The following is a 143,785-nucleotide window of genomic DNA, read 5'->3' as shown; positions in this document are numbered from 1 at the left end:
GTTGAAGGATGGTGAGAAGAGCTTCTTTCTATGTATGTACGGAGGGTGACCAGGGAGTGGAAGCGGGTGGGGGCTGGGCAATCATTTAGAGATAGGAGAAACCCATCTCTAGAAAATTAATTGTGAATGATCTCATAATCATGGGAGCTAGAGAGCATGGTGGTTTGGGTAGAAGACATAAGAAAAAATGAAAAGGACTTAATTTTCTCCCTTCATCTTTCCTAGGCTACTAAGTATAGAAATTCTGTAGAGCAGGCACCTACGGATGCTAACCTAGAACCCACTTCTCTTTTAAGAGTTCAGGGGGCCTATGAATTTGGGTGGGAAAAAATGACATCTTAATTTTTACTAACATGAAATATAGCATTTCCTTGAGTTACAAATGTGCTCAATAACCACACCCATATTCATGATCCTGAGACTTGTCACCAATAGAAATCACAGATGTTTTCAAACCACATTGTTGTGTTGTAGATATCATGAAATATTTGTGTTCATCACAACTTTGGAATTAATGATAGAAATTAGACTCACTGCTAGACTTTGTTCCTTAGTGCCCAAAGAGATACATATATTGTTACTATTTTACATATTTCTATTTTGATTATGCTTCAATGGAACTGGTTTCCCCTGTAATCCTGTATGTATTATTTTATACCTTTGAAAGTGTTATTCTGAGTAGGGGTCCAGGGGTTTCACCAGGGCACTAAGGGCTCTGTCCCTGGAGCTCTGCTCTGGTCACTGTCTTGTGGAATAGCCCGTCAGCTCCCACCGCCCCCGTGCCCTCCACACACCTTTAAGGGAGCTCCGTATAAAATGGGCAAGTGTTTCAGAGAGTGTGATAAAGGAGTATTTCAGTATTGTCTTAACTAGGTAAAAATATTTGTTCTAGTTCCTGTATGTGGAAAAGAACTGGAAAATAATGAACAAAACTGAAACTATGCTTACTTTTGGTGTTGCTATATTATCTTTTCAATGTGCTAAGTCGCTTCAGTCATGTCAGACTCTGTGACCCCATGGACCGTAGCCCACCAGGCTCCTCTGTCCATGGGATTCTCTAGGCAAGAATACTGGAGTGGGTTGCCATTTCCTTCTCCAGGGGATCTTCCTGACCCAGGGATCGAACCCAAGTCTCTTATGTCTCCTGCACTGGCAGGCAGGTCTTTACCACTAGCGCCACCTGGGAAGTCCATCTTTTCAATATCAGTTCTTAAAAAAGCACTTCTAATCTCTTTTTCACTGAAGCAATATACCTTCATTGTTGAAAAGTTTAAAAATATTGAGGAGTTAAAAAGGAAAAATGTTCACTCTTCCTTAACCAGTTAAAAGCATGCTGCATTTTTATGTAGATTTTTAAAGTATGGTATAGAGCTGTATATTATGATGTGGAAAGATTTCTATCATATATTAAGTGAAAAAGCAAGAACTGTACATAAGAGATTCTGTTTTGTTTTGTTTTTTTTCTTTTAAAAAGGATGTATAGATACATATGCAGATATTTGCCAAGGGGGCCATACATCAAACAAGCATTGGTGTTAACAGTTTTGTGATTGTGTGTTAATATTAGTCAATACCAATTCTGTTAAAGGAAATCCTTCAAGGAAAAGCACGGTGTTGATGCTAGGATTAGCAGCTTAAGGGTGTCCCAGACATACCCTGTGGCAGCCTATAGAGGTGGCTCCATGCAGCAGATGGCTGGTGCCCGGGGGAGGGGGGTTGGCCCTCTAGGCATCTCCATGGAGCCCTCTGGGCCAGGGCCTCAGCTTTTCAGGCTAGAAGGTGCAGTTTGGTTTCTATACCCAGAAGATATTTGTTTCTGGGGAAATGATTACATTCCCAAGAAGCAAATAGATAAACCAGAATTCAAATGTTTGAATCAGAATGATTATCACCTGCCTTGCAGGGTGTGTGACAATGAAACAGGAGAATGTACTCAAAGCTCTTAGCAGAGGGCACAGCATATGGGAAGCCCTCAGTAAAAGGGAGCCATTGTTATGAGGTTCCCCAAGAAGATTTACCTCTAGGGGAGGTTAAGCTGGTCACTGACCAAGACAGCCTCCCCATGCCAAGAACACTGCTAAGGGCTTTGAGTACAGCCTCCCATTTCATCTTCATATACCCTGCAAGACAGGTGTTCCTATTCCCATTTTACAGACGAGGGATTGGGGCATAAAATGGTTCAGAAACTGAACTGTGATAAAGCTAAGATTTGAGTCCCACCCTGCTGTCGTCTAGAGAAGGAAATGGCAACACACTCCAGTATTCTTGCCTAGGAAATCCCATGGACAGAGGAACCTGGCAGGCTACAGTTCATGGGGTCGCAAGAGTTGGACATGACTTAATGACTAAACCATCACTGCTGTCTTAGCCAGCATTGCCTTTGAGTATAGCTTGGTGAACATGAGCTTGGACCATGGGTGTTAGTTGGATGGTCTTAATGGCAGTATTGTGCAGTTGTGAGCGCCAGATATCTCTATGCCTCCTAGCCAGATATGGCTTTGGGTGGGTCACTTAACAGCTCTGTTCTTCAGTTCCCTCATCTGTAGTATGGGGATATTATTAATGCCTACTTCCTAAGGTTGTTGTAAGATTAAATGCGTTTAAATTGTGACTGACACTTGTAAGTATTCTCTTAATGTTAGCCGTTGATGTGACTGTGGTTATAGTTGTGACCTGCATCCACAGCTGATCTCCAAGTTGTGAGTCTGGGCACCATATCCCCCACATCGTACTGTAGCTATAAACTGGCTCTCTGAGCAAACTTTCATGGATGCCTTATACAGACTTCGCCAGTTCTGAGCACATTCTTTCTTTAGCCCAAGTCCCATGAAATATAAACAGTTTAAGCTTCCTCAGTTACACCCACTATTAAATTGGTTCTCTCGAAGTCACCCTCCACCCACCCCTGGATTATTTTGATTGGATTTTGGGTGTGTGTTCACAAATTCTCTTGGTTTTTTTTTTTATTTATTTTTAAGAGCAGTTTTGGGTTCACAACAAAACTAAGAGGAAAGTACAGAGAATCTCTATATATTCCCTACCCCCACCCCACACGCACAGCCTACCCCAACATCAATATTCTACACCAGCCCCCAGAGTGGTGCTTTTGTTGCTAGTGATATATACATTGACATCATCACCTGAGTCCGTATTTTGCATTATGGTTCATCCTTGGTGGTGTACATTCCATGGGCTCGGACAAATGCATGATGGCATGTGTCCACCGTGTTAGTATCACACAGAATATTTTCACTGGCCCCAAAATCCTCTGTGCTCTGCCTCTCCATACCTCCTGCCCTCTTGGAGGAGCATCTTAAAAACAGCAACTCTCATTCCTAAAAACTAGATCCATCATCTATCGTCCATCATTCTCACAGTGTGGTGGTCAGCCCATTAAACTGAGTACACATCCTCTCACCATCCCAGAGTCCTGGTTCATCCATTCCCTAGGGGACTGCGAGTTCCCCTGACAGTTAACGGTGTGAATTGAGTGTATGTGGGTTTGGACCCATAGATAACAGGTGTGTACTTTTTGGCCGTAGCCACTCAGAGGTTAGTCCACCTGGGCTCCAGGCAGGGTCTGGGACTGGTGAGACTCAGGTGTCCCTGGACAGCTAGGACCAGGCTCTTTGGTCTCCACGAGGGCCTGTCCTTGTCCTGGACTCTGACAACTGCAGTTCTCCCGGCGTGTCTGCAGCAGGACCCAGGTGTTGGGCTGAGTGTGGTCTGCTGCAGGCTTGTTGGGACTTGAAAGAGCTGGAGACTTGTCCCTTCCCTCACCTGGACCTCATTGTGGGCCTTGGAGGGCTTGATGCAGTGCTGTTTTCATTCCTGTCCTTTATTCCAAGACAATGGCTTTCTTGTCAACAAGAGAAATTCTTCATTATTAGAAGACATGCCTCGGATAAGAATGTTTCCTTGAAAGCCTTCCCTTCCACCTCTGACCTCCCAAACAAAGGACACTGTCCACCCCCTCCCACTGTACCTTCGGGGTACACCCAGGCCGCCATCACCGTGTTGGCCATATCCAAGACCCACTCAGACTCTTATTTCCTTAACATTTTGCTTTAAATGTGCTCTCTTTTTTCTTAAGTAAATTAACTTTTCCAGGAACTTTATATCAGAAATGTCTGTGAAATTGCAGATTTAATGAGTTGTGTTTTTCTTAATATACATTAAAATAAACACATAAGTATTAAATATTTAATAATTTTTCCATGGATCACCTAAAACTAACCCTCCCAACCCTGCTCTGGAAAACCCCAGCAGGGTCTGTGAACTCTTCAGGAGATCCCCCCAGGTCTCCTGTGTTGTTACTGTTGACTTCCCTCCCTAAGACCCCTGGGTCTGTGCCCTCATGGGCAGGTGCCACAGGAAGGAATGGGTCTGCTCCACTTGGATGCTCCACCTCGGAACTGGTGAGTTCCACAGCCAAATACCCTCCTCCACTCAAATTTGGATCTCCTTCCTGTCTGGTAGAGAGAGATTCATTCTTTTATCTATCAGTGATGAAAATAGAGTGTGGGTTCTAACCAGCTCTCTTCTCTCGGGAAAGATGAGGCCAGACACGACCCTGGGAAAGGGGGCATCAAAGGCAGGTGGAAGTTGGTGGCAGCTGTGGGTAGAGGATGGCAGCTGTGGAGGACTGGCGGACTGAGGACATTTGCCTCTTTTCACAAAGAATTTGAGGCGGAGGATGCATGTGGAAACAGGGCTGTGCGGGTCCTGACTCCATCAATTACCAGATGTATCTGTTGTTTAGGTGCTAAGTCGTGTCCGGCTTTTTGAGACCCCAGGCGGTCCAGTGAGTAAGACTCTGCACTTCCATTGCAGAGGACATGGGTTTGATCCTTGGTCAGGGAACTAAGATCCCGAATGCCGTGCAGCATGGCCAAAAGAAAAAAAAAGAGTAAGATCTAATGCAGTAAGACCCAAACCCAGAGATACTGACTTAATTTAATTTAATTTGTCTGGATTATGTCTTGAACATCTGTATTTTTTTTTGCTTTTTTTAATCTTTATTTTATTTTTAAACTTTACATAATTGTATTAGTTTTGCCAAATATCAAAATGAATCCGCCACAGGTATACATGTGTTCCCGATCCTGAACCCTCCTCCCTCCTCCCTCCCCATACCATCCCTCTGGGTCGTCCCAGTGCACTAGCCCCAAGCATCCAGTATCATGCATCGAACCTGGACTGGCAACTCGTTTCTTACATGATATTTTACATGTTTCAATGCCATTCTCCCAAATCTTCCCACCCTCTCCCTCTCCCACAGAGTCCATAAGACTGTTCTATACATCAGTGTCTCCTTTGCTGTCTCGTACACCGGGTTATTGTTACCATCTTTCTAAATTCCATATATATGCGTTAGTATACTGTATTGGTGTTTTTCCTTCTGGCTTACTTCACTCTGTATAATGTGTTTCTGGTGATTCTTATGTGTAGCCAAGATTGCAGCACGCCAGGCTTCCCTGTCCTTCAGTATCTCCTGGAGTTTGCTCAAACTCATGTCCATTGAATTGGTGATATTATCCAACATCTCATCCTCTGCCACCTGTTTCTCCAACTATATAACCTGGGGCAAATCCACGTACCTTCCTGCACCTCAGTTATTCTATCTGCTGTCTAGGCTGTGATAAGAATTGAATGGAAAATATTGCTGCTCTGAAAACTTTAAGGTGAGGTCTTCACCTCTGGATGCACTTAGGAATAACCTGGGGGAGCTTTTAAGAAACAAGAGTAGGGACTTCCCTGGTGGTCCAGTGAGTAAGACTCTGCACTTCCATTGCAAAGGACATGGGTTTGATCCTTGGTCAGGGAACTAAGATCCCAAATGCCGTGCAGCATGGCCAAAAGAAAAAAAAAGAGTAAGAACTAATGCAGTAAGACCCAAACCCAGAGATACTGACTTAATTTAATTTAATTTGTCTGGATTCTGTCTTGAACATCTGTATTTTTAAATGTGTTTCTGGTGATTCTTATGTGTAGCCAAGATTGAGAACCACTTCCCTAGGGTTGTGATGTTCAAATAGGTGTACCATTTAAACTTAAATTAATTAGAACTGAGGAAAATTAAGTAAAATTTTTAATTAAGTGCAATTCCTTAGTGACACCAGCCACATTTTAAGTACTTCATAACCAAACGTAGCCCGTATCTGCCATATTGGAGAGTGTAGATTTCCATCATCACAGAGAATTCCACTGCCTCCTAAAGTGTGGTCTGTGAACCAGCAGCTTCAGCATCACTGAGAGCTTGTTAGAAATGCCAGTCTCAGGCCTATGCCCAGCCTACAGATTCAGAATCTGGATTTTAACAAAATGGAACAAAATCTCTAGGGTTTCATTAAAGTTTGTGAAACACTGCTCTGAAGCATACATTCTACTTGTTCATTTATTCAACCTATATTTATTAAATGCTGAGCATGTCCCAGGTACATTCAGGTGATGGCAAATGATTAGGGAAAAACACAGCAATGTCTCTTATTCTAGCTGAAAGAAATAGACATTAAGCAAGAAAACAATTAGGCAAATTCATTTCAGAGTGAGATAATACAGGGGAATATGCTAGAAAAGCACTATGTGGGGAATGCGGCTAATCTGTATTAAAAGGGAGCATCAGAGAGTGTCACTTGAAGGAGGGGCACTTGAGTGGAACTTGAATGACATAGACCTGGCCAAGGAAAGATGTGGGGGTGGTATATTCTGGACAGAGATGAAACAAGTAAAAAATGCTTTGAAAATAGTAGCATTTAGCACATGAAAATATACAAACTCCTACTATATAGCACAGGGAACTCTGCTCAGTGCTATATGGCAACCTGGATGGTAGGGGAGTTTGAGGGAGAATGGATATATGTATATATACGTAGGACCAAATCCCTACACTGAAACTATCACAACATTGTTAATTGGCTATGAGTGAGTGAGTGAAAGTCGCTCAGTTGTGTCCAACTCTTTGTGACCCCGCTGACCATACAGCCCATGGAATTCTCCAGGCCAGAATACTGGAGTGGGTAGCCTTTCCCTTCTCCAGGGGATCTTCCCAACCCAAGGATCAAACCCAGGTCTCCTGCATTGCAAGCAGATTCTTTACCAGCTGAGCCACAAAGAAAGCTATATCTCAATACAAAATAAAAGGTAAAAACAAACAAACAAAGAAAAAAAACATAAATGCCTACTTAAATTTAAATTTCAGTTAAACCATGACTATTGTTTAGTATGAGTATATCCCAAATATTCCACAAGACAAACTTACACTAAAAAAAAATTGTGATTTAGCTGAAATTATTATTATTATTTTTAATAAAACTAGACCTTGGACTGCTGGTTGACCTGGTCTTTTTAATAATTTTTATTTACTTAGTTACTTTTGGCTGTGCTGGCTCTTCACTGCTGCGTGGGCTTTTCTCTACTTGTGGTATGCTCACTTCTCATTGCGGTGGCTTCTCTTATTGTGGAGTGTGAACTCTGGGGTACATGGGCTTCGGCTTAGTTGATGTGAGGTATGTAGGGTCTTCCCAGCCCAGGGATTGAACCCGTGTCTCTTACATTACCACGGAGCCACCAGGGAAGCCCTGCATCCTGCATTTTTTGGAGACTCTACCTGAGAGAGGACCAAGAGGGCAGCAGAGCGGGAGGGACATGAGGAGGTGTGGTGTGGTGAGTAGTTGGGGAGCAGGGCACCACGAGGCAGGGTAAGACAGACGGCAGGGCCAAATCTTGGGCTACACAAAGGCAAGTTTTAAAAAAATGGACATTGAAGGACATACTGACCACTGCCGTTTCTTCCCCTCAGTGACGTCATTGGTTTTACCTTCCTGCGACCCTGTGGTTTCTGGGAAGGGTTTCTTGGAAGATGAACAATTGTCTGGGCAGTTATACTTGGGTGGTGCCTGGGGAGACCTCAGACCACTGGGTGACCTGCCTGAGCATAGCGTGAGGTATATATTGTTTGGTCTGAGCTGTTAAGTGCTCTTTCCCTGTTTGTTTGTTTAATTCCTGTGCTTTTGTATGTGATCTATAAATCTCCCTGTCCTTAAGGGTTGTGTTTGACAACTTCATTTCCCCCCAACTGGAGACATTTCCCCTGCTAAGGGTCAAAAAGACTAATTACTCTAAACTGAGTATTGGAGACACCCTCAGGCTCACACACGACCCAGAAGTGCATGATCTTGAACATGTTAATAGAAGAATGTGATGAGAGCAGAGTTGTGCACAGGAGCAGTGACGTCCTCCAAGTCCAACTCTATTCTTGTTCGAAAATAAACTCCTGACCTCTATAGCCACAAATTTGTGGCACCTCATGGTAGAAGAGGCCGTGAGAGAGATTCTCTTCAGACAGAAACCTAGGCCCTGGGAAGAGCATGATTTGCCAAGTGACCCAAAATTAATGATGGAGCTTGGACCAGAACTCACAGCCCCTAATTCCTGGTTCAGTGCTCCTTCTACCCAAGTTGGGCTTGATGTCAAAGGATGGCAGGTGGAAACGGGAAAATTGTGGAAAGAGATAAGAAGGGCAGCAAAACATCAGCTGAGTCTCATAAAGTTCCTCAATGCTTACAAAATACTTTCCTACATGATCTCATTTGAGGTAGCTATCATTTCCATTTTGCAAGTGAGGCACCTGGAGCTCAGAGAGGTTAAGTGACTTCTCCAAGGTCACACAGCTTTTAAATGGCAGAACCAGGAATCAGACCCAGATCTTCAGGCTCCGTGATCTGTTTCCACCCTAACCTGGGAAAAATGGACAAGGAAAAAGCAACACCCTGGGTACTGTTGCTTTCAGAGATGAAGGGCAGGCAGGTGGGAGGGGAAAGCGGCCTGAGAAATTGGGAGGAAGACTTCCTGGAGCCATGTTGGGCATTTTCCATGCATAAGCTCCTTCCATCATCAGTCACCAGAAGCAGGGCACAGGGTCAAAATGGTGGCAGTTACTGGGTCTGACCATTCTTTAGCTTCAGTCTTTGAATGTAATTTGGCCTTGGGAACTTGGGCAGCACTCAGGGTAGCCAGTGGTGTAAAGCTAATCAAATTCATGAGAAGGTATCATCACCTGCACTTTACAGATGAGAAACTTAGATTCCGGGAGGTTAGTTAAGTGGCCTTCCAGCTGGTTAGTGAGAGAGTTGGGACATGAATCCAGACCTGCCTGACCTCAGAGCCTCAGCAGGTCCCCTCTGGGGTTTTCTGGGTCAGTAGAAGTCTGCAGGATGAAATTGGACGTGCGGGAGGCATGGAGAAGATGCAAGGAAAAAGGACCAAGAAGGCTTACAGGTCCAGTGAATGCCTGGGGGGCGAGGGTGCTCCCTGTGACTCTCCTCTCTGCTCTATAGGCAGATATTGTCCCAGAAGCATTAGCCAAATCCTCTCATCTTTTTATAGCCTATAGGTTTGCTTGGGGACTCTACCTGTATTTCTCTGCCCTTAAAACTGCAGTATTTGGCCCCCTCCCTTCTCTGGCCACCTCTCATAAGGCCTGCCTCCCTCTGAGCTGCACCCCACCCCCACCGTAGGACCACCAGCATTAGGCAGGAAACAGAGCTGGATTACCTTGTTTTCATGCAGGAACTTGTCCCATCTTCTCCTGCCCCTCTCCCCCATGCCTAGTCTCCTAATTTTGTTTCCAAAATAATTTGAGGTTTTTCCCTAACTGAGGGTCCCTGATCGAATACCAGTGGGGAAATTCCTACCGAGGCTCCCCTGTCTTTTCTATTTAACCATCTTGTTTTTTTCTGAGGCAGCATCACTGACAAGGTTATCATTTTCCCCAGTGCCTGACACATAGTAGGTTCACAGTAAATCTTTCTGCCCTGAACTGACAGCAAAAGGAAGAGGTGGAATTATTACGAGGGGCCATCATTGCTAATGTTTCCCTTGTTTAGATATCTTTTGTGGCTAATGAATCTCTCAAGCGTGGCATCTGGGGACATTCCTCAGAAGCCTCACCATTAGATGAGTCACTGGATGACCCTGCTGTCCTCTGGGGGAATGCTGGGAGTCGGTACATCTGTTCTGGGGTGATCAGGGTTCCCATGTGGTCAGTGCAGCGTCCTCCCCATCAGCCAGCTGCCACATACTTCTTCTCCTCACCTTCAGCCAGGATCTACAATCCCCCAAAAAATCAATGGAAGTTTAAGTCCAACGGGACATAAAAATGTAGTCAGAAAATGGAAGCAATACTTACTCCTGGCAATAAAAGACCAACATTTAGGATGTTGTGGTTGGTGGCCATGTGGGGATTATTTGTATTGTTTTTGCAAAATTTCTGTTCATCTGAAAATATATCAAGATAAAATGTTAAGTAGATAGGTAAACAAAATGGTTTGCAACCAGGTTGAGTACGTGAGTTGGAACAGAGGCCGGGAGCGGGATGGTTAAGATTAGAGCTTTGGGGTCGGGGACTTTCCTGATAGCTCAGTTGGTAAAGAATCCGCCTGCAATGCAAGAGACACTTGTTGGATTCTTGGGTCAGGAAGATCTGTTGGAGAAGGGATAGTCTACCCACTCCAGTATTCTTGGGCTTCCCTTGTGGCTCAGCTGGTAAAGAATCCTCCTGCAATGTGGGAGACCTGGGTTCGATCCCTGGGTTGGAAAAATCCCCTGGAGAAGGGAAAGGCTATCCACTCCAATATTCTGGCCTGGAGAATTCTATGGACTGTGTAATCCATGGGGTTGCAGAGTCGCAACTTTCACTTTCGGTTCAGGGAGAGTTAGATAGGTATCTTGCTTTCCCATTTAAGAGCTCTCATTCCTCGAATAGGTTACTTAACCCTTTCTAGTTCCAGTTTCTTCATCTGAAAAATGGGGATTGTTAATGTTGACCTCTGTAGAATATCAGAAGACTAAATGAGATAATACATGTACAGCATTTAAGATGATACCTGAGATTTAGTTGTGTTAGTCACTCAGTCGTGTCCGACTCTTTGCGACCCCATGGACTGTTACCTGCCAGGCTTCTCTGTCCATGGAATTTCCAGGCAGGAATACTGGAGTGGGTTGCCATTTCCTTCTCCAGGGGAATCTTCCTGACCCAGGGATGGAATCCCAGTCTCCTGCATTGCAGGCAGATTCTTTACTGTCTGAGCCACCAGGGAAGGCCTGAGACTTAATAAGGGGTCAATAAATGGTAGGAAGAGGGCAAAAGAGACAGAAAGGATGAAGTACTCCCCTTATCCAATCTCAGGTATTTCTCAATCACTGCCATTTAAGGTTGTAGGCCCCACAGCAGAGACCCACCATATTGTTGAAACCAGTCCCTGGCTTCAACCAGCACTTTGCCCATGTGATGAAGTTGGCCAGGGCTGCCTCCCATAGCATGTTTCCTGACATTCCCAACTGGTCACCTTAAATGGGCAGCAGGAAGGTGCTTAGAGACCCTTCTTAGCTTGTGACCTCAGCTGAGAAGTTGTTCATTTGTTCATTTAACAAAACTTCACTGCGTAAGGTTAGAAGGAACAACGGACTAGACCGTGTACTTGGCATAAGGATATAGATGGAAGAAAACAGACCTGGGCCTTGCCTTCCAGCTGCTTACATTCTGGGAACTAGCCTTTCGCTTTGGTTTTCTCTGGCTGCTCTCCCTTGGCATCACCTAGACTCCGTCATTCCTTTGGAATGCAACCCCTCCTATACTGCAGCCTGCAGACAACTCCGGCTCACACAGTCACCAAAAGCAGGGCACAGGGTCAAAATGTTGGCAGTTACTGGGTCTGACCATTCTTTAGCTTCAGTCCTTGAATGTAATTCGGCCTTGGGAACTAGGGCAGCAGTCAGGGTAGCCAGTGGTGTAAAGCTAAAACTGCCTATCTGTAAGTAGTTAAACTCCATTTGGCCTCCTCGACCCCATTCCCTGTCCGCAGTATTTTTAAAAGTAGTCTCTGTGCTATGCTCTCTCTTCCTTCTCCGTCTGCAATCCTTCTCAGTCTGAAAAAACTTTTCCAAACAGCTTTCCTTCTGTAATCAAATATGCCCTCTGCCCCCTACCATCCTACCTCACCCTCACCCTGCCTTTCCAACTAGGGCTATGAAAGCCATCCAACTCCACCAAAAGTTAACCTCCCTAGCATCTCAGATTCCAGTTAGTCACAAAATTAGCATTAGCAAACCTGCCTACCCTGTCTATGAGGCAGTTCCCCGTTCATTTGTTTTCTAGGTAAACCAGAGTGACAATTTGAAACACAATACAAATTGAAGGAGGAAGAATTTCACCTTTGTTGCCCTCTTTCACATTCACAACTATTTCAGTAGACATCTCACTTCTGAAAACTGTTTAACTTAAACGGTCTACAAAATTAATTGCTATTTTTCTCTATAGAACTTTACTTCAATATTATTTATTGAGAACCACTTGTATTTTACAACCTACAGAGAAAATCTTATATAGTCTTCATGAATAAGACCCTATAGTATAAAAATGTAGCTAACCTCATATGAAAAGAGGGGCTCCAGTCAGTTCTGTGTGGTGAGGTGCAACTTCAGAGTCTGTAAGACTCAATCTCTGAAATGTGAAGTGTGTGTGTTTGGTCAAGAAAAAAAATTATCAGACTTTCCTGGTGGTACAGTGGGTAAGAATCCTCCTGCCAATGTAGGGAACACAGCTTTGACCCCTGGTTCAGGAAGATTCCACATGCCTCGGATCAGTTAAGCCCGAGAGCCACGACTACTGAGCCTGCTGCTGCCACTACTGAAGCCCCCGAGCACGAGCTCTTGAGTCTGTGCTCCACAAGAAAGGAAACCACCACAGTGAGAAACCTGAGCACTGCCCGCAGAGTGGCCCCTGCTCACCGCAACTAGAGAAAGCCCTCACACAGGAACAAAGGCCACGCACAGTCCAAAAAAGTTATCGATTATTTTGTGATTTTTTAATATCATGAAACATAAATTTCCACGAAGCCTAAAAACATTTTTAAAAAGAACCCAGGCTCTGGACTTAAACACAGTCTAGGTCTTACTTTCCTTTCCACTATGTACTTGCTCAGAGAATTGGTATAAAAATTAAAAGAGATAATAGATATAAATTCATTAGGCTAGTGCCATAATAGCTGGTAGCACAGACTGCTAGCTGCATGCCCCCACATCTGCTCTTCTCTTTGGTTAGTAATGTAATTCTGATTTTTACCTGGGCATATAGACTCCCTTATAGCTAGGTGCAGCCATGTGACTACCCCAATGAGTTCTGAACAAAAGCGTTGCCTGTGACTTCCAGGAACCTTCCCTAAACAGAGCCATTTTTCATCATCTTTATGCCTGTTATTGTCTGGACTCCAGATGTGATGGTTGGTGCCCCAAATACTATATAGGAGCATGAGGAGGAGGGCCATACCCTAGGGATGGCACTGCAGACAGCTAAAGAGTCCTTGATGAGCAGAGAGCTACCATTCCAGCACTGGGCTTCCTGAGGGTTTCTTTTCATAAAATATAAATGAATTTTCCCATATTGACCATTATTTTTCAAAGCGAAAGTGAAAGTGAAGTCGCTCAGTCGTGCCCAACTCTTTGCGACCGCGTGGATAGTAGCCTGCACCAAGCTCCTCCATCCATGGGATTTTCAAGGCAAGAGTACTGGAGTGGGTTGCCATTTCCATCATCATTTTTTTAGCCCTAGCCCATAACCCTGTTTTCTTACAGATCCCCTCTTTAGGCCATTAGAAATGGCCTAAATGTCATCAGTACTACAAAGAATTTTGCCTTCATTCTGATCTCTGTTGCCAACCCCTTCATTCATGACTTTAATGAGAGGACGCCTGTGTCCTCCTGGCCCCCGATGGCATACCTACCATCACCACTGCATTCCTTCCTTTGATTCCCCCTCTTTCTGCATTCCTGATTCTAGGTCTTTCCCCACTTTCCATGACTTTTCTTGCAGAATTCTCAACTGACTGGGTGAGACTGAACCATCCTGAAAGCAGAGGATTTGAACTAGGTAGAAAGGATGGGGAAGCATTCCAGGTGGGAGAAAACGTAAGCAAAAGGGGAGAGCAGATGGAGCATAATTGGAGGATTAGGAGTGGCTGAAAGTTTCTGCTGAGGTTGGTAGGAGATCCGATTGAATTGGGAAGGGCGGTGGGACCTCAGCAGGGTCTTTAAGGCCCAGTAGACGAGTCTGGACTTGATCCTGGAGAAAACAGAGTCACTACAAGTTACTGAGCAGGCAGTGACACAAGGCAAGTGATGTTTCCACAGGAATTAATCTGGCTGCAGTAAGCAAAACAGATTGAAGGCAGGAAGAGCCTGGAGACAGGGAGACCGCTATAAATCTTCCACCCAGTAATCAGTTGGTCAAACACTGTCAACAAACTTTGAAAGGGGCCGTATGAAACAGCAAAATGAAAGTGTAGTGATTTCAGTTAAGCAGAATGAGAAATCTTAAACAAAATCTTTCCCCAGAACTTCCCACACAGAGAAAGTAGCCAGTTTCCAAGTAACAAAAATGGGTTCAGTCCTTCTGGAAAACAATTAGGCACTATGCATCAAGAAGAGCCTTAAGAATGTTCACACCCTTTGACCTAATAATTCCACTTCTGGGAATGCTAGGGAAATAATCCAAATGAGAGAAAGGGGGGGAAATATGCCTGGAGATCTTAATCACAGCACACTTGATAATAGCAAATAACTAGAAATGATCTAAATGTTCAGCCGTAGGGGGATGTTTAAGTAAACTGTGGCTCTCAGTTAAATGTTACCTAGCAAGAAGACCAGGCAGACGACACAGAAAATGCCCATGACGTAATGTGAGGGAAGCAGGATACAAAATGCAAATGTATGTCACAAAACAGATGCAGAAAAAAAAATCAGACCGAAAAGTAATATTCTCATCACTCCCAGTTGCTTCATCAAAGTGGAGGGACTGTAGATTTTGTTTTTCTCTTCAAAAATTTTTTTCTCCAATATGCTTTTGTGTTTACAGCTATTTAATTGTAGGACTATCAGAAGGATTCTTATTTTTTTGGCTTTTATGAGAATGTGTTAAATATGTATGACTTGTATTTTTTAAAATAAGTGATTTTTCCAAAAAAACATATGCAGGAAGTATATGTAAATGCAGGAAAACCGTAAGAAATGATCATGTCATCACAGGCAGTTACTTATATTCATCTTCTGTACTCTTTAGAGTGGGGGGCGGGTGCTGAGTTTAAATCCCCCCTAAGCTAGATTATGTGTGAAGTAGGGAATAATGCATTCTTTGCAAATTTATTGGAGAAATCAAGTGAGAAAATGTACAGAAGTCTCTGAGCACAGTGTTCTGCATTTAGGAAACACAGAGCCATGGCGGCTGTAACTATCAGTAGCTGTGATTTTCTCTGTTCTCTTCTGTTTTCTGCCTCTTGCTGGCAGGTAGCTGTGCATTTAAGGGGTGACCTCCAGAGGGAGGGACAGGATCCCTGAGCAGTTCCCTCAGCCTCAGCCACCTCCTGTCCCGTGCAGCCACTCGCTCCTCCCCACTCTCAACCCATTTGCAATTTCTGCTCCTTGCTCTGCATTTGCAATGCCTTCTCCTCTGCCTGGACCACACTTTTGTGATGGTATATAATGAACTGATTGTAGAAGACAAAGTTTATTTTCAGAAGGAAGTTTTATTCTCCATATACTCAGCCAGCATGTCTTTAAGAATGGTTTTATGCTTTTAACACTTAACTTGGAACATAAAATGGCCTTAGTTTGCTTAAATCATTCTGTTATAGCTCCCTTGACCCCTGTTTTTATGCAAGTCCCAGTTTACAACCTTGTTCAAAGCTGTACACGTCCCTTTGAAGGGTCACTGGGATCAGGAGAGAGACAGAGGGGGATAAGACAAGGGTGGCTCAGAGACCACCTAGGGCAAAGCAAATTAATGCCAACAGTGATTTTGGGGGGTGCTAAATGATACCGCTAATTTCCCCAACATCCTGCTTAATAAAACTTTCACCCTGAGCCATATTTTCCAAGTTTCTCAAGGACTGCTTAAGTGGGAACCCATTCAAAATGTTATTAAAGTCCAAGGAGACCGTGTTTATTGGCTCTGCATGGACTGCTAAGCCTGCTGATCTGTCAGGGGAGGCCTCGTACAGACTTCCCTGTTTCCAGCACACGGGAACTGATGCTGTGGGACGGAGGAAGAGCCCCCTTCCTTCCCCACCCTGACTTCTGTTCTTGAACCCAGGATATAGCCGGTCTGGGACTAGAAACACTGTATGTGAGTCTTGGACCACAGATTCTGTTGCTCCAAGAAGAGGGAAGCCAAGGGGGATGGTCACAGGAGAGAACAAAGCTGGCCTGGGACCATGTTCTTTTCCCCTTGGGGGTGCCGCTGGCTCCTTTGGCCAGCACTTGCTCTTAAGTCATCCGGTTTCATTTTCCAGTTCTGAGTCTGGCTGTGACGTGAACTGAATTAGAACAAAGGCAGGGGCCCTGTCTTAGGTGCTGTGTACTCCCAACACCAGTCCCACCACTGGATGGTCAGTGATGGTTTGATGAATAAAGGAACAAATGCATAAGCCTGCTTTCCATTTACTTCTACTCTGCCCACGTCTTAAGCCTCCGGGGCAGATGAAAAATTATGTTCATTGCTATGTGTCAAACCATCTTTCCTCGTTACTGATTTTAGAAAGAATTAGGACTTTAAAAGAAAAAAACACACAAGAAATCTGAATTGTATAACTAGGTGGGGAGCAAAGCTGCCCAGTGAACTGGAACCTCTGTGCTGACCTGTGTGTGGTAAAAGAGAAAAAGTCTACGGTCTTGAAATAAAGAGAGAAAAGAGGAAGGGAAGGAGGGAGGGAGGGGAAAGAGGAGAAAGAAGCAGAGAGAGATTGAGAAAGAAATTTGTATTCTGGTCGTATGGCTTTGTAACCATAAGCCTCAGTTTTCCCATCTGTAAATTGAGAGGTTGGACTGGATCAGTTTTCAGACTTTATAAGACATCATAATCACTTGGGGTGTGGTGGGTGATGGTGGATGCTGTTAAACATGCAGATTCCTGAGCCATACCTCCAAAGGCTTTGACTGGGGCCCTGGGGACATGCATATGTAACAAGCTAAGCTGCAATTGTTTCAAGAACTTACTTGGAAAAAACAAGACCCAATCTCCTCAGAGAGGATGTGATTCTAACACTTCAAGGTGGACCCTGGTAGGTGTACCAGTAACCCTCATCTCTCGTGGTAATAGTCGACCACTTTGGGGCATGCTCTGGTTTAGGTGGGAATGACTCAAGAGTAAGTGCTGAAGGTAAAGAGGATGGTACATTAGCATCTTAGAAACCAGAATATTCTCTCAAGGTGACCTTTGCCTTGGTTGTTAGACTTGTTAAATGGGACCAGAGTTAATGCAAGTGTACTGTCTCCCTGACTTTAAAAAAAATGTCCAAAGTGAGAGTTGAGAGTTAGGTTTTATTTGGGGCAAAATGAGGACTATAGCCTGGGATATAGCGTCTCAGATAGCTCTGAGAAACTGCTCCAAAGAAGTAGGGGTGGAAGGTCAATACATATGTGATTTTGGTGAAGGGGAAGTACATGTAATCAAGCATATATTTTTTTGCAAAAGGTTTCTACTAGTCTCATGAAGGTTATTGCTAGTCACAAGGAATAGATGTCACCATGAAGGATTTTAGTGTTTTTCCAGATGTGAGGAGATATGAGAATTGGGTGCATAAAATTGACTCCTGAAAGATTCTAACTATCCGAAGACTTGTTCTGCCAGTTTTGCCAGAGCACAGAGTGCCTCATTTCTGCTCTCCACCCTGAACTCCTTTCAGGGGGTGTTGAAAGTCAGCAGCTGCAGCAGCACATGATTTAAGAGGTGCCCACGGCACGTGCCTATGGTAACTGCAAATTTGTAGTGAATACGTGTGTGGCCCTTGTGCTCTCCCCACTCCCATCTCTGGTGCTAGGTCATCGTTGTCCCTGCAATTTGTGGAAGGTGGTCTGAGAATCAAGTGACCCAGGCAGAAGATAAAGCAGAGATTTCAGGATTTAGCCAGATGCAAAATGTACCGTAGATTCACATATTCCAAAGCAAGAACCATCTCAATTCACAATTACTTATGTAATTATATAGGTTAGAAAAATTGAAATAAGCAGCTCATAGTCCTGAAAAAGAGAGGATTTGAGGGGATGAGGGGAAGACACCTCAAACTCAAGAAATTGTTGCTTGTATGGGCTGCAATTGGCTGATGGCTGCAGGTGGCTGGGAGTGGGAGTGGATTTTGAGGGGCTGGCGGGAACGAGGGGTAGGACCATGCTTCCCCAGGGATCTCCTCCTTGCTTTCTCTGACTCCAAGCAAGCACCAGCATTTTATTGGCTTTCCTAACACTCCACCCTGTCATGAAGAAATAATGGTGACCTTGAGACCCTGCCCTCACTCTGTCCAAACTTCATCTGGTTGCACAAGCTGACCTAAAGCAGATCGAATGTGTTGTCCACCTCCTGGAAAGCCAGGCCTATCTGAGTTGGGAGTGGGACAAACAGAAAATGTTTAATGTCTTCTAAAACATGGGAGAGGTGATGGGAGGGCTGGTCCCCTCGCCCTTCCCTCTACTTCTACTCCTTGGGCGCTTTGTCCCGGCAGACCAGACTTGGCTGAGTGACCCTGAAAAAGCTGAATTACTAGTAAATTAATGCCAGGAATTGGTGTATTTAGCTGAAGTGGGCAGCAGATCTAGGCTAAGGTGGTGTTTTACACCAGAGGTCTCTGTTACACTGTACCTGTGAAATCGGGATCCAAAGAGCTTGGCTATGTGGCTGTGAGCAAATGCTTTTAACCTTTCTCAGCATCTGTTTTCTCACCTGCAAAATGGGGATAATAATTCCTGCACTCCTAACACACAGGATTCTTATGCGACTCACATTTGAGCAAGTCTATGACACATGGTATCAAGTGGTAGAAGGTACACAGCTTCTTCTATATTTCCCTCAGACATGATTGTGAGGTTCACCTGAGCAGGTAATGCAATGGTTGTTTGAAGAATTCTATATGTCTAAATGTGATCTTAGACCACAGAGCCATATAAAATGTAACTTCTTAGTTTCATATTTTATCAATCTGCTAGGAGGTAGGGTGAACAGATGGTCCCACTGCCATCTGCCTGAACCCAGGCAAATATCTCCCATCCAGGTGATTTCAGAAATCTCCTGCCATCCTTCTTGCATTTGGTGGGCCCCCAGTTCAGACCTGCACACAGCCTCTCCATCGAACATCATTTTCATCACATTGTCCCTCTTGAAGCACAATGCTTTTTATGGGCATATGACCTCAGCACCCTCCAATTTGGTCTTTGAAGCAACCTCCCTTCTGTACCCTCAGGACCAGCCACCTCTTCTCCATCCCTCAGCTTATTCCTTGAGCCATCACCGCTGGGTGGAAAACTCTTGTCTCTTGTCTCTTCTGTCTTCTTTCTTCAGACTCAGCCCTTCTTCAAAGTCTGTACCAACTCCTTCCTTTAAGGGAATGTCCTCTGATATCTCCTCTCCATAGATCACTCAGCTTGTATGGCCTCAGTTCGTGTTCTGTGACTTTGCTTTTGCCTAAACATGACTTTCTAAACATTCTGTGAGCCACGTGGCAGGGACCAAGTTTTCTGTTTCTTTTGGATTTCTAGCCAGCACGTTGTGGGATGTGCTGTACGGAGGAGGCCCTCCAGGGAGATTGTCCTTGACCGTGAGGCCCTCACTTCACTATTGACCTTCTTAGGCTCCTCTTTAGGAGCAGAAGCTCCCTGAGGAGTGGTGCTGTCCTTCAGTGAAACATCCTGTGTCAGATGCCAGAGTAGGTTCCTACCTCCCAGGGAAAGCTTTCAGCCCCTGCCTGCAAGGGGCAAACCCTGCACAACACACACAGCTTCCCTACTCAGGTGTAATAGCCCTGATTCTCCAATTGTTCAGAGACCTTGCAGCCAAAAGAAACCCATGTAAGGGGAACATCAGAGTCTTGGGTCAGTGTCTCAGGAGCAAGCTAGATTTTCCTCCCAGTTTACCCTTCTTTGTACACCTGTAGACAAATGCCCAGGCTGTCTTTTCCCTGCACATACACATTTCCAGTTCTGCTTTGTTTCTAGGCCTCCCTGGGAGTCCCAGAATCTAAGACATCTGACTTGATGCTATGCTGCCATAGGTGGGCAGGCCCTTAGGAAGAAACGAGCAACTCAGAGCTAGCTTCAGTGTGCAAATTACCAATAGGCAGGTTTCCACGTGTGTGTGTGCATGCTCAGTAGCTCAGTTGTGTCCGATTTTTTGCGACTCCGTGGACTGTATCCTGTCAGGTTCCTCTGTCCTTGGGATTATCCTGTCAAGAATACTGGAGTAGGTAGCCATGTCCTCCTCCAGGGGATCTTGCTGACCCAGGGATCAAACTTGCGCCTCCTGCATTGGCAGATGTTGTCTTTACCACTTTACCAGTCTTTGCGACCTGGGAAGCCCTAAGTTCCCACATGATTGTCTAAACCATCATCAAGCCCCTTTCATCTTCCAGTAACAATATTTCTGAGGGTCCCCCTTTTCTAATGGTGGCGACAGGCCCTCACCTGAAGTCCCTGTCTCTAGTGCCACGCCCCCCCCACCAACTCCAGGTCATCCCCTATTTGGACTGTTATTTGAAAGCATCCTGACATTGCTTTAGTCCTGTCCCTCCCTGCTTAAGAACCATGAGAACTCCTCATTAGCTGCCAAGTCAAGTCTAGACTCCTTCACCTCACTTTCAGGCTCTCCAGAATCTGACCCTCCCTGGGTGACATGACAGCTGTCTTAATATTTTTGAGGGGCTGTCAGAGAGAAAAGGATTAGTCTGATTCTGTGCTGCTCCAGCAGCAGAGGGAGATCACAGGTAGAAATTACAGGGAGACCTAAGTGCCTCAATAGAAAGAATTGTTCTTTCTTTTCAGTGTGTGAGTGTGGACGGCAGGGGTGGTCGTCGTGGAGAGCTTGCATTTATAGAGTCCTGACAATGCAGGAATACTGTGTGTGACGCTCATAGAATGGTTCTCTGCTCACCCGTATAAGGTAGCAGGAAGTAACAGGTACTGCACATCCAAGCTGAACAATGATCGTGTGAGGTTTCTGATAGTTTTAGACAGAATATTGTTTGTCTCCTAAATCCATGACTGAAGACAACAGAAGGAATATTTTAGATTATCAGGAAAATATGTGTTTGTTTTGAATGTCTCATGTTCAAGTTGTAGGTTTGGATTAGAGAGACAGGCAGAGGCCAAATTATGTAAAGCACCATTGGCCATGGTGAGGAATTTGGCCTCAAAAGCAGGAGAGTGACATGATTCTAGAATGGAAGCAGAAGACCAAAGAATGGACTTTCTAACCAATGAACTTTGCAGTGAGTGAACATGGTCGGCCTCGGGTAGCAGTGAGCACCCAAACCCTGGAGTGGGTCTGCCAGGGATGCTGTAGAGTGGGGCAGGGCTCCAGGAGGGATGACTTCTAAGAACCCTGTTACCTCTGACCTCCGCACTGGTCAGCCTTACCCCTTCCAACCACTACCCTACACCTGGTCTCCCTTTAGGATCTCTGAAGCTTCTGCTGGGAGGCAGCACCAAACTGTCTCGCCACCCTGCACCTTCTCTCCACAGCTGCCCTGCTCTCCTTTTTGTTGTTCAGTTTTGACCTCCCGAAGCAATGCTCTTGAGAATAAATTACTGTAAAGGTGCACCAAGAGACTGACCGAATAAGCTATTGTACGTTTGAACAATGGGACATTATGTGGCCATTTACATTGAGGTGATGGAAGAAAATTTAATAACATGGAAGGATGGGCACCTTATACGGTTATGTGAAATAAGCTGTTGACAATGTGGTTTGATTTTTGAAAATTAACAAAAAATACACATAGAAAAAATACTAGATGATGTGCATATCAAAATGTTGTCATATTCTCTGAGTAATAGGAGTAGAGGTATTTTCTTTCTACGTTTTCTAAATTTTATAAAATTAGCACTTTTTTTGGCTTTTACAATTTTTTTGTTTCATTTTACTATTAAAGCCACTTCTTTCTCACTAACTCTGGGCTACAGTAATCTTTTCTGTCTCTCAATCTCGTTGTTGGTTTCATGACTATACACTGCTTTGTGTTAATATGATTGTTTCATTCACTCTGGTCTTGCATGTCAGATTAAGACATTTTTCTCTGGCCAAATTGTGACTTATTTTCTCATTTTCCCCATCAGTAAACACTGTGCAGGAATTGACCCCTTGATGGTGGCTTGGTGCTGGGTCCTCACAGTGCCACATAACCTACCTGACTTTTCAGGCAGACTCTGAGCTGGGGGCTACCCTCAAAATCCACAGTTCCCATGGGTGTGGTGAGCCCCGTGAAAGTGAGGGTTGGTTTCTGACCCAGGCACCCAGTCACTGGCATCTAGACTCTCACTCCATCACCCTGTTCTGCCTTTGTCTTCCCTAGTGGTTGGACCCAGAGACCTGGGAACCTGAGGCTGGGTCCAAACTCCAAACCAACTGTCCTCTAGTGGCTGGAACACCGTTGAAGACTGAAAGGTCACTTTGCTATCTTTTCTCATTATTTGTGAGTGGCATTAGAACTGAGGGGGTCTTTAGTGACTTCCATTCTTTCTGAAATTATCCCATGTCCTTTTCTTGAAAAGCGGATCTTATTGCCCCGTGTCTGCTGTGGTCTGGGTACCACGCCAGGCAGTAGCTCTGGAAAGCTGACAACAGGGGCCAGGTTTGGGAGACATCCCTTTGTTCTTGTGCTTAGTCGGTGCTGGGAGGCAGCTGTTCTCTTGCACTCGAAAAGCAAACCCCCTGAAATGACCTCTGCAATGACTTCATCATGCTCTTTTTACTCCACAGGCCATTCAGACTTCAGCAATCACTGTGTGTGTGGCTCTGTTAACATCTCTCCCCCATCACTAAATCAGAGGGGCGGCAGAGCTTACTTAAGGCTCAGAACAGGAGACCCTGCTGTTTCCTTGACAGTTTGTTTCAAGTGCATTCAGACAGGATTCTCCATAGATACTTGAAGGGCTGTCAGGTGGAAGGAGAACAAGATTTACTCTGTAACCAAATCCTGCTGATCTGCAGCTCTAACCCTGCTCGTCTGCCACTTTTCCTCTCTCTCCCTCACCACAGTCCCTGCACAGACTGGGTGCAGCCTTGCCCAGATGACTTCGGCAGCCTTCTCCCAGGTCTGCCTGCCTGTCCAGTCTTGCTCCTCTAATTCCTCCTTAGAGAGCCTAAGTGATCTGTTTCAGTTGCAGATCTCATCACACCATACCTCTGCTTAAAACCCTGTAATACTTCTGCACTGCCTGCAGGATAAACTCTAAACCCCTTAGTGTTGCTTTTAAGACCCAGCCCCTGCTTGGCTCTCCAGCTGCATGCCTTGCCTAGGCTGTCCGCCACCATGGAACCCCTTGCAAACTGAACCCCAGATGCTCCAGGTCTTTGCTGAGAACATTTCCCTTCCCCTCTTCACAGCTGGGGCCTCCCTGGTGGCTCAGTGGTAAAGAATCTGCCTGCCAAGCAGGAGATGCAGGTTCGATCCCTGGGTCAGGAAGATCCCCTGGAGAAGAAAATGGCAACCCACTCCAGAATTCTTGCTTGGGAAATCCCATGGACAGAGGAGCCTGATGGGCTACAGTCCACAGGGTTGCAAAAAAGTTGGACACGACTTAGCGACTAAACAACAAAACTTGACAGCTCATTTGCCTTCCGGGTATTCCCTCAGATGTCACTTCCTTCTACCCCATCACCCAAGACCAGGTTGGGTATTCTGTCCCCTCAACAAGTGTCTAGTTTTACTTATCACGTTTCTTGTCATCTTATCTTGTAATTGCCTGTTTACATGTATCTTCCTCTCCAGACAAGCTCCTTGAGGGCTGGGATAATTTTTTAATCTTTTTGGGGGGGGGTGGGAGGGGTAGTTTTATTTATCATGTCCCCAACACCAGTGCCCAACACAGATGCTCAATAGTTAATGAATGAATGACAGATGACACAGCAAAGATGACAGATGGAAGTTTTAGGGGGTTAAATTTCCACTTTGTGTACTGAACAACTTGCTAACAACTGGTTCAGGTTCCAAAAAAAAAAAAAAAAAGGTACAGACTGGCCCACCAAACCCACCAGTGAAAACCCTGTCCCTCAAGTCTCCCAGAGCCCAAGTGGTCCTGGGCAGGGAGCTCCTTCAGATGGCAGGTGGAAGACATACCCTCTGCTCTTTCCCTATCTGTAGGAGGGCACAATTAGATTCACTTCTAGGAATAAATGATCTGAGTTGGGATCCCAGTTCTGCAGTTAATGTGAGACCTTGAGCAAGTCACCCCCTCTCTGAGCTTTCCTTACCTGTAAAACATTGATGATACCTGCACTGCCTACGTCAGATTTTAGGAGAACCAAATGAGATCACCTATGTTAAAGTACTTTGTAAAAGCCTTAACATCAAATGAAAAGTATTATTATTTATCATGTAATCTTCAGGACTTGAAGCTGCACCGACTAATTTTAGCTTTGCAACTACATAAGAAAGCCAGTGCCACGTGGAAAGGCGTCCACTGCAGGCGGAGCTGAGAATCAGAGCAGAGAGATCTCCCTGCCTGAGCCACGCCACTGCCCTAGGGGAAAGGCAACAGTGGGGATCAAGAGCACCTTCTAAGTTAGGGTCTGTCAAAGACCCATTGTTCCTGCCATCGGAGACATTCCTTGGAGCCTATTACTAACCAAGGCGGAGTATGACCCCAGTCTTAAATCACCACGAAAACAGCAGAAACAAAAACTAAACGCAGTGGACCTTCCCTAGGGGCCCCTTGATTTACGCTTCAAGTCAAGAACCGTTGACAGCATTTCACTTCCCCTTTGGCAATACAAACCCCATGAAACCATTTCATTTAAAGGCTTTTTATTAGGAACCAGGGGAATGAGCTGCTTATCCCTCTGTAACAGTCTAGAGCAGGTCATCAGGCCCAGGAAGGAGAGTGTCAGAGATGCTATGGTGTGACTCGCTGCACTTGCTTAGGGCCCGGAAGGAAAGGCGGTGGCGGCAGAGGGCGGCAGGAACTGGTGTCAGCCAGACACCCAGAGCCTGGGGAGAGCAAGCCCTCTGCCTTCCTTCCTCCACCCGAGGCTGGGGTGCGTCCCAAGACGGAGAACATGGCTGGAGCGGGCAGGGCATCAGTGCTGGCTGAACGCTGGTTCCATTTGGTGCTGCTTCACTTGCCTGCCCTCCACTCTTCTTGCCTTTTAGTGATCAGGTATTTGAAGAACTCATACACAGACCAAGCGATGGCTGTGGAGGGGATCTGGTAAATGACTCTAGCCTGCACCCCTCGGAAGTAGGCAGTCACCCCGCCTACTTGATACACCGTCCTGAAGGCACTAGCCATGCCTGTGATATGTCCTGTAAGGTTTGAGTTCAAAGCCAGGGATTCCTGGGTGTTGAGCAGTGTTTTGCAAACGTCCAGTGGGGTTGTGGCAGCGGCAGCTACAGCTCCTGCACAGGCTCCGGAGAGGACGTGGGAGCTGGGGTTGTACCGTCTCTGGGGGTTAAAGTGCTCCTGCAGGAATTCGTAGGTCATGAAGTGAATGGCTTGGAAGGGAACGTTCATGGTGAGCTGGGTGGTGTAGCTGCGGTAAAAGGCCCCAGCCCCTTCGTTCTGCCACACTGCCCGGACACAGTCTGTCACCCGGTGGTACGGTGAGTTGTACATCTGCATCCTCTGCTTGACCACTGGCGGCACCATCAGTGAGAAGGGAATGGTGACAGCATTCAGCCGGTGAGCAGCAATGTCCAGGAGCAGAGTCCCAAGTCAGTAGATCAGCCAATGGATTGGAGAGAGAAAAAAGTATGTGAGTTGTCAGTTGGCCTGCTAAGTGAAAGTTTCCCCTTTCTGAGAGGAGGGGATAGCAGAGGGTTGATAAAGGACTAAAAAATAATGGAACTACTACCAGTACGATTTCTTTAAGACCAACCAATTAATATACAAGATATATCTACCGTTGAGACTCCATAGGGTCTCCTTGAAATAAGTACCTATTATTACAACCATCTTACTCTTTCATTAAGTCCCAAGACAAGAAAGGATTCAGTGGCAGTGAACATAATAACAAACACGCAGCCCTAGCAATCCCAATGTTGGTACACAGAATGCCAACGCTTACAATATGAGGACGCCATCCTTCCGCAGGAGGAAGAGCTGGAGAAGGGCTACCAAAAACAAAAGTCTTAGCCAAGAAGAGTGTGGCTTTAGTTTCCAAACATCTCCCACCCCCTCAAGTAGATTCATGGTATGAGTTCGAGATCTTCAGCTTAGCTTTGGCCCTTTCCTTGCCATGGTCTTGCCCAGACAGGTAAACAACTGTAACTTTAAGGAACACGGCAACTGTGCTATCCTTTCATATTTGTTTGGGGACCTCATTCTCCAACTGAAAAGCCAAGATCCAAGCAGCACTGCGGGGACTAAGCTCTGCTAACGTTACCCTTTCATTTCTATCTCAACCATTATTCATTCCAACAAGAAAGGCAGTATTTTCAAATGTCAAAATCATTTTCATCTCTTTGAAGAGAAGTGAAATAATCTGCTAAATTTTTTAGATCAAATCCACTACAAACTGGACTTTCAGGAAGGCCCAGGAACAGGCCACAGACAGTCTCATGTGTTTCTAGGGAACCCTCAGATGAATTAAATCTCAGTGAATATGCTTCCTGCCTAAGGGAATCTTCCTAAGCACTGACAGCATGGAGGGAGCGCCCTCTACTGGTAAGACAATGTAACACAGTAGGGTTTCCCACCAAAATTGACGGGGTGCTCCCTGGCTTTCTTCTGCAAACCCAAAATAAAGGAAGAGCCTAGAGATGTAGATGAAGCTGCCCACAGAGGGAAAGGGTGAGGAATCATTACCTTCCACTGGATTCATGGCAGCATCATGAAGTAATGTTGCCACACACCCAGCCGCACCTGCAAAGGAAAAAACAACTGCCACATGTAAGGCCAGGAGGGGGTGAATGACTCAGGGAGACCCCAGAGTGAAGGGGAGTGGCTGTGATAAACCACAGCAGGGAGGGGGATACTAGTAGCCAGTTTAAAAGACGGGAACCCACTGCTTCTAGATGCCTGTTGAGAGAAACCAGGCTATTTGCTCCCCCTAACTTACTAGGGCCATCAGTCTACCTTCCACAGCTACCATATGAAGGCCAGGAAGAGTCTGAGAGAACAGCCCAGATTTCATCAACCAAGATGGCTCTGAGGACAGATGCAGCTCATGCCCCAGATAGGAAGCTGGTCCACTGTGGCCAGGGGATGCCAGCACACCAGCCCACTAGGGGGAGCACATGAGGGGCAGGCGACTAGGTCTCCACCACAGAGCCTCAACCTTCTGCCCTGCTGCCCCGTGCTGCCCAGCCTGTCTCCAGAGCCTAACAGCTGTCCACCTAGACTTTTCTCTCAGGGCCTGAACTACCCTATCCCTCACCCTCTCCTCTGCCCTTTCACTTTGGTTCTCTCCAGGCTGCTATCCCTTCCCTCACTCCCACACAACCTTCAACCTCTGGTTTCTTTGGACAAAAGACCCAGGCCCCACCCCCATTCACGTGTTAAGCTCCTGTTTTGTCCTCTGTGACACAAACTGCCTCCAGGCAATTGGGATCCTGAAAATCTGAGGTGCAGAATTGAGGCTCCATTAATGTCTTCCATGGGTAACTGGATTACCTCCGATCCTACCCAGAGGAGCAGGATTAACACCTGACTACCAAGAAATACACAGAGTGGGCAGCTCAGTGTGTGTCTCTACATTGTCAGGGTATTAGAAGTTGATGCCAGGGAGAAGATAAAGCGAGTCAAGCAGGTACATAAGGAAGGATAGTGTAACCATTTGTTGAGGTGCCCAGAAGAAGGCGTGGGGTGGAAGCAGCTCATTGTCTTAGAACATCAGGTTTGGAAGTCCCTCCTCTATAATCTGGCCTACCCCAGCCCAAAGCTGCAGCTTCAAACCATGCTGAGACTGGAAAGCACTGACACCAGCAAAGCCCAAAGAGTTGGGAAAGTGGGAGAACCAGCACAGGAAGGCTCAATACCATTGGCAATATGGCTATTGCCCCCAGGGTGGATTACATCACTCAATGTCTTTTTTAACTTTTCATAGCAGGCAAAATAGAGGGCGTGGGCAGGCCCTGCGCCTGTTGCTGTGACGTTCAGGCCTCGCATGGGCCTCCACAGGCCCTCCGTTCTTATAATCCTCCAGAGGGCCTCCAACACATTGCGATAGCGGGCGGCTGGATCCGGCTGTAGGCTCTGCATCCGGGTCTGAAAGTACAGAAGGGAGAAGTGCAGTGTCAGCGATCTGACGGTTCACCCAGTCTCAGCACTCAGGCCTGAGCTGTGGGCAGACCTTTTATGTGAAATGGCGTCAATATGTAGAAGTGGTATCTGGCATCCAGTTTTACTGCCTTCCAAATCTATATCCAATCTTTCCAAGCCTTGGATGTTTTTTTTTCTGGTCATCTATGACTCTACAGGCTCCCTTGGTGGCTCAGCAGTAAAGAACCCACCTGCCAATGCAAGAGAGGTGGGTTCAATCCTTAGGTTGGAAAAGATCCCCTGGAGAAGGAAATGGCAACCCACTCCAGTATTTTTGCCTGGGAAATCCCATGGACAGAAGGAACCTTCCAGGCAACAGTCCACAAGGTCTCAAAAGAGCTGAACACAACTTAATGACTAAACAATAACACATGACTCTATGAGTAGAACACCATTATTTTCCCTCAAAAAATTACTCCTTGGTAAGTGTTCTTGAACTCCAAAGTGATTCATAGCCTCAGCAACAAATATTAAGCTTGTGTTTCAGGAGAAGTTGCTTTTGTAGCTTAATAAACTCAGGCTAAGAGCTCTTTACAAGTGGATTCTAAAGTTAGCTATTTACAATATACTTTATTACTACTGAAAACTGATCCTGGGCCTGCTTCCTGATCACATCCTAATGAGATGAGGACTCAACCTCTGGCATAAGCTTGATGATAATCTGACTTCTTCAGAATGTCTGGCATTGGCAGCTGGGCCTGTACATTACAGTTTTGGCAGAAATAACATTCCTAACAGATGCTGCTCTAGTTGCCTGGGAAAGAAAGTTTGCCCTCAAGCTATGAAGGTGGAAACCCATCTAGTCTCTAAAACTGAGGGAGATTCCAGATTTCTAATCTAAACTGACTAAATCCCAAAACTGGCATCAAGGAATAAAGATCAGTCTCAGTGAAACATAACCCTTGGAATCTCCAGAGGATTCAATGACTGGAATGAATGTATACAGTAGATATTCTGTATGGCATTCCTGGACAAAGTTTTATTGAAATTTGGGAAATTAATCTTATAGTTCACAAATCACCGACCTCTGAAAGATGAGTCTACAGGGCAGATCTCTTGTTTACTGACCCATTTCAAGGCTAAGGTGGCTTGGAGACTATCAGATAGTATAAAATCAATATCCAGTGCCTGCAATACAGTAGGCACTCGAGATTTGTTTGTTGAATAAATGAATGGCAGAATGAAGAATCTTAGTTTTGTCTACACCAGTTCAAAAACACCATTACTGAACCAATAGGGGCAACTAATGCCCAAGTACAGTTTAAATTCCTACTTCATTCCTGTCACTGATTCAATCTGGACTGAATAGCTGGAACCTTCCTGTTGTCCATTTGGAATCCAAGACTAATGTCTCTTCTCAAAAGTATGGGAGAAAACAATCTAACCATATTAACAAGTCCTAGTTAGCTGCAAGCAATCCACATTCCTCTAGAGTTATTTTCTCCTTCCTGCTACCAACAAAGAACTAGATAAAAGGTTAATTATTTGAAGTTCAATCAGAAATACACAGGATCACTATCACAATGGGATACATTCTTTTTTACTTCTCAATAAAAAACACAAAACAAAACAACCAAAAAACATCAATTTCCAACAAAGAATGTGTTTACTGATCTTTCACATCACCTGGGAGGATAAAATTCACCAGAGGAGTTATTCAAGGAGACTACAGCCCTTTGCTGGGGAGGGACACTAATAGATAAACTGGCAGCTTAACAACTGTGTGTTTCCATAGGTTTGTTCAAAAACTAATCTTGTATTGAGGGAATGTTTAGAAATCACAGTGTTCTGCGGGAGTCAGTGTCGTATCTGGGTAACCAGACTTGAAGGTCTGGCCTCAGAGGCCTGGAACCGTTTACCCACAAGAGAAACCTGGATGGTGGTAAGTTACACTGAACAGTTTACACACATGTCTAAATCTAACTCACAATTCTAACTCAATGAAGATACGCCCTCATGGAGAGGACCCAGGCCTAAGCCACACCAAATATAAAAACAAATATGGCTTCCCAAATTTGTGAGTCAACAAATCTTTCAGAGAAAAGATGAAATCTCTAAGTAAGAATGAATAGTCTTCGATATTAAAAAAAACACTGCCTAGCTTTGAAGAAAAGTCAGACTAATAGGGAAGGAAGCAGTGTGGTAAAACAAGCCACACTTCAGTATGAAAGCCTGAGTAGGAGCCCCAGCTTTGCTGGCTGTGTATCTCGGGTGTCACTTGCCCTCTGAGCTTCAGGCCATCATCTGTAACATGGGACCAAGGATTGCTAGTGCACGGGGCTATTGTGGGGACTCAGAGTTAAAGCATGTAAAAGCCACTGCTGATTTATGAGGTGTCAGAGATACAAGGCTTTCTTATTGTATTCAATATGGTTCTCAGAAATATTAGTTCATACCTTAGAGTTTACAGATCCTGGCAGCATTGTCTCATGTTACCAGTTTTTGAAGATATGGATAGGCAACTAACTGCTCTTAAACCGCTAATAGATCAGGCTTGATTTTTTATGCTTTCACTCTAAAGTTCCTCTGTGGCTGCAGTGATCGATATGTCCAGCTGTTCATCTGCAGGTCATGTTTAGGAAGAAGCACTATTGTGAAATTCTGTGCCTTGCTTGGTTCTGGAAATCTGCTTTTGGGAGGCTGTATGGAAGGCTGGGGAGTCAGACTCGGTTTAAACCATGGCTCTGCCACTAACTGTGTGACCGTGGAAAGTTACTTAACTTGCCTCTTTTTCTTCATCTATAAAATAATGAAAATGGTGTTTACTTCATGAAGCTGTTCCAAGGATTAAATCAATAACTGCAAGGCACATCAAACAGGGCATGACAAACACGAGCAACTGCCATTTACTGAATACTTATTATTAGATACAAGAAAATCAAAGAAGCCAATGTTTCCATCTCCTAATCTTCCATTGGTTTGAAAAAGACCTATTTCCCTTTGTTCTTTTTCTTAACTTATAGATTTATTTGCTTCACCATTGCAAAGCCAAAAAGCAGCACCTTGGTTGCAGGTGCTTAACAAGATATTGAGACGAGTCCTGACTGCTTTAGGCTGCAGAACCTATCCTTTTAGATAAAGGCTGGTGCTTGCCTCTGAAGCACAGAAAAGGAAAACTGGAATTCACTTGCACTCCCAAACCTCCCTATTATGACCATGGAAATAGCTGGTTGAATAACTGTGGCCTAGCCAGGCTATGCTGACTTCCCATGGTCCTTCCCAAGGATATTTAACTCGACCAACTAAGATCATGGCATCCGGTCCCATCACTTCATGGGGAAACAGTGGAAACAGTGGTTGACTTTATTTTTCTGGGCTCCAAAATCACTGCAGATGGTGATTGCAGCCATGAAATTAAAAGACGCTTACTCCTTGGAAGGAAAGTTATGACCAACCTAGACAGCATATTAAAAAGCAAAAAAAAAAAAAAAAAAAAAAGGCAGAGACATTACTTTGCCAATAAAGGTCTGTCTAGTCAAGGCTATGGTTTTTCTAGTGGTCATGTATGGATATGAGAGTTGGACTATAAAGAAAGCTGAGCGCTGAAGAATTGATGCTTTTGAGCATCAATTTGAATTGATGCTTTTAGAGAAGACTCTTGAGAGTCCCTTGGACTGCAAGGAGATCCAACCAGTCCATCCTAAAGGAGATCAGTCCTGGGTGTTCATTGGAAGGACTGATGTTGAAGCTGAAACTCCAATACTTTGGCCACCTGATGTGAAGAGCTGACTCATTTGAAAAGACCCTGATGCTGGGAAAGATTGAGGGCAGGAGGAGAAGGGGACAATAGAGGATGAGATGGTTGGATGGCATCACAGACTTGATGGATACGGGTTTGGGTGGACTCCGGGAGTTGGTGATGGACAGGGAGGCCTGGTGTGCTGCAGTTCATGGGGTCGCAAAGAGTCGGACACAACTGAGTGACTGAACTGAACTGACCCTGATAAGTGGCCTGGGGATGGACGGTCCTGCATGCCAGAGGCACTGTCAGCTTTCACTGGCAAACACTGTGATTGCCCTTTAGGCTCCAACACAGATACCTGCCTCTAGTCTTAGGGTACTTTGGGCTGCTCTTCCTCTCTGCCACCTATTTATGGTAAAAGAGGAAGAAGGGCTGCCTAAGGACAAGTAAACTGGGACGCCCCTTCTGAAGGAAGAGATCTGAATTTTACTTTCAAGTCTGCACAACAGTATCTACTGCTATAATCAGTATTAACTGACCCTGAGTCCTAATGGTCTCACCTAGTTTTTCCCTCTAGTCATTTAAATCCCAGCATCTATGGCAAATGAAAATGATTCTTCTAAAATATGCTTTTGTATTTTTGAAAACTCCTGAGCATTTTTTTTCCTCCAGATGAAATAATTATTTAATGGAGTGCTTTGAGGCATGACTGTAATGTTGTATTACTAATTAAAAAAAAAATTCCAACGCTTATCTAAATGAATAAGAACTGTTCTTCAAAACAGTTACCTTGGAAGGCTGCAAGTGACTTATTTCAGCAATGCTGCTGCATTTATGCAAAACATTTCTGGAACTTCTCTTTCCAAATGTTCCTTCAGTGGGTTTATCAGCTCAGGAGGAAATCAGTCTCCTTGCTTTCCCGTCCTACCTTATCTTTGACCCCCATCAGCATTACCCATTTTGATCTCCCACTTGAACTACCACAGTTGATTCTGAATGGCTTCAATGACTAAAACATCAACTCCATCTTGTCAGAGGACAAAGACTTGCCCCATGTAAGGATACGCAGCCAAGTATTCTAGAGCAGCAGTCCCCGGCCTTTTTGGCACCAGGGACCAGTTTCGTGGAAGGCAGTTTTTTTTTTCACGGACGGCACAGAGGAAGGGTGTTTTGGGATGATATGAGCACATTCCATTATTGTGTACTTTACTTCTAATCTAATGCCGCCGCTGATCCGACGGGATCAGCACCAGTCCATGGCCTGGAAGCTGGGACCCCTCTTCTAGAAGCATTTCTAACAGAGGAAGTTACAGATTGTTTACAACAAAAACAGTATTTATGTAAATATATGGAGTAAGGAGGTAGCTGCCCAAGGTAGTGGGACAACACTTAAATTGAATAGCTGTGGTAATATTTCTAAGTCAGTCACATTATTACACTGTATTTTTCAAGCCATTACTCTCCTTGATCCGGTTTTCATTTGATACCCATCCTGAAAGATAGCACCCTAGACTTATCTACTCTTAGATTCTACTCATAGTTTAAGTATAGTGAGGTTACTTTGCAGTTAGATGTTAACTTTTGGATACACAGCATTAACAATTCAGTCATTCAATCTAGACCCTATATATATAAACGTCTGAATCTTTTTTACTTGTACTTATCTGTTTGACATTTCAATATTGTCAGAGCATTAGCCATCCTCTTATTCCTCTCTCATGGATTTTACTACTTATTTCTGTTCCTCACAATTGACATGGGTATTCAAAATTCTAATAACCATTTTAGTCAAGTGCATTTACCAGTTTTATGGTCTTTGGTAGGAGCTACCTTGCAGTGTGTGAGAAAACTCCTACCAGCTCAGTGTCATTCACAAAGCTTAACAAGCACATTCTCCACTTCCTCATCCACCTTACTAGTGAAAACATGAAACGGTACGGGAAACATGGAGAAGCAGAAGAGACAGATTTTGCATCTCCCAAGTTAATACTCTCCTCCCGAACATGTAACTTTTCCCTAGTTTGAGAAGAAGACATACATCCAAGAGCTGTGAGAATATTTTTCGACTCTTACTCTTAACATGTAAAGGAAGAACCAGTCTCTGTCAGTATATTTATTTCAACAGTCCCCTTGAGTTTACTTCTCACTCAGCTTATTTAGTGGTGGCTCCTTTGCTAATGCACAAGATAAGAACTGTAAAGAACAATGCATTCTCCCTCGTTACCCAGCTTTCTTCAGAAACACCTAGTCACCACCTAGTCTTGTACCCACTCAACAGCCTGCTTGGTGTGGATGAAATTACTTTCACTTTCCCAGGAATCATGCCCTCATGTTGGTCCCATTTCATTTTCTTCACACTAACATCTACTTTCTTCACACTAACATCTATTTTCCAATACTGTCATGCCTCCCTTATAGGCAACTTTTCCCTTTTTGTCAACTTCAAGTGGCTAAAGATGAGGTCCATCCTGATGTGCGTCCTGCACACACACAACCCCAATCCCAGCTACATTTTCATGTTCAGGAAATAGGTGGGGTATCAGGCCTGCTGCACAGGGAAACTGAAACTTTTCCCTGAACATGGTCTTTCCCGTATTATTTCCAGTCAGGAACTCTGAATTCTGACTGTACAATGATTTCCACTCCCTCATTAAGATTTAATAAGTAAATCTTTCATCTAGCTGAGAGATTCCAGACTCTGGTTCCCGCCCTGTCACTTGTAAACACACAAGATTAGTTTGTAAAAGCAATCGGAACATCCCTAACTTTTAAGATCCTATTCTGGGTCTTCAATAAGCGTTACCTTAATGAAGTTAGTAGCACTTACCTGTTCCTTTCCCATCCCACCCTATTCCTGTTAAGTCCCAGATGGGATCCAGGGTTTTGGCTGACAGATTTTCTTCCCAGAGTCCCGATTCAGATCTCACTGACGGTTAGAAATGGGTCCCGGTTCCTGACTGGGATCAATTCCCGGCTGGGACCTTGCTTGCATGGAGTATCGGTCGAATAGTGTGGTGGTGGTAGGAGCCAGAAAGGAACCCCTGTCGGCTCCGGCTCTCGGCTGGGATCCTGGCTCCAGGCGTGACCCAGGGGGTCGGGTCAGCCCCAGGTCGGGTTCGGAGCAGGTCCAGGTCTCACCTTGACGCAGTCGACGGGGTACATCACGCAGTGCTCCAGGATCCCTGCCACGGCGCCCGCCACCATGTGCGTGGTGACAGTAGCTCCAGCCGGCAGCGCCTCGTAGTCCGGGCTGGAGTCCGGATCCTGTCGTACAGGGGGCCTGCAGGCCCCGGCCTCCCCGCCGCTGGCCCCCCGGCCCACGCCCCGCTGCAGCCACCCGTCCAGCAGCGCCGACTCCCCGGGGCTCCGCCCCGGCCCAGCCGCCGGCCCCCCCGCCACACCGCCAGCACCCCGCCCCTCCAACTCCATCCACCCGGGCCAGCTGCGGCGCCCACCCTCGCCACCGCCGCCACTGCCGCCGCTGCCCCCCAACCCCGTCGCGTCTGCCTCAGGCGCGGCCCAGAGAGCCCGGGGCCTCCGGCTCCCGCTTGGCCCCGAGGACACGCCCCTCAGTCAGCCATTGGTGCAGCCAGCAAGTTAGCTCCGCCCCTTAGTTTACGTAAAAAAATATGTCTGTGGTATTAGTGAAGTTGCCTGTCATTCCTTCGCCCCGCGGCGTTGCTACCACTTAGATCCCACCCCTTCCCCTTTGATCTTGGAAGCTTCTTGTTTATTCGCCACTTGATTGGCTAACAGGTAAGATCAACCCGCCCTCCGACTTTTATGGAGGGCGGGAGAAACTTGAGGCTGAACTTTGATAGGCTCAACCACCCTTGATGCTTTGACCCCGGCCATTGGCTAGCATCACGTCGGGATCCGATTGGCTACAGGAAGAGGGCGAAGCGCCCAGGGGCTATCGAGGCGGAATTTGGGCCCCAGACTGGCGCCGGTGGAGCTGTGTTGCGCTGCAGGCTGCATCGCTTTGGGGGGTGGGGAGAGGGAGGGGGAGGGGTAAGGCGGTACTCGGCCTTCAAAGTCAAACTGCTGCCTGGTGCCGTTAAGATCCGCGCTCAAGCGCCTGCCCCGAATCCCTAGACTCGCAGGTCGCATGCGGGATGGTGGCCCTGGCGCGAGAGCTCTATTCCCGCGGGATGTCGGGCTGGCGTGGGGCGGAGCCGGCCTGGGCTTGGCATCCCCTGGCGTGGCCCACCGGCCTGTCAGGAAAGCTATTGCGACATGCAGGCGGCGGCCGGTTAAACTCTTGTCAGGTCGGGAGTGTTCCCTGTGGGCCATGCGCGGGCACACTCCTGAGGGCTCGGTGCTCCTCAGGCCCCAGAGTCACCCAATAAACCCCGCAGTTCTTGAGTGAATGAGTTCGGAGACCTGCTGACGTTAGACCCTGAGCCTGGCCGAGAACTGAGGCCGGGAAGAGAGCTGTCGACGTGGGGCAGGATGATTCAGAGACAATGACAGGTGGGGAGGCTGGGCAGGAGGCAGCTGCTGCCCAAACACAGCAGGAAAGTGCGTCAAATTGCTTGTCCCTAAGCTGACTCACTGATGAGCCCACCTTCCCGGTGACTATTCCTTTTGTTTTAAGACGGCTCTCCCTCGCAGACAGGTGGGCTGGAGTCTCAAAGGGGCGCTTATGGTTAAAGAACAATGTGAGCAGTCCCCAGCCTTAAGCATCACCTGGGCCGTGAGGTTACACAGGTGGTGCTTTGCTATGGCTTCAGGCTGGGTTGATGAACACAGGCTTTCCGCACGCGGTCTGCCCGGCTTCAGTAACCCTTCACTGGATCGTGTTTGCACAAGTTTCTCCAGCGTTTCCAGATAGGTCTCTACTCCCACGTTTACTGAAATGATGATGTAATTGTGAACTTTAAAAAATCTGTTTCTAGCTTTTGCTTAGATAAGCGGTTTTTCTTTTTCTTTTTAAAGCTTAGCCCTTTTCTGGGCCTCCAAGTTTTTTATTTTTTATATGACAAACTCACTTATTTTCTTCCTATTCAGCAATAGCTGTTTACCCTTTGGGTCTTGACCTTTTGAAAAATAATGAAATTACAAATCCTCATCCCTGCATCTCTGACCCTGTGCACACAGAAAATTTTGCCTATAATTTCTGAGTTTGCAGAGTCCCTAAAAATGACTTGTGGGCCCCCTAGGGGTCCATTAACTTCAAGTTAAGAAGCCTGGGTTTCATAAAAAAGAAACCCACTCAATCCTGCTAGAGTACTAATTCCCTTAACTGCCAAACTGCGCTACTAATGAGCTATACCTGCCAAGTCCTTTCTCTTCTTAAGCCCTACATTTTTGCTCTTTTAATCTATGGTCACAAATGACCTTTCCAAATCCAATGGTCTTTTTCTTATTCCCATTCTTCTTCACTAAGAGGTAACACTTGCCCATCATTGACCCATCACTCACTGAAACCTTGTCCTTGCTTCAGGAGACACTGCTCTACCCTTTAGACTTCTGAATCTCCTACACTTCTCTACCCACTAAGGGGGAACATTCCTAAAGGTTTAAATAATTCCTATTCATCTAATAGTTTAGAGAACTTCACTATCCCAAATCTGTTTTCCTCATTGGAGTCCTGTCTGTAGTTCCCTTATTGCATATCTTGTAAGTGAAATTTCCATGTGATTCAGTAAATATATATTGAGTACCAACTCTGCCTGGCACTGTATTTGAAACTGCTGATACAAGATAGTGTCCATGCCTTCATGGAGCTTACTTTTTAATGGAGAGGGAGGGATAAGTCGTTAAAAATATTGGTTAGCCCTAGATACTATGCTGATAACTAAAGTAGCAAGGTGTGATAAATGTGTGACTGGGTGGCTACATTTGTATGACTAGGAAAGGCCTTTCTGAAGAGGTAACACTATGGTATTCCCTGATGGCTCAATGGTAAAGAATCTGCCTGCAATGCAGGAGACCCAGGTCCTATCCTTGGGTCAGGAAGATTCCCTGGAGAAGGGAATGGCAACCCACTCCAGTATTCTTGCCTAGAGAATCCCATGGACAGAAGAGCCTGGCAGGGTACAGTCCATAGGGTCGCAAAGAGTCGGACATGACTGAGTGACTAACACTATGGTAAGTTCTGAATGACAGGCAGGAGCTCATGATGGGCTCAGAGAAGGGCATTCCAGAAGAAACTATAAGTACAACAATCCTAAGGTGAGAACAAGGTTGGTATACAAAGGAACAGAAAGGTCAGTGTGGCTGGAGCATGGTTGGGGATGGGAGGGAGTGATAGAAGATGAGGTTGGAAAGATAGGTGGAGGACGAATATCCACTTTAATTTCTGATTTAGCATATCCAAAGAATTGATGCTTTTGAACTGTGGTGTTGGAGAAGACTCTTGAGAGTCCCTTGGACTGCAAGGAGATCCAACCAGTCCATCCTAAAGGAAATCAGTCCTGAATATTCATTGGAAGGACTGATGCTGAAGCTGAAACTCCAATACTTTGGCCACCTGATGCGAAGAACTGACTCTTTGGAAAAGACCCTGATACTGGGAAAGATTGAAGGTGGGAGGAGAAGGGGATGACAGAGGATGAGATGGTTGAATGGCATCACTGACTCGATGGACATGAATTTGAGTAGGCCCCAGGCTTTGGTGATGGACAGGGAAGACTGGCGTGCTGCAGTCCATGGGGTCACAAAAAATCGGACACGACTGAGCGATTGAACTGACTGACTGATTCCAAACTCAGCCTTTCCACTCCCCACAACAACCAATTCCTCTGCAGTTTTTCACTTCTACCCTGTCAGACTCTAAAGCTGGGAGTCCTTCTTGATTGCTTCAGAATAATTATTCTGAAATGTCTTTGTTGGTGTTCATACTCTCCTTTTCCTTCCAAATGATACTATATTTTCCTAGTGTCTGATCACTTTACATTCACATTGTGATAACCTTTAAAGACCTCCCTACCTCTGGGGTCTCCTGGCTTCACAAGTATTTTGATTCCTCTCCTCCTAGAGATGCGGTAAAATTGTTTTTCCTACCTCCTTGAAGACAGGCATTGCTATGGGGTTTGCTTGACAAAGGAAATGTGAGAGAAGTATAAGAACCACACATTACCTCCCCTTGCCACCTGACTGGTGATGTTCAGATGGTAGAGGCACCATCAGGCTGGGGTCCAGGTGAGGATGATGAAGCAGTCACTTACTTGCCACCCTCTTCCTTCCAGATGAACTTTCAGCATGAACAAGAAAGAAATATCTGTGATTTTAAAGTATAGATTTTAGGACTATTACATACCACAGCATAAGCTAGCCCAGTGCTTCTCAGACTTTAATATTATGCACTCAAGAATTTGTAGAAATGCCACATTATAATTCTGTAGGTCTGGGTGGGACCTAAGATTCTGCATTTCTGACAAGCTTCCAGGTGATTCTGATGCTGTTTGAGATCCTGGGCCACACTTCAAATAACAAGGACCTTATCTATCCTAACTGTCTGATATACCCTCTCATCACATCTCTACATACTGTAGCCTACATCTCACCGCACTAAACTCTCCTAGAAAACAAATTAGCAAACAGACAACTTTCTTGGTGATATTCTTTATAAACCCTCAGTAACTTCCCACACCTGCAACTCTTCAGTCGAGCACTGTAGAATCTTATATTCTTAGGACAGTTGTTTTCCCTATGCTCTCTTCTACCTCCTGTCATTTTCTGTGTTAATCTGTGAGACCACTTGTTTTCTTTAGTAATAAATATTTCAAGTTTTAGCTTGGGCACGTGGCTTCTCAGCAGCTTTTCCCCAATTTCTCTTGCAGCTAGCTTTGTATGTGTGACTAATTTCTGGCGAGTGGGATGTGAGTGTAATTGATTTGAAACATCTGGGTTCTGCCTTTAAAAGGAAAGAGTATGTCCCCTTTGAATATTTTCCTCATTTTCTCCCTTCCAGTCACAGAATACAGACCCAGAAGATGTCAACCAGTTTTGGTCATGAGGACAAGGCCTACCTTAGCAGGTGGCAGAGCAAGAGGTAGAGAAAACCTGCTGCCTTATGGATTACAGTAACGCTCTGGACGACACGCTCTGTTACAGGAGAGAGCTTGTTCATGAAGTTGCTGTTAGCCTGAGTCTTCATTACAACTGATTTATATCCTAAGTCAACACATGTTCTTCCCTAGAATGCATTTTGCTCTTTGTTCTGATAAAAATCTCGTCTTGAAGGTCTAAAACAGGTCCTACTACTACTTACATTACTCTCTTTCCTTGAACTTCTGTTGTTCATGACCAGACATGAAGTATGAGTATAATATAGAATGGGATTGATTCTGGCAGCCAGAGTGGAAAACAAGACTGATTTCTTTACAGTTACTGAAAGGGAAATTGATTCCTAAATTATCAAGAATAGACCATAAGAGCTATAGGAATTCAGAGAGGGGGCAATCAGTAAGGACTGAAAGGATGAGAAGATACAGTTATATATTTTATCAGTTTCCAACTGGGGAATGTGTACAGGAAGACTTTCCAATGGGTATGTGGGGAATAGTATAAGGGAATCGATTTGTTGTTCCTCATCTTCCGTATCTCTCCTAAAATTAATCTTCCTGAGAAAGCAGAGCCTGGCCTTCCACCATATGAAAGACAAGAGTGCCTTTGCCCACCATCCTTCATCTCGTTAGAATTCATTGCCCTGGTGCATAAAAACCTCCATGTAGCCAACAACTGAAAGAGTATCTTCTTTTGGAACTTTAGTTACATCATCCTTTAAGCAATAAACTGTCTCTCTTTGCACATTTTTTTTTTCAGATGGTGGTAGTTACTATCACAACATTTTTTTAAAATATTTTCTCCTAAATGATCTTATTTATAAAAGAAAAAAAAAGCAAAACAAAATCACTTATTTTTATCAGTCTAAGAAAAAAACCTAATATCATGCCTAATATCAGGCAAAGCCCCCCCAGATTACTTTAGCTTCACTGGTTCTTATCCAGTAGGAAGTTTTAGTTCATTTTGTACTGAACATGAAATAGACACTAGAAAAAATTTTATTTGATACAGTAAATCCATATTATTATTTGGGCACAAACCTTCTCACTGCCACTCATTTTTTGCCTTCATTTATGCATTTCTATCATATCCTTGTTATTTTGACAGAAACATGTTGTAAATTGTGTAAATAATTCCCCTAAACAATTATTTTTACACCATTTTGTAAACCGTACCTACTAGTCATATAATACCTTCTCTACTTTTTGCTGTTTATTTTCACAAAGTAGATAAAACTGCATTCTTAAAAGCATCTACTTATGTACTTGGTAAAACAAAAGTGTTCTCCAAATAATATAATCTAAGATATAATACCCTGAACTTTTGGAAACCATTTCATTTAATTACAAGTAATATCTCCATCTCAGACGGTGACATGTTCTTTTAATTCTGTCAAATGTATAATTTTAAACTTGTTTAAATCTTGAAATAACAAACCTGTATATAATATTTTTATTATACCTACTTCTGCCTATCTGAAATGTCTTCTTATAGCCCTTTAACATGACCTAAATAATAGAAGTAGGTCTTTATTCACAACAAGAAAAATCATGAAACACATTTTTGAGGGGTTTTCAGCTCCAACACCAAAATGCCTCGAAGTAAAAGAGAAACAGTTAGTAGTCACTTGATAAAACTTTTTGAGTTTATTTCCAGAAATTGAAAAAGTGATTACTCAAATGAGTAACACATCCTTTTTCAAATGAGATGGTTTCTAATCCTTTAACAAATTTTAAGGATATGGAAAAATGTGACAAGTATTTGGCAAAATCCCACTTATTTATTTGTATAAAAATGTTCTTTGGTACTACCTATAATAACAAAATATAGGAATAGAATTGGTGATGACCTCTATCTCACTTTACCAAAAAAATAATAGCCATCTAGTGATCCAGGATGTAGTTTAAAATATTTTTAAACCCCCATTCATCTATTATTAAGAGGTACAGGCCAATAAACTTTTACTTTTTATGTAGTTATTTATCAGTAGATGGGAAGCCCCATCAGGAGGAGTATCTTTCTTTTTTCTGCTGTAACATAATATTTTCAGAATAGCTTAGTACCTGAAACAGTGTAAGAATTTGGCAGAATTTATTTAAAATAATAATGAATGAGACACTCACAGATCTTGGGCCTCAGCTGCTATTTCTCCCCTTAGGTGTTAGCAATGACGCATCCAGTAAGTTCCAGTTCCTTTACCCCTCAGCCTTACTAGGTGTCCTGCAGTTGTAGCCTGAGACACCACACAACAGGGTGCTAGCAAAGCTCATTCTTTCCCTAATCATGGCCTTAATTCTGGGAAGATGCCTTGTAAGCAACAAGTTCAAAAGAGAGTACAGAAATCAGGGCTGGAAAAGGAGCCCTGCCATTACTTTGTAGGAGTTTACTAAAAGATAGTGAGTTCTTCCTCCCTTTCCATTCCTTTCCTTCCTCTCTTACCAGTGGTCACCCTGAGGACTTATCAGACATGCAAATTTCTAGACCCTATCCTGGACCTATCAACTCACATCTCTGGGAATGAAGCGTGGACATCTGCATTTTCCCTGCAGGTTATTCACACTGAGAAATAGTCCTTTGTTATCACCAGGGTGCAAAGAGTCACACATGACTGAAGCGACTAAGCATATCACCCTACTAGTTCTAAACATCCAGATGATGCTTGTTCTGTAGACTAACGTTATAGTCTCAGCAGGGTCAGTAAAGCTTAATAGTGCTAGCCAGTTCACGTATTCTTTCAAATGGTACATGCCAGGCCCTGAACAGGTGTTTAGGGAACAAAGATGAATAACCCTAGACATGGTCTCTTTTCTGGTGGAGCTTAGGGTCTAGTGAAGAACACAGGCATTAACCAGAGGCTCACAAATGTAAAATTACAACTGGGTTGTATGCTGTGAAGGGAAAACATATGATGCCCTGAAAGTCTATGTTAGAGGGACTCGAATAGAGTTATGTTACACAGGGAAAGTGGCATTTAAAATGAGATCTTAAAAAAAAATAAAAAATAAAAAAAATAAAATGAGATCTTAAAAATAAGAGTTAGTTAAGCCGAATCAGATGGGGAGCAGTAGAAGAGGTAAGGGAGGCAGAACTTTCTGGACAAAAAGACTGTTGTATTGCAGAAGTCATGTAACTGAGAGGTTTAGGCCAGTATTTGAGGAAGCATAAACTGAGATGCAGCCTGGGAGGTAAATTAGGGGCCAGATCATGAGAGGCTTTGAAAGTCATGTTAAAGGTATCAGTTTATATCTTTAGAACTGTAGGATCTCATTTTGAGTTTAAATTAGATAACATCAAATTTTGCATTTTGAAAAGGTCATTTTGGCTGCTGTGGAGAAAGACTGAGGGCAGCAACCCTAGAAGGGTTGTTATTGTTATTTTATGGATAAGAAAATGAGCTTTAACGAACATAACTTCCTCAGGGTCACACAGCTAGGAAAGTTGTGTGAAACCAGCTTTCAAACGCTTACCTGCCTGACATCAGAGTGTAAACTTAGGCACACAGTGCTGCCTCTCTAGATCAAGGTAATAAATCCCGAAATAATTAATTACAATCATTTAAAAAAGGAAGAAACAAAGAGACTTCTCTCTGACTCATCCTGACATTGCCTTGGTCATGAATGTCAGAGATGAAGGAGGGATCATAGGGTAGCTGAAGTTCCATGACTTAATCCAAACTTCAGTTACCTCATCTGTAAAATGGTAATAGTAATAATACATACTTGTTTCAGGATTCAATCAAAAAAGAATGTTAAATTCTTACTATACTATCAACTAGTTAGAACCCAACAAATATTGATTATTATTATTATAATTATTATTACTTCCTTTTCTTTATGACTGCCCATTTACCCACTGCAGAAATCGATGGCATCATGTTACCTAACTGCCAATCAAGAAACCAAGATGCCCACAACTAGTTACTGTCCTTTGCTTCTTTGCACAATCAACTTGTTTCTAGACTAGAGCACCAAATTTGGGATATCTCACAAATAAGCCTGACAATAATATGCTGACTTCAGGTCTGTGACATGTGTGACCTCAACTAATATATGAAATTTGTATCGTAAAGACTAGATTTAAATATTTTTAATTTCTTAAGTAAAATGGCTAAAATTGCAAAACTTTCCTTGAATATTATCAGAGAATGTAAACTGTCTGTTGTCCTTGACATACAAAGAAGATAAACTATCAGCAGGGAATGACACTTGGGTTATTTATCTAAGTAGATGTGATATATTTTTAATGCTCTGTGGTGCTGAATCCTTTATAAAGATATATGGGATATCTTTTCAAAGCAAGCAACTAGCCACAGTTATGACGGCAACAAACATTATCAACAATATAAATATCATCATTAGCGGAAAACAGCAGATGTGGGCCTCAACCCGTGAACCTTAAAGCCCTGAATTATGTGTCATTTTCCCAGCTGTTTTCCAGGTTCTGTTTTCCCTTTTCACTCTTTTCCCCAAAGGTACATCCCTGACCTTGTCACCTGGTCCATGTTTGCCTTATGCAATGTGCATTTCCTCGTTGCCTTAGTGGTTTAGACCAGGGTGGTAACAATGAGGTTAGTGAGAAATGGCTGCTTCTGAATACATTCTTAAGGTAGCACCAACGGGCTTTTCTTATGGACTGGGGGGGGGGGAGGTGGGTATGAAAGTAAGAAAAGGATTAAGGATAACTCCAAAATTTGGGGCCTGAGTGTATGGAAGAATGGAGTGGTTTTTACACCTTTACTAACATAGTATATCATCAAACATTAATCTTTCCCAGATTGGTAGCTGAGAAAATGGTATTTAATGTAATTTTTCCCTACATTTTAATTGTGAAAATTGTCAAACATACAACACATTGAAAGAAGAGTAACCCCTTTCATACTGATTTAAACAATTAAGGATATTTTTTTAGCTCAAATAATTGGCTATCCAGAGATAGAATGGAATTCAGGTTTCACTGGACTCAGTAACTTAACCATGTCATCAAGAATTTGGAGGGGGGCTCCCTCAAACACTCCCTAAGAAAAGCAAATAAACTTTTTATTTGCTCCAGCAAATATGTCTCTTTGCCTGGAATTAGGCTGTGTGACCACTCCTGAAAACAACAGCTGTGGCCAAAGGATGGGACTTTGCCCATTACCTTAGGCCTGGCTTGCATGTCCCACTCCTAGAGCCAGGATGGAGTCAGAATCCTCAAATTCACATGGCCTATTGAAGGTGGCCACACTTAAAAAAATCAGAACGGGAACCAAGAGAAGGAGATTACTATCCTTCTCCCCATGCCTTCACCCCAAGTACTGTGGGCATTTTCAACTGCATCCCACCTCCCCAGCTGATATTTCTGAAGAGCCTTTCATTTCTGTGAATGACTTGTGGCACTGATTTCCTGTGTTTGTTAAATTTTCAATCATCCTACTTGTTAATTCACTTCCTACAGTTGCTGTCCTTATTTTGCACTGCTAGGCCATCATTTTTCAAGGTACTCCAACACATGGCTATAGTGTTATTAGACTTTTACTGAAGGTTCAGGGTTGTGGAGAGGATTATAATGTATCACAGAACTCAAAGATGAGTTCTAGATGTCAGTGCTATTATTTGAAATTTCCCTGACCACCTTGTCTTGAAGACTAGTGATTTTAAGATATGTCTGCAAATTGTTTGATACTTCTCCCTTCAAAAAGTGAAGCCTAACTGCCCCACCTGTGAATGTGGACTGAGAGTTAGTGACTGGCTTTTAACAAATAACATGTGGCATAAGTGAAGATATGTGATTTCTGAGGCTAAGTCATAAAAAGAAAAAGCTTCTACCTGGCACTCACATTATCCTTCTCTCTCAGATCACTCTGGGAGAAGCCAGCTGCCACATCATGAAGACACCCAAGGATCCCAGGAAAGAGTCCATGTGAGAAGGCACAGAGGCCTCCCACCAACAGACAGCATCAACTTGCCAGCCACGTAAGTATGCCATTTTAGTGGCATATATGTCAGTGCCAGTTAAGATGTCAGATGACTAGAACCCCAGATGACATCTTGATTGCAGCCTCTGAGACCCTGAGCCAAACTGCTTGTAAATCCCTGATTCACAGAAACTGGGAGAGATAATTTATTATACAACCATAGACAGACAATCGGAGAAGGTGATGGCACCCCACTCCAGTACTCTTGCCTGGAAAATCCCATGGACAGAGGAGCCTGGTGGGCTGCAGTCCATGGGGTTTCAAAGAGTCAGACACGACTGAGCGACTTCACTTTCACTTTTCACTTTCATGCATTGGAGAAGGGAAATGGCAACCCACTCCAGTGTTCTTGCCTGGAGAATCCCAGGGACAGGGGAACCTGATGGGCTGCCGTCTATGGGGTTGCACAGAGTTGGACACGACTGAAGTGACTTAGCAGCAGCAGCAGCAGCAGCATAGACAGACGATATAGGGACTCTCTTGGGCTGCTCTCTCCTGTCTTGTCTGCCACCACCTTGCACAGGTCCCTCATCTTTCTTTTATTTCATTTTTTTTTCTTTACCAGAGCTCCCCAAACCCAGTCTCTAGAGGGAATGCTCAAAATTTCTGTGTTTTATTTGGAGAATAATTGAAGTCTTCTTGGTCTAAACCTCTCCCATCTAGAGTAGCCCAGGGGATCCCACTTTCCCTGACCAAACATACCCATTATCATCCAAAACCTAAATATTCTGGCTTCCTACCAGGCCAGCTGATACCAGGCCCACTCAAACAGCTGCCAGCTTTTAAAACAATTATTCTTGCCCTAATAGAAGTATGCATGAGCATAGTGCTACATGAGCAGACAAGAAGTGCATGAGCTGACTGGGGGAGCTCACAGAGAGAAGGTGACACTTGAGCTGAGCTTTGAGGAGTTCATTTGGTAGAGAAGTGAAAGAAAGTCATTTACACAGAAGTAATAACAAGTGCAAAGGCTCAGAGGTAAGAAAAGGCATAATTCTGAGAACTGTAAATATGTCAGGGTTATATGTGAGAATACCTATTGAGTAGCTTGGATGATATTGGCGGTTAGATCATATAAGGCATTTTAAGCCAAGACAAGAGGAGCCTGGCAGCCTACAGTTCATGGGGTCACAAAGAATCGGACACGACTTAAGCACACATCAGTCAGGAGACCACAGCTGACAGAATCCCCTGATTCAACTGATTTAAAATAAGAACAATAATGAATTTAGTACCTTAAATAATAAGTCCGTAAATAGGACTTCTCTCATGTTTTTTCTATATTTCTATTCTGTTATTCCCAGGATTGCCCCCTACCCTGATGGTTGTAGTCATTTTATGATGACTACAGCGGCTCCAGGTATCCTTAAGATTACTTCTGGAGGTAGAAAAGGGTCCTTTTCTTCTCTCTCTCTCATTATGTAAACTTTTAATTTCTTTTAAGATGGAGGAAATCTTTCCCCAAAATGTCTTTCCTCCTCCTCCCATTCCTCCCAACAGCTGACTTCCCTTTAGCTAGAACTGCACCATATGCCCAGGCTCAATACTTGGTAAAGGAATAGGCCACTATGATTGATACAGACCAGTCACAGTTTACTCTCTAGGGCTGAGGTGGGAGCTAGCACTCTTGAAACACATAGCCAAGCATAGTAGTGTGGTTTCTACAATAAAATTGGGATTCTGTTAACAAGGTGGAAGAGAGGTCATTGGTGTTTTGGGTAGGGAGTCAGCAGAATCTGCCATACTATGCCAAGGAATTTGGACGGGAAACCACAGAAGGATTTTAAAACAGGAAATAGCATGATTATATTTCATTATGTCAGAATAGAAGGGTACACAAGAGGGGAATGGGTCTTTGGAGGTAGGGTGACCAGTTAGAAGATTTCAGCAGATGATATTAGAGAGAATTTTAGGTCTTTGAATTAGGAACACCCAGTGCCTAACCCGGAGAAGGAAATGGCAACCCACTCCAGTGTTCTTGCCTGGAGAATCCCAGGGACGGGGGAGCCTGGTGGGCTGCCGTCTATGGGGTCGCACAGAGTCGGACATGACTGAAGCGACTTAGCAGCAGCAGCAGTGACTAACCGGATGGAATGGGAAAAGGAAGTAGAAGGAATAGATTCAAGAATGACTTGCAGATTTCTGCTTGGGTGAATCACAGGGTATTTCATCAAAGTTGGGAATACACATGGAGGAAGTTTGGACGGATAAGGTAATGAGTGGAGCAACAGTGAATTTGGTCTTGGACAATAAAGTACCTACAGGACACATCAGGAGAGATGAGTAAACTTGGAGGGGAGAGCGAAGACCACCTTAAACTCCATTGGAGGTTAGGGCAGGATGAAGTGTGGAATGAAGGACAATTGATGAGAAATTAAGCTAAGCATACAACTAACACATAGTGTGGGGCTGGTTTGACTGATTTTGCTCAGGGCTGGGTAGAGTCAAGAACATCTTGAGAAAATTGCAAATTTAACTGTAGACAAGCCTTTAAAAAGCAGTTAAAAACCTGTTTTGAAATGCATATTTCTGTAATTTGTTTCAACATGTTGAATTACAGCAAATGAGATGGAGAAATGATCTCAACCCATTTTTTTGGCCTCCTGACTGGAAACCTCAGAACTCAGCCCTGTAAGCTGTTAATCAAATAAGCACTGCAGGCTTTTGTAAAGAATCATGCTTTACAAATGCTTGAAGGCAGTATTGGGATTAAAAGGTAGGTTTCTTTTCTGTTTTTTAAATTGTATTTATTTATTTTGGGGTGCACTGGGTCTTCGTTGCTGTGCATAGCCTTTTTCTAGTTGTGGTGAGCAGGGGTTAATCTCTAGTTATGGTAAGCAGGCTTCTCACTGAGATGGCTTCTGTTGTTGCAGAGCACGGGCTCTAGAGCCCGAGGGCTCAGTAACTGTGGCACGCAGGCTCCGTTGTCTTGCGGCGTATGGAAACTTCCCAGACCAGGGATCAAAGCCCTGTCCCCTGCACTGGTAGGCAGATTCTTAACCACTGGACCACCAGGGAAGTCCTCTTTTCTGTTTTGTAACAATAGTTATGAAATGTAAATTTAGAAGATGTTTGAATGCACCATCAAGTTCTAATAGTTCATCAACCATATACATTAAGTACAATTTAAAACATAAATAGGCATTTTATTTCTGCTCAAAAATACTCATTTAGTGGAACGCTGGAATTTAAAATATACATAGATTAGATTTATAACTGCATAGTTAGTAGGCAACTTCAAGAATTAAAAAAAAAAAAGAAAGCCAAAACATTTGTTGAATTTTTCCCACATCTATCTTTTCTAGGCACCAAACTGGGCTCTAGAACAAAAAAAAACCACTTGACATTTGTATATTTTTGTGATTAATCCTAACTTTACACAACTATTCTACTCAATGTAGTTTCTGGGGGCCTGGATAAAATATAACACTTGAAGCAGAGTAAGGATTGAGGGACAAAGAAGAAAGGTGAGAATTGAAGCAAGCTAGGAAACTCAACCAGGTTGGGAGGGTAATGGAGGAAAAAAGAAACAGTCACGAGAGACTGAATATACAAACTCGATAATGGTCAGACCACATATGACAATTAAAACTCTGACCCACAATCAGCAATCAGCTCAGCAATCAATCTGCAGCAATCAGCCAAGAATTCTTATGACTGGTCAGTGACTGTCAGCTTCCCCAATTTTTGCCCTGCTTTTCCAACTCAGGACCAACTGGAGAAAGTCAAATATGCTCTACCAAAACAATCACGTAAGATGCCATACTTCTAGTAGCCTGCCTCCAGCTTCCCCATGCCAGTACTCTCAAATCAGTGCATACATGAAATCTTCCCGTTTTGTTTTTCTACCTTAAACTTTCCCACTCCCCTGACAGTCTTTGGTTCTCTGCCAGATGCCAAGTGATAGTGAATGACTGCCTTGTTTCATTAGGTATAGAATAGCCTCTTTGTTCTCATTTGGGTGGTCTTCATTTATTCCCACAGTCATTCATTCACTTATTGTCATATATGAATCTATTTTGTGTGCCAGGGAGTGTCCAGCATTGCTGTGGAAGCAGATAGTCCTTGCCCTCAAGGATATCCTGTCTATTGGGATAGATACATACATAAATATAACTAACTCAACGTGGTAAGTGAAACAGTAGGCATCATAAAGGAGGTGTAGATCAAGTACACGACTGAGCGACTTCACTTTCACTTCTCACTTTCATGCATTGGAGAGGGAAATGGCAACCCACTCCAGTGTTCTTGCCTGGAGAATCCCAGGGACGGGGGAGCCTGGTGGTTGCCGTCTATGGGGTCACACAGAGTAGGACACGACTGAAGTGACTTAGCAGCAGCAGCAGCAGATCAAGTAAGGCTTTTAGGGAAAGTGACCCTGAAATCGAAGGTAAGGGACGAGGCTGAGTTCATCTGGCAAAGAGGACCAAGGCAGGTGGAGGCGAGAGGTAGAGGAGGCGGAAACTAGAGGTGTGCGACTGGAGCATAAAAAGGGAGCTGAGCATTGGAAGAGGCTGCATGGGCAAGTCGTGGACGGCCATGTATGTGCCACGTTTGTAAGGACTTGGACTTCATCCTGTCCTAGCGGTTCCCTCCTGGAAATGAGAGGAACCCCTGATAAACCAAGCAGAAAAGCAACATTCAAGAAACATCCTTGTGTCGCCGCTCGTAATGTCTGGCTCACAGTAGACATTCACTGAATGTTGGATGAATGGATATAAGTGCTTCGGTGTAGTCGTCATTGTCCCCAGTTTATGTTTTTTTTTCTCACGGGACAAGACAGGGAATCCGGGGCATGTTTGAGAGACTGTAGGGAGAACTGCCGTTCTGGAGGGCAGGGTTTGTGGACACAAAACCTCCGATTGGCTGTAGGCAAGGAATGCACCTTTGTCGCGAACCCCCAGCTCCTAATCTCTCACCCACCCCCACTCCCCCAAAAGGCCAGCGGCTCTGTCCCGAAAACAGCCTCAGAGAAAGAGGCCAGTAGAGAACTCGCGCCACCGAGAGGGCTGCAGCCGCTGGGTACCTGGGCGCAGTTTGCTACCTCTCCCCCTGTGAGCCCCCGCCGGCCCATCCAGGCGGAGCCACAAACGACACCCTTCCGGATTGGACGCGCCGGAAATCCCGGGGCGGGCAGTAAGGCCGAGCGCTCTATGGGATTGGCCACCCTGGCGGACCTACGTGCGGCCGACAGAGCTGGTTTGCCCGTCGCTCAGGCTGGAGGAGGGCGGATCCCTCTCCTCGGGTCCCCTGTCAGTCATTGGCTCTCTGCGGTTTCCTTGGGGACGTGGCGCCGCCGGCTGCCCGGGCCTCCTTCCGGCTTGTTTAGAAGCTGCTGGGAGCGCTACTGGACCTAGAAGAACAGTGCTGAGGGAGCCGGCTGGCCGTTCGACCGGTGAGTGTGAGCATGGGAAGGCTGTGGGGCCGGAAGGGGAGGCGAGGGAAAGAGGAACTCCCATCCCGGCCACCTGGGGACGGCGGGTTCCTCGAGGACGTTGCCGGCCCTCTAGAACACCCGGCTCCCAGGGAACCGGGGTAGGGTCCATTGAGCCCCAGGAACGAGAACAAACGCATCTGGAGTGGGAGCCCGGGGAGTGGGTGGGCGCCATGGCTTCTCGTGAGGGGGAATGGGGGTATAGTCTCGTGGGCACTGCTGGAGATGAACCTGAAACCCAACCAACTCATTCCAGGCTGTAGACTTAGGAGATGCCGAGGACGAGGAGACTACCTTTCCAAGGCAAAAGGAAAAGGAGGTGACAGGCATTGAGACCACTGACGGGAACCCATGGCTAGGTAAGATTGCACATTTTATCCTCTGCTGGAAGCTCAGCTGGGGGCTGGCAGGCAGGTTGAGAGGCCTTGGGAGGTTGTTACAAGTGAGGTTTGCTTTAGGGCTGCATGTGGACTTTGCAGCCTGGTCAGATGGATGCAAAGAAGATCAGAGTTGCATTCTTTTGAAGGCGGATACAGCAGTATTTTTCAGCAGTGTCCCGGCGTGATTGAGTGAGTGCTTGCTCTGTTCTAACAAGTGCTACTAGGTTGTAATGTTCTTTCAGATTTCCACTTGAGTGAGGCTAGGTGCCCCTTGAGGAGGTGAAACAAAAACACAAACAAAAAATTTTTTTTGTTTTGTAATGAACTTTGAAAACAGACTGAGGTGCTTTTGAATTAGTATGAAAAGTGAACTTCACAGTTGAATACACTTATTCATACATTATAATACTCTGAAGGTTTCAGAAAAGATTTATGTGGATATGTGGGTCAACTTGTAGCAAATGAGACAGTTGTCAAATAGAATAAATGGAGAAAGATGCAGGACAGTATACCTACTGGTGTAAAACCAAAGGAGTGGAGATACACACAAACACACATACACAGATATATTACCTTGATGGTATGTATTTATTCTTGTGTATGCATAAAGTCCATGATATTGCAAAGAGTCAGACACGACTGAGTGAGTGACACACATATACATAGAATGTCCCTGGGGAACAGTGAGATTGCAGAGAGTCAGACACGACTGAGCGAGAGACACACATACACACAAACACTGAGCGAGACACACACACACACACCCACACACACAGAATATCCCTGGGTGGGTAATAGTGGTTGCCTCTGAGAGGGAAATGAGGGGTTAAGGCATAAGACTCACTCTCCACTATATATCCTTTAAACTGATTTTTTTTTTTTTCTTTACTGTGTGTATATGTTACCCATTAAAATAGTTTTAAAAATCAGTTAATAAATTTTGTCTCTTCTGTTTTTTTTTGACAGTATTCTTGGTGGGACTGTTGCAAGTGCTCTTCAATGTTATATGAGTTTGCACAGGGAGACTGGTGATCTTTTCATTAACATGAAGTTAGTTCTTTGAATTTCACCCCAAAGTGCAGGCTCTGGAAAGAGAGCAGAGAAGGCTTTTTTAGTTTATATAGTAAAAGCTCCATGAACCATATAGGTCCTTTTCTAAACTTTGAGACTAAATGAACATTTAGACTTCTGGTGGCATACATTTTTTTGTCTTTATTAGGAGGGGCTTTAACCTAGCTTTAAAACCATTTTTAGCACTCAATTGTAGAGACTTTTCTTACTAATGTTTATCTTATTTCAGGATCAGTTTTTCCTTCCTCTGCCCAGCCTCCTGGTACTTCAGTGTGCCCACAGTGAGCCCATTTTCCCGGCAGCGGGTGGCATTCCTAGGACTCTTCTTCATATCCTGTCTCCTTTTACTTATGTTAATCATGGACTTTCGACATTGGGGTGCTTCATCACCACGAGATAGGCAATATGAAAGGTGAGTCAGCTTTACATTGCTTTGACCAGCTTTGTCAGTGAAGTCATAAATATTTTGATAAGCTGTTTAACATACTGCTACCTTAGGATGAGATGGTTAGATAGCATTACTGACTCAATGAACGCGAATTTGAGTGAACTCCAGGAGACAGTGAAAGACAGAGAAACCTGGGGTGCTGCAGTCCATGGGGTCACAAAGAGTTGGACACAATTTGGCGACTGAACAACAACCACCTTTGACTCTTTTGGGGAATACTGGGAAATACTGCACTTTTAGTTAAAACTGCATGCCACTTACTACATTAAAAAGATCTTAATCCCTATTTTGGCAGTGTTCAGTTCTGATTGAGAAATGCTAATGCTACCTTTTAACCATGAAAGGCATGTTTCTCTTTCCGTGTTTTGGTGGGCTGACTTAACTGGGTGCATAAATGTTTACAATTGTTACCTACTTTTGATGAATTGACCCTTTTATGGTTATTAAATGACTTTTTATCTTTGATTATATTCTTTGCTCTGAAATCTACTAGCCTGGTATTTCTATGGCAGTTTCAGCTTTCTTGTGATTAGTGTTAGCATGATAGATGTTTTTTCATTCTTTTAGTTTTAGCCTTTTAGTTTCTTTGTGTTTCAAGTGTGCTTCTGGTAGACAGAGTTCAGTTGAGTCTTTTTACCCAGTCTGACAATGTGTGCCTTTTATGTGGGCTGTTCAGGTTTTTCCATTAATCAGTTATCTTCAGGGTTTGATCTATCTTGCTATTTGTTTTCTGCTTGGCACATCTGTTCTTTGTTTGTCTTTCCTCTTTAGCCCCCCTTTTCTTGAATACATTTTTTTATGATTCCATTTTATCTCCTTTGCTGTTTTGTTAGATATAATTCTGTTTTTTATTTTTTCAGTAGTTGCTTTATGGTTTAAGGCTTAGAGTATACATTTTTAACTTACTACTTCAAGTAATATACCTCTTCACACAGTGTAAAAACTTAACAACAGTGCACTTTCATTCTTCTCTTTCTCCTTGACCTTGGTGCTCTTGTTGTCATACTTCTTACTTCTTCTACATATGTTATAAGCTCTACCATACATTATTATTTTTGCCTTAAGCATTCCATTATTTTTTAAAGAGGTTTTTAAAAATAAGAAAAAAGGGCTTGTATATTTACCATTTCTGGGTCTCTTCATGCCTTTGTATAGATTTCGTATTTCCATTTGGTATCATTTTCCTTTTGCCTGATAGTCTTCCTTTAACATTTATAGTAGTATGAATCTGTGGTTGGTGAATTCTTTCAACTTTTATATGACTGGAAAAGTCTTTATTTTGCTTTCCATTTAAAAGAAATGTCCACTGAGTACAGAACTCTAGGTTGATCTTTTTTTTTTCTTTCTTTACTTTACAGATGATGGCACGTCACTGTCTTCTGGCTTGTCTTCGGAGAGCTCTGTTGTCATTTTTCTCTTTGTTCTCTCTGTACATAATGTGTCTTCCTCTGGCTGCTTTTAAGGTTTTCTCTTTATCACTGGTTTTAAACAATTTGATTGTAATGGGCTTTGGTGTAGTTTTCTTCATGATTCTTATGTTTGTGATTTGTTTATTCTTGGGATTATGGATTTATAATTTTTAGTCAAATTTGGGAAAATGTTAATATTATTTCTTCAAATATTTTTCTATACTCTCCCACTTTTCCTTTGGTGTCTCCAGTGACATATGTTGAGTCATATGAAATTTTCTCACAGCCCACTTATGTTCTGCTCACTGTTTTTTTCCCTAGTCTTTTTTTCTGTCTCTGTTTTTCTGGATATTTTATACTGCTGTGCCTTCCAATTCATTAGTATTTTCTTCTGTGAGTCTAACCTATTGTTAGTTCCATGAGAGCTGAATACCTTTTTTCACAGAAAATACATTCGGAATTATTTAATATAGCTTTTATTTGATATAGCCTACCAGTGCATAGAAGATCTGTATTCCTTTAAAACAGTTATTTTGCTATTTTTTATTTTTTTTATTTATTTTATTCTATTCAGCTACACTGGGTCTTAGTTGCAGCATGTGGGATTCAGTTCCGTGACCAGGGATCGAACCCTGCTCCCCTGTATTGGGGTGCAGGATCTAAGCCACTGGACTATCAGGAAAATCCCAATTTTGCTATTTTTTAGCTTAGCTAAAAAATAGCTAAAAAATATAGATTAGCTTCTGGTTAGGTTACAGAATGAAATGGTAATATGTTGTGTTCATCATCTGCAACATGATTTTCTCCTTACTGCTTCCCAGAAAGTATCAGTTAGGAGGCTTTGGGCTACAAGTAATAGTCAGACTGACTTAAATAATAAGAATGTTTATTGGCTCCCAGAATGAGAAGTTCAGGGGTAGAAGGACCACAAGTTCAACATTGGCTCTCAGGATGGGAGTCTCTGTCTCAGTTGCCCATTTTGTCCGCATACTAAGTGGTTGTATCATAGCAGCCAGGGCTACCTCCATTCTCACTCGTGTCCTGTAGGAGAGAAACAGGTCTTCCATGCCCTCTTAAAAGAATGAAGACCCTTCCTGGAAACCTCCAGCAACTTTTTCCTTGAGTCTTTTTTTGGTCAGAATTGGGACACATGCATCCTCCCCTTAATATTTCTGGGTTGTTCTGTCCCCAGAATTTCTCATTTCCTATTCACTTTGGTCATTCATTCATTAAAACATTCAACAAACATTTATTGACTGGCCACTATGTGCTGAGGGATAGGAACCACGGCATGGAGACCTTGGTGCTTTTTTTCAAGAAGTTTGTTTTCAACTTTCCTCCTCCAGTAACAGTATTGTTTTGTATTTTTCTTTCTTCCTTGCCAAAGAGGAAACACTTCTTTAGATCAGTGAAGAGTTATTAACAATTGGTCTTGAGAAACCTGTTCACTTTAGAAAACTCAATCCATAATTTGAGTGTTTTAAATGCTTATTGAGATTTTCTCGACATACTTGAGCAGAGTTTCTCATTGGAACATAGCATGGTCTAATTATGGATTTATTTGTAGGATAATATGGCTAGAGTAAGGACTACTAGGCAGTGAGTGGTGATCTGTACAGCTAGAGGGGCAGATCAGACTGGGCCTGTTAAGCCATTTTAGGGGGTTTAGACATTATCTTAAGGGAAGAGGGAAGGCTTTGAAAAACTTTGAAGAGTGATGTGATCAGAACTGCTTTTTAAGAAAAGGTCACTTTGGTGGCATTATGGAGAATAAATTGGAATACTCCAGTAGAGAGACGATGATGGCCTAGACGTGGGTGGCAGCAGTGATGATGGAGAGAAGAAAATGCATCTGAGGGACTCATTGGAGGTAGAGTGATCTGATAGTCTCATCCACTACTAAACTCAGGTGGCCAGATTCAATAAATACTTACGCTGAATTAACTGAAACAAGTCAGCCCCAGAGCTAAGGAACACTCAGACTGTGCCTGTATAGTGACAACAAAATCCTCACACCCCTGACAAAATCTTTACACCCTGTAATGCTCTGGCTAAGCAGCCAGCAGCCGTATAGCCTTAGAGCTCCTTGTTCTTTACTGAAGGGTTGTTTGCATATGGCCACAAATTACCACGTGTCCTTAAACTTCACTCATGGCTGCCTATATGAGGCATTTAGGAAACAAACATCTGTTGAGAGCTTGCAGCATGTGAGACACTGAGCTAGACGCTAGAGTACAAAGGTGAATAAAACGTGGCCCCTGAACTCAAGGAATTTGTAATCTAGGTAGGAAGGCATATGTGAAGGAATAATTGTTTCCCAATGAGATAATAGTTTAACTGTGTAGAATCAGGAACAAAGAATCAGGGACTGTACATAGTCAAGAATCAGGAATAAAATTAAAAAGCAGAAATTAACCAGAAGAGGCTTATGAGTAACCATATCTGACGTCACTAAGTTCATGTATTAGGAGCTTGTGTACTGTAGTGATGTTAGACTCAAATAGAGCCTCTTTGCTTTTGTTTTACAAACTATATTTTTGTTTTTTTAACTTTTTATTTTTAGAGTGTAGTTGATTAACAATGTTGTGTTAGTTTCAGGTGTACAGTAAAGTGATTCAGTTATACATATACATGTATCCATTCTTTTCAAATTATTTTTCCATTTAGGTTGTTACATATTATGGAGCAGAGTTTTCTGTCCTATACAGTGGGTCCTTTTTGGTTATCCATTTAAAATATACTACTGTGTACATATAGTGATCTTCCCTGGTAGCTCAGACGGTGGCCCTCCTGCTCTCCTACAATGCAGGAGACCTGGGTTCAATCCCTGGGTCAGGAAGATCTCCTGGAGAAGGAAATGGCAACCCACTCCAGTATTCTTGCCTGGAAAATCCCATGGACGGAGGAACTGGTTAGGCTACAGTCCATGGGGTCGCAAAGAGTCGGACACAACTGAGCGACTTCACTCACTCACTCACTGTGTACATGTACATACTGTTTTAATTAGCGTGGTTCTCTCTTGTCTCAGACATAGCAGGTGATGGTAGTAGAATGGTAGTAGTGGGAAGGGTATGGTGGTCATTAGATGTAGACACACTGATGATAGTGGTTAATAATATGCTGACATCTTGACAGTAGGTGGGAGAGAGGAAATTTATTAAAAGTAGACTCAATAATTCAGATTTTCTACAGACCATGTCTATAGTGGTATTCAATTCTATGAGAAAAGTGTATTAGTCACTCAGCCATGTCCCACTCTTTTTGACCCCATGCACTGTAGCCCGCCAGGCTCCTCTGTCCATGGAATTCTCCAGGCAAGAATACTGGAGTGGGTAGCCATTTCCTTCTCCAGGGGATCTTCCCGACCTAGGGATTGAACCCAGTCTCCTGCATTGCTGGTGGATTCTTTACTATCTGAGCCAACAGGGAAGCTCCTGAATCATTTGGGGACCTTTAAAAAATACAAACAACTGGACCTTTTCTCAAGGAGATTCTAATATGCAGCCTAAGTTGGGAAGCACTGTTCTACAGTTCAGTTATATTTATCTGGGAACATGGCATTGTGGTATAGGGACAGAGGGTTGATTTTAGAGTTAATCAGCCCATCATTTTCTAGTTGAGTGATCTTAGACAGATGTTGTACTCTGGTATCTCATTTCTTTAAGTATAAAGTAGAGGTAAAAAATGCCTGCCTTGTCATTTGGATTAAAAAAGAAAAGCATCTGGGACTGCCTGGTGTGCACTGCGGATGTTAGGCTTGTTAGTATTATTTGAAATAATCTTGATTTTTTCTGTTCTGCTTTCTGCCCTGCAAATATACAGTGAAGGTAAATGAAGGTAAGGGGCAGCACTAACTCCATTTAAAATTTTTCGTCCAGAATTTGTTTTTTGTGGTGGCTGTTACTGTTAGGCACCAGTGAGCATTAGCTGATGATAAAATGATTAAGCAAATAACTAGGAATTGAGGGAAATACCCATCACTTAAGTTCAATACCTTATAAACAATTAGGACAAGGACTTGTAGTTGTGATTTTTATATCACATACATTTAATAGTCATTTTTTTTTCCAATTTAAATTGTGGAAAATATTTTAATTTGAATTTTTTCAAATTGTATTGAAAACTGTATTTTAATTTGAATTTTTTCAGTCATTGGTGGAACCTGCCATATCACTTTGGTGGTGATATGGCCCCAAATTTTAGAAGCACGAATGGGGGTTTTCCCTCAATATCAAAACCAAAGAATTATTGTTATATAAACATGTATTCACACTGTTGCTGAAGGAGAAAGCAGGAGGTTTACCTGAGAACTAGAGTTTAGAAAAAGGTAAATTTAGAGATTGGTGAGTGTCAGTAAGGTTTGAATCCAGAACTATTTTTTGATTTATGCTTCTAAAATAAACTTTATTTTTTAGACCAGTTTTAGGTTCATAGCTAAATTGAGCAGAATTGCAGAGATTTCTCATATACCCTTTGTCCTCCCCCAACATGCACAGCAAAGCTATCTTTAAGAATATTTTTTGTTAGATGTGTTTTAGTCAACTGTTTATCTAGTATGTGCCATATAATATGTGCTCCAACAACTTCATCAGACTTACTTTGTATTGTTCACCCATTTATTCATTCATTTATTCACTTAACAAATACTGTCTGCACAGTTCCTTCTTTGCGCTTGTCACATTTCAGGTTTCATTGACCATGTGTGACTAGTAGCTATCCTATCAGACAGTTCAGATGGAAATATTTCCTCCAGGTCAGAAAGTTCTGGAATGTGCTAGCCCTGGATGCTGGTAAATTGTTAAAATATATTAATAATTTTTAGTTTAAGGGATTCTTTTTAGCATGTGTACATGTATATTGTGCAAGACAAACAGTGAACAGTTGTATTCAGTACATTTCTTTTTCACCTTAATGTTTAATGATGTTCACTTTTTGTTAGGGCTTCCCAGGTGGCTCAGAGGTAAAGAATCTGCCTGCTGAGCAGGAGACCCAGGTTCAATCCCTGGGTTGGGAAGATTCCTGGTAAAAGGAAATGGCAATCCTCTCCAGTATTCTTGCCAGGAGAACCCCATGGACAGAGGAGCCTGGCAGGCTACAGTCTATAGAGTCATAAAAGAGTTGGACATGACTTAACAACTAAGCATCACCAACAACAAAACCTTTTTGGTACCCCTACTGCTGTCTTTATTAGTGGGGAAATTTTTGTCTGGCTTATTGTTCTGAAGAATGTCTTTGGTAGCTATTGAAGGTGCCTTCATGTTCCTTTGCTACCTGGGAATAACTGAGTGAGAGCTTCTGTGTCAGTGATTGGCTCAATAGTGGCCTTCCTTAGGAGTTTTAATTCTGCTTAAAGCAAGTGAAAAGGAGCCATTACTTATGGTTAGAATAAAAATGATAAACAAATATACAGATGAAGTTAAGGGTTCTAATGTATAGTGGAGCAATTCAGAGATTTTGCTAGTGAAATGGAAGACATTTTTTTGCATTTATTCATTTGCTTGTCCTTAATGGTGTTCATAGTGTTTATAAGCAGAGCTTTAAATTATAAATGTTTCTGACTGCTCTGATTAATCTTGTTAGGAAATAAGTAGTAACTTTACAAGATGCTTTTCTGGGCATGTAGTACCATCATCAGTCATGCACAGCTGCTTTGGCTATAATGTCATTATATTTGGTTTTGAGCCTTGAACAGAGTTGGGATGATGACAATTCATCAAAGAGGTGGTAGCTCCATGCTAATGGAGGCCACTTTAGTGGACTTTTGGCATGTTACTGAGATCTTTTTGAACTCTAGAAGTGGTATAATTTGTGTTGATTTTGTAAGCTAATGGCTTGGTCAGTTATTGCTCTAATGCTGTTAATGTTTTGAGGATAATGGCAGCGAAAAGCCAGTTGTCTTCCAGTTCTACCTTGGGTGATATATATGTGGGTATCTTTCTTTTCACTGACTCAGCAGTGACTGGAGGGAAATCATGCTTCTCATATAGAAAGGATTGGTGGGTTTGAGGCGGGGGTAAATGCATGTGATGGTAAATTGGATGTCTTCTGGGACAGTGGGTGTGAGGGATTCCAAAGCTTTTGGAGTTTTTCTCTTGGGCTTTAAGTCCTCTTTAGGGATTGACTTAGTGCAGTGTCAGCAAAGCAGGAGGATCCAGCAATGCAAGTAATTAATCATGATGGCTAAGTCTAGGATTGCAAATCAGAAATGAAAATATCCAAGAAAGGACCAGTGATGCATCTTAGTTAGGAGCCTAGACGAGGAAGGGCTTCTAAGAAGCCTGAATAGGTCATAAGAGGTCAGAATTCCAGGAAAAGATGATACTACTACTTCAAGCCAAAGGGAAGAATTTTTCTTCAGTTACTCATCTGTACGGAAGATGAGAAACATAGATACTTCTGCAGCCTGCAGCTACTGATGAGAGATTCAGGTGGAAAGTATAGCATAAATGCCCTCTGGTCCTATCTTTCTTTCTTGTATTGTAGTGTCAGCTGACTTTTTTCTGCCAGTGCACACAAGGCGACTTTAAGAGAAAAGAAAGCAAAGTTGAGTTTTACCCAGATTAGAGTTTTAAGGTTTCTTATTGTGACAGGAACCAAAGAGTATGACAGGATGCTTTGGAAAGCCATTGAAATTTTCTAAGAAAGAGACCAACTGATTTTGAGTATAGCTATACAAAGACTTAGGTGAATTGTTAACAGACCAGCAGCTTCATATTGTGAGCTCTAGGCCCAAGCCAGTCAGTATTGATTGATACATATTGGAGAAATGTGAGGAACATTTTGACTGTATTGGGGCATGCAGTTAATGTACTCACTATTGAGAAACTGAGAATCTAAATGGAGAGGTGGAGCAAACACGAAAGAAATTTTAGGGCTCAGCCTGAAATATAAGCAAACTGCTTAAAGAGAATAATGACACTCCAAGTCATTGTGAATATTACAAGCATCGGCATTGTTCAGTGGAGGCTTCTTAAGAGCTGGAAAACCATGTCAAAGAAGGGAAAGGGGAAGGAATAGGAAGACAAACAGACAGATGTTTGTTAGAAAGAAGATTGTGTTCAAGTAGCGGCTCTCAAAGTAACCCTTGGAAGTCTCTGAGACCCTTTTAGGGGGTCTGTAAGGCCAAAACTATTTCAATAAAAATACTAACACATTTTGTGTTTAAAAAATTCATAACACAATTTATCATCTTAATTGTTTTTAAGTGTTAAGTATCTTCACATTGTTATGCAGCCAATCTCTAGAACTTTTTCATCTTGCAAATCTGAAACTCTATACTCATTAGACAACAACCCTAATTTTTTCCCTACCCCCAGCCCCTGGTAACCACTATTCTGTTTTCTGATTCTGTGAATTTGCTTATTTTTCATATTTCTTATAAGTGGAATTATATAATGTTTGTCTTTTGTGACTGACATATTTCCCTTAGCATGATGTCCTCAAGGTTCACCCATGTTGTAGCATGTGACAGGATATCCTTCTTTTTTAAGGCTGAATCGTATTCCATTGTATGTATATAACACATGTTTATTTATCTATCATGGACGTCTAAGTTGCTTCTACCTTTTGGCTGTGGTGATAGTATTTATTTTTTTCACTGAGCTGACATTTACACTGATGATACAAAAGCAGTGTTGGGTAGAACTGCTAGTGCTTTAGCACAAATCAAGCTGGAGCACCAAATTAAACCAGTAATATGGTGTCTTCACACAGTTGCAATGGGAAGAAACGTCAAGTTCCACTTAAGAATATCATTTTAATGTTCTGTATGACAAAATGGGAAATATGCATTAAGCACGTTGCTATGTACGCAGGTTGTCTCAAGGAAAGGCACTTAGGCGGTGTTGGAGTTGTGAGCTGAACACAGCCCTGCTTTTATCACACTGTTTTTCACTTGAATAACTGTCAGAACAACTATGAATTTCAGACGTGGGTATTTCGTTAAGACATTTTCTTCAAAATGAATGAAGTAAAAACCTATCACCTCACAGAAAATTACTATCAGTATTTATTGCCAATGATAAAATTTGAATTTTTAAGTGAAAAGTAGAAGTTTGGGATATTTGTTTCTGCCACTGTGGGTGTGCTTCCCAGTAGTTCAGAAGTTTTGCTTCCCAATACTTCAAAGACTTTTTTGATAAAATTGGTAGTGATATTAATGAAAGTATGTGGGTTTTGGTAGAATGAAATATGTCGATGTTAAGAAGATATGCATAGCTCAATGAACCAGTAGTTTTCAGTATATGATGTGACAACATCATGTGTGAGTAAAGGCAATTTAAAGTGAAAGATAGACCAGTGCATTTTAATGTAACAGTATGAAAAGTTCTTAGAGTTTAGATTCCACATTGCCACCAACCTGTAAGAAACTCCACTTGTCAACTTTCAGTGTAGTGTCGAAGGAGAATATCCACAGTAATCTAAAAAGGCTATTGAAGTACTATTCCCTTTTCCAGCAACATTATATGAAGCTTGATTTTCTTCATATCAGTCAGCTCAGTTCAGTTGCTCAGTCATGTCCGACTCTTTGCAACCCCATGGACCGCAGCATGCCAGCCTTCTCTGTTCATCACCAACTCCTGGAGCTTGCTCAAACTCATGTCCATCAAGTTGGTGATGCCATCCAACCATCTCATCCTCTGTCGTTCTTCACATGCTTCAGTCGAAACAACTTATTATAACAGGCTGAATACAGAAGTAAATATGAGAATCTAGCTGTCTTCTATTAATTCAGACACTGAAGAGATTTGCAAAACTCTAAAACACCACCACACTTCTAATTTTTCTGTTTTAGAAAATAGTTATTTTTCATAAAATTTGTTAATATGTATTGAATTTACTATTGTCTCTAAATTAATAAATATTTTAAATGTTCTGTTTTATTTTCTAATATGGTAAATGTAGATGGATGTAACCCATGTATGCAAAAGCTCTTTGGAGTTCACTAATTTTAAGACTGTAAAAAGGGGTTCTGAGCCCACAAATTTTGAGAACCAATGTACTGGGGAAAGTTATTCATTAAGTAGGAGGGGACAGGATACAGAATCTTGTCAAAGAGAAGTAGAAAGAGTGGTTTTCAGAGAAGGAAAGCAGATAAAGATCTGTGAAGTAGAATTGCTGATGAGAAATGAAAAGACATTTGGGGCATGGATTATCTTGCCTGTTTCTTTTCTGTCTGTGGCACCCAGATGTCTGCCCAACCTTCCTGTGATAGAAGTGACTTGTTAAGAGTTGTTGGGTGGATTGTGAGCCCATTGCAGCCCAGTAATTTAATTAGAATGGGGAAGTTTGTGGTGGAACGGAATCTTTAGGACTGTAAACTTTCTAGTGTGAGACAGATTTTTACCATCTGCTTCACTTCCCACAACTCACTCTCATATCCTATCCTATCCTATCTCATCTCCCTGACCCTATCCGATGCAGTAATTTACAGGATTATGTGCGTTCGTGCTAAGTTGCTTCAGTCATGTCCGACTCTTTGTAACCCTATGGAGTCAGACACAGCTGAAGCAACTTAGCACACAAGCTCAAATGTATGTTCCTCTCTTTTTTAAAAAATGCATTTTGTGTTTTAGAATAGGAAAGGTACTCAGCCCTACTCTTTTGATTTTAGAACTGTTTCTACATGGTCTTCTTTTCATCAAGTTTGCTTTCTGTCCAAAATAAGGAACTTTGTATAGCAATGTGAAATCACCAGTAAACACAAACAAGATTGTTCTGGGGGAGGGGGCAGTATTACTCGGAAAAATTCACAGTATTCCTTTCAAGGTATTCATTCAATTATTAGCTCAATCTATAGTAATATTTATTCAAATTTCAAAGAATCTAGAAGACAAAATTTTAGTCTGCCTACCATGCATTGTATATTAGCACCAAGAAAGAGCTCTCCTTTTTTGAGTAATAAGCTAAAAGCCATTCTCGCTGGTCTCCTCTTCAGATGAAACCTTTGAAAGAAGTCATCAGTGATGTTTGTACTTTTTAGACCCTCACACTCTGAGGAAACTTTAATATTTACTTAATTTTTTAACTTTAATATTTATTGAAGCCTCACCACTCAGAAGAAGGATTTTACCAGCTTTTAGCCTTCTTTTCTTTCTGAACTTTTCAGCCCTTTCCCCCAGAGCATCTTCTGCTAGTTCTCCCTATGCTCATCATGTAACAGTAAGAGCAGGGATGGGGGCACAGCACCTATCTGTTGGCACAGCAGCTGCTAGCTGCTTAATACCCATTGCGTCTCTGAGGGTAGAGACTCCCAACTACACTGATTTCCCAGATGAGGAAACTACCCGAGAGAAGTTAAGTAATTTCCTGACGGTCTCAAAGCACAGAAAGTGCTAGAGCTGAGACTCAAACCTTGGGGTTTTGATGGTAGCATCTTTACTTGTTCCATCTTCCTGCTGTCAATCAGGTATCATTCTGCCATATTCTTCACGTATATATAAAGAAAGGATAGATAAATAAAAATGAAATTAGGATTGCCTTAGTTATCTAGTGTGCATAGCAAACCACCCTCCAATTTAGTGGCTCAGTATTTATTCAGGCCTAGAAACCCTTTAATGCTTAGTAAAAGATTTGCTACCCTGGCCAGTTTCAGAAGTACTCCCAAACTTCTAGTTATGTAATTTCAGTGTAAACCAGCTGTTGCATCATGTACAGCAGTAAATATGGTCAGTGTCATTTCATTCCTTTGTTAGGATGTAGTCCCATGTGCTTGGCACATGTAGCCACTTAGTGAAGACTCATGAACAGAAGAATTAAGTGGTGGTGCTATTCGCTTAACACTAGCTCCTCTTTCTGCCCGGCTTAGGTATTTGGCTCGAGTAGGAGATCTTGAAGCTACTGACACTGAAGACCCAGATCTGAATTATGGACTTGTTGTGGACTGTGGCAGCAGTGGCTCTCGGATTTTTGTTTATTTCTGGCCAAGACATAATGGGAATCCTCATGACTTATTGGACATCAAACAGATGAGAGACCGAAACAGCCAACCAGTGGTTAAAAAAATCAAGCCAGGTACTAAATGGAATTTATATCATTGTTGATCTCTTTTATCTGCTGCAGAAATGAGAGAAGAGAAGAGGGAGAAAGAAAGCTACCCTTTTCTTCTGGAGATTCTGGATAATAGGAGGGATTCATTGTTGTCCTACTGTTATGAAATAAATAAATGATTAGGACCTAGACAGACCCTTATGGGATATCAGTCTTCTGAGTCTCTGTGATCTGCTCTTTAATGAAAGTATTTTATCTTAAGGAATCTCTGCAATGGCAGACACTCCAGAACATGCCAGCGATTACCTTCGTCCTCTGCTGAGCTTTGCTGCTGCTCATGTGCCTGTGAGGAAGCATAAGGAGACCCCCCTTTACATCCTCTGCACGGCAGGCATGAGGCTTCTTCCTGAGAGGTGAGACACAGGAGGGTGGGTGGCATGAGAGTTGAAAGTGCAGTTTCATGCATTATTCTCTGTGGTTCCCTGATCTGAAGGCGGGGTGCGGGTACATCACACAGAGTTGACAGGTGGTACGAAAAGACTTCTTGCTCAAAATAGAGCAGAGCCAATCCTGCAGCCCATTATTTCACAATCAGTTATCACACATCCATGGCATTTGCTCCTTTGGGATCAATATCTATTTGAGATGGCTGTAATGATTTTTAGTTTTGATTAAGGGTTAGGAGCAGCAGTGATGGTGATAAATTTGGATCATTATCTAGCACCTAGAAAGTGAAAGTGTTAGTCACTCAGTCATGTCCAACTCTTTGTGACCCCAGGCTCCTCTGTCCATGGGAGTTCCTAGGCAAGAATACTGGAGTGGGTTGCCATTTCCTTTTCCAGGGGATTTTCCTGACCTGGGGTTCGAACATGGGTCTCCTGCACTGCAGGCAGATTCTTCACTAGGCAGATTCTTCACCGTCTGAGGCACCAGGGAAGCCCAGAGGGGGAGCATAATTTCACAAGGGTGGTAGGAAGGTCACCTGAGGGACTGGGTACCTGGGGGCTAGTAGGAGGGCTCTGGTAAGATTTGAGTTTTCTCTGTAACTTTGCCTGGCTCCCTGGTGACAGCTGGTGCTGCCTGCAAACTCGGTCTCCATGGCTTGAGACCAGGTTTTTAATCACTTGTCAGGTAAGTTTTTTCCATATGACCTTGGCAGTTTAGCCTGGCATTTTTGTCACCTAATCCTAGAGGAGGAGGAAAAGGAAGAGGCAGTGGCTATACTTAGGTCCGATCCCTCCTTGTTTGTGATTTCTCCCCTTTGACACCTCCCTGACCCCTCTACACTTACTGTGGTCTTGGGGGTAGGAATGAGCTCCCTTAATTGGAACATCCATCCTTCTGGAATGTCCACAGTCTCATAGTCATCAGTATTTTTTATTAGCTTAAATATTTCCCCTTGATAATTAGCAGTTCCCTTTGCACAGAACTTTATTCTGTATATTTGGCCAACAGCAATGCAAACCTCTGTCATGTGTACAGGGCTCCATTCAGCCTGTGCCAGACATGCCACACAATACAGTGTGTGCCACTGCTTCTTTGAGTGCCTGCTTTCCTGCTGCTCAGACACAGGCTTACTGGCTTACTCTCTGGTTTACTGTTGAGAAGCCATTTGTCATCCTTAAAGGCCTTCTAGCTGCTTATTTTCTCAAACATTTTGGTTTTAATCTTTTTGTTGTTTTTACTTATTTTTAAAACTGAAATTTATGATGTTATTGCTAGAACCTTACATCATTAAATTTTAAAAGCAAAACAAAAAAGTTATTATTCTACTGTCTTACAAAACGGTTTCATTTTGTTCTATTCCTTTCTATCTGTACATCTATGTGTAACTTCTACAAAATCGTTATCATACTACACATGCAATTTAGAATTTTTGTTTTTGACAAAAGTAATACATCATTCTTCCCAGGTGATTTTCCAGGTGGCTCAGTGGTAAAGAACCCACCTGCCAATGCAGGAGATGTTTGTTTCAATCCCTGGGTTGGGAAAATCCCCTGGAGGAGGAAATGGCAACCCATTCCAGTATTCTTGCCTGGGAATTCCCGTAAACAGAGGAGCCTGGCAGTCCATGGGCTTGCAAAAGAATCAGATACAGCTGAGTGATTAAACACCACCACCACCACCATCATTCAGAATTTTACAAACCCTTGGGAGAGTGTGGATGACACAGGTGGTGCCACATCATAGGTTCTATGAATGGACTGAGGTCTCACAAACCAGGACGGAGGTTGGAGGGCCAGAGAAAAAGCTGACTCAGAGGTCAGAAAGGCAGAGCCAACCAACAGGGCAAAGATTTGGCCACATTTTGTGAGCAAAGTGAAGCAAAGGAGAGGATTGCCCCATCTCCTGGCACTGCCCATCCTTTCCTTTGTCAGAGAAGTTTCTATTTAAACAAACCACCCTATTAGCTCCACCCCATTTGTCTAAGATGTTCTCTGTCATCATGGAGCTCTGAATATTAATATTTATTTTATCTTAAGAATTTTTAAAGAACTTGCCTTTAACTTGTTTTTTGATCACCTCTTTTAATAATGCCTAGATCTGTCCTGTGGAGAAGGCATTGGCACCCCACTCCAGTACTCTTGCCTGGAAAATCCCATGGATGGAGGAGCCTGGTAGGCTGTAGTCCATGGGGTCGCTAAGAGTCGGACACGACTGAGCGACTTCCTTTTCACTTCACTTTCATGCATTGGAGAAGGAAATGGCAACCCATTCCAGTGTTCTTGCCTGGAGAATCCCAGGGGTAGAGGAGCCTGGTGGGCTTCCGTCTATGGGGTCGCACAGAGTCGGACACGACTGAAGCGACTTAGCAGCAGCAGCAGCAGCAGATCTATCCTGGGCTTATGAAACCTCTAAGGTAGCTATAGTTGCTGACATAAGTGTAACAGTCACTGCAAGAACCTGTTTTATATAATTAATGCTTTGTTACTTATTAGTATTTGTGAGAAATACTCAAAATAGGGGTGGATCACCTGGACTGTATTTTGGATTTATTAGCAGTATGTTTTATTTCTTTGCCAAAGGCCTAGACTAATAGAATTTATTCTACTGCCTTTTCATTTTGTAATAGAAATAACTTTAAAGAATTACAAAGTGATATTGTAAGAAAACTATAAAGTAACAAGGAAAAAAAACTTTATTATGGGAAATTTCAAATATATATAGAAGTAGAGGGAACAGTGTTAGTGAGTCCCCATTTACTTACCACCCAGCTTCAGCAGTTGTCAGCATTTTGCCATAGATTTTTTTTTTTAAATAAAGCAGTATTGAATTTTAGAAAACCAATGTTCCATCCTGTCCTGTGAAATACATGGAGTGTTTTGTTTATTAATATAAATTGGGATAATATTATATATACTGTTTTCTAACCTGTTGGAATTCGAAATCTTTTCATGTCAATACAGGTAGATGGAAATTGACCTCATTTCTTTCAACATCTGTGTGCTATAACATTGTATGAATATACCATAAATTATTTAGCCAGTCACTACTGATGTACATACAGTTAGATTCTTTCCAGTTTTTCACTGTTATAAGAAATGCTGCAGTATTTTTCTTCTTTGTATTCCTTGTCTGATGACTTTATTGCAATAGCTGTCTTACAATACAGTTACTAGGTCAAAGGTTTAAACACATTAAAAACTTTGATACATAGTCCCAGATCACCCTTTAGAAAGATTGTACCAGTAATGTACATTTCAAACAGCAGAGTGTGTTGGTGCCCATTCTGGAACATCATCACCAGACCAGCAAGCCCTCTTCTTTGGTGTATTTGGGTATTCTTTGGTATCATCTTTGGGTATGCTTACTGAAGCATATTCAGTAGGAATGGCAAAAATAGCACTTCTTGTTCCCCCTATGAAGTTTTTATCTTAAAAATTTATTGTATATAACAATGAGCTTTTTTAGAAACTACACTTGACATTATCTTGGAAGATTATTACTTTAAATGTAATTTTCACTTTCAAGGGCTAACATTCTTTATCAAGTCATGTTGACAACCAGTATAACCAGCAGAATATTTTTGTAATGAGTAATTTTTAAAATCCAAGATAATTACTCTTATTTTCAACCAGCATTGTCTCTAGATGCATATTATTACTTCTAGCTTTGTTTCTTTGCTTGTCCTTACCTGATCGTACTAATAACATAAAACTTTAGAGGACAGAATGGCCCTGTAGATTAAAGCTTCAAGCATCATCCCCAAATTATGACCTTTGGATTTTGATCCTGCTCTGGCTTTTCCAGATGATAAGATTTTTATGAAGACAAAGAAAATCAACCCTTGAAATATGGAAAGGGAAATTTAAGAGTTTATGTAAAGGATCATATAAAAACTTGTGGGCCAAAGTCTTCTTCCTGTGCGGTGATGTGTTTCTGTATTGTGTAAGGTCTGAGGATGAGAGTGTGTTCTTCAATTTAGCAGCCTCCTTTCATGGTGGTTAGGAATAGCGTAATTACATTTATTTTATAGATTATGACACTGTGCTTCAGTTTTCTGCAGCTTATCCATTCTTAGTCTTTGAGAGGCATAGAATCATAGTCTCATCTTTTAATACTATTTGAATTGTAGCATTATATAAAAGATAAGTATTATTGTTACCATATTGCCTTTTAAGAGGGAGGCTATGCTTTTGAGTAATTTTAAGACTTTGAAATTGAAGGGGGTACCAAACAGAAGCAGGGATCAAGTGGCTTGGGTCGGTGAAAGTGGGGTCTAATAAGGCTAAGTAGAAGGTCAAATTGAGGCTGTTTATGAGAAGAGGGTTTAACCATTAACTCTTAGGGCTTTTTTTTTTTTTTTGGTTCTTTCTTGCAGGAAGCAGTTGGCTATCTTGGCTGATCTAGTGAAAGATTTACCTCTGGAGTTTGACTTCCTCTTTTCTCAGTCTCAGGCAGAAGTGATCTCTGGAAAGCAAGAAGGTACTGGGCCTTGAGCAGTAAAAGCTTGCACTTGGGGTTTGTAGCTTTGGGGTGGAATTGCATGCGTGGTCTTATGTTGCCCAAATGTGCCCTCTGTGATGAATTATATTTCCGTTTCTTGAAAAACAGAAAATTGTTTGTCTTCTAGTTGCAGTTCACATTGAGGAACAGATTCACCTTTTTCAATCTCAGTTTTACATTTTTCAGTCCTAAAATTCCCATTAGGTTTTACTCTGTTTTTTTGCTGAGACTCTTTCTATTCATTGGAAGAATGCTCTTATGTCCTGGCTGTATAGCTGCCTTGGGGCTTCCCTGGTGGCTCAGACAGTAAAGAGTCCGCCTACAGTGCAGGAAACTCAGGTTCAATCCCTGGGTCAGGAAGATCCCCTGGAGAAGGAAATGCCAACCCGCTCTAGTATTCATGCCTGGAGAATCGCGTGGACGGAGAGGAACCTGGTAGGCTACAGTCCAAAGGGTCACAAAAACTCAGACACAATAGAGTGACTGAACATTTTTCATAGCTGCCTTATTTGATAATTCCAACACCTGTGTCATCTCAGGGTTGGCATTTTTTCCCTTATGGGTTGAGATTTTCCTAGTTCTTTGTCAAGTCGTTTTATATTGTATCCTAGATATTTTGAATGTTACATTGTTAGACCATGGGTCTTGTTTCAGTCATGAAGGGAATGTTAATTTTTTTGTCTTAGCAGACTGATTAGGTTCAGGCCTTAAGTTCTGACCTACCTTCTGTGGACTGTGATTCTTTTGATTCTGGCACTGAAATTAGGATTTGTCCGGTGTGTGTGCCAGCCAGTGACCAATCTGAACCTGGGCACAGCCCATACAAATGGATTGACTAGCCAGTAGGTCAGTTCTCAGAACCTTTGATATGTTGTTTAGAATCAGATCATATATGTGAGCCCAGGAGTTCCTACACCACCTCATTCCCAACTCTCCACTATCTCCCCAAGACTTTCTGGTTCCCTGCAGCTCACTTTTCATGGTCCTTCAGTAGGAAGTCAGGGGTTTAATTTGCCCAGTGTGCCATGCATTTCCCACGACTGCATCTGTATCCAGGGCTAAGTGGTAGAGGACAGAGGGAGAAAAGTGAGCAATAGGACTTGGCCTCAACTCTTGAGGCCATAGCTCCTCTGGTCAGAAAGGATTCATACTTCTCAGAGAGATAGGCATCTACCCAGTCTCTCCCTGTGCTGATGCAGGATTGCCTGGGGTAGCAGAGAACCAAATTTTTTAGAAAGGAACTCCCCTTGCCCCTCCCTTCTGAACCTTTGGAGTCCCCTTTTATGGTCCTTGGACCACAAAACAGGGCCTTGTAGTTCTTTCTGTGCGTATCTGGTTTTGTATTTCAAGCTGGTTTTCAGTCCAGGCCAGACAGTATCTGAGGGGGGGAAATGGGAAACTTGCTGCAATTTTGGTGGTACTTTAAAGTCTGATGTCTACCCCAGTGTGCCTTCTGTTATTTACTTTCAAACTCCTCAGACAGCTGTTCTGTACATTCTATCCAGAGTTTATACTTTATTTAGTGGGGAGACAGGGCGAGTGTGCTTCATTAATTCTGTCTTGCCCAGAGCTAGAACTCCAAGAGTTACATCTTTTAACATTTATTTTTACACATTAATTCCTATTCATTGTAGGAAATTTAGAAAATGCAAATAATTTTAAAAGGGAAAAACATCACCAGATAAAAAAATTTTAAATTCATACATTAAGAGTGTGGAATAAAATACTATGATCACTTTTTTTCCCAGGAAAAGGGGGAAAGAGCAGCTGTAGGAGGTGTACACATGCTATCACAGTAGAGAATTAAGCAGGGGCTTTTATGTTTCTTACTTAGGGGTTTATGCATGGATTGGAATCAACTTTGTTTTGGGAAGATTTGACCATGAAGATGGTGAGTGATACTGTCTTCTTAAGACAGTTCTAAGGGCTGAAGGTCTGTGTCATAACCAATCACTAGCATGTAAGTGCTAATTTTGATTTGTTTTTTTCCTTCTTTTTTCAAAACTTAACATGCTTCTTTTATTGCTTTTTAACTTTCCTCATTTATTTCATCCCAATTTGCTTTCTTTTATTGCTTTTTAACTTACCTCATTTATTTCAGAAGCTGATGCCGAGGCTCCCCAGGAATTGGTGACAGGACGCAGAAGGACAGTAGGGATACTGGATATGGGAGGAGCCTCTCTCCAAATTGCTTATGAAGTTCCTACCTCAACTTCTGTCCTTTCTCCACAAGAGGTATTTTACCTTTTGGGGAAATTCAGTTGCTAGGAATGCCCGTCTTTGAGAAGGAAGGGCCTATGTTTTGACTTAGACCAACTGTCCTGGGTCCATATATTGCTTCAGATCATTGCTGGCTTATGCTATCTTGGGTCAGTTACATCTCTGAGTCTCAGTTTCCTCATGTGTAAAAAGAGAATAATAACAGTATCTATTTCATAAAGTTGTGAGTATGAAATAACCACTTGTATAAAGTACTTAACAAGCTGCCCAACGTGTAATAAAAGCTTAGTACATTTTTAGCTATTATTATTATACTACTTATCTGGAAGAGTTGCCTGAGGATTAAACATGATAATGTAAATCTCAGTGTACAGTGTTTGATAAATACTTATTAGATGTTATTCCCTTTCTTTTACTGATGATTCCATTCTTGTGCTTCTGTTATTCCTTGCCTTACTAGAATGTAAAGAATGCATTTTGAGGGAGAGGTTTTATCATGTGAAAGAAAAAGAAATAAAACATTTTTCAGCACCTAGTATGTGCAAGACATAAGACATGTTACACTGCCCCAAAAGCTTGTGATCTATCAGTGGAGACAGCCTGTGATAACAGGCAGACCATGAAAGTTCTGTAATTTGATCTAAACTAGGGTTTCTCATCATTGGCACAATTAGCATTTTGGGCTGAATAAGTCTTTGTTGTAGAAGGTTGTCTGGTGCATTGTATGATGTTTCACAGCATCCTTGGCCTCCATCAGATGTCATAATGCCCCTATATCCCCCAAACTCCCAGTTTTGACAATTAAAAGTGTCTTCAGACACTGCCAGTTGCCCCTGGCGGTGCAAAATCACCTCTGGTTGAGCATCTTGGGTCTAAACAGAGAGCCACGGCAGTGTGGGCACTGGCAGGGTGAACCACATTCACAAAGGCTTGAATAGGCGCCTTCCATGCTGTTTCATGGAAAGTAAGGTATTTACCTGGTCCTTGGATGATAGCAGCCTTTTGCATAGTGGAGGTTAAGGGAAGGCCATCTGTATGGAGGTGACAGTACGCACAAAAGCACAGAAAAAACAGCAAAGAGCCCAGAATGTCCAGGGAATGATGAATAGCCTGTTGTAGTATAGGGTTTTTAAGTGTGGTAATAGGGAATGCTAGGAAGTGATAAGATAAAGAAAGTTAGATCATGAGGAGTTTTGGGAGCCATGCTAGGGGATTTGGCATTTTTATCTGTAGATAGTAAGGAACAAGCAAACTTTTTTGAGTAGGGCGGTCATACAGGCTTAAGTTTCATCATCTTTGAAATAATTAAACTCTGAAAGTCACCAGCTCTGAATTTTGTGACTATGTTAATCATGTGACAAGGTTAGGGTCATTTTATGTCTTTGTTTAAAATAGCTCTATGAAGATGAAAGAATGCTATTAATACAAAATGTCTTAAAGAGTAGTCATAGCAAATGAAACCTGGTGTATTAGCAGTGTCATACCTTGCTAAAATCAACCAAAACTAGAATTTCTTTTACATCATATTGCAGGAAGAAGCTGCCAAGATCTTGCTGGCTGAGTTCAACCTGGGCTGTGACGTGCAACACACTGAACACGTGTATAGGGTTTACGTCACGACCTTTCTGGGTTTTGGGGGCAACTTTGCCCGGCAGCGCTATGAAGATCTTGTATTGAATGAAACTCTTAACAAGAACAGGTATGCTTGACATGGGATCTGTGATTCTGAAATAGAATGTTGTCAGGCTGCAGATATTTGGGAGAAATGGTTACATCCTACCAAGATATTAATAGACATGTCCTTGCTTCCTCCTTCCTCACCAGCCCTGCCAGTGGGGTAGCTTTGTGTTGTTCAGTCACTCAGTTGTGCCCAACTCTTTGTGACCCCATGGACTGCATGCAGCACACCAGGCTTCCCTGTCCATCACTGTCTCTTGGAGCATGTCTATTAGCAGTCCCACTTGATCTTCATCGGAGTGCCTTCTAATCTTTGTTATTAGGACTTAGAAAAGCACAGTGTCTTATTGAAGTGCCCATCTTCAGACATGGCATCACAGGATAATTGAGCTCAATTAAGTCATTAATTTAAATTGTGTAGTATAACATAGCTTCTAGAAGTTTCTTCCACGTGGAAGTGCTCAGAACCTGTTTGCCGAATTACAGTGAGTTGCATTTGACATCGGACTTAAAGATTCCATAGCGTGCATAAAATATTCTCTTTAAGTTCAGAGTAGACACTTTTTCCTCCAGCACTGCATGGATCACTGATTCTTCATTTGTGTGCCAGATAAAGTATTTAAACCATACAAAAAAGATCTTCACGACCCAGATAATCACGATGGTGTGATCACTGACCTAGAGCCAGACATCCTGGAATGTGAAGTCAAGTGGGCCTTAGAAAGCATCACTACGAACAAAGCTAGTGGAAGTGATGGGATTCTAGTTGAGCTATTCCAAATCTTGAAAGATGATGCTGTGAAAGTGCTGCACTCAATATGCCAGCAAATTTGGAAAACTCAGCAGTGGCCACAGGACTGGAAAAGATCAGTTTTCATTCCAATCCCAAAGAAAGGCAATGCCAAAGAATGCTCAAACTACTGCACAATTGCAGTCATCTCACACGCTAGTAAAGGAAAGCTCAAAATTCTCCAAGCCAGGCTTCAGCAGTATGTGAACCGTGAACTTCCTGATGTTCAAGCTGGTTTTAGAAAAGGAAGAGGAACCAGAGATCAAATTGCCAACATCCGCTGGATCATATAAAAAGCAAGAGAGTTCCAGAAAAACATCTATTTCTGCTTTATTGACTATGCCAAAGGCTTTGACTGTGTGGATCACAATAAACTGTGGAAAATTCTTCAAGAGATGGGAATACCAGACCACCTGATCTGCCTCTTGAGAAATTTGTATGCAGGTCAGGAAGCAACAGTTAGAACTGGACATGGAACAACAGACTGGTTCCAAATAGGAAAAGGAGTTCGTCAAGGCTGTATATTGTCACCCTGTTTATTTAACTTCTATGCAGAGCACATCATGAGAAACGCTGGACTGGAAGAAACACAAGCTGGAATCAAGATTGCCAGGAGAAATATCAATAACCTCAGATATGCAGATGGCACCACCCTTAGGGCAGAAAGTGAAGAGGAACTCAAAAGCCTCTTGATGAAAGTGAAAGAGGAGAGTGAAAAAGTTGGCTTAAAGCTCAACATTCAGAAAACTAAGATCATGACATCCGGTCCCACCACTTAATGGGAAATAGATGGGGAAACAGTGGAAACAGTGTCAGACTTTATTTTTCTGGGGCTCCAAAATCACTACAGATGGTGACTGCAGCCATGAAATTAAAAGATGCTTGCTCCTTGGAAGAAAAGTTATGACCAACCTAGATGGTATATTCAAAAGCAGAGACATTACTTTGCCAACAAAGGTTCGTCTAGTCAAGGCTATGGTTTTTCCTGTGGTCATGTATGGATGTGAGAGTTGGACTGTGAAGAAGGCTGAGCGCCGAAGAATTGATGCTTTTGAACTGTGGTGTTGGAGAAGACTCTTGAGAGTCCCTTGGACTGCAAGGAGATCCAACCAGTCCATTCTGAAGGAGATCAGCCCTGGGATTTCTTTGGAAGGAATGATGCTCAAGCTGAAACTCCAGTACTTTGGCCACCTCATGCTAAGAGTCGACTCATTGGAAAAGACTGATGCTGGGAGGGATTGGGGGCAGGAGGAGAAGGGGACGACAGAGGATGAGATGGCTGGATGGCATCACTGACTCGATGGACGTGAGTCTGAGTGAACTCCGGGAGTTGGTGAGGGACAGGGAGGCCTGGCATGCTGTGATTCATGGGGTCGCAAAGAGTCGGACACGACTGAGTGACTGATCTGTTCTGATCTGATCTGATACATATAGTTGTGGGGTTTTTAGTATTTATAATTCTTTGTATCATCATGCACATTAAAGGACAGCATAATAGAGAACAGAGTTCTTTTCCACCATGAAACTATTCACCCCCATTTGTTTAGCTGGAAACAATAGCTTGAAAGGTACTGGTGTATCCCATTTATAATAATTTCTCTACAGCAGTCAATTGTCTTATACAGGGAGCGTGTTAGACAAAATATTGTCTCCAGTCTTTTTCGTTTTTCTAAGTCTCAGCTCCTAAGAGTTCAAGGTGCTTTGGGAGAAGTCTGTTATTCGGATGATTGATGAATGCATTAAAATCCAGCAGTGTGTGTTCTGAAGATACTCTTACATATCCAGGCCTCCGTACAAATGTTGCTTGGCCTAGAGCTCAGATGGCTCCCATTAGCACTGTGGTATCTGAAGAACAATTACTATGAAAGTTTCACGCCAATTTTGTTTTGGTCCTTCTTCATTAGCTTCTGTGCTTCCTTTTCCATTTTCTTCCTGTGTTGTTTTGCTCCTCCTTTATATCTGCCTGCTGTTTTCTGCTGCTTCAGAACAGGCTTGCATCATCTTCTCACGTGTAAGTTTTTTCTCATTATGTATCTAAGTTACCTAATCCCGAAGACTGATTACTCATCTTGTGAAGCTGCTCATGTATAGAGGAATGTGTGCTTCCTGCGATGTTAAAACTCGATGTTTCTTTCTCTTTGTGATAATTCCCTGAGCTTTCCTTATAGGTGGTGTCACATCCTCAAAACAGGCTCCACTTGTTCCAAAGCATTTTGTTGTGTTGCCACATTCCATTCCGTCTTTTGGCCTTTACACGTGTGTGTGCATCTTCACCCACAGTTGTCTTAGGAATTGATGAGTAGTTCACTGTATTTGGCAAACTACAGTTGTATTTGGTTTGCACTTAATTTCCACCTTTGGCCAGATCTGCATATTAATCTCTTATTGCTAGACAAGTAGAGACTTGAAATAACCAGAGCTGTGTGATGGCCATGGTGGGCATCAAAACTTGGCCTTCTCTCCCCCGCAGAGCTGGGCATGCCCTCAGTCACTGTTGCCATCCATCGCCACTGCTCCACTGCCATGGACTGTCCTCAGGACAGTCCTCAGCCCTTCCCACTTCACCTCCTCCCAGTTGTCTCTCAAAACATTAGAACTGTGATCAGCACGGTGAAATCTTTTCACTTTTAAGAGGCGAGTGGTAATGAACACCAGATGGAGAATAGCAGATTCACATCTCCAGTTTCACTATATATTGGGAAATATGTGTGTTGACTGAAAAAGTGAACAAAATCACTGCCATATTTCTCTTTCTTTTTCTAAATTGAATTTGCATAATTTAAAAGTTCATGTGATGCAACTAAGTGGTAATGCTCATCCTTGTGTTTAGGGCTGTCATGTAGAATAACAAGACGTCTGGGAAGCATCTTCAAGGAAGCTGGGTGCAGTTGTGATGTGTTTTGTTTGTTTTTGTCATTGTGACAGGTTGCTAGGCCACAAGACAGGTCTGAGTCCTGACAATCCTTTTCTGGATCCCTGCCTGCCTGTGGGACTCACAGATGTGGTGGAAAGGAACAGTCAGGTCCTGCATGTCCGAGGACGAGGGGACTGGGCGGCTTGTGGGGCCATGCTGAGCCCCCTGCTGGCTCGCTCCAACACCAGCCAGGCCTCACTGAACGGCATCTACCAGTCGCCCATTGACTTCAACAACAGCGAGTTCTATGGTTTCTCCGAGTTCTTTTACTGTACAGAGGATGTGTTGCGCATCGGTGGCCGCTACCATGGGCCAACATTTGCCAAGGCTGCTCAGGTACATTATTAATAATAAAAATGACTCATGCTGGCAGCAGCCATTTATTGGATGCCTAACTTTGTACCAGACACTGTGCAAACGGCTTTGCATGTGTGATCTCACTGGCTTCTTGGCAGGAGCCCTGTGAGCCCTTATTTTACAGATGAGGAGGTGAACTTAGAGAAGTAACTTGCTATGCTCTACTGCCTGCTAATTAATTAATCTTAGGTCTCCATGGATGTCCAGTTACCAAAATTATCACCCAGATCTAATATTGTCATGGTGGCTAATGGTTTTTCCTCCAGCTTGCCAATAGTCTTGTCTAATCTTTGTGGACAAAGTGTGGTCTCCAGATATTTTCCCCTTACTGGGTGTTCCCAGGTGTAAATACTTTTGGAGATGATGTCACACAGGTGGGCAAGTCCACTTTCGTTTTCTTACCTTGAGCTTTTAAGAGGCCAGTATGGACAGGTAAAAGTTTAGCTAGCATTCCACAATTCCTGTTCAATTTGGACTCGTCTCTTTTTCATTTTTGTATATTTTTCTCTTTTAGCAGAAAAACTTATGGGGAGATCTGTCCTCCCATATTTTTTATTATCTCCCTCTGTCTTCTTCAATTTCTGTTAGTATAAGGGCTTAGTATAAGAAATAATATATGTAGTATATGTACTGTTCTGTTCCCTAAAGGCAGTCCCTAAGACATATTGAGGAAAGCCTGGTTTGTATTTGCCTTTTCCTCTCCAGCCTCCAGGAATACCGTCATATTTCCTTGCCTTTCCAACATTCCCTAACTGTCCATGGCCTGAGTCTTTCTCTCATTTTAAAATTTCTTCAAATCCTTTTCCCTTGAACACCATAGTAGGACTCAAGTTATTACTTGCCCAAACTGCTAGTGGCTTAATATGTTCTCTTTCTCAGGGTAAAGACGATTTTCTTTTTTTTTTTAACCTTGACTCAACTGTTATCTTCCCAGTGACATCTTCCTTGGCCATCCTATGCAGAATTGTGGCCCTCCCCAATATTACCCTTTTCCCTTTCCTGCTTATTATCTTTCCCATGAGCACTTATGTTATCTAACACACTCTTTGTATGTATGTGTGTATATGTATGTATGCATGCATATATATTTGGTTATTGTCTGCCCTCCCACCACTAGAAGGTAAGCTTCATAAAAATAGAAATTTTTGTTTTATTCACTGCTAGAGCCACCTGGCACAAAGTAGACATTCAGGAAGTACTAGTTTATTAAACAAACCAAAAGGAATGATTCCTTTGGTGAGAATTACAAGGAGACAGGCCAGTGATAGATTTTTGACCATTCTGTTCCATCTGTTTGACTTGTTCATGTCAGTCCTATATAGGGTAGAATGAAGCTGTCTTTGGCTTTTGATGTTGCTACTCCCGGTCCTAACCTTACCCATCTCTAAAGCCTAAGAGGCTCAGGAGCCATGTCAGGCTGGCTTTGTATGGACATGGGGGCAATAGGAATAAAAAGGAGTATTCCTAGGCCACTCAAGTCACCTAGTGGCCTGAGTTCAAGGACTAGCCTTGCCCAGGACCTGGCACAGTGTTAAATGACTGAATATACCATTTCTGTTTTCCTGTTAACTAATAACCCACAAGTAACTTTGGAAATGGAAAACTGACTGTAGGGGAATTACAGAGTTTACCTCCCATTTCGTGTTGCATCATTTCTCTGTGTTTGTTCCAGGATTACTGTGGCATGGCTTGGTCAGTACTCACTCAGAGATTCAAGAATGGCCTCTTTTCATCACATGCAGATGAGCATCGACTCAAGTAAGTAACTTCCTTTTCTCCTTTAGGTGTGGCCTTAAAATGTATGAACAATGAATGAGAGTGAGTGAGTAATAGTACAGATTGGATTTACACTGGAAGAGAATTTGGTTATTTTAGATTTTGATTTTCTGAAGGGTAGAGGCCAAAACAGTGAACTTCCTTTCAAGGAAAACAAACTGGTGGTTACCAAAAAGTGTTCTTTCCAAGTGGTTTGAAATCAAAAGCGGTGGTCTTTTTATTTTTACATTTTGATTAAAATGTCAAACATGCAGAAAAGTAGAACAGTAACAAACACATATATAGCTGTCACCTAGCTACAATAAATATCAATATTTTGCCAGTTTGGCTCCTCAGTCCTCCCATTTGGTAAATGTTTTAGTTAAAAATTTTAAACATAAACGAAAATAGAACAGTATAATGAGCTCCTGAGTACCTATCACCCAGCTTCTCTCCTATCAGCTGTCAACTCCTCAGCCCTATTTTCCTACCCCACAGATTGGCTCTTTTGAAGCCAAACGTCATATAATTACATTTGTAGATGTTTCAGCATGCTCTCTGAAGGTAAAGGTTGTTAGGGAAAAAAAGAAAGCAAAAGAAAAACAGTCACAGTAGCGTTGTGGCCTTGCTTGAAGGTGTGCCTCCCTTTTGTGGTCAACTTGAAGATAAGGTAGGCTCAGATTTGGCTCCACCTGGAGGTGAGGAAGGTGAAATGGGGAGAGAAGGGTCTTTTTGACATTTTAGTGAGAATATGCATAAAGCATTAGGTTTTTTTTTTTCTTTTTCTTTCTTTAAAAAATTATTTTTTCACACAGATATCAGTGTTTTAAGTCAGCTTGGATGTACCAAGTTCTTCATGAAGGGTTCCATTTTCCCTATGACTATCCAAATCTGCAGACAGCACAGCTGGTCTATGACCGAGAGGTTCAGTGGACGCTGGGAGCCATTCTGTATAAAACACGCTTCTTACCACTCAGGTAAGTGGACTGACCAAGCATCTTGAGCTTAGAGGATGGTAGTTGGTGCCTCAAAATAGGTTTCTTAAGTGACTGCTTCCTCAAAAAGAGAAACAAAAAACATCCAAATTCCCCTTATTACTGCCATGTGAAACTGCTGTTACTTACCACATATGTTGAAACAGAAGGAAGTCTTGAGAATTATTGGTCTGGAGTCTGTTCTTCTTTGTAATGTCAGGAATTCAGTAATTTTTTTACTTTTTCCCCTGCCGTGCTGCAGGACTTGTGGGATCTTAGTAACCAGGGATCCAACCCACGCCCTGTCCTTGGCAGTGAAAGCGTCAAGTCCTAACCACTGGACTGCCAGGGAATTCCCAGGAATTCAATTTTATTTATCTACAACAAATCAGTCTTTATAATTGAGTTCTTACAAACAACTTCTAAGATACTGACTGATGAACTAAAGTTACTCTGAAACTGTATCTGACTCGTTGTTCATTCAGTTGTGTCCGACTGTTTGTGACCCCATGGACTGCAGTATGCCAGACTTCTCTTTCACCATCTCCCAGAACTTGCTCAAACTCATGTCCATTGAGTCAGCGATGCCATCCAACCGTCTTGTCCTGTGTCATCCTCTTCTCCTCCTGCCTTATTTCCCAGCATCAGGGTCTTTTCCAATGAGTTGGCTTTTTGCATCAAAGTACTGGAGCTTCAGCATCAGCATCAGTCCTTCCAATGAATATTCAGGACTGATTTCCTTTAGGGTTGACTGATTTGATCTCACATTTGACTAAAGAACCAGTGTGTGCTATTCCTATACAGCAGTCTTTCTTGGTGGCCAAAGTCACTCTCGAGATCATGTCATTGACTTGGATGGCTTTTGGGTGGGCCAGAACAAAGGACATGAGATGCATTTCGGGGATGTCTTGCTCTTATGTACCATAAGATATTTGGGATCATTTTTAGGTGCTCTCTCTTCTGGACTATTTCAGATGAACTCTTAATCTTTGGTGCCTGTTTCTTTAAACTCAATACTGTCACAAGCCAGGTGAGTGAGAGAAGTGGGAAACTGGAGAGCATGTGCCCCAAATAAAAGGCTGATAACTGTCATGCAGAAGTGCTGTCCCAGTATCTCCCAGCTCTCTTTGATCAACAGAAGCCAGAAGTCCACATTTTATATGTAGTCTTTCTGTTTGGAGATTCACATTTTTAAAAAAACACTGCAGGTCAAACAGAATGAAAATGGATTGGGTGTTTGGACTACAAGAGAAGAGCTTCTCTTTTAGACAGACGGACCATTGCATTTAGGTTTACATGTCTCTCTTTTTTCTTCAGATTACAATTTGTGAAGTGACATCTTTCTCTAGATATATCCTAAACTCTCAGGAAGCATAGCAACTTTTTTTAAATACTTAGATATACTCTGATTTCTTGAATAGGTTCAGGGGCCACCCTATTCTCATTAGGACCGTATTTACCAACTGTGTAGGCTGAGGTGGTATGGGGTCACTGTTAAGACATTTTACAGATGACCAGTCTTGTCTTCCTATTCACTTTTTTGGCTTCTCATTTTGTCTCCTGATTTTAGAAGGGGTAGAGGCTTCCTCTAGGCCAGGGAAAGGAAGATACAGGAGGAATCTGGGCTTGGGGACATGTTTCAGCTTTGCTTGCTCTGTGGAGCTGGTATTATAGCATGTTTGCATGGATGGAATAAATGGGATAAAACCAATGGACCTTTTAAATTGGCATAAATATTTCTCTCTGAAACTAACAATTCTTTCCACCTTCAATTTCTTATTTAGGGATCTACGGCAGGAAGGTGTCCGACAGGCCCATGGTAACTGGTTCCGTCTCTCCTTCGTCTACAACCACTATCTCTTCTTCGCCTGTATCCTGGTGGTGCTACTGGCCATCATCCTGTACCTTCTGCGGCTACGTCGGATTCACCACAGACAAACTCGAGCCTCAGCCCCATTGAACTTGCTGTGGATCGAGGAGGTGGTACCCATGATTGGGGTACAGGTCGGGCCATGAGGCTGGGCAGGTTCAAGGAAAGTTCGAATACCCCAGAATTGCTGCCCATTGAATTCCACCACTTTCTGGTACTGGCCTCAGATGCTGCTTTGCCTGACTTTGTGGATATTTGGCCTTGGAATTTCTACTTCAATATCTACTTTAATTCCTTCTCAATATCCAGGTCCTCTTCTCTGAAGAGAAGCTGTAATTTAACCTGTGAAGAACTAAATGAGAGACTGGTGCTAACAAAGGGGACCAACTTTAGTCCAATTGAAGCATGCTTCTACTTCTTTATCTGAGAGATCTGGTGTGCTCCTGGGATCGAGACTTTTCTCCCCTTGCTTTAAGCATGAAGTTCAGCATTGGGCATGCTGAAAGCCTAGCTGAAACCAAACTTGGAGCATCTGATTCAAAGCTGAAGACATTCTACCAAGTGCAGCAGCCCCTTCTTTCTCTGTAACAGAGATATCATTTATGTGGAGATCCACAGCCTTTAATAGGGATCCAAGATTTTTGCAGATCAGCAGAACGGATAAGAATTTCCAGGCAACCAAAATAACACAACTTCTTTGCTTACTCGACAAAGAAGCCACTGTGAATGTGGCTCAAGATCCCTGACATCCTGTTGCTGATATTAGTTAGATTTTAAAAGGTTAGAACCCTTTCTAAATGAATGGTCCAGTGAAGATTTTACCAACATATTTTCTGATGCCTCATATGACCCGAATTGAAAATTTTTCCATGTCTCTGTGGCTCCGAAGCTGTTTGGGCATTAATTTTTCTTTTGAGCCTTAAGGGTGCTTGTAGGGATGGAGAAACTGGGATGGGGATTGGGGACCTGGATTTGTCTGGTCACTGTCCTCTTGGCTTGTTTTTACAAGTCCTTACATGGGAAGATTCAAGAGTTCTTTTATTTCACTGCTAAGATCAATATGTAGTTTGGGAAGGGATGCATTTGGGTTGTTTTTAAAGAAAGAACAGTATCAGGAGAGCGGGCCAAGGCAATAAAATCCAAGCTCTTATTTATTAATGTTTTTCTGAGAAATAGTAGTTTTCTCAGTTGGGCTCTTGGAATATTTGAAAAGAAGCAAATCACAAACTTTGGAATAGACAGATAAATCTGTTAATAATCCACCTGGCAACTTTCAGAATATTTCCTAAGAGATTTCTCAGTCATAAACAGCATTTCCATTAATGGGGACAGGGGAAAAGCCATAGTAATTACATTTTTATCCACTGCCCTTCAGGATCTTTGCTTCCTCTCTGCATTTAGCCTTTAAATTGCACAAGGATTTTTTTTTCATCCCCCATGGAACCTTCTTTATACTTTAATCTTTCCTCTGTGTAGCCTTAAATGTCCTGCTTAAGAATATGCTCCCACAGTTAAAATAGTTTTCTTTCTTTGTCAGCTTTGAGTTCTAGGATTACAAGAGTAAGGGAAAAGTCCTTGACTTTAAAGGAAAAAAAGTGGAATTCTTAAAAAATAAATTTCATACTGAGAGTAGAAAGGAGTTAAGTGCTTCATAAAACCAAGAAAAATAAATCCAGATCCTCCTGGAAATAAACTGAGATGAAAGTAAGTATACTTAAAGTAGGTGAAAAGATGATGAGTCTTGAATAGTTTTCAAATTAGATAAAAATGGATCCAGCAGAGTCTTACAGGTTCCTTTGGAAGAACTTTTAATTTTTCATTAGGGCTTATGTTTCAGCAGTTTAATTTTTAAGAGTTCTAAGTTGCCTTGATTTTCTTTGACTTCTTATCTTTGTGTCTGTACTGTGAGCGAGCCCTTGCTTTATGAATGCTGCTTATAAATAACATCATAGTATGTTTTTGCTAGCCATTGCCTACTCAGGTAACTCTTTTCCCTCACCTTTGTTTCCAAATGCCATTTTTGGTTTTCTTACTTTCTTGTGGGATCTACTCAATGATCTTCTCCAAAGCTACCTAGCTAGTTGGCTAACAGTGATCACATTTGTGTGCTCAGAATGAAATTGAAGCATGGAGGAGGCAGTGATCAGTCCAATTTGAAAGCTCTTATTAAGTTATTCTTCATCCTGGTTATGATGATAATAACTACCATTTGCAAAGCACTGATTGTGTACCAGACACTCCATTAATAATTTTATGTATGTTATTTTAATCATCATGACAACCTTTCAGATTGGTATTGTTCTTTTTATAATTGAGAAACTCAGGATACCTGTTTTATCATTTTTTCCATATAAATGTATTTCTTATTCTTAATTTAGTCTGATTTTTTTAGTGTATTTTATCATGTTTATTATTTTAATATTATCTAGGTTTTATTATAATGAATAAGGCATCTGAGTTCCATGGTATAAAAATGAGGACAAGTTTTTGTCATACCCCTCAGAAAAAGAGTATTTGCTCTTGGTTCTGGCTCCTGTGCTTCTTCCATTGCTCCCAATTAAAAATTTTAAAGGAAATCTTATTCACTAGAAACAGAAGCAATTTATCCCTCGCTGAGGATAAATGGTGAGGGCCAATAACTTCTATATATTGCTTTCTCAAAATGAAATATTCTTGCATAGAGTCACACAGCCTTATCTTTTAACCCTCTTTTTGCCCTCAGTTTTTCAAGGTATCTATTTGCATTTCTGCATTCTGAGTGGTTTTCATGTGAAAATGATTATGATTCTATAAAATTCACATTCCACTAGTTTCTTTGAGTCTTGCCAAGCAATCTTCCTTACAACAGTAACAGCAAACCTGAACTATTTTAGTGTTTTAATAGGTCAGAAGTATCAAAATTTAGTCAGTGGTTTATAGGAGTAAGGCTTATGATTCTTTATGCAGGCACAACCCATCACTTTTCTGAATTCTTATCATGAATTATTCTTATCACCTAATTATTTGACATTACATTCACTTAAGTTGCAGTTAATTCTAATCCAAATTTTATTGGGTTGGTGCAAAAGTAATTGCGGTTTTGCATTTTTGAAATTTGCTGTTTGATATTGAAATACATTCTTAAATATGGTTATGTTATTTTAATGCACATTTTTTGCTTTGTTTTTTTGATAATGACTTATTACTTGCTGTTTATATTTATTTTAAACTAGGGAAATGATGTTAGACAAAAAAGCAAATTGGAGCAATTCTTTTATTCAAGTTGAAAATGAGTTGTAAAACAGCAGAGACAACTTGCACCATCAGCAATGCATTTGGCCCAGGAACTGCTAACGAATGTAGAGTGGAGTGGTGGTTCAAGAAATTGTGCAAAGGAAACCAGAGACTTAAAGATGAGGAGCACAGTGGCTGGCCACTGGAAGACAGCGACCAGTTGAGAGGATCGTCGAAGCTGATCCTCTTACAACTACACGAGAAGTTACTGAAGAACTCAACGTCAGCCATTGTATGGTTTGGCATTTGGCACTGGCAGCAAATTGGAAAGGTGAAAAAGCTCAATAAGTGGGTGCCTCATGAGCTGACCACAAATCAAAAATTGTCATTTTAAAGTGTTGTCTTCTCTTATTCTGTGCAACAACAACGAACCATTTCTCAATTGTACTGTGATGTGCGACAAAAAGTGGATTTTATATGACAACCAGCGATGACCAGCTAAGTGGCTGGACTGAGAAGCTTCAAAGCATTTCCCAAAGCCAAACTTGCACCAAAAAAAGGTGGTCTGCTGCCAGTCTGATCCACTACAGCTTTCTGAATCCCAGAGAAACCATTTCATCTGGAAAGTATGCTCAGCAAATCAGTGAGACGCATCAAAAACTGCAACACCTGCAGCAGGCACTGCTCAACAGAAAGGGCCCAATTCTTCTGCATAACAATGCCTGACTGCACATGGCACAACCAACACTTCAGAAGTGGAACGAATTGGGCTACAAAGTTTTGCCTCATCTCACCATATTCACCTGACCTCTCACTAACCACTTCTTCAAGCATCTCAACAACTGTTTGCAGGGAAAACGCTTCCACAACCAGCAGGAGGCAGAAAATGCTTTCCAAGAGTTTGTCAAATCCTGAAGCATGGGTTTTTATGCTACAGGAATAAACAAATTATTTCTCATTGGCACAATGTGTTGATTATAATGGTTCCTATTTTGATTAATAAAGAGCTGTTTGAGCTTATAATGATTTAAAACTCATGGTCCAAAGCCGCAATTAAGTTTGCACCAACTTAATACCATCTCTACTTCAGCTCCTTGAATTGATTTTCCTTGGTCTAGGAAATTTTAATCACTTTCCACCAACATTCTATTTATTCTTGCAATATTATCCAAAGTATTCTGCCTCTGTCCTCCTTAGCCCAAGTGCTTTCTTTGACTTCAAAGGCCTTGTTGTTCAGTCGCTAAGTCATATCTGACTCTTTGCGACCCCACGGACTGTGGCACACTACGCTCCTCTGTCCTCCACTATCTCCCCAGTTTGCTCAAATTCATGACCAAAGGCTTTAGGCAATGATTATCAAAATGTGGTTGACTGAGTCTGCCATGCACTTGCTAAGCTAGTCATTTTAGGCATTAACATTTATTATCATGTCCATATTTATATTTTTGAGGTACAGTAACTTCTCACTGCTTATGGATTATAGCCCTGGCTTTGTCATTATGTAGCTCAGGAACCCCAGGCAAGCCACCTGCCCTCTCTGGTTCGTTTTTCATCTATGACTATGATTGGAGGCCAGTTCCAAAGGGAGAACAGTTGGCATAAGGAACTAAAGGCAGAGAAGTGATAGAGTACTTTCAGGACGAGGGCTGTGGCCCTTGGTTTAGAAGACCAGGCTGCCCAGAAGAATCAGTGGTCAGGTCATCTCTTACTTTACTCATAACCCATGAAATAAAGGTTGGTGGGAATGGAGTTTCCAAAAGCAATCACAGTCAGAGAATGAGCTTTTTTAAATTGAAACTTAAGATTTGTTAACCCCAGTGGTTTTATGGATGATGAAACTGACACTCAGAATGTAGTAATACGTGCAAATGAAATGCTCATTGATAGAATCTTCTTGCAAGACTGTGTTTCAACAGAATATATATAATATAGCTGACTGCAGCTAATCATGCTCAGTCTTTATAATTGTTTCTGATATTCATTTGTGGTTGCTCACATTTAGGAATAAAATATGAAATACTTTGTCAGAAATAGTATCAGGTTTTCAGTACATCCATTCTGGCTTCTTTAGTTAATATATCCAAGCAACTCGTGTTATGGTTTTACCATCTGTTATTTAAGGTATAAATGTTTATTAGAACTACTTTAAGGAACTTGGTTGTATTTATGGGGCAGTTCCTAGACTCCCTTACCCAGTGTGCCATTTCTTTTTGCTGTTTTTAAACTTCTTTCAAACCAATTCAGAACTAGTGTCTAATTTTCCTTTTTCTGTGGTATGCAATGAAACTTCAATTGGAATTAAGAATTAAGGTAGAAGTAGTAGCAGATGTTTCAAATTCTCCCAAACTAGTCTCTGCTGCTGCTGCTGCTAAGTCGCTTCAGTCGTGTCCGACTCTGTGCGACCCCAGAGACGGCAGCCCACCAGGCTCCCCCGTCCCCAGGATTCTCCAGGCAAGAACATTGGAGTGAGTTGCCATTTCCTTCTCCAAAGCATGAAGGTTATGCTAATTTCATAGTCCTGCACTAGAGCCATATGGTCAATCAAACTTGCAAGGATTTGTTGGTATTACAAAAAATATTTGTTAAAAAGACTTAAAATATCTGCATAGACTTCATTTATATTAGTCCATTAGTATATATTACTAATGTAATACTAGTATATATATACTAATATTTATGTTTCATTCCCCCTCTAATATTTCACTATTTCTCATTATTATTATTAGAGGGACAAAGGAGGAATACATTTGTTGACTTTCTCTGCAAGTCTGAGCAATAATATCGTTTAATTGGAAAACTGAATCATTATTAGAGGGACAGAGGAGGAATACATTTGTTGACTTTCTCTGCAAGTCTGAGCAATAATATTGTTTAATTTGGAAAACTGAATCATTACCCATACTACAAGGGCTTTCTACATTTAAAATGTATTCAATCATTGCTTGCCATTTTTATGACGACCAAAGTTGAAAAAAAAATTTGAGAGTCCCAGGATGAGTATAGCCATGCATGCACGATGACTTCAGGCAAGCCAAGGCTCTCCTTTTTAAGTAGTGCAGCCACTCATAGGTCTTCTGGCAGCTGATCACTCCTCTCCACTTCTTCAGGTAAGGCAGCCCCGAGACTTTCTGAAGCAGCCCCTCCTACAGAGCACCTGCCAGTTGAGCCTGTTAGAACTGCTGGTGGTGAAGGCTCTGCCCCCTAATTAGCTTCGTAAAAGTCTTTCTCTGCAGGCAAGAATCGCAACCACTTTGATTTCTGGAATTTGTTGTTGTGTTTGAAATTTTTATTCTATAATCCCCCTTTAGCTGAAGCCTTTAAGTATACACCTTGTCTCCTCCATGAAATCTGCCTTGAGCATGAGATCCTGCAGTGCTGAAAGGCATCTTTTTATTACGACCTCAATGAAAAACTCCCTTCTTGCTTTCAAAAACCAAAGGCTGCCTGTATGGCATTACTTTGGGTGGGTGGGGGGTTGCTTAGTTTGTATGTTTTTCTAACACTTAACATTAAATAATAGTTTTGCTGAACAGTTATTGAAACTCTGATACTGTTAAGTCAGTGTTGAACAGAATACACAATACATATTAGAGAGGGGTGCATTGTCCCTTATGCAAGGACATGGGTATATATGTTATATATACCAGTATACAACCCACCATCATGCCAGGACCATAAGAACTGCTGCAGATAAACTGGTTATCCTACTATTGTGATCATCAGTGTTGGTCTTTGCAGCAAGCATCACTTTTTGTTGTTGTAAGTTGTTGTTGGACTCTTGCAAACCTCATGGCCTGTAGCCTGCCAGACTCTCCTGTCCATGGGATTTCCCAGGCAAGAATCCTGGAGCGAGTTACCATTTCCTTCTCCAGGGGAGCTTCCTGACCCAGGGATTGAACCCAAGTCTCCTGCATTGGCAGGCAGATTCTTTACCACTAAGCCATCAGGGAAGCCCAGCATCACTTTAGGCAGTGGCTAATAATAACCCTTGCCACAATGGACAGCATTTGTCTAAGTTAAACAAAAGATATTCTGCATTAATTAAGAAAGCGAGGGATTTTAATTTCCTTTGGTATTTTAAAACCAACTGACAGAATTGTTGGCTTTTGAAAATATTAAAGGAAATGCATTTCATCTTCTGGGTATGATGACTTAATTTGAAAGCAGTGTCTGGGACATCAGTCTGTAATCATCCATTTTCCATTTATTCATACAATATTTGGTGGTATGTGTCTGGTGCTGGGAATAATGCAAACAAAATAATTCAGATAATATCCACTCACCAGGAGCTTAGAGATGGGCATTAACAAAGTTATATCACTAAATGCAATCAGATCTGTTTTTCCAAACTTACTCATCTTTAATAAAAAAAAATGAAGTAAAACATCTGCAACTTGAAATTATTTAATTCATTTCATGCTTTTTTTTTGGCGGGGGGGGGGGGGGAGGGAACAATAGCATCATTAGCATATGGTTGAGCTGGATCAGACTGCCCTCTCCAGACTCAATTATTAACTAAGAACAACCTTAATTTGGGGATCAGGAGATGATAGTTTGGGAACCTGCCCAGTGACTGCAGCTGTCTTTCTTTAGAGAATTCTATCTGGAAGAGGTGATACCCCGCTGGCGCACTAACCAGTATCAACACAGTGGATAAATGAGATAGGGTGAGGTGGAAATTTGGAGGGAATGGGAATAAGCTGCTCAGAACTTCTAACGTAAGTAGGCTACTAGGGCTACTAGTGGTTCCCAAACTTGTCAGCACATCAGAATCACCCAAGGAATTTGCTAATTATGGCTTTCAGAGATTGTGAATTAACTGATCATTGCTAAGGCTAGGGTCAGGATTCTGAAAGATTCTAATGTGAGAGAAGCTGGGAACCACTTCTGGGAACAGCAAAAGCTGTTTCCTGGCCAGGATTTTTATTAACAAAAAAATCAAAGACAAACTGCTACTTCTATTTTGTTAAGAACCACTTGAGGATGATACACTGTTGGTCACACTGAAACCCAGAGGATACTGGAGTTGAAAGGGAACTGTGATCATTAGTCTAGCAGCTGTACAGGGGCACATCTTAACGTCATTTATGGCTCCCAGATCTGTTTAGCCTGCATAATGTTCTAAAAAACTTGAGACCATTCACATAAAAATCTGGATGTTTGGTTTGTCTGAAAAGTCAGATCTCACAACTGGACCCGCAGAGCAGCAACAGGTTAGCACTCAGCAGAGGTTTAGCCCCTTGACGGGCACCTGCTCTCTGGTTCACCTGTTTGCACCAGCCTGCCCTAGCAGGCATCTGATTTGGTCCAGGTGGCTCCTACCTTCTACAAAACTAAAAACTAACTTTCTGCAACTTTTACCCACTGCTCCCAGCTCTGCAGCACAAAGAAAGCTCATTCCTTCTGCAAGAAGGGGCTTCAACTTGTCAAGGGCAGGATTCTTGCTGTCTCTCTAAATGTTCTCCAGCCGAATACTCCTAGTTCTTTCAAGTATTCCTGGTATGAAACGGGTTCTGGACTCCTTGCTGTCCTGGTTCCTGCCTCTTGATACATACATGCTGGTGAGTGTCCTTAAAACATGCAGTACCCAGAATACAATGCAGCACTTGTAGTGTGGTGTTCTGACTATGGCTGTGACACTTCTATTCATAGAATCTTAAACAACACTAGTTTTTACCAGTGTCATCTCATGGTTGGTTCATACTGAGCCTGTGTCCAACTGAAGTCCCTCAGTATTTTTTTAGATGAAGACGATAAGAAGCTAGTTTTCTCTATCCTAAACTTATGTAACCTATTTAAATGAAGATGTTACATTTATGACTGGTTTAATTTCATCTTGATGATGTCACTCTGGAGCTGTTTTGTGATTGTCATCTATTGTATCAGCAATGTTGGGTTGCTCCATCCTCAAATATGGTCTTTGTGATGCCTTCATCCAAACTGCTGATTTTAAAATGTTGAATAATAAGACAGAGCCCTGTGAAATATCAACAGAGGCCAAAATCACACCAATTCATTAGTCAGTACTTTGTTTAAATAACCAAAGAGATGTCCAGGTACTATACCATCAAGACTGTATTTTTCTTATCCATAAGGCTCTCAGGAAACCCTTTCAGGAATTGATTTATACTATTCTCCATTTGTCTCATGTAGTGATGATTAACAGCCCTATCACAAGAGAAACTAGTTAGTGCTTTCCCCTGTTTTGAAAATCAAGACACTGGAAGAAAACAGCTATTTCTTGCTGAAGGCTATCTGACGTTAGGGTATGCCAATCCATCCATTTGAATCTCTACCTGATGGAAGTACAGTTGAGATTGTAAGAATTTCTACTCAGGCAGAATCCAGAACTCAGGTCAAGGAAACAGATTATGCATGTAGAACCAACAGCTTGTCAACATTTGAGAAAACTGACACACAACCTGTTAAGAAGCAAATGACAGAAAATTCTTTCTCTACATTAAATCTGATTTTCAACAGATTTAAAAAGGAACCTTAAGCATAACCACACTTAATGACTTGCTTGATCCAGTAGATTGTCCCCAAAACAGGCAAAGAATTTAAATAACTTGACCAACTTGGAAACCACCCAGTATACCAAGGTCCTCCTCTTAGAAAAGCTCAAATTCTTGTGCTTTCTGATGATCTCTCAAAAGCACAGTTTCAGTCCTAGGAAGCTGATCCTCTGAGAATTATTTTGGGACTCTTCGGAGTTCATTCATGAGCCAAAGGGCAACACTGAGCAGAGCCAGGGAGCCCGACTGGTGAGTGGCAGCCAAAGGAGTTGGGACATACATCAGCAGAGTACTAATGCCCAAGCCCACCTGTCACAAAGAAAAGCAAGGAGGAAACACACACTCAGAACTGAAGTGACTGGCATGGATAACCAGACACAAACCCTCCACACTTTCCCCTCAGAAATTCAAAGAATATATTTTAAAATTTCACAAGGAAATAGACTTACAACAAAAGAAATTCAAATTAGATAAAACTAAAATTCCCCTAATTATCCTTCATCTAGCCCTGTTCTCTTCCCCAAAGGTAGCCACTGTTACCAGTTTCCCACACTTGTATTTTTATATACATGTTTAAAGAAAAACCTAACAGCTTTTAAAAAGTAGATTGCTCTGTCATTTGCTTTTTTTTTTCATGTAACAGTGTATGTCTTGAGATCTTATTATTTTAAACTGTACAGTATTCCACAGTATGGCTATATCATAGATGTTTATTTAGGTACTTTCTAATTTTTCACTTATCACAGTAATTCCATAATGAATTTCCTGGGAACAGCTCTTTGTGCATTAGAGTATCTCCAGGGCAGGCAAAAATAAGCCAATGTGGTTGATCAAAGGACTAAACATTTTAACACTTCAAAAAATATTGCCAGATGCCCTCAAAAAAAAGCTATAACAAAGCATGCTCTCACCAAGAACATACAAATGTATGTTTTCCTATACCCATGCCAATATCTGATTTTTTTTTCATTTTTTTCCAATCTGACAGGTACAAAATGGCACACAGTGCTTTAATTTGTTCCTCTCTGATCATGAGTGATGCTAAAGAGTTTTTCATATTTACTGGCCATTCATCATTTCTCTTTTGAGAATTGTGTCTTAATATCCTTTATTTATTTTCTGGTTGTTCATCTTTTTGTCTATTATAAATATTTTCTCCTAGCCTGTCACCTTTCTTTTTTTTTTTTTAATATTTTTTAAATTTTATTTTATTTTTAAACTTTACATAATTGTATTAGTTTTGCCAAATATCAAAATGAATCTGCCACAGGTATACATGTGTTCCCCATCCTGAACTGTCACCTTTCTTTTTAAATTTTGTTCTGGGGATACCTTCAGAATCAAAAGAAGTGGTTTATACCTGTGTATATGCCAAAGCCAGCAGAGTGGTGGCTGCTATCTTGGTCCTTCGAGGAAGGGGAATTCTTCGGGAGAGGAAGTAGAGTACTGTAACGGCAGTAACTGAAGCGATGCCCTGTAGGGTAGAAAGAGTCTCATCAGGTGCCAAAAAGAATGTCCTACCCCCTGGTTTCTGCTCACCTTACAGCTAATTCCCCCAGATCCACTGAGTAACTACTAAACACTTTCCCCTCCCAGGCAGAGAACCACCTAGTGACTCAAGCTCTTCCCTGCTCCTCTTCTGCTCGCCACTTCAGTACAATGGAGGCGTGGCTCCACTTAAAGTTTCTGCACTTTATACACACTGACTGTCTCTCAGCAATCTTACCCACCTTCCAATGCAGGTGTCTGCCCGGTGTGGCCCTCAGGTTTTAAATTACTCTTTGCATCAATTCAGTTCAGTTGCTCAGTCGTGTCGGAATCTCTGCGACCCCATGAACCACAGCACACCAGGCCTCCCTGTCCATCACCAATTCCCGGAGTTTACCCAAACTCATGTCCATTGAGTCGGTGATGCCATCCAACCATCTCATCCTCTTATTTATCCCTAATTTTATCTCTATTCTAATCCTGTATTGTTAAAACAAGGCTGACCCCAGCACATGAGAGTTACTATTTTCCTGGGCTATGAGTAGAGGAGGTGGTGATTCTTCCAGCTAGTGTTAAAAAGATCTGAAGTTTCCTTTTCATTTCCACTTTAGAAAGAGAGTCTGGAGCTGGCAGTAGGATTTCCGACCTTCCATGATATTGAGGAAAATGTTTTCTATCATTTTCGATACCAATTTCACATCTTTTTCTCTTCACAGCCATCCAATTTCAACCAGACTTTACTTATTCCAAAATGCTGTGTGGCAGTGGGGACTGACCCCGCACAAGGTAACCTGCCTTAGCCCCAGCGTTCCCTCTGGATATGAGGCCCCTGGGCCCCTCTCTCTGGGTGCCCTACTGTTATCTCACGCTCAACGTACCTCAGTCTGATGACATCCTCTGTCCCTAGCTCAACACTCATTTCAATAGTCCCATTCCTGCTGGTGTGCTTTAAACATGCCACAGAAGAAACTCTAGGATCGCCTTTGATCTTTCTTCACTTCTGTTCCTGCAGCCAGTCTTCTAATCACAACAACCTCTTTCGGATTCATCTTCTCAAGTCTGGGTCCTACCATGAAGCCCTGACTGAGCCTTGTCACTCTCACAGCCTCACTACAGTAGCACCACCGCTTCTCCCAGGTCTCCCTGCCACTAACCTTTCCCTGGGCTCTGATTTACCATGCTCAGGCCACCAAGCAATCTTAACATGACTCACAGTAGGTCCTTAATAAATATTAGCTTAAATAAGATGAGCATTTATGATGCTCTTAGCTCCTTGGGGTCTTGGTGCAGTCCTGATGGCTATGTGTTCAGCAACCACTGTCTTTACACTCTCTTCTCTACTTAGCCTCATTTCTGCTAAAATGACTCTTCTCTGCATGTGCAGGATTGAGGAGAATTAACTTTAAAAAGCTGGCAGTATCCTGCAAAAAAGAATTTGGCTAGAGGCATGTGGATAGTTAAGACAAAAACATCACATCAGAAAACTGGTACTAAAATTCTTCTAAAAAGAATTCTAGTACCCACTCTACCATCTCAATGTTGCTAGCAGTGCTTCAGACACCCAGAGCCTGTGAGAGGCTCCTTATGTGTAGTAGCCAGTAACCGCCAGACTTACCAGAACCCGGTGATCAAACTGCACCATGGTGGGATTCTCGAAAACATTCCTCAGGAGAGGGGAGAAGGTAAAGAGATCCTCTGGGATCCAAGATTCTCCCATCTTGGGGAAGGAGTTGTAAACAAGTCCAGCATCCAGCCCTGCCACAAAAGCCCCTGGGTTCCAATAAATAATATTTATTAAAATGAGAGAAAGAAGAGATCAAATACTAGTTCTGACATGAAAGTGAAAGTTCCCTTTGTGACCCCATGGACTGTAGCCCACCAGGCTCCTCTGTCCATGGAATTCTGCAGGCAAGAATACTGGAATGGGTAACCATTCCCTTCTCCACGGGATCTTCCTAACCTAGGGACTAAACCCGGGTTTCAATCTGCACTGTAGGCAGATTCTTTACCCTCTGAGCCACCAGGGAAGTTCCGACATAGAAAATGTTTATTATCTCAGAGTTAGACAAAAGGAATAGTCAGAGAATAGAAAGATCTACAGCAGGGGTTCTCAAACCCTGCTGTATTCACCATGGAATACACCATGGAAACTTAAAAAAAAAACTTGCATCCTCACCTACTTCCACCCCAAGATTCTGGCATGCCTCCCCTAGAGGGTGGATGAGAAGCTCTAGAGAGAGGAATATTTGGAAAAGTTCTTTTACTGACTGTGATATGCATTCTCCTTACTGCCTCGCTTCCCTACCGCCAACTGATCTATTCTGGAACAGTTAATTTATTCTTTCACGTCAAGTTTCCACTTAAATGTCACTTTATCAAAGAGATCTCTCCAATAATCCTCTATAAGATAGCACTCCCCAACCCTACGTCTATCCCCTTATCTTGCTTTATTTTCTTTGCAGCACTCAACATCATCTGGCATGTTATGGGTTTTATTTATCTGTCTTCCCCAAGTGCTCAAAAAAATCTTATAAACTAAACCCTGGATAAACACACAAAGAATTTAATGGATAACTGATCCATTATTTATGATCACAGAAGATTCAGGTATGTTAAATCATATTCCTTATTTTTCTAAATTGCATTTATAAAGTCAAAATTCATGTTCTTCCATCAAAAAAAGGGGGAGGGAGATTTGGGTGAGATCACTGGTTTGATGGTTTTATTTAGAGCTGTGCTGTCCAATCAAACTTTCTGCAATGATGGAAATGTTCTGTATCTGTCATCCATCCAGTCAACAGCTGCAAGCCACCCATTGTGGTTACTGAGCACTTGAAATGTGGCTACTGTGACTGAGAAACTAAATTTTATTTGCTTTTAATTAACTTAAGCTTCAATAGTCACATGAAGCTAGTGATTATTGTACAGGGCAGGTCTAGAGTAAGAAAGGTAGAGCTGTGATTTAAAGAATGAAAGAAATCTGTTTTAGTCTCTTTGCCCCAATAAACTCTTCACCTAAAGGCCGTCTTTGAGGGCAGGCTTTTGTCTGACCTATCTTGGTATAATGTAATAACAATAATGTTTATATGATAACAACAGCTAACACTTACATAGCCTTTGCTACATGTGAGGTGCTAAATACTTCACATATATTACTTAAACTATTATCATCTTCCCCATTTTATAGATGAGGTCACTGAGGCCCAGACAGGTTACACAGCTTGTCCAAGGTCATATAGTTTATAGAGGGTAAAGCCAGGATTTGAACCTAGAGTTTGGATCCAAGTACATGTTCAATATTTTTGTTCAACTAACTGAAAAGCAGGATTTGGGGAAGGAAGGATTAGAAGACAAGAGGGTAAAGATGGTGGGTATGAGAGAGGCAGGTGTGAGAAGGAGATATAAAGATGCAGGAGGAAAGCATTAAGCAAGAGATCCCACCTGAAGATAAGTTAGGCCACCTTTGCTAAGAGTCCTACCTGAGAGAGCCGTAAGGAACACCAGGCCTGCAGTTCCGTGAGCAAACCGTCTCAACCGCAGGAGCTGACGCGTCTCAGTCAACTAAATGAGAAAATTGCCAGAGACACTGACTGCAGGAATTAGGAAAGGCAGCAAGATCTCCAAGAACCAACTCCAGGGACAATCTGAGGCCAGATCTTCTCTGACTCCTAGACTAGGTTAAGCACTCCCAGAAGACATTCTACTTTATCTAAATTTTATTAAATGTATACATTTACTATTTGTCTTCCCTGCTACCTTGTAAGTTTTGTGAAGACAGGAACTGCCATTTCACTTGCTTACTACAGTAATCCTAGCCCAGTAGACGGCATATAGGTATTCAATATACATCTGTTCAGGAATGGAATGATTTGCATTGTTCAGGGAAAGCCATTTCACCATGGTTAAAATGCTGTGGCTTAAGGTAAAGAACTGGATTTTCATGTCATGTGTAATATTTAGTGTTTAGCAAATATAATCAGAATCAAAACTGTAGAGAGAGTAGAGTAGAGTAGAGATTCTTGCAGTTAGTGTTTTGGGTAAATTGTTTTTATTCTACTGTAGCCAGCTTGTGATAATAATCAGTAAATCAACAAATATTTAGCAAGAACTTTATATACAGGCAAAATGAGCACACATAAGCATAAAGGAAAGATACAAAGGAAAGCCAGAGTGCTGCCCTCAAACAATTTACAATCTAGTATGTGAGGAGTTAGGTACCATGACTAAGATTTCATAGGACAGTGTATCAGCACTGGCCATTAGAATTTTCTGTGATAATAGAAAAGTTCTATTATCTGTGCTGCCATTATGTGGCTATGGAGGATCTAAAAAGCGGCTAGAGCAAGTGAAAAAAATTTTTAAGTTAATTTTATTTAAAGTTTAAGTAGATAACAAGTTTGTTTATACAAAGTTATATTTACTTAATTTTAATTAGAATTTAAATAGCAATAGTGGCTAGGAACTATTGTGTTGGACAGCACAGTTCTATATGGTTGACTATCATCTCAAATCCTTTCTGTAATTAGTGGAATATAAACAAACAAAAAGAGAAGAACAATTAATAATTAAAAAGTCATTGGTAACCTTTCAGAGTACCATTCAGTTAGGAGTACTTAGGAGACTATACTAAGTACTGTACACTTGATATGTGCAAGTGTAGGAGTCAATGTGTAGACGGATATGGATGGGGAAGCCGGATGACAAGAAGTGGAAAAAAAGAATGGGTTGTTAGGATGTACAGCTATAGATGTAGATTAGTTTTATAAGTCTGGCTTTGAAAGTAAGAATAGGAACTAGTCAGATGTCAATCACCTACTATACCAATGTTTCAACCCCATCTGGCTTCCCTGTGGGATGAGTGCCTAGTCAACAACTCCTATTCTTACTGGGATCCAGATCACTGGCTCCAGGTACCTACGAGATGATTCTACTTAAAAGTCCTACTATCAACCTAAACCTCACTCCATGAACAGGTTATTCAGGCCAACCATGACTTTGACACCTAAAATAATATGCATTTTAAAATGTATTTCCTTTTAATCAGCATACAGAGAAAATACTTTTAGGTGAGATCACTATGGTTCACTATATTGTCAGATCTGCTGAATGGTAGGGTCCCCATGGAAAGAATAAACAACTTAACATGGCCTTTGTACGCCACTAAGGTCCACAAGCAACTCTCATTCTGGCCTTCCTCACCTCTCCACCATCATCCCACTGGGAATCACAGTCAAGTGGTCAACTTCCAGTCCCCTATAATGAAAAGGACATCTTTTTTGGATGTTAGTTCTAGAAGGTCTTATAGGCCTTCACAGAACTGTTCAACTTCAGCTTCTTCAACATGACTGGTGGGGACACAGACTTGGATTACTGTGATAGTGAATGGTTTGCCTTGGAAATGCACAGAGATCATTCTGTCATTGCTGGTATTCATTCCTTCTTATTGCTGGTATTCATTCCTTCTTTTACTAAAACTCATGTTTTCATCTTTTTCTTGATTGGCAATGCTGACAAAATATTTGGCTCCTATACTAATTATCCTTTGAATAAGCCACTCCTGCCCCAAAGCATAAGTGCAGGTTTTACTTTGCCATCCTGAAGCTATCCAGAGTCTCAGATCTCAGAGTTCATTGTTTCTCTAAACTTTGGTTATATCCAGCTTCTAGTAAACTGATTGATGTTGCTAAGGGAATGTATGCGTTTTGACATGGAACTTCCATGTAGGACCAGAATTTCCATCTCTGACCCTGTCCACATGTGTGGTAAACAATACAGACTGACTTTACCTTGTGCTGAGGAAGCAGCAAGGAGAGCGAGGTCCATAAGCTGGCACAGTAGAGCACAAGGGCTGATCCCAGATGGGCAGCAAGGCGGTACTGACTGACTCGAGGGATGTCATGGGAATCTGGTTTTTCTTCTAATCCACTTTTTACCATATACCATCCCAATAGGCCCTACAATCACAAAGAAAAAGGGTAAACAAAACAAGATTGAAGCTGTCTATACAACTTGACTCCCTGAGAAAATGAGTATCCTCTGACCCCTCCTTTCCATATGCTCCCACATCCCTAGGAACCCAGGAATTGAGACCTACCCAATTTCCACATACAGCACCATAAATACTTAACCACTGTTTAGATTAACATTTTATTGGAATAGAAGCCTGTAGTCAAAGCTGTGGTTTTTCCAGTAGTCAGGTATGGATGTGAGAGTTGGACCATAAAGAAGCTGACAGCTGAAGAATTGATGCTTTTGAACTGTGGTGTTGGAGAAGACTCTAGAGAGTCCCTTGGACTCAAGAAGACCAAACCAGTCAATCCTAAATGAAATCAGTCCTGAATATTCATTGGAAGGACTGATGCTGAAGCTGAACCTCCAATACTTTGGACACCTGACATGAAGAATTCACTGGTAAAGATCCTGATGCTGGGAAAGACTGAAGGCAGGAGGAGAAGGGACGACAGAAGATGAGATGGTTGGATGGCATCACCAACTCAGTGGACACGAGTTAGATCAAGTTCTGGGAGTTGGTGATGGACAGGAAAGCTTGGCGTGCTGTAGTCCATGGGGTCACAAAGAGTCAGATACAACTGAGTGAATTTAACTGAACTGAAGTACAGCCAAATATGATGGCTACTCCATTTCTTCTAAGGAATTGTTGCCCACAGTAGTAGATACAATGGTCATCTGAGTTAAATTCACCTATTCCAGTCCATTTTGGTTCATTGATGCCTAAAAAGTTGACATTCACTCTTGCCATCATAGTCAACAAGAGTCTGAAATGCAGTACTTGGATGCAATCTCAAAAACAACAGAATGATCTGTTCATTTCCAAGGCAAACCATTCAATATCACAGTAATCCAAGTCTATGTTCCCACCAGTAATGTTGAAGAAGCTGAAGCTGAAGGGTTCTATGAAGACCTACAAGACCTTCTAGAACTAACACCCCAAAAAGATGTCCTTTTCATTATAGGGGACTGCAATGCAAAAGTAGGAAGTCAAGAAACACCTGGAATGACAGGCAAATTTGGCCTTGGAGAACAGAATGAAGCCGGGCAAAGGCTAATAGAGTTTTGCCAAGAGACAGCACTGGTCATAGCAAACACCCTCGTCCAACAACACAAAAGAAGACGCTACACATGGACATTACCAGATGGTCAATACCGAATCAGACTGATTATATTCTTTGCAGCCAAAGATGGAGAAGCTCTATACAGTCAGCAAAAACAAGACCGGAACCTGACTGTGGCTCAGTTCACAAACTCCTTACTACCAAATTCAGACTGAAAATGAAGAAAGGAGGGAAAACCACTAGACCATTCAGGTATGACCTAAATTAAATCCCTTACGATTATACAGTGGAAGTGACAAATAGATTCAAGGGATTACATCTGATAGAATGTCTGAAGAACTATGGACAGAAGTTCGTGACACTGTACAGGAGGCAGGGCTCAAGACCATCCCCAAAAAAAAGAAATGCAAAAAGGCAAAATGGCTGTCTGAGGAGGCCTTACAAATAGCTGTGAAAAGAAGACAAATGAAAGGCAAAGGAGAAAAGGAAAGATATAAGCATCTGAATGCAAAGTTCCAAAGAACAGCAAGGAGAGATAAGAAAGCCTTCCTCAGGGATCAATGCAAAGAAATAGAGAAAAACAATAGAATAGGAAAGACTAGAGATCTCTTCAAGAAAATCAGAGATAGCAAGGGAACATTTCATGCAAAGATGGGCACAATAAAGGACAGAAATGGTATGGACCTAACAGAGACAGAAGATATTAAGATGAGGTGCAAGAATACACAGAAGAGCTATACAAGAAAGATCTTCACGACCCAGATAATGACGATGGTATGATCACTCACCTAGAGCCAGACATTCTGGAGTGCGAAATCAAGTGGGCCTCAGGAAGCATCACTATGAACAAAGCTAGTGGAGGTGATGGAATTCCAGTTGAGCTATTTCAAATCCTAAAAGATGATGCTGTGAAAGTGCTGCACTCAATATGCCAGCAAATTTGGAAAACTCAGCAGTGGCCACAGGACTGGAAAAGGTCAGTTTTCATTCCAATCCCAAAGAAAGGCAATGCCAAAGAATGCTCAAACTACCACACAATTGCACTCATCTCACATGCTAGTAAAGTAATGCTCAAAATTCTCCAAGCCTGGCTGCAACAGTACATGAACCATGAACTTCCAGATGTTTAAGCTGGATTTAGAAAAGGCAGAGGAACCAGAGATCAAATTGCCAAAATCCGCTGGATCACTGAAAGAGCAAGAGAGCTCCAGAAAAACATCTACTTCTGCTTTATTGACTATGCCAAAGCCTTTGACTGTGTGGATCACAACAAACTGTGGAAAATTCTGAAAGAAATGGGAATACCAGACCACCTGACCTGCCTCTTGAGAAATCTGTATGTTGGTCAGCAAGCATCAGTTAGAACTGGACATGGAACAACAGACTGGTTCCAAATCAAGGCTATATACTGTCACCCTGCTTATTTAACTTATATGCAGAGTACATCATAAGAAATGCTGGGCTGGATGAAGCACAAGCTGGAATCAAGATTGCTGGGAGAAATATCAATAACCTCAGATATGAAGATGACACCACCCTTATGGCAGAAAGTGAAAAAGAACTAAAGAGCCTCTTCGTGCAAGTGAAAGAGGAGAGTGAAAAAGTTGGCTTAAAACAGAAAATCCAGAAAACTAAGATCATGGCATCCAGTCCCATCACTTCATGGCAAATAGATGGGGAAACAGTGGAAATAGTGACAGACTTTACTTTTTGGGCTCCAAAATCACTGCAGATGGTGACTACAGCCATGAAATTAAAAAACGCTTGCTCTTTGGAAGAGAAGTTATGACCAATGTAGACAGCATATTAAAAAGCAGAGACATTACTTTGTCAACAAAGATCTGTCTAGTCAAAGCTATGATTTTTCCAGTAGTCATATATGGATGTGAGAGTTGGACTATAAAGAAAGCTGAGTGATGAAGAATTGATGCTTTGAACTGTGGTGCTGGAGTAGACTCTTGAGAGTCCTGTGGACTGCAAGGAGATCCAACTGGTCCATCCTAAAGGAAATCAGTCCTGAATATTCATTGGAAGGACTGATGTTGAAGCTGAAACTCCAGTACTTTGGCCACCTGATGGGAAGAACTAACTCATCTGAAAAGACCCTGATGCTGGGAAAGATTGAAGGCAGGAGGAGAAGGGGACGACAGAAGATGAGATGGTTGCATGGCATCACGGACTCGATGGACATGAGTTTGAGTGAACTCCGGGAGTTGGTGATGGACAGGGAGGCCTGACGTGCTGCATGCAGTCCATGGGGTCGCAAGGAGTCGGACACGACTGAGTAATTGAACTGACCTGAAGAGCCAAATATAGAAAAGGACACAAACGTGTATTTTGGACAAAACCTTTTGGACAAATTCTTGACATAATTTAACATTATGTAAATAGTGAAATATGAAAGTAAAAAGACAGGTGATTTGATAAAAACTTAAACTAGACTGTGAAAGCTTTGGAGAAGCTTGACAAAGATAACTGCTTAAAAACAATTATTCTCATGTTAGGTGGGAACAGACAATTATTAAGTTTGTGGGAGGGCAAGTCATAAAAATCTGTAAAGTTTTTCAGGCAAATTGGTTTGCCAGTGTCTAAATTTCTACTCTTTTTTTAAAAAAATTATAATGAAAGTACATGCTTAAGTGCAAAAGTTTAAGGTATGTATTATTATTCTACGATTCCCTGTTTAACTGACTCTTCATTTAACCAAACTGTCAGTTCTAGTCATATCAGATAAGGTACAGCCCTTTCACGCCAACCCTCCCCAGCTAACAGAATCATGTCAACATAAACATATGCTCCTCAAGGTCTTTTTGGCTATTTCTTTCCCCCTTCACTATTACCCTGGATGTTCTAATTACTTTGATTTCACCTGCCGAGCATGCTGGAAGATGAGGGCGTTCACAGTGTGATCTGCCAGCCCCCACTTTCTTCCTCCTAAAATCCTATCTGCCATCTTCAAATGTTTGCCTCCCTGAAAGTCTGACTTAAGTGTTTTTTTTTTTTAATTTTAAAACAAACTTTGTTTCACCAACTATCCCTAGTTTGTATTAGATTTTTATTAATGTCTAACTCTATTATCTGTTTCTATCCCTTCTATTTTGTCTCTTCCATCTCCCTCATTTCTAATCGTGAGTTGTTTTTCTTACCACTTTGATTTAAATCAACCAATTAGCTTCCTGCTGACCAAATTTTGATATTTCTTCGATGCTCTGAGACTCTCCTTTAGAGCCTGTGTATCTTGACACACATACTCCCGTGTGTCCTCTCTAACATTCCTTTACTTGGCTCTCAGGCTTCCCTAACCCCAGAACTGCAGAAATCATTCTTCTCTTTAAGAGAAGTTCAACTTACATAACTTTAATCACCCTTTATACTTGAACATCTCTCAGTTACCTCTGTATTCAAAGATCCTTCATCCCACAAAATGTTTCTCTCTTGAAATTTCCCTATTTGTTTCTACAGCCGTTCTAGCATAGGCATCTCACTTCCCCATAGAGCAGGCAAGTTAGAAAAAGGGAGGAGACCAAGGACGCAGAAAGCACGCCATGATGGGAAAGAAACTGTAATTCCCTGTTTTTGAGTTTGTGACACAAAAACATATTTACTGAGCGCTTACTGATTCCAGACACTAAGTACTTTACATCACGATCTTTTTTCATTTTCATAAAACCTAAGCGTTAGGGTCTATTATTTTCCCCATTTACAGGTAAGGAAAGCACAGCCTACAGAGGTTAGACAACATGCCCTATTAGGTGACAGAGCTGGGCCTTGAAGCCAGGCCTATGACACCAAAATCCACGTTCTTACCTCCTTTGTTATACTGTTTCAAAGATTACTTTACTAAAAACTATGCCCACTAGGAAGCTCCTGAGAACATTTCTGCTTTCCCAAACTCGCGTAAATCTCACCTGGAAGCAAACTAAACCACAGAGGGCAAGAACACGTCCTTTCAGGCCACGGGTGAGCCAGCCCTTTTTCCAAAAGTAGGCAGCAGGCAGGATGTATGCGAGGCCTACAAGGCGACCCCACATTCGGTGTGAGTACTCCATGTACCAGATGAACTTGAATTCCGCCAGCGTCATATCGTGATTCAAGCTGGGTGAAAAGGGAAGTCAAAAATAAGAAAGATCCATCTGATTTTTATTTTCTGATAGAATGCAGGAACATTCTTGATTTTGAAACTTGACCAGTCTGACATCTTCCTCATCAGCCACCTCAGAATCACTTTGGAAATGGAGGTTTAGAGTAGGAAGCTTGCTAAACATACCTAAATCAAATATCAAAGAAGAATAGAACCTACTGTTCTGAAATGTTTTAAATAAGAAAAAGATTGAGTGGATCTATTGGGATGTTTACCCAATTTTCTATAATACTTACATTTTAAATTCTGGAAATTGCTGATATTTTTGGAATTCTGCTTCCCATTCCTCTTTGCTTGTGGGTGGCTTCATCTCCTTTATTAAATGCCAATCTACCATTGAGAGGCCAGACTCTGTCAACCTTAAGATAGGGAAGAAATTTGAGTGTATGTGTTAAATTTCAGTGTGTATATGTGTGTGCACCACACTCAATTACTCATAAATGGTTTACAGTAGCAAGCAGATCTGAACTTGACCCCTATAAAAGTAAACGTATCATTTCATTGTTTCCTCTTTTGACAACTTGCTCTCTTCTTACTGCTTAGAATTTTGTCAGAAAGAGCTGCTATCAGGTACAAATTTCTTTACTCCTTGTTTTATGTCATTAAACTCTCCTTACTTCTTTCACTAGCATTCCCTGACAGATAAAATCAACCCTTAGACCAAAGAAATGTGCCCGAAGTGCATAGCCAATATTATTTACACAAGGGGAAGAGATTAATACAGAAATAAATCAGTTGAGGTTACTGAGTGCATTTAAAGACAAAAAAAAAACTTATTGATTACAGCCTACATAACACATAAGGTAAGGGCACAGGGAATGCAGAGAGAATTTGAGGAAGACATACTTTAATAACACTAGGAAGTATTTTCACCAAAAGGGGTCAGGGTTCCAAAAGTAAAAAAGCCAACTTCAGGCTTGAGGCAGGATGTGTACAAGACACGCCTGGGACATCTTACCCAGAAAGCAAGGGGTCAGAGTTTACCAGGTTCCTGTCAGAAAGACTGGAGTCAATCTGAAGAGGTTCCCACTGACTAAAGATAGGACAACTGGAGCAAATCATCACCACTGCAATGGACTGAAACAAATCTAATATATTTAAACCTATGAGCTCATTAATACTTAAAAACTCACTTTATTGGTCACTTTTGGAAAATGCTTGGAACCAACTTATTACTTTGAAGATTGATAAATAAAGGGAAAGGAATTAAGTGTTTATCCTGCCTTTCCTAACATGTTGTACCTCAGCATAACCAAATCACTGATGAGAGAAAGTTTTTCTTTATAGTTGAGCTAATAAAATACCTATTACAATTTTGCAACTCTAATGAAGTAATAGATTTAGGCAATGATCATCAAGGGCTGTTGACATCTTTAACAGACACCAGATATTTATGAATGATCCAGTCACCTATGAAGTATTTTGCTCCCTGTCCCCAACCTGAACCCAACCAAGCAACAAGTGTGTCTACAGGAAATACGGGGGACAATGCTGTTGTTGTTCAGGTGCTCAGTCATGTCTACTCTTTGCGACCCCACGGACTGCAGCACGCCAGGCTTCCCTGTCCTTCACTACCTCCCAGAGTTTGCTCAAACTCATGTCCATTCAGTCGATGATCCATCCAACCATCTCATCCTCTGTCGTCCCCTTCTCCTCCTGCCTTCAATCTTTCCCAGCATCAGGGTCTTTTCCAGTGAGTCAGCTCTTTGCATCAGGTGGCCAGAATATTAGAGTTTCAGCTTTAGCATCAGTCCTTCCAATGAATATTCAGGGCTGATTTCCTTTAGGTTTGACTGGTTTGATTTCCTTGTTGTCCAAGGGACTCTCAAGAGTCTTCTTCAGCACCACAGTTTGAAAGCATCGATGCTTCGGTGCTCAGCCTTCATTATGGCCCCACTCTCATATCCATATATGACTACTGGAAAAACCATAGCTTTGTGTATATGGGACTTTGTCGGCAAAGTGATGTCTCTGCTTTTTAATATGCTGTCTAGGTTTGTCATAGCTTTTGGAACATGTTAAATATCATAAATGCTATTAGCAAAATCCAGACCGTGAGAAACTACAAAGTACAAATGACCTAGGTTTCTTCAACAATAGCAAAAAACTGCAAAGGGTGTAGGGGAGGTGAAGGGAGTAGAATCCAAATCTATAACATCTCTCTATAGATTTAAAGAGACCTAAGAAACATGCATGGGCTTCCCAGATGGCGCTAGTGATAAAGAACCCGCCTGCCAATAGAGGAGATGTAAGAGACACAGGTTCGATCCCTGGGTCGGGAAGATCCCCTGGAGGAGGGCATAGCAACCCACTGCAATATTCTTGCCTGGAGAATCCCATAGACAGAGGAGCCTCGTAGGCTACAGTCCAAGGGTGGCGAAGCATTGGACATGACTGAAGCAACCAAGCATGAAGTATGCACAGGAACCAACAGTGAGATGTGGAACTTATTTGCATGTAATCCAAACAAACTGTACACAAATTTTTGTGACAAATCTGAACTCTGATTGTAGGGGGAAATATACACAAACAATGCACAGCTAACAGTTAAGACCTGAACCAGTCTTTATGAAGGGCTTCTACAGCATGCATGCATTAATAAAATTCTAAACTGTTCTATGGTGGGGCAAGCCATCAGACATGTTCCTTCTATAGGCCTCAATTTCTGTATGCTAAAATGTGGGAGCTAGATTAGATGATTTCTAAGATCCCTTCCCCCTCCGTCATCCTGCATGTCTACTGATGATCCAAACAGCTGACTACGAACAAATTACTCACCTTGTTACTCCACCAAGAATAACTGCTCCAGCCACTGTCCCGCTGCAGACCAGGAGCCATCGGCCCACCACCCGCTCAGCAGCCTTTGAAGGGAGGGACACTGTACTCCTTCCAGGTTGCAAAGCTACATCGGAGATAGTGCTGTATTGCCCTGGCCTCAAGGGGCGCCTGATCCCACAACTGCAACCACACTAAGGATCAAGACAGACAAATTACAACTGGAGAAAGAGGAAAAGGCTTCACTCCACTGCTACTCACACAGTCTCATTGTGTCTGGTATAAAGTACCCTGGTCATATTTCCACTGCTACTGTCCAGGTAAAACATCATCTCTTATCTGGGCTGCATCTACCCCCAAACTGGTTTGCCTGCCTCCAATCCATCCCCACACTACATGAACCTTCTGTCTCTCATATTTCTCCCAGACTTGACTCTACACCTAAATATGGATTAAATAAGGATTATTTTCTTTCTTTTGTATGATTTTTCTCTAACTGGGGTTCTACTTGTCCCCTGACTGACCTATCACAGATCTCAGCTTGGATATCACCTCCTCTAGGAAGTATTCCCAGACCCCCCTACACATGTGCTGGGTCACTCTCCCAGCACACTATACCTCTCCATCTAACAGCAATGTATCATTTAGCACACAGAGGTTGTCTCTATCTCCCACTAAGCTAGAGGACAGCAGTGTCTGGTCAGTCTGGCTTCTACAAACTTCGTTTCATACACAGTTCCTTTACATAACAAGACCTTAAGATTTGACCAATGAGTTACAAACAAATGAACTGTGACTTTCTCTAGGGCAGGAGACTTGATATTTTATCTTGCTTCCATGACCCAGGGATCAAACCCGAGTCTCCTGAGTCTTCTGCATTGGCAGGTGTATTCTTTACCACTGAGCCACCTGCGAAGCCCAGTTAACTAAGTAACTTTAGACAAATTCAGCCTCAATTTACTTCTCTGTAGAATGGAGTTACAGTCCCTAACCTGACTACCCAGTAGCTTTGAGCAGAAATCAAACATATGGGTAAAAATCACTGAGCTTTTACTATGTGCTAAACCTCTGAGTATATTAACACAACACTTATGAAGTGCTATTATCCCCATTTTGCAAAAAAGTAAATTGAGGCACAAAAAGGTTACCCAACTTGGCTAACAGCACACAGCTAGTAAGTGGTAGGTCCGGATCCGGACTCAGGAGCCCTAGACACAATGAAATGCCTTGTCAACTTCAAGGAGCGATGTGTGAGGATATCTCTTGGCCCTTTCACCCCATGCCCGCTTCCGCGACTCAGTGATCTGCAGTGCAGTACCTGTGTTCTAGGCGCCACCCTAGGAACCAGGAGCCGGAGACACGGGCTCCCCAGAAAGGCCGTCAAGGGCGTAAAGAGTAATCGCTGCATACTATAAACAGTGCCCAACCGCCACCTTCAACCTCCTGTGCTCTCTGGTCTCCTTTCTCCGCCACCAGCGGAAGAAGCACCTCCGGGTCACACAAACTAGCTCCTCCTTTTGGGAAGGCCGGAGCGAGCAGTGACTGCGCCTGCGCCAGTTTATGGGCTTTCGCGGGGGCTGCTGGGGCGTGGACGTCGGGGACGCGCAGGGATGCGCGCATCTGGGAGGACGCGCCTGTCTGGTTGCGCGCGTTGGAATCCGGACTCTTTGAGTGGAAACCGAAGAAGCACGAGGGACGAACGCGTGGAGCATGAAGAGGCAGGGGGCCTCCTCCGAGCGGAAGCGGGCGCGGATACCATCCGGGAAGGCGGGTGCGGAAGGTGGCGGGATGGGGGCGGTGGCCGACTTTGCTGCGGGGTGCGGGCCGGGCCGGGTCGGGCGGGGGTTCTGGCCAATGGATTAATCGCTATTTCCCTGAAAGTACTTTCTCCTGCTCCTCACAAACACCCCACTGTGAGGCGTAATCTGTTATTCGGCTTTAAACGTGTGGAATCTGAGGGGCTGATGGCGAAAGTGGCCCTGCTCTGGAGCCAGATATGTGTGTAGGTTCGAATCCCGGCGCCCCCCCCGTCTCGTCGTGCGACCGTGTTCAAGTTTGGCTAACTTCTCTCAGCCTCGCGTTTCCCATAGCCACACGAGGATACTGGTACCCGCTTACGGCAGCGCTGGATCAGTGTCTGACCTGGAGGGACCGCTTAATAACCTCCTGCGGCGGGGATAGGGGTTGTCCCTAAAAGCCACACCGCTCCGAAGTGGTAAAGCTTGGCTGCCCCAAGTCAAGAGTTCTTCCTGCTGCAACCGGATCGGCTGGCATGGCAGGTGCTAGGGAATTTTTGCCAGGTCCTTCCTCCGGAAACTTGGTTCCTCCAAACTAGCGGTTCTGAAACTTGGATCGCAGGACGCCTTGACCCTCCTAAAATTATTGAGAACCTCAAAGACTTTTTATAGGTTAAATTTATTGATATTGGACATGTTAGAAATTAAAACAGGACTTTTAAAAAGAAAGGGCTTCCCTTGTAGCTCATCAAGTAAAGAATCCGCCTGCAATGCGAGAAGCCTGGGTTCGATACCTGGGTTGGGAAGATCCCCTGGCGAAGGGAACGGCTACCCACTCCGGTATTCTGGCCTGGATAAGTCCATGGGGGTCTCAAAGAGTCCGATAACGACTGAGCGACTTTCTTTCACAAACAGAAGCCCATTACATGTTGACACTTTTTATGGGGAAAAAAAAAAATCACTATTTTCCTAAGCAAACAAAAAATAGAATAGGACCAAATGTTTTATATTTTTGCAGATCTCTAATGTCTGGCGTAATGGAATTCTCATTACGATTGGAGTGCTTTTGCATTCAGTATGACAGGTAGCCTCTCGAAAACTCCACTCTGCCTGTGAAAGAATGAGAGTGAAAAAGGCAACTAAAATCTTGGTATTGTTACGAAAATAAATTTCACTGTACAGACTCTGAAAGTGTCTTAGAGGCCCTTAGTCCAGACTTAACTGGACAGCTACACTGAGAACTGCTGCTCCAAACAAATCTCTGATCCCTTCAAATAACTTCTTATTTTAGGACAACTGCCTTACTCTTTTCGTCATAGCCTTTTATGTGCATCCTTACTCTCTTCTGGCCAAGATCTTTTTTTTTTCCTTTTTTTTGGCCACAGCCTGCAGCTTATGGGATTTTAGTCTCCTAACCAGGGATCCAACTTGAGGCCCTGGCATTGAAAGCACCAGAGTCTCAACCACTGGTACATGCTCAGTTGCTCAATGGTGTCTGACCCTTTCGACTCCATGGGCTGTGGCCCACCAGGCTCCTCTGTCCATGGGATTTCCTGGCAAGAATACTGGTGTGGGTTGCCATTTCCTATTGCAGGGGATCTTCCCTACCTGGGGATTGAACCCACATCTTCTGCATTGGCAGGCGAATTCTGTACCACTGAGCCTCCTGGGAAGCCCCTTAATTACTGGACTGCTGGGGAATTCCTGCCAAGATCTTGTCTTGTGTGAGGGAAATGGTACCCCTACAGCACTGTTCAGTTAGATTGATCTAATAGCTGATGTGGATGAACTGTCAGGAAACCCATGGAATTAATGCAGTGCTGTTGGCTAAGAGCCTAGAGTGTCACTTGGCCCTTTCAGAGTTTGAGGCTGATAGTCTCTTAAATAAATGAGGCATTTGCAGTTTGATTTTAGCGAATGATAGATTTTTGTTTTTCAAATTGAAAGTTGATTTTAAAAAACTATAAAAGCAGCATTAGGTAGAAAAAAAAAACCAAGCAGTACAGTAAAAAGAAAGTAAAAGTAATTTTAAATACTACCACTTAGAAGTAATAATTACCAGCATATGCTGAACATTCCTCTAGATATTATTGCATGAAGTATGCATTCATTATTTTTAATTTTTTTAAGAAAAGTATGTGCTTACAGAAAAAATTCAAAACTGTTTTCATCACACTCTTTAGTGTAAATACATGAATGTTTATGAATTTATAATCATTCAGTTCAGTTCACTGGCTCAGTTGTGTCCAACTCTTTGCAACCACATGGACTACAGCACTCTAGGCTTCCCTGTCCAGCACCAACTTCCGGAGCTTGCTCAAACTCATGTCCATCGAGTCAATGATGCCATCCAACCATCTCATCCTCTGTCGTCCCCTTCTCCTGCCTTCAATCTTTCACCATCAGGGTCTTTTCAAATGAGTCAGTTCTTTGCATCAGGTGGCCAAAGTATTGGAGCTTCAGCTTCAGCATCAGTCCTTCCAATGAATATTCAGTACTGCTTTCCTTTAGGATTGACTGGTTGGATCTCCTTGCAGTCCAAGGGACTCTCAAGAGTCTTCTCCAACACCACAGTTCAAAAGCATCAATTTTTGGCACTTAGCTTTCTTTATGGTCCAACTCTCACATCCATGTAATCATTCAGCCTTTAGTAAATCTTTGTGTGTCTATTCTGTACTATGAGCTATGTACTATAAGCACACTAGACAGTGTGCTTTCTGTGAGTAATAAAGATTTCTCTCATAAAGACCTTACTTAGGAACTTTAGTTCAAGTAAGAATGATCAGGCACCTATCTACATAAATAATAATAAGAGAAAACAATCTTTTAAAGAGGAACATTTGGATTATAAAGAGATCTGAGTTCAAAAAAGGGAGACACAGTTTTCTACCTGGGGAGAGAGAAGTATCATGGAAATGTGATATGACTTGAACCTTGGAAGATTTTAGTGTTCAGAGATAGAGCTGGAAGCACTGTGGATTGAAGAGATAATTAGGAGCAGGAATGGGGATCAGGGAGAACTGGAGACATGTAGAGGAAATAACGTATAGTTAATTAATGACAACTAATAATACTTCCTGTACAATTAGTAGGTACTATTCACTTTACATGAATTATCTCATCCTCTTTACTCTGATGTAAGTATTAAAACCTACTCTGGGGCTTCCCTGTTAGTTCAGTTGGTAAAGAATCTGCCTGGAAGGCAGGAGACCCTGGTTCGATTCTTGGGTAAGGAAGATCCACTGGAGAAGGTATAGGCTACCCACTCTGGTATTCTTGGGCTTCCCTTGTGGCTCAGCTGGTAAAGAATCTGCCTGCAATGCAGGAGACCTGGGTTCAATCCCTGGGTTGAGAAGATCCCCTGAAGAAGGGAAAGGCTACCCACTCCAGTATTCTGGCCTGGAGAATTCCATGGACTGTATAGTCCATGGGGCCACAAAGAGTCGGACATGACTGAGCAACTTTCAACAAAAAAAACTCAGTTTTGGGGAAAACTTAGGCTAAGTAACTGGTCTAGAATTACATATTAACAAATATGTTAATATCCCTGCTCTTAAGCATATATACCTTATAAAGAAGTTTAAATGGATTCTGCAGGCATTGATATATTTCATTGCATGCATGGACCCTAGTGTACTTACCTAGTTACCTGTTAAATGTAAAATATTTGTGTTTAGCTTCATCTGGATGGAAAGTACCCTCATGCAGTTTCATCGTTCTCCATGTATTTTAGGAGCAGCAAATGGGTTTCTCATGGAAGTGTGTGTTGATTCAGTGGAATCAGCTGTAAATGCAGAAAGAGGAGGTAAGAGAAATTATGGAATGAATGGCAGTTGGCAGCCCGTTAAGAATTTGGAAAAGACTCTGATGCTGGGAGGGATTGGGGGCAAGAGGAGAAGGGGACGACAGAGGGTGAGATGGCTGGATGGCATCACTGACTGGATGGACGTGAGTCTGAGTGAACTCCGGGAGTTGGTGATGGACAGGGAGGCCTGGCGTGCTGCGATTCATGGGGTCGCAAAGAGTCGGACATGACTGAGCGACTGATCTGATCTGATCTGATCTAAGAGTTTAAAAATGAATCCTGTGAACTGAACTTGAGAACCTTTGTGATCTCTAAAGAAAACAACCAACCAACTAGAAAACCTACTCATCTTCTAGTCTTATTTCCCCAGTAGATTACATTTTGACTCAAGTGTCCATGATAGTGATTACGAACCTACTTTTTAAAAAAATTGAATCTAGCAAAGATATAATTTTTTCTAAGCCATTAATTTTAGAGATTTGATGTTTTCTTCATTGTCAAGACTTATCATTATCTCTTTTTTTTTTTTTTTTGAATGCTATATATTTTATCTCAAGGTTTCTTTGGCACCCTAACTTGCTTTAATAAGAAGCATAGAAATTCCCATCATTTCAGCATCAGAAAAATTTTTAGACTTCATTATGGAAAATTTCAAATATATACAAAAATAGAATACTATAATGAATCACCATGTACCCATCAGCTTTAATTATTTTCAGTACATGGCCAATCTTTCAGTTGTATCAGGGGTGAGTAGACTTTTTCGTAAAGAGCAAGACAGTATATATTTCAACCTTGCTGTCTACATTTGGTCTCTGTCGTATGTACTTTTTTTTGGTCATGCTACAGGGCTTACAGAGTCTTAGTTTTCCTCTCAAGGGACAGAACCTGTGCCCTCAGCAGTAAAAGAGTGGGAGTCCTAACCAAAGGACCACCAGAGAATTCCCACTTATTCATTTTTTTAAATAATCCTTTGAAAGGGTAAAAATCATTCTTAATTTGGCAATTAAAAAGAATGAAGTACTGGTCAGTCTGCAACACAGATAAATCTTGAAACACTATTCTAAATGGAAAAAAGTGAAAAAATACCACATATTATATGATTCAACTTATATGAAATGTCCAGAATAGGCTAATTTTTTATAGACTGAAAGATTTGTGGTTGCCAAGGATTGAGGAGCCCTGGGGAGAAGAGGAAATGACTGCTTAAAGGCTGTGAGGTTTCTTTTGGGTGTGATGAAAATGTTCTAAAATTGCATAGTGGTGATAGTTGCCAAATTTTGTGAGCATGATAAAAACCGTTGAATTATACACTTTAAATGGGCAAACTATATGATATGTGTGTTTTTCTTAAATACATAAAAATTTTTAAACTTGTATGCTGTAACAAAAATAAGCTTGTAAGCCTTTGGCCTCCAGACCATCTGATCTATATTTCTACCTTTCTTCACCTCATCCTCAAATTATTTTGAAGCAAATCCCAGACATTATGTCATTTCAAAATCAAGCATTTCAGTATCCCTAAAAGATAAAGTATCCCTGAAAACCACAGTCACAGAAAACTAACCAATCTGATCACATGGACCACAGCCTTGTCTAACTCAATGAAACTATGAGCCATGCCATGTAGGGCCACCCAAGAAGGACAGGTCATAGTGGAGAGTTCTGACAAAACGTGGTCCACTGAAGAAGGGAATGGCAAACCACTTCAGTATTCTTGTCTTGAGAACCCCATGAACAGTATGAAGAGGCGAAAAGATAGGACACTGAAAGATGGACTCCCCAGGTCAGTAGGTGCCCAATATAATACTGGAGATCCGTGGAAATTACTCCAGAAAGAATGAAGAGATGTAGCCAAAGCAACACCACCACCCAGTTGTGGATGTGACTGGTGATGGAAGTAAAGTCTGATGCTGTAAAGAGCAATATTGCATAGGAACCTAGAATGCTAGGTCCATGAATCAAGGCCAATTGGAAGTGGTCAAACAGGAGATGGAAAGAGTGAAAATCGACGTTTTAGGAATGAGAAAACTAAAATGGACTGGAATGAGTGAATTTAACTCAGATAACCATTATACCTACTACTGTGGACAAGAATCTCTTAGAAGAAATGGAGTAGCCATCATAGTCAACCTAAGAGTCCGAAATGAGTACTTGGATGCAGTCTCAAAAACAAGAGAATTATCTCTGTTCATTTCCAAGACAAACCATTTAGTATCACAGGAATCCACGTCTATGTCCCAACCAGTAATGCTGAAGAAGATGAAGCTGAACAGTTCAATGAAGACCTACAAGACCTTCTAGAACTAACACCCCAGAAAAATGTCCTTTTCATTATAGGGATCTGGAATGCAAGAGTAGGAAGTCAAGAAACGCCTGGAATAACAAGCAGATTTGGCCTTGGAGTACAGATTGAGCAGGGCAAAGGCTAATAACAGTTTTGCCAAGAGAACGCACTGGTCATAGCAAACACCCTCTTCCAACAACACAAGAGAAGACTCTACCCATGGACATCACCAGATGGTCAATACTGAAATCAGATTGATTATATTCTTTGCAGCCAAAGATGAAGAAGCTCCATACAGTCAGCAAAAACACGACCGGGACCTGACTGTGGCTCAGATCACGAACTCCTGATTGCCAAATTCAGACGTAAAATGAAGAAAGGAGGGGAAACCACTAGACCATTCAGGTATGACCCTTACAATTATACAGTGGAAGTGACAAATAGATTCAAGGGATTAGATCTGATAGAGTGCCTGAAGAACTACGGATGGAGATTCGTGACACTATACAGGAGGCAGGGATCAAGACCATCCCCAAGATAAATGCAAAAAGGCAAAATGATTATTTGAGGAGGCCTTACAAATAGCTGTGAAAAGAAGAGAAGTGAAAGGCAAAGGAGAAAAGGAAAGATACACCCATTTGAATGCAGAGTTCCAAAGAACAGCAAGGAGAGAGAAGAAAGCCTTCCTCAGGGATCAATGCAAAGAAATAGAAGAAAACAGTAGAATAGGAAAGACTAGCGATCTCTTCAAGAAAATTAGAGATACCAAGGGAACATTTCATGCAAAGATGGGCACAATAAAGAACAGAAATGGTATGGACCTAACAGAAGCAGAAGATATTAAAAAGAGGTGGCAAGAATACAGAGAAGAGCTATACAAGAAAGATCTTCACGACCCAGATAATGACGATGGTATGATCACTCACCTAGAGCCAGACATTCTGGAGTGCGAAGTCAAGTGGGCCTCAGGAAGCATCACTACGAAGAAAGCTAGTGGAGGTGATGGAATTCCAGTTGAGCTATTTCAAATCCTAAAAGATGATGCTGTGAAAGTGCTGCACTCAATATGCCAGCAAATTTGGAAAACTCAGCAGTGGCCACAGGACTGGAAAAGGTCAGTTTTCATTCCAATCCCAAAGAAAGGCAATGCCAAAGAATGCTCAAACTACCACACAATTGCACTCATCTCACATGCTAGTAAAGTGATGCTCAAAATTCTCCAAGCCAGGCTGCAACAGTACGTGAACTATGAACTTCCAGATGTTCAAGCTGTATTTAGAAAAGACAGAGGAACCAGAGATCAAATTGCCAACATCTGTTGGATCATCAAAAAAGCAAGAGAGTTCCAGAAAAACATCTGCTTTATTGACTATGCCAAAGCCTTTGACTGTGTGGATCACAACAAACTGTGGAAAATTCTGAAAGAGATGGGAATATCAGACCACCTGACCTGCCTCCTGAGAAATCAGTATCCAGGTCAGGAAGCAACAGTTAGAACTGGACATGGAAGAACAGACTGGTTGCAAATCAGGAAAGGAGTACATCAAGGCTGTATATTGCTTATTTAACAATAAGCAATTTAACTTACATGCAGAGTACATCATGAGAAATGCTGGGCTGGATGAAGCACAAGCTGGAATCAGGATTGCTGGGAGAAATATCAATAACCTCAGATATGCAGATGACATCACCCTTATGGCAGAAAGCAAAGAACTAAAGAGCCTCTTGATGAAAGTGAAGGAGGAGAGTTTTAAAAAGTTGGCTTAAAACTCAACGTTCAGAAAACTAAGATCATGGCATCTGGTCCCATCACTTCAGGGCAAATAGATGGAGAAGCAATGGAAACAGTGAGAGAGTTTATTTTTGGGGGCTCCAGAATCACTGCAGATGGTGACTGCAGCAATGAAATTAAAAGATGCTTGTTCCTTGGAAGAAAAGTTATGACCAGCCTATTCAAAAGCAGAGGCATTACTTTGCCAACAAAGGTCCGTCTAGTCATATCTATGATTTTTCCAGTAGTCATGTATGGATGTGAGAATTGGACTATAAAGAAAGCTGAGCACTGAAGAATTGATGCTTTTGAACTGTGGTGTTGGAGAAGACTCTTGAGAGTCCCTTGGACTGCAAGGAGATCCAACCAGTCCATCCTAAAGGAAATCAGTCTTGAATATTCTTTGGAAGGACTGATGCTGAAGCTGAAACTCCAGTACTTTGGCCACCTCATGCGAAGAACTGCCTCACTGGAAAATACCCTGATGCTGGGAAAGATTGAAGATGGGAGGAGAAGGGGACAACAGAGGATGAGATGGTTAGATGGCATCACCAACTCGATGGACAGGAGTTTGAGTAAACTCTGGGAGTTGGTGATAGACAAGGAGGGCTGGGGTGCTATAGTTCATGGGGTTGCAAAGAGCTGGACCCGACTGACTGACTGAACTGAACTGAAAAGGTAAAGGCCTTTAAAAAAAATAGAATAATAACCACAATATCAGTAACATATCTCTAAAAATAATATTTCTTAATAGCATCAAAAATACCCAGTTAGTTTTCAGATTTCCCCAACTGGCTCACACAGTTTTGTTTTGTTTTATTTTACAGTTCTTGGAATCAAGATAGAAACGTCATTTTTTATGTCTGTTTCAATCTATTTCCCTTTTTTCTTTTTTTAATTCTTTCTCTTCTTTCTACAGTTTGTTAAACTGATTTTCATCTTTTTTTTCCCATCTTATAAAGTATTCCATATTCTACATTTTGCTGACTGTATATGTAGTGTTATTTATTATATTCCTCTGACCCCTGCATTTCCTGTAAAATTTTAGTTAACCTAAAGGCTTAATTAGATTCAGACTTGAGTTTTTTATAACACTACTTTATGGATGGGGTTTTCTGTTGACTCATTGGTAAAGAACTCACCTGCCAATGGAAAAGACCCTGGTTCAATCCCTGGATCAGGAAGATCCCTTGGAGAACAAAGTGGCAGCGCACTCCAGTATTGTTGCCTGGAGAATTCCATGGACAGAGAAGCCTGGAGAGCTACAGTCCATGGGGTCTCAAAAGAGTGGAACACAATGTAGCGACTAAAAGTAACAGACTTAATAGATAATGGCATATTCCCTGGGATATAACATCCTAGTTTTTTCGGTTTTTATGATACTAAGGTTGATCAGTGGATTCAGATATTATCAGCCTGATCCACCTGGTTTTCCTACCAGCTTTCACCTAATAATTTTAGCAATGCTTATTTTAGTAGGGTTTGTAAAATGGTGTTATGTTATGTCTAACATTTATTTTTCATTTATTAGCAGTATGCTTCTATAAAGAACTTTCCCTCACCAACTGCTTTGTTATACTGAGGTTCAGTTTGTATAAGAAAGGCAGGATAAGTGCTTGCTGCTTTTTCCTTGTTTACTGATATTGGGGATTATGTGTTCTCTATTCTCCAGTGTATTCTTGTTTTATCTTTACGAGCCTAGATGTAGGCATATTTGATGTGTTTGAATCCAGTGTAGTTGTTCTTCTTGTTGATGCTCAAAATGTCTTTGTGATTATGCTTATTAGCCAGTAGGAGCCTCTTCAAGCTGGCTTCTGAGACCTTTTGACGTGATGCTGTAGTCTGATTGTTCTTTGGCTTTCAGCATTTTCTTAAGCTACTTTAAAAGTAACGTGCTTTTTTAAAGCTTAGAATAATAAAGACTCTCTTGGAAAAGATCACTGTTTTTTATAATCAATGAATTAGCATTCCACTGTAGTCAGTCCAGAAATTTCTTTATTCTAAGTCACTTTCTTATATATAGAGAGGCCACCCTATAATAAAAAATTTTAGGAAACCTAGCTTAACTTGAATTAACTGTTAAATTTGACTTTATCAGTAACATAATGTGGGTTGGAGAATATAGTTGGGTTTAAAAGTAGAATTTTAGTCTAGTTCTATAATTTGATTTCTTTCACTTTCTAAGACTCTTTGTTCCTCTATTTAGAAAAAAATGTTTCTGTTTAATACTTTTGAGCAATGCTTTTCACATTTTTTCTTAATTTTTTAATTAAAAAAAATTATTGTGCTGAGCAGTGCTTTTTTATTACAGGTGCTGGTCGCATAGAGTTATGTTCTGGCTTGTTGGAAGGAGGAACCACACCCAGCATGGGTAAGCATCCATTTTTTTGGATTTCCTCATAGGAGTTCACAGAGCCTAGAGACAATTGATAATCTGTTATTGGGATCTTTTACTCAAGTTACTAACATGTTAACTGTGCCATGAATATTGTATCAGAAATGTTTCTAGTTGCAGATAAACCTGTCAGTTGTAGATGTGATCAAATAGATATTTTTTTCCCTTTAGGTATCAAAAAGTTGAGATTAAATTACTATTAATATTGGTTCATATACCCTGCAGGCTGTCAGGGACCCTGGTTTCCTTGCCTCTTCCATTCTGGCATCCTTGGCATCCTGGCTTTTGTCTTCGTTTCTCCCCTCCTGCTCGTTGTGCTGTTGTCATTTTGCTTTTGCATAAGTTAAAAACTCCACACTTCATTGTTATTATTTTTGTTTAAAGAGTCAGTTATACTATAAAGAGTAAAAAAATAACACAGTCATATTTAGTCATGTGTAGTTACCATTTCTGGTGCTCTTCCTTTGTATAGATCTGGTATTTCCGTCTGGTTTCCTTTTCTTTCTGCCTGAAGTAATTCTTTTAACATTTTTTGTAGTATAAGTGTGCTAGTAATGAATTCTTTCGGCTTTTGTATATCTGAAAACATCTTTCCCCATTTTTTGAAAGATATTTTTGCTGAGTGTAGAATTCTAGGTTGACAGTTTTATTCTTTCAGGACTTTAGAGATGCTTCTCCAGCTGTCTTCTTGCCTATTGTTTCTGACAGGAAATCTGTCATCCAAACCGTTGTTCTTTTCTGTGTGATTTGTCTCTTTTCTCTGATTGCTTTTAAGGTTTTTTTCCTTTATTCTTGGTTTTGAACATTTGATTATGATGTCCCTGAGTGTAGTTTTCTTCATGTTTCTTGAACATGTGCGTTTATACTTTTCATCACACTTGGAAATTTTTCAACATTTAATGTCCTCCACTTCCTTCTTCAAAGACTTCAACTAACTTAAATAAGGCTGCTTAAAGTTGTTCCACAACTACCCTTAAAAAATTTTTTTTTGTTTCATTTTCTATAAATCTTCCTTTGTTTTCAAGTGTACTAATCTTTTCTCTGCAGTGTTTAATTGCTGTTAATCCTAGCTACTATATTTTTCATCTCACATATCATAGTTCTTATCACTAGATATTTGAATTTATTGTTATATCTCTTGTCCCTTTTAAACTTTTTTGAACATATAGAATAAGGTTGCTGCTGCTGCTGCTGCTGCTGCTAAGTCGCATCAGTCGTGTCCGACTCTGTGCGACCCCATAGATGGCAGCCTGTCAGGCTCTACCGTTCCTGGGATTTTCCAGGCAAGAACACTGGAGTGGGTTGCCATTTCCTTCTCCAGTGCATGAAAGTGAAAAGTGAAAGTGAAGTTGCTCAGTTGTGTCCGACTCAGCGACCCCATGGAAAAGGCAATGGCAACCCACTCCAGTACTCTTGCCTGGAAAATTCCATGGATGGAGGAGCCTGGTAGGCTACAATCCATGGGGTCGAGAAGAGTCGGACACGAGTGAGTGACTTCACTTTCACTTTTCACTTTCATGCATTGGAGAAGGAAATGGCAACCCACTCCAGTGTTCTTGCCTGGAGAATCCCAGGGATGGCGGAGCCTGGTGGGCTGCCATCTGTGGGGTCGCACAGAGTCGGACACGACTGATGCGACTTAGCAGCAGCAGCAGCAGCGACCCCATGGACTGCAGCCTACCAGGCTCCTCCATCCATGGGATTTTCCAGGCAAGAGTACTAGAATATAGACTAAGGTTACAATAGCTATTTTAATGCCTTGGCTACTAATTCTAACACATGTATCAGTTTTGATTGGTTTTGTTTGATTGATTTCTTACCTCATGATCCATCTTGTTTTCCTACCTGATATTTTTCATTGTGTGTAAGACATTATGAATTTTACTTTGTTGGCTACTGGATATTTTTGTATTCCTATGAATATTCTTGAGCAGTTAGGTTACTTGGAAACAGTTTGTTCCTTTTGGATAATGTTTTTAAAATTTGTTATGTGGGTCTGGAACAGTGGTCAGTCTAGAGTTCATTATTCCCCACTACTGAAGCAAGACCCTTTCTGCACTCTACCCAGTGCTCCATGAATCTTGAAATTTTCCTGTCTGTCTGGTGGGAGCAGGCATTATTCCTGGCCTGGTATGAACAACAGGCAGTATTGCTTCTGATTTTTTTCAGTGGATCTTTCCCTGGCTTTGTGTAGTTGCCTTGCATGCATACATCAGTTGGTACTCAGTTGAGTATTAGAGATAAGTAGGGAGGGTCTCTCCTGACTTCCCTAAGCTGTGACCTGGAAAAATCTCAAGGTAGTAATCTGGGTAATAGGAGAGCTTACCGCATTTGTTTTCCATCTTTAAGGGATCATTATCCTTTGTTGCAAACCATTGTTTGATATGTTTTGTCTCTTTTTTTTTTAATAAGTGGAAGGGTAAATCCAGTTCCTGTTGCTCTGTCTTGGTCAAAAGCAGAAGTCCCTATATGAATTTTTGACTCCTTTATTTTATTCTGAGATGGATGATAGCATTATTTATTATAAAAGGTTTATGTATGCAATGGCCTTTTAGTGACTCTCCTCACTAAAATAAAAGAGGGCAGTCCCTGGCCATTCTATGAAATACCTAGAACATATCTGTAATTTGAGGGCAGTCTGTTTTTTGCAACAGCAGTCATGCATGATGGACTTGGTGAATGGGCCAAGCCAGCTATAATATGCCCATCACCAGTCATTGCTTGGTGTCCCATACAGAACTGGGGTTCTTGTAGCAAGGAAAAAGAAGTAAATTCATATTAGGTAAACAGTCATGGTGCCTGCCACAGATCTTATACCATTGAGAGTTTCTGAACTAGTCACAAATTGTGTCAGATTTGGTTATTTTTGTTCATGAATTTCCCAGGCAAGAATACTGGAGTGGATTGCCATTTCCTACTCCAGCGGATCTTCCTGACCCAGGGATTGAAGCTTCATCTCCTGTGTCTCCTGCATTGCAGGTGGATTCTTTACCCACTGAGCCAACAGGGAAGCCCTCATTTTTGTTCATAGATCGCCTGTTAGCATCACAAATAAGTGCAACATTGCTCCCTTTTACACATCTCTTATTAAAAAAGGCTTTACTAAATATCTTCATCTAGTAGGAATCATAAACTTTAAAACTATGTAACCATCTGTATAGCAGGTTTTAAATAGAGATGTAATCATTAGGAAGGAGAAACCAGATCTTAGGGAATACATTGGCAGAACATAGAGCCTGGTAGTTGTTACACTTTTAAATGTCACATTCCAGTAAAAGAATTTTTGTTAAGCACAACAAAAAAATTTTTAAAAGCATAACTGAACAGTGCTTTTAAAATGCAGTAACTTCTGTTTTCTAAATTGCTGTTTTTACCCTTGACTTTTTTATTATGTAAATTTCTACTTATAGGTACGTTTTTCTTCTCAGTGTCTCCTTTTTCCTTTAGATCATCTTTCTATGGTTTTTACTCCATCAGCTCTTCTGTTCCTTGTAGAAGTGATAACACCAGAGCAAATGTAAAAGACCAATACAGTAATATTTTATTGACTTCCTTAAGCTTTTAGCTTACATTTGAATTTTAATTAGTCTGTTCCCTTTCTTACAGGTGTCCTTCAAGTAGTGAAGCAGTATGTCCAGATCCCAGTTTTTGTGATGATTCGGCCACGTGGAGGTGATTTTTTATATTCAGATCGTGAAGTTGAGGTGATGAAGGCTGACATTCGTCTTGCCAAGCTTTATGGTGCTGATGGTTTGGTATTTGGGGCATTGACTGAAGATGGACACATTGACAAAGAACTGTGCATGTCCCTTGTGGGTAAGAATTTGTATCAGAGACCAGAAAGCCCCTAAAGATGATTGCATTGAATAGTCCCTATACAGAAAAATGCAATCACAAAACTGGCTTTTCATTCACACCTGCAGGCACTTATATTCACCTGTTTTAAACACTATTATTTAGATGTTTTAGGTAGACAGTATGTGCTACAGAATCCCCCTGACTCAGCTGCAATAGATTGGATTATGCTGCTTGTTCCTATAGGGTTTAAGGGGAATTTACCTTGATCTCTTTAATCACAGCAGCAAAAACTTTAAAAGCTGTTCCAGTTGGTAAGGATGGGGAGACACAGAGAACACAGAGGCAAAGTATTTATATTACTAGGCCAGAGTATTTCTTAAAGATTTTCAGAAGAGTGATAGATGTAGTGCTATCCTTATAGTTGCCAGATTGTGTAATTTTCATTTCAAGGGGTGGATGACAGTTTTTTAAAATATGAAAGTTGGAGATTAATGGAAACACAGGACTATTAAATTTGGAAGACTACCATTTTTTAAATTATTATTATTTTAGCTCACTGTCTTCACTTAGGAAAAGAAAATATAAAAAAGTCCTGTCTAACATGGAGAGTTCTGTAAATAGTAATCAGTGATTATCTCTTCATTCATGTTGTTATGTGATTTTCTTTTTATAGCTCTTTGCCGTCCCCTGCCAGTCACTTTCCACCGAGGTGAGTCATTTCCATTTTAGAAGTTCTGTTGAACGGTGTCAGTTTTCTCATTTCACCAAACGCCACAACCTTTTCATGAAACACAATTCTATACTGTTACCAATTGGTTTTTTTTTATACCTGTCATGGGACTAACAGTTGTAAATTTAGAAATGCACAATTTCTAGAAAACATGAAGCCTTAGTTATGAAAAGTTGTTAAAGGCAGAAGGTGCTGGTGGTGGAATATAATAGAGGGAAAGAGTAAGCATTGCCTGCAAGTGTGTGTACTTGTCACAGAATTCCAAGCAAGAATCTTGAGATTTATTTTTGTTGCATTGCCTCAGGTCATGTGCAGTCTCAAAAAGAATAAATCACTGTGGCCAATGGAGATAAAATGTACTGCTTGACTTAAACCAGATAAGACCATTCTGGAGGTCGGAGTGAGGTCAACTTTCCCAAATTCGTGGGCAGAAAGGGGCTGGATTTCCAGTGAAGAATTGGATAATATTAGGAAGAGGAGAGAAAAAATACGTGCTAGATAGTCAGTGACCAGATGTTCACTATAGTGCGCAAAACTATTTTACATTATTGATAGCTTGTCTACTTGAGAATGATTTCTAAAAAGTGTCTAATAATTTTATGTAAAAATGCTTCCTATCTCTGAATCAGGCAGTTACAGTTCCCATGCATTTTTGCCTAGCATTGGTAAAATGGAGGAACGAGTGCGAATTTTGCCTTTAAGGCACTGCTATTGCACATGAAAAGAAAAAAAATCTTCAGTTTTTTTTTGATTTGATGATATGCATGAGAAATTACTGAATGTCTTTTTGTCCTTTTGAGTAATTGTCCAAAGATTAAGATGAGAGTGGACACCACCATTTACATCCATTTATAGAACTTCGATATGAAACATGTTATCCTTGTTAATTTGTGAAATGAATAACACCAGAAAACTGTTTTCTTGACTTAGTGTTTAGCAATGTTTCTTATAAACTAGCAATAACTAAAAAATGTTAGATTGCATAAAAGTCAAAACTTTGAAGCTAGCCAAAAACAAAAAGTTTTAAAATATGAAATCATTTAAATAAGTAAATATTTATCTGAAAAATATATAGTTTAAAATTTGATATAAGTAATTCAAAATAAACCCACCTTATAGAATATATTTTTCTTTTCTTAAACTAAGAAAATCATTTTAGAGTTCTGTTCTTTTCCTCCTTCAATAAATTGAAAATACTTCCATATTTTTTAATTGTTATATTGTCCTGGATTCCACATTTTTCTCACTTGTGTATTTAATACAGTAAGTCTCCTACATATGAACCTTCAAGTTGTGAACTTTCAAAGATGGGAACATGCATTTTGCATGTCTAATCATGTACGTTAATTCACATGTCTAGCTTCACCTGTGTGCACCCTCTATAGGTGATTATGCCTTTGTGTACTTTACTGTACAGTACTGTATAGAATACAGTAGTACAGTATCTTTATTTCAAGCCCAGGAAGCCTGGAAGTACGTGTAAAGGCAGCAGTGATAGGTATTATAAACCTGTTACAGTACAGTTCAATATAGCTGATTATGTTAGTTGGATACTGAGACTAACTTTGTTGGATATAGGAACAAATTGGACTTACTTACACTCTTGGAATGGAACTCATTCATATGTAGGGGCTTACTATAATATGATAGTATAATCACTGTGAGAAGGTACTGCCACCAAAAAACTAAAATCCTCTGTAGTAGATTTAGGTGCCTACATAAATTAAAGGGCGAAAGGAAGGGGTTTATCACCTAATCCACCATAGATCAGTATTTAGTATCATGTAGCAGCACAGAGGGAGAAGGCAATGGCACCCTCTTCCAGTCCTCTTGCCTGGAAAATCCCACGGACGGAGGAGTCTGGTAGGCTGCAGTCCATGGGGTTGCTAAGAGTCGGGCACGACAGAGTGACTTAGCAGCAGCAGCAGCACAGAGAGTCAAAGCAGAAGTCGTTTTGTTTGGGGTTTCTAGTGCCAGTTTCCTTAATGAAGAGGAGAGAAGTCTCTTAGAAAATAGGATGGAATTGAAACTTGATAGAGTCTGTCGTAAACAACTATCTTTATACTATGAATCTTGAAAACATGGGGTAAAACGGATTAGAATAAAATATTAGTCAATAAAGAGAATATGAACCAAGGCCTTTTCTAGAACTGATGAGTGTAAAGTTTTCATTCTGCTTGTGCAGTTTGTTTGAGCCCTTAGAACAGACTTTCCCAAATGTGAGTCACTTGTCTGTCACATTTACAATTTGACCATATCCAAGGGCTACTTGTGCAAATTTACTTTTAAAATCTTAAGTAAATTTATTTTAAAGAGAAACTAATGAAAAAAATGGAAGCTTTTCACTTCTAATCTGCATTTAAGTAAATGCATCTGTTCATATGTATTCCATCTAAAATGATCCTGCAGGGACTTCACTGGTGGTCCAGTGGCTAAAAGTCCACGCTCCCGATGCAGGGGACCTGGGTTCTATCCCTGGTCAGGGAACTAGATCCAATATACTGCAGCTAAGACCCAGCGCAGCCAAATAAGTAAATTAAACAAATATTTTTTAAAATAAAATGATCCTGGTACCACTAGTGGCACTGACTATGGTGTACTGGTAAACTGTTTCTCAGGAAAAAAAGAGCCTTGATTTATAACATTTGTTGACTTCTGTGGTTTAAATACTTCCACCTTGATTGATTTCAAGCTGGTAATGGGTTAATAATCATGCTTGCAAAATTCATGAATATTTAGCAATTGACTCTTGTAAGCCAGGACAAGCTAGGTCTAGCATACCACTGTGGGTGTACTACATTTTGGAAAGCACTGTATTAGAGAGATCTGTTCAAAATTCAAGTCAGTTTTATTTATTTCAGCCTTTGACATGGTTCATGATCCAGTGGCAGCTCTAGAGACCCTCTTAACTTTGGGATTTGAACGAGTATTAACCAGTGGATGTGACAGTTCAGCCCTAGAAGGACTACCCCTAATAAAGCGACTCATAGATCAGGTACACATGATTTCTTTCCTTTCTTCCTAAGAGTCTGTTGTGGTTACTTCTGATATTCTGTTGTTCAGAGAGGTTGTGAAACTACATATTAACTAACTTTGTGGGGTACTCTGTAGCAAGCAGGCAGTAACATATAACTTTTATTTCTTTCACATAGCATTTTTAGTAACCAAGGCTCTTAACATCAAATTATAGACAGTGATTAAACAGCTGATCTACTTTGGATAACTGCAGAAAATTTTACCTTTTTTCTGCCATCATCATTACATAGCTTGATGCATAGCTTCTTACCGTCGATCTGTGTATACTCAGGGGTTCCTGCATGAAATTTGACAAAATTATCATTTGGAGGTGAATTCTAAAACTAAAACTAGGACTTCCTTGGTAGTCCAGTGGTTAAGACTCCACACTAATACTGCAGGGAGCATGGGTTCCATCCCTGGTCAGGGAACTAAGATCCTCTGTGCCACAGAGTGCAGCCAAAAAGAAAAATTCTAAAACTATTCTTCTCTCATCCTTCCCCAACTATCAAGATAGGAAATATGTTTATCTCTTATGTGATTTCCTCTTGTGAGTTCACATCATTTGTAGAATAGTTAGAAGATGGCTTTGTAATTATATTAATAGTATGTCTGTTTTCTCACACCAGTCCAGAGATATCTAAATGAGTGAACATGGACTTGAGATGAGAATGTTCTGGATTTGAGAGAGGTTTGACGTTTGCTGTTTAATGTTGAGTAGATTACTAGCACTTAAGCCACTGTTGCCTCGTGTGAAATTGAGATAATTTTAATATCTTCTTTATAGGGTTGCTCTTCGGATTTATAGAGATAAGGTAGAATTGCTGCTGCTAAGTCGCTTCAGTCGTGTCCGACTCTGTGTGACCCCATAGACGGCAGCCCATGAGGCTCCCCCATCCCTGAGATTCTCCAGGCAAGAACACTGGAGTGGGTTGCCATTGCCTTCTCCAATGCAGGAAAGTGAAAAGTGAAAGCGAAGTCGCTGGGTCTTGTCCAACTATTGGTAGAGTTAAAACATAATATGAAAGATAAGAAATGCTCTTGGTAAGAGCCTTGGTTTCCATGGTGGCTCAGTTGGTAGAGTCTGTCTGCAGTGTAAGAGACCCAGATTCGATCCCTGGGTGGGGACGATTCTTTGGAGAAGGAAATGGCAACCAACTCCAGTATTCTTGCCTGGATAATTCCATGGACAGAGAAGCCTGGTGGGCTACAGTCTATGTGGTCACAAAGAGTCAGACATGACTCAGTGACTAACACTTTCACTTTTACTTTCAAGAAATAATGTGAAAGATAAGAAATGCTTTTGGTAAGAGCCTTAGCAGAGTGCTTGATTTATGATACATGCTAGTGTTTGTAATTATTATTTGTGGTGGTTGTTCAGTTGCGAAGTCACGTCCAACTCTTTGTGATCCCAGGGACAGCAGTACACCAGGCTCCCCTGTCCTTCACTATCTCCTGGAGTTTGCTCAAATTCATGTCCATTGAATCGGTAATTCTGTCTAACTATCTCGTCTTCTGACCCCTTCTCCTTTTGTCTTTTCCCAGTATCAGGGTCTTTTCCAGTGAGTTGGCTCTTCGCATCAGGTAGCCAAAATATTGGAAATTCCCAGCTTTCAGTGAATATTCAGAGTTGATTTCCTTTAGTACTGACTTCCTTGTAGTCCAAGGGACTATTATTGTTACTGCTATTATTAATAATATTTAGTCTTTTTGTGTAGACATCTGCTAATGTTTACTTTTCTATAGTCATGAAAATAATTTTCAGAAATTTCACATGAGAATTAGATTAACTTTTCTAATCAGCTTACTGGCTTTAGAAATATTTATTTCTATTTATTATTTATTAAGTGTATATTAAGGTGCAAGGGGTCTTCCCAGGTGGCACTAGTGGTAAAGAACCTGCTTGCCAATGCTGGAGACAAGAGATGAGGGTTTGGTTTGATCTTCCTGGCTTGGGAAGATCCTCTGGAGGAGGGCATGGCAGTCCACTCCAGTATTCTTGCCTGGAGAATCCTCTGGACAGAAGGGCCTGGCAGATTACAGTCCATAGGGTCGCAAAGAGTTGGACATGACTGAAGCAACTTAGCACACATGCAAGGTACAAGGCATTTGCAGCCAACTCATTGGAAAAGACTCTGATGCTGGGAAAGATTGAAGGCAAAAGGAGAAAGGGACCATAGAGGATAGATAGATAGCTTCACCAACTCAATGGACATGAATCTGAGCAAACTCTGGGAGTTAGTGGTAGACAGAGGAGCCTGGCCTGCTGCAGTCCAAGGGGTCGAAAACACTCAGACCCAACTTATGAACTGAACAGCAGGGCGTTTGTACTATGCTGGTGACCAGGGGGCATGTGTGTGTGTGTAGTCACTAGCCTTGCAAACTAGTGCACAACAGGCACTTCCAATAGAGTGCTATATTTAAAAAAAAGTACTGTAGGAGCACATTGAAGAGGAATTAACCCCAGATTTGAGGGGTTGGGATTCACAGCAGTTAGCTTCCCAGAAGAAAAGACATCCACACTGTAGTGTCTTTTTTTATGGAACATGCTGGATCTATGTTGCTTCAAAGACTGCTCTAGATGATGTGAAGAAAGGGAGCTATTCTCTTGTTCCTGTGCTCGGGCTTCTCACTGCAGTGGCATTTCTTGTTATGGAACACAGGCTCTAGGTGCTTGGGCTTCAGTGGTTGCAGCCCCTGGGCTCCATTGAGCATAGGCTCTATATTTGTGGCACATGGACTTAGTTGCTCTGCAGCATATGGGATCTTCCCAGATCAGGGATCGAACCCATGTCTCCTGCATTGACTGGATTCTGTACCACTGAGCCACCAGGAAGGCCCCACACTGCAATGCCTTACTCATTTAAAGGATGATTAGTAGCCATCAGTCTAAACTGGAATGGAGAGAGGGAAAGTCAGGGGGATGCTCCTTGTAGACAAAATAGTATATGCAAAGGCCTGGAAACAAAAGTGAGCATAACTTATTAAGATATTAAAGAATGACTATAAAATTGAATGTGAAGAGAAGAATACTGTCCAGAGCCTTTTAAACTATTTAAGAGTTTGCATTTTATCCTTGGTTCACTGGGGAAGCCTGAAGGGTTTTGAAATAGAAGAACTGATGAATCAGGTTTCCATTTTTTAATGGTTACTCAGTATGGAATAGAGAATAATTGTCATAGTCATATGTTGCATTTCAAAATGTTGTGTGTGAGAAAGAGACAGATTTGTAGTTTAGTCATTTGGTAGGAAGAGCTAAGTTAAATATTCTTATACACTAAATTTACTTTTTTTAAGTAAAAATTGTATGTATTTAAGATGTACAATGTGATATTTTGATTTTCATTCTGTATATGTACAGAATAATATTCTATATATGTAAATCAAAACATCACATTGTACACCTTAAATATATACAATTTTTACTTTAAAAAGTAAATTTATTTATAATAAGTGTATAAGAATATTTAACACAGCTATGTACAACATGATACTTTGATTTATATATACAGAATGAAGGGGCTTCCCTAGTGGCTTAGTGGTAAAGAATCCACCAACCAATGCAAGAGATTATAGTTCAATCCCTGAGTCGGGAAGATCCCCTGGAGGAGGAAATGGCAACCCACTCCAGTATTCTTGCCTGAGAAATTCCATGGACAGAAGACCCTAGTGGACTACAATCCATGGAGTCACAAAGAGCTGGACACTGCTCAGCATGCACGCATACAGAATGAAATGGTTCCAGTCAAGCTTGTACTCAGCTGCTCGTTTAGTGCACTTGTGTGGTATGCATGTGTGCGTTCGTGTCTGGTGAAAGTACCTGACATCTACTCTCTTAGCAAATTATTAGTATTCGGTACAGCTATATTGACTATAGTCATCATGCTATTCATTTGATCTCTAGACTCAATTTATCCTGTGTAGCAACTTTGTACCCTCTTACCAACATCTTCCCATTTCCATCACCTCACCACCCCTGGTAATCACCATTCTGTTCTCTGCTTCTTGTGTTTTACTTTTCTAGATCGCACATAGAAGTAAGAGTATACTAATTTTGCTTTTTTATTTTTCAGTTTTCACTCTGCTGGGTCTTTGGTGCTGAGCAGGATTTTGTCTAGTTGGGGCAAGCAGAGGCTACTCTGTAGTTGTGGGGTGTGGGCTTCTCATTGCAGTGGTTTCTTCTGTTGCAGAACAGGGACTTTAGGGTGCACAGGCTTCAGTGGTTGCAGTGTATGGCTTCAGTTGTTGAGGTTCCTGGGCTCTAAGCACACGCTCAGTTGTTGTGACTCACAGGCTTAGTTGCTCTGCAGCATATCGGATCTTCCTGGACCAAGGATCTAACCTGTGTCTCCTACATAGGCAGGCACATTCTTCACTACTAAGCCACCAGGGAAGCCCAGCTTTATTTCTTGAAGCCATTTTGTAGCTGTGTAATATACTGGTGAAAGCAAGAATTTGGGATTAGAAAGGTTTATTTTTAAATACTAGTTCTGCTGTTTATTGAGCAAAAAACAATAGACTTGGGCAGTTTACTTAACCATCAAACTTGCTGTTTATTAACAGTGACCTTGGGGAGTTTACCTAACCATCCTAAACTTGTTTCTTTACCTACGAAGTTGCATAATGAGTGCCAGTTAGCATAGTAAAAGTGCCTACCTCCTAGAGTAGTTGTGGATTGCTTCAGCATACATCTGACATTTAGTAAGTGCTCTATATTGGCAAGTCATTTTGATAGCCCAAGATGAGCATATAGTTCTAAATAACGTTTTTTGAAAGGCCCCCCAAAAAGCGATAGGATTCATCTCTTCAAACATTTGTCCATATTTTACAAAGCTTTCAGTTGGAAGAAACAGTTACAGTAAATATGATTTTTTTTACTCCTAAACTCATTTCAGCTTTCTACGTAGTAAATATTTAGTTTTGTGGGTATTTTGCTTTAGTATGTTTGAGGATACTAAACAGCCTTGTTTTACTTATTTCTCTAACAATTAATAAATTTTATGAAACAGCCTCCTCTCCTTTTTATTCTCTATTTCTTTGCTTAATTTTTTTTCATTGTATGTTTAAGTATTTCAGTTCAGTTCAGTCACTCAGTCGTGTCCGACTCTTTGCGACCCCATGAATCGCAGCACACCAGGCCTCCCTGTCCATCACCAACCCCTGGAGTTCACTCAAACTCATGTCCATCAAGTCAGTGATGACATCCAGCCGTCTCATCCTCTCTTGTCCCCTTCTCCTCCTGTCCCCAATCCCTCCCAGCATCAGGGTCTTTTCCAATGAGTCAACTCTTCACATGAGGTGGCCAAAGTATTAGTTTCAGCTTCAACACCATTGGGTGTTCCAATGAACACCCAGGACTGATCTCCTTGAGGATGGACTAGTTAGATCTCCTTGCAGTTCAAGGGACTCTCAAGAGTCTTCACCAACACCACAGTTCAAAAGCATCAATTCTTCAGCACTCAGCCTTCCTCACAGTCCAACTCTCACATCCATACATGACCACTGGAAAAACCATAGCCTTGACTAGACGGACCTTTGTTGGCAAAGTAATGTCTCTGCTCTTTAATATGCTATCTAGGTTGGTCATAACTTTCCTTCCAAGGAGTAAGTGTCTTTTAATTTCATGGCTGCAGTCACCATCTGCAGTGATTTTGGAGCCCAAAAAAATAAATTCAGACACTGTTTCCCCATCTATTTTCCATGAAGTGATGGGACCAGATGTCATGATCTTAGTTTTCTGAATGTTGAGCTTTAAGCCAACTTTTTCACTCTCCACTTTCACTTTCAACAAAAGGCTTTTTAGTTCCTCTTCACTTTCTGCCATAAGGATGATGTCATCTGCATATTTGAGGTTATTGATATTTCTCCCGGCAATCTTGATTCTAGCTTGTGCTTCTTCCAGCCCAGCGTTTCTCATGATGTACTATGCATATAAGTTAAATAAGCAGGGTGACAATATACAGCCTTGATGTACTCCTTTTCCTATTTGGAACCAGTCTGTTGTTCCATGTCCAGTTCTAATTGTTGCTTCCTGACCTGCATATAGGTTCCTCAAGAGGCAGGTCAGGTGGTCTGGCATTTCCATCTCTTTCAGAATTTTCCACAGTTTATTGTGATCCACACAGTCAAAGCCTTTGGCATAGTCAATAAAGCAGAAATAAATGTTTATCTGGAACTCTCTTGCTTTTTCTATGATCCAGCAGATGTCGGCAATTTGATCTCTGGTTCCTCTACCTTTTCTAAATACAGCTTGAACATCTGGAAGTTCACAGTTCACATATTGCTGAAGCCTGGCTTGGAGAATTTTGAGCATCACTTTACTAGCATGTGAGATGAATGCAATTGTGCGGTAGTTTGAGCACTCTTTGGCATTGCCTTTCTTTGGGATTGGAATGAAAACTGACCTTTTCCAGTCCTGTGACCACTGCTGAGTTTTCCAAATTTGCTGGCATATTGAGTGCAGCACTTTCACAGCATCATCTTTTAGGATTTGAAATAGCTCAACTGGAATTCCATCACCTCCACTAGCTTTGTTCGTAGTGATGCTTTCTAAGGCTCACTTGACTTCACATTCCAGGAATCTGGCTCTAGGTGAGTGATCAGACCATCGTGATTATCTGGGTTGTGAAGATCTTTTTTGTGTAGTTCTTCGGTATATTCTTCCCACCTCTTCTTAATATCTTCTGCTTTTGTTAGGTCCATACCATTTCTGTCCTTTATTGTGCCCATCTTTGCATGAAATGTTCCCTTGGTATCTCTAATGTTCTTGAAGAGATCTCTAGTCTTTCCCATTCTGTTGTTTTCCTCTGTTTCTTTGCATTGATTGCTAAGGAAGGCTTTTTTATCTCTCCTTGCTATTCTTTGGAACTCTGCATTCAGATGCTTATGTCTTTCCTTTTCTCCTTTGCTTTTCACTTCTCTTCTTTTCACAGCTATTTGTAAGGCCTCCTCAGACAGCCATTTTGGTTTTTTGAATTTCTTTTCCATGGGGATGGGCTTGATCCCTGTCTCCTGTACAGTGTCACGAACCTCCATCCATAGTTCATCAGGCACTCTGTCTATCAGATCTAGTCCCTTAAATCTATATGTCACTTCCACTGTATAATCATAAGGGATTTGATTTAGGTCATACCTGAAGGGTCTAGTGGTTTTCCCTACTTTCTTCAATTTAAGTCTGAATTTGGCAATAAGGAGTTCATGATCTGAGCCACAGTCAGGTTCCAGTCTTGTTTTTGCTGACTGTATACAGCATCTCCATCTTTGGCTGCAAAGAATACAGTCAGTCTGATTTCACTGTTGACCATCTGGTGATGTCCATGTGTTGAGTCTTCTCTTATGTTGTTGGAAGAGGGTGTTTGCTATGACCAGTGCTTTCTCTTGGCAAACTCTATTAATCTTTGCCCTGCTTCGTTCCATACTCCAAGGCCAAATTTGCCTGTTACTCCAGGTGTTTCTTGTCTTCCTACTTTTGCATTCCAGTTCCCTATAATGACAAGGACATCTTTTTTGGGTGTTAGTTCTAAAAGGCCTTGTAGGTCTTCATAAAACCGTTCAACTTCAGCTTCTTCAGTGTTACAGGTTGGGGCATAGACTTGGATTACCATGATATTGAACAGTTTGCCTTGGAAATGAACAGAGATCATTATGTTGTTTTTGAGATTGCATCCAAGTACTGCATTTCGGACTCTTTGTTGACCATGATGGCTACTTTAGGTATTTATATTTTATAAATATAAAATATTTATATTTTATCTGTTATCTGTTATCTGTTTTTGTTGAACATGAATGCCCCACGAGAGTAGGAACTTACTCTTGCTCATCATGTCAGGGAGGAAAAACTTTTTCTTTACCCTCTTTTTTTAAAAAGTGAACATTCTTAGGTTCAGTTTTTGAGGTTCAAAAATAAACTAAAAAAAGATAAGCAAGAAAAAAAGATTGTGATCACATGTGTATGTATATTTGGGCATTCACAAAGAAATGTGACTCAAAGAGGTGCTTAGAATTTGGGGCATATAAACCATCTTAATAGATGAAGAGGAGGGGATAGAGTACACTTAGGGACTCAGAAGTGAAAGGAGAAAGTGCATTTATGGAAAAACAAATGACTCTTTGGAAGGATAATTGGATCGTTAGAAGAACAAATGGGAGACAGGATGGTTTTTCCATAGTGTCTGTTTGGCTGTGGTGCTGATGAGTTTCTCCCAGCGGGGGGATTTATGACAGTGGAGGGTTTTTTGGTTTGTTTGTTTTTTTTTAGTTCTTTTGGGAGTCTGCTTTTAGGCAAGTAAGGAATTTGAGCCTTCAGCTCAAAATCATTTTTATAGCACACAGCCATGTTTTGGACCCCTTCGATCACAGTGGTCCCCATGCCTACAACAGTGTCTGGTACATGGTAGGCACTTAAATGTATTTGTTGGATGGATGGAGGAGTGAATCAAGTGACATTTAATAAAACCTTTCATAATAGAGCAGTGTGATCAGGGTTTTATTCTGCAAATTAGTGAGCTTGCTGTAGCATGTTATTTTTATCTGTCATTATTACCTACCTGCTACTAGTGTTTCCACTGAGTATACATTTGTAAAAAGGGTGATTTCCGTTTTGATTTTGAGTGATACTGAGTATATATCACCTAAGTTTATTTAGGAAATATAATAAAAATTAGAATGAAAGTGAGGAGATTTTAATACCTATCTTCTGGAATTATCAGAAATTAAATTAATTCCTATAGTTCATTTTATTCTTTAGTAGCCAACAAAATGGACCTCTGGTGTTTTTTAATTGGTATAATATGGTAGGGAATTTATAGGCTATAAATTCCTGTATTTAGGATTTGAGGATATAGGATTTGAACAGATTCCTCTCCCCTCTCCCCACCCCCCACCCCCACCCCCAGTAATTTACAGTTATGCTATACTCTTTCTTTTATACTAAAATCTTATTTAAATTCAACTACTTTCATTCCATGAAATTAAAAGACGCTTACTCCTTGGAAGGAAAGTTATGACCAACGTAGATAGCATATTAAAAAGCAGAGACATTACTTTGCCAATAAAGGTCCGTCTAGTCAAGGCTATGGTTTTTCCAATGGTCATGTATGGATGTGAGAGTTGGACTGTGAAGAAAGCTGAGCACCAGAGAATTGATGCTTTTGAACTGTGGTGTTGGAGAAGACTATTGAGAGTCCCCTGGACTGCAAGGAGACCCAACCAGTCCAACCTAAAGGAGATCAGTCCTGGGTGTTATTTGGAAGGACTGGTGCTAAAGCTGAAATTCCAATACTTTGGCCACCTCATGTGAAGAGTTGACTCATTGGAAAAGACCCTGATGCTGGGAGGGATTTGGGGCAGGAGGAGAAGGGGACAACAGAGGATGAGATGGTTGGATGGCATCACCAACTCGATGGACATGAGTTTGAGTGAACTCCGGGAGTTGATGATGGACAGGGAGGCCTGGTGTGCTGTGATTCATGGGGTTGCAAAGAGTTGGACACGACTGAGCGACTGAACTGAACTTTGATTCCATTGCATACCAAGAATTCAAAATGAGTGTTATTTTTCAGTAATAGCTTTTCTTAAGGTGATGTGATTATTTAGTATTTATATTTAGTTCTCCTATTCTTATGTTCATAACAGTACAAGTCTTTAAAGCAATACAATAACCTTTCTGGATAGAAGGAATTAGTATGCTGAGCATTTTACTTATGCATGATTCCAAAGAATTAGAAAAGATCTATTGAAATTAGATATTAGTAGTAATTTAGTATAGTTATTTTTCTGTTTCGCTGCCTTACTATCCTGTGCAAGAGAAAGATATTAAAATTAACTTGTTTAATTTTTTTTATTTTTTCAGGCCAAAGGCAGGATTGTGGTAATGCCAGGTAAGTAATGCCATTTACTAGTATAACACTGAAAATGGGAAGGAAGAGCAAAAGAGGCAGAACAGTATGGGGAGACGTATTAGCACATAGTGTTTAATTTTATTAAAATGTTTAAGATTGGGAGATCCTGAGTGCAATTTAGAACTTTGTGTGAGGTTTAGCTCAGAGAAGAGCAGATAAGGATTGGGATTTTTCTACATTTGCTTTCCCATAGTATACAGTCTTGTGAGTGTAGATGTTCATTTCTGGTGATGCTTACTTACCAGGTTTGATGCTGCTACACTGGATTAGGGCCACATGTCCTAGTTGGTGACAAAGTATAAGTAAACGTTTAGGTAATATCCCTGAATAATCTAATACTCAAATTTTTAAAAAATCTCTAATGAGCAAATTCTTGTAGTCAGAACAGGTGGATCACATACTCCTAATGATAACTGTAAGGTCAATTAAGTACATAATGGCTCATTAGAAGTCAGTAGTTTTTAAAGAATTATATAAGCAGGCCTAGATCCAGAATGAGATGAATATAAAGACAGTCTTAATTTTTTCTTAACTAAATTTCTCAAACAGATAAAAAAAGTAGAAAATAGCATATAAATACTCATGTACTTAATTTCTGTATTTAACATCTTGTCATATTTGTCTCATCTTTTTTTATCCTGAGGCATCTTAAATTAAATTAAAGGCATTGTGACACTTTATACTTCTCTTAAAAGGTGCGGGGGGCGGGGCGCATTTTAACCACATTGTGGGCATCTAACCACAAGATCATTATCACATCTATCAAAATAAACACTAATTCCCTAAAATACCATTTAATAGTCGGCCAATACTTTTATAGCGTAAGTTTAAACAACTTACGCTATAAAATGTCCTAATTTCTGGTTTTACTGGATTGTTTCCTTTCAATATTGTTTAGCATGTATTTCCTAGTCTCTGTATTTCCTGTAAACTGGTAGTTAGATCATAAGGCTTGGTTAGATTCTGGTTAAATATTTTTGGTAGAAATAGTTCACAATAATTCTGTATACTTCACGTTTCATCACATCAGAAGGCATATAATGTCTGGTTGTCTTAATACCAGTAATGCCAAGACTGACCAGGAGTCAAATGGTGATAGATATAAGAAAACTTTTTAAAAGAGGCCAAATAGAGGTATAGTGTCAGAATTTTAGGAAAGCTTTGACTTGTAGCAAGTTCCTGAAACATAAGCAGACAGAAAGCATACATTATCTGTTAAATTGAGACCCTTAAGAGATTTATTAGGGAATCTTAAAGAGACTTAATTGTATCTGATGCATTTCCATTAAGACTAAATGTATTTAGTCTTGACGACTAATACCCACACTTAGACAGTTGTTAACTTAAGATTGCTTTTGCATTACATGTAATTATTAAGTTATGTGCTGTGTGCAAGGCACTACTTGGGATACAGAGTTACACAAGAAACTACTTCCTCAAGAGGCTTATAGTCTTAAGTGAGATGATGTTATATCCAAAGTATTTGTGATTATTTAACAAACCTTACCAAGAAAATGCTGATTATATGCCAGGTTCTGTGGTAGATATAAAAACACAGAAATGTATATGAAGTAATCCTTCTACTTGAGGAGCTTACTGAGTAGATCTATAAATAAATTATGATAATTTCATGTAAATAAATACCAGCAAGTAAAAATTCCTGGGTAAATCAGCCTAATATGTGTCCATCACTGGGAAATATAAAGATAAAATATAGCAGTTTCCCTCCAGAGGATTTTCATAATGAAGCTTATAATTTAGGCTCCAGTTCCCTTATCTTTATAAAGAAAAGTATTGAAGTAGTTGTTCTTTCAAGTCCCAACTGTTAATCTGTGTTTGGGAAATGTATTACTTATGTTCTGATAACTGAGTAACATGTATTTCAGTGACCAGATATTCTGTTATTTGTTAGAAAGAAATAACAAATATTTGTCTTTTAATCCTTACAACAAGTTTGTGAAGTAAGCAATACTATCCCTCTTTGATGAAAAAAATTGAGGCTTAGTGGACTTGAGTAATTTATCCAAGGCCACATAGCTGTGAAGGGCCACTGTGGTAAAGCCAGGATTCTAATAAATCTGACCTCTCAGTCTGTGTTCTTTCTTAGGGCTCAGTGGTATTTGTTGTTGTTGTACTATATGACTAAAAAAAAAAAGTTAATGAGTCTGAAAGAGTGTGTAAGTCAAGTTATTTCAGCAACTTTAATCAGTCAGTTCAATTCAGTTGCTCAGTCATGTCCGACTCTTTGCAACCCCATGGACTGTGGCACACTAGGCTTCCCTGCCCATCACCAACTACCAGAGCTTACTCAAACTCATGTCCATTGAGTTGGTGATGCCATCCAACCATCTCATTCTCTGCCGTCCCCTACTCCTCCTGCCCTCAGTCTTTCCCAGCATCAGGGTCTTTTCTAGTGAGTCAGTTCTTTGCATCAGGTAGCCAAAGTATTGGAGTTTCAACTTCAACATCAGTCCTTCCAATGAATATTCAGGTCTGATTTCCTTTAGGATTGACTGGTTGGATCCCCTTGCAGTCCAAGGGACTCTCAAGAGTCTTGTCCAACACCACAGTTCAAAAGCATCAGTTCTTTGGTGCTCAGCTTTTTTATTGTCCAACTCTCACATCCATACATGACTACTGGAAAAACCATAGCCTTGACTAGACGGACCTTTGTTGGCAAAGTAATGTCTCTGCTTTCTAATATGCTGTCTAGGTTGGTCATAATAAAGTTGATCTCAAGCAACTTTAATAGCTTGAGGTAAAAAATACATATTTTAACAGTCATCTAATCTGATATCAGTTAAGAATATAATTCTTTATATACAGACATTTAAAAGATTGTTCCTCAAAACAAATGAGTCATAAAATCCTTGATTATGCAATTTTAATAAGCTAGAATCAAATTCTTCTGTAAAATGAAATTTAAAAATGGGCATTATAATAAAGAAACTGTGTAACACCTTGCATTGTTCCCATTTCCAGTGAAGTCCGTGTGTTATGGGCCAGAGAAGAACCTTGGAGATGTTCTGTTTTTGTTTTTGATTTTGTTTTGAGGTTTTCTCTTTGAGATACGTTTCTGAGTCTTTGCTTTTAATTTGATTTTGCTTTAATTAGGGGAAGCAGGGCTTGAGTACTCAATTATTTTCCTGGCCCCAGAGTAGTCTTTTAGATCATTGTTATACAAACCAGTGGGCATGTACAGTTCTGTCATAAAGGTTCTTTGATCTTTTGTTCTCCAGAGTCTGCATTCTTATCTTTCATCATTTGTTTCTAAATTCATTTTAGCTGAGTAAGGAGAGAATATCAAAGAGGAATTTCAGTATGAAGATTCCAGGTAGAGCTAGCAGTCATATTAGTCACTAAATTTTATGTGAAAATCTATTCTATTTACTATATTACTTATTCTTTCCAACAGGGGGTGGCATAACAGATAGAAATCTACAGAGGATCCTTGAGGGTTCAGGTGCCACAGAATTCCACTGTTCTGCTCGGTCGGCTAGAGATTCAGGAATGAAGTTTCGGTAAAAATGACTCCTTTGACTCCTACAAAAAGGAATGGGATTAATTTTTACTTCTCCAAATAGGAAAACCTTAGTTGATGGCATGATTAATGAATAGAATGTTGTGATTAGCATGTAAGTATTAGTCATTTTTAAAGTTTTTTAACTGCAGAGTGGCTCTTATCCTGCCTTAAATAAGCAGGCTCTTCTGAACATAGGCTAACCTCCAAATCTTTAAGGCTTTACTGAACTTAGACGAGTTAATGGTCTAAGTTCACGACTGACGTGACTTAGCTGCTGCTGCTAAGTCACGTCAGTTGTGTCCGACTCTGTGCGACCCCATAGACAGCAGCCCACTGGGCTCCGCCGTCCCTGGGATTCTCCAGGCAAGAACACTGGAGTGGGTTGCCATTTCCTTCTCCAGTGAATGAAAGTGAAAAGTGAAAGTGAAGTCGCTCAGTTGTGTCCGACTCTTTGGGACCCCATGGACTGTAGCCTACCAGGCTCCTCCATCCATGGGATTTCCCAGGCAAGAGTACTGGAGTGGGGTGCCTTTGCCTTCTCCGAGACCAGTTAATAGTAAACTCTAATTCAGCAACTAAGCTTCAGGTGAAGTAGATATGTATGTGTGCCCATTCACCTGTGGTCTCCTTTAGCAAAGTTAATAACTAAGGTAATAAGGATGGAAGAGCTGTAGTCCTTTTTGTCTTTCCTACTGTTAATACTTAAATATTTCCTCACTTTTACCCTCTCTCTCTTTTTTTTTAATTTTATTGTTTTTGACCATGTCTCACAGCTTGTGGAATCTTAGTTCCCTGACCAAGGAGTCAACCCACACCCTTGGTGATGAAAGCAGAGTCCTAACCACTGGACCACCAAGGAATTCCCCACTTTTAGTCATTTTGAAATTTTATCACTTTTAAGGAATTTAAACTATTATGTGTTTTCTATCATACTTGAGAGGATTCCTATAATTTAATAGTTAATTGATTATTTTCTGTTTATAAGTTGGGGAAAATGAGATATAAAAGAAGCAAGAGCCTTAGATTTACAATTCCAGATATAAAATCAAATATACTATCTGGTATATTTAGACACTAGGTGTTTCAAGTAACTAATAAAAATTATGAAATATGTTAGTGCAGGGTCCTTGTTCTTGAGCCATGAAATCTACCCTAAAATGAAGTGCCAGTAGGAGGGTTCATTTAACAACTTATGTAATTTTCTGTTTCTTTATTATTTCCATTGCAGAAATTCCTCTGTTGCTATGGGAGCCTCTCTTTCTAACTCAGAATATTCTCTAAAGGTTACAGATGTGACCCAAGTAAGGACTTTGAATGCTATTGCAAAGAATATTCTCGTTTAGCCAGACCTCTCTGAGAGACATGGATATCACCAGACAAAGACAGAAGAAAAGTCTACAGTTCTCTATGACAGCTTTAACCTTCTCTGGCCAGGACAGTCTGTCTTTATTTTGAGTCTTATAGTACCATGGAGAATGTTTCCAAGAAGAAAAAGAACTTGAAACAGAGTACAGTCATTTTCTTTGCTTAATCTTGTCAGCCATATCCATCATTGTGGTTAAATCTGGCCTACACTTCTTCTGCAGACAGAGGTTAAAGTCTGTTTTCAGTGGAATTAATTGAACTGGGAAAGTTCAGTTGCAAGGTATGAACTCAAATGTGACTTCATGGTCAACTCAATAGCGGTTATTTTGCCTTGTCATTGTAAAATAAAAATTGCCATTCTATTGTGGTAGCATCTCTTATTCATACCCTGAATACAATCTGTAGCCAACTATTAGAGGGAAGATTTTTTGTTGTTTTTTAATTTTATTTTCTCTTTTTATTATGTACTTTTGGATGTGTTACCCTGGGCAAGATGCAAAGGATATAAAGTAAATGGTATAGCATAAAAATTTTCAGCCTTGGGAAGTAGGATGTAAAAGTTCCTAGACTTATAAAGGCCAGAAGCGATCTTTTTGTTCATCAGGTTACTTCTGTCTCTGTCACCAGAAAGAGAAATGGCTTAACCATAAGGTTCATCTGACAATTTAGAAAGACCTGTAGTGAGAACTGGGGAGGTTAGCGAGGTTATCAGAATAATAGTTTCTTTCAGCTGAGGCCATAGATATGGAGACTGGATTCTAGTGATGAAAGATGTTTTTCCTATGTTCAGTTCAGTTCAGTTGTTCAGTTGTGTCCGACTCTTTGCAACCCCGTGAATCGCAGCACCCCAGGCCTCCCTGTCCATCACCAACTCCTGGAGTTCACTCAAATTCATGTCCATCGAGTCGGTGATGCCATCCAGCCATCTCATCCTCTGTCATCCCCTTCTTGTCCTGCCCCCAATCCCTCCCAGCATCAGGGTCTTTTCCAATGAGTCAACTCTTCGCACAAGGTGGCCAAAGTATTGGAGTTTCAGCTTTAGCATCAGTCCTTCCAATGAATACCCAGGACTGATCTCCT

At 41.5% G+C, this 143,785-nt stretch overlaps 4 protein-coding genes and 1 pseudogene across 10 annotated transcripts; 2 read left to right on the top strand and 3 right to left on the bottom strand.

Annotated features, from left to right (window-relative positions):
- Positions 1–24,822: 24,822 nt before the first annotated feature.
- Positions 24,823–35,502, bottom strand: SLC25A28 (solute carrier family 25 member 28). 2 transcript variants are annotated; one of them, XM_027528534.1, is made up of 4 exons: positions 35,114–35,502; positions 28,011–28,239; positions 26,839–26,895; positions 24,823–25,667 (listed from the first exon to the last, which is right to left on the bottom strand). In XM_027528534.1, the coding sequence occupies exons 1-4, from the start codon at positions 35,402–35,404 to the stop codon at positions 25,150–25,152; spliced, it is 1,095 nt and encodes a 364-aa protein (XP_027384335.1). In that variant the 5' UTR covers positions 35,405–35,502; the 3' UTR covers positions 24,823–25,149. The 2 variants fall into 2 exon arrangements, with proteins under 2 accessions (XP_027384335.1, XP_027384336.1); XM_027528535.1 differs by lacking the exon at positions 35,114–35,502 and adding an exon at positions 34,803–35,084.
- A 15,668-nt stretch (positions 35,503–51,170) lies between these two features.
- ENTPD7 (ectonucleoside triphosphate diphosphohydrolase 7) lies at positions 51,171–88,301 on the top strand. Of its 3 annotated transcripts, XR_003508844.1 has the most exons (14): positions 51,173–51,336; positions 51,632–51,734; positions 53,056–53,238; positions 65,491–65,696; positions 65,935–66,085; positions 70,495–70,598; positions 72,454–72,510; positions 72,721–72,854; positions 74,372–74,538; positions 78,232–78,556; positions 80,250–80,335; positions 81,148–81,309; positions 83,091–83,956; positions 86,389–88,301. XR_003508844.1 is itself a non-coding variant. In XM_027528843.1 (13 exons), the coding sequence occupies exons 2-13, from the start codon at positions 51,727–51,729 to the stop codon at positions 83,320–83,322; spliced, it is 1,812 nt and encodes a 603-aa protein (XP_027384644.1). In that variant the 5' UTR covers positions 51,171–51,336; positions 51,632–51,726; the 3' UTR covers positions 83,323–85,549. The 3 variants fall into 3 exon arrangements, 2 of the variants coding, with proteins under 2 accessions (XP_027384644.1, XP_027384643.1); XM_027528843.1 differs by lacking the exon at positions 86,389–88,301 and having other exon boundaries at positions 51,171–51,336; positions 72,724–72,854; positions 83,091–85,549; XM_027528842.1 differs by lacking the exon at positions 86,389–88,301 and having other exon boundaries at positions 83,091–84,199.
- On the bottom strand, positions 76,674–78,234 carry LOC113884324 (annotated as a pseudogene).
- Positions 80,546–109,893, bottom strand: LOC113884322 (cytochrome c oxidase assembly protein COX15 homolog). 2 transcript variants are annotated; one of them, XM_027528844.1, is made up of 9 exons: positions 109,700–109,893; positions 108,385–108,575; positions 105,843–105,965; positions 105,374–105,560; positions 100,179–100,346; positions 97,872–97,953; positions 96,008–96,162; positions 94,265–94,378; positions 80,546–81,024 (listed from the first exon to the last, which is right to left on the bottom strand). In XM_027528844.1, exons 1-9 carry the CDS (start codon positions 109,787–109,789, stop codon positions 80,854–80,856), a joined length of 1,281 nt encoding a protein of 426 aa, XP_027384645.1. In that variant the 5' UTR covers positions 109,790–109,893; the 3' UTR covers positions 80,546–80,853. The 2 variants fall into 2 exon arrangements, with proteins under 2 accessions (XP_027384645.1, XP_027384646.1); XM_027528845.1 differs by lacking the exon at positions 80,546–81,024 and adding an exon at positions 90,725–93,213 and having other exon boundaries at positions 109,700–109,888.
- A 67-nt stretch (positions 109,894–109,960) lies between these two features.
- On the top strand, positions 109,961–143,072 carry CUTC (cutC copper transporter). Of its 3 annotated transcripts, none has more exons than XM_027528846.1 (9): positions 109,961–110,152; positions 113,851–113,922; positions 120,292–120,351; positions 123,982–124,191; positions 124,847–124,882; positions 127,765–127,898; positions 137,769–137,796; positions 141,233–141,338; positions 142,569–143,072. In XM_027528846.1, the coding sequence occupies exons 1-9, from the start codon at positions 110,092–110,094 to the stop codon at positions 142,681–142,683; spliced, it is 822 nt and encodes a 273-aa protein (XP_027384647.1). In that variant the 5' UTR covers positions 109,961–110,091; the 3' UTR covers positions 142,684–143,072. The 3 variants fall into 3 exon arrangements, with proteins under 3 accessions (XP_027384647.1, XP_027384649.1, XP_027384648.1); XM_027528848.1 differs by having other exon boundaries at positions 109,978–110,152; positions 123,982–124,047; XM_027528847.1 differs by lacking the exon at positions 113,851–113,922 and having other exon boundaries at positions 109,999–110,152.
- The last annotated feature ends 713 nt before the right edge of the window (positions 143,073–143,785 follow it).

The sequence above is a fragment of the Bos indicus x Bos taurus genome, chromosome 26, assembly GCF_003369695.1.
Source record: "Bos indicus x Bos taurus breed Angus x Brahman F1 hybrid chromosome 26, Bos_hybrid_MaternalHap_v2.0, whole genome shotgun sequence".
NCBI lineage: Eukaryota > Metazoa > Chordata > Mammalia > Artiodactyla > Bovidae > Bos > Bos indicus x Bos taurus.
The sequence above is the reverse complement of the archived record's forward strand: the minus strand, read 5'-3'. Positions and strand labels throughout refer to the sequence as shown.

Coding starts and splice junctions, on each gene's coding strand:
- SLC25A28 (XM_027528534.1), bottom strand. CDS start 35,404: ATGGAGTTGGAGGGGCGGGGTGCTGGCGGTGTGGCGGGGGGGCCGGCG. Junction 28,240..35,113: donor ACCCCGTCGACTGCGTCAAG/GTGAGACCTGGA, acceptor CTGTACTTTCAG/ACCCGGATGCAGAGCCTACA. Junction 26,896..28,010: donor CAATAGCCATATTGCCAATG/GTATTGAGCCTT, acceptor TTTCCTTTGCAG/GTGCGGCTGGGTGTGTGGCA.
- ENTPD7 (XM_027528842.1), top strand. Junction 66,086..70,494: donor ATGAGGCTTCTTCCTGAGAG/GTGAGACACAGG, acceptor TCTTTCTTGCAG/GAAGCAGTTGGCTATCTTGG. Junction 74,539..78,231: donor GAAACTCTTAACAAGAACAG/GTATGCTTGACA, acceptor TCATTGTGACAG/GTTGCTAGGCCACAAGACAG.
- LOC113884322 (XM_027528844.1), bottom strand. CDS start 109,789: ATGCAGCGATTACTCTTTACGCCCTTGACGGCCTTTCTGGGGAGCCCG. Junction 96,163..97,871: donor GTTCCTTACGGCTCTCTCAG/GTAGGACTCTTA, acceptor ATTGGAACCCAG/GGGCTTTTGTGGCAGGGCTG. Junction 81,025..94,264: donor TGGCTTTGGCATATACACAG/GTATAAACCACT, acceptor CCTCACCTCCAG/GTGGAGCCAAATCTGAGCCT.
- CUTC (XM_027528846.1), top strand. CDS start 110,092: ATGAAGAGGCAGGGGGCCTCCTCCGAGCGGAAGCGGGCGCGGATACCA. Junction 110,153..113,850: donor GATACCATCCGGGAAGGCGG/GTGCGGAAGGTG, acceptor CATGTATTTTAG/GAGCAGCAAATGGGTTTCTC. Junction 141,339..142,568: donor GATTCAGGAATGAAGTTTCG/GTAAAAATGACT, acceptor TTTCCATTGCAG/AAATTCCTCTGTTGCTATGG.